Source organism: Lathyrus oleraceus, chromosome 3 (genome assembly GCF_024323335.1).
Source record: "Lathyrus oleraceus cultivar Zhongwan6 chromosome 3, CAAS_Psat_ZW6_1.0, whole genome shotgun sequence".
Lineage (NCBI taxonomy): Eukaryota > Viridiplantae > Streptophyta > Magnoliopsida > Fabales > Fabaceae > Lathyrus > Lathyrus oleraceus.
The window spans coordinates 125,246,300-125,390,478 of record NC_066581.1 but is presented as its reverse complement, the minus strand read 5'-3'; positions in this window follow the sequence as shown (position 1 = coordinate 125,390,478).

The window sequence follows — 144,179 nt, the reverse complement described above, 5'->3', positions numbered from 1 at the left end:
GCAAACAAGAATATCAAGAAGATTGTGCAGAAGATGGTCGTGACGTACAAGGATTGGCATGAGATGTTGCCTTTCGCTTTGCATGGGTACCGTACTTCAGTACGTACTTCGACCGGGGAAACCCCTTACTCCCTTGTGTATGGTATGGAAGCAGTCCTACCAGTTGAAGTGGAGATTCCTTCTCTCAGAGTTTTGCTGGATGTCAAGCTTGACGAAGCGGAGTGGATTCGAACAAGGTTTAATGAGTTGAGCCTTATTGAGGAGAGGCGTTTAGCAGCTGTGTGCCATGGGCAGTTGTATCAGAGAAGGATTAAGAAAGCCTTTGATCAGAAAGTGCATCCTCGAAGCTATTAGACTGGTGATTTAGTTTTGAAGAGGATCCTTCCTCCCGGTACAGATAACAGGGGCAAATGGACTCCGAATTATGAAGGTCCATATGTTGTTAAAAAGGTTTTCTCTGGTGGAGCCTTGATGCTGACAACTATGGATGGTGAAGATTTTCCGTCCCCTGTTAACTCAGATGTAGTCAAAAAATACTTCGCATAAATTGACCCGCTGGACGAAAAGAATAAAAGAGTCCAGGCAAAAAAGGGCATCCCGGCGAACCAAGAAAAAAGAGAAAAAGGTTCGGGCAAAAGTTAGGGATAAAGAATGAAAAGAATATGTACACCCGGTAAGTCGAAAACCCGTAAGGGCGGCTTAGGCAAAAATGGGTATCCCGGTGGATTGAAAACCTGAAAAGGCGATCCAGGCAAAAGAGGGATTAAAGCGAAGGCTACAGTCTGAGTTATCTGTACTTCATCGTGTTTCATCGTCTACCATCTCGAAGGATGTGATCGGTCCAATCATTCTTCTCAGAAAGCAAGGAATTTGGGAGGAAATTGATGATCTGTGAGTCATAACAGAATTGGGAAATAGTGGATGCCGTGTTCACATTGCCAATAGGATAGTTTATTTCCTTTTGTGCGCAATTACCTCTTCCTAGGAATTGCTTCCTGATGTATTTGCCTGTTCAGGCCCATTTTCAATCAATAAAAGTCGTTATTCAGATAAATTGCTCTCTTGTTTTTTATTTTTACTGTTTTGTTTGCAAAAAACGTCCGAATTTTTGATAAACATTGCATATAAAAAACATGAAGGCTAGACAATAACGTGCAGAAAGATAAAACATTTGAAAATCACTTTGAATGTTGAGTACACTTGAGTGTTTCTTGTCCATGCAATCCCCTGGGCCATGTGTGTCTTGCTGTTTTGCAGGTTATTACCTTTGATCCCTGGCTGAAGCAGATAAGCCACGGTTTGTTCAGTGATGTTTCAACACTATCCAGTAGTGTGAGAGGTTGGGTTGTCTGAAGCAAGTTCAGGACTTGTCTCCTCAGCATATTCAAGATCAGGGATTCCCCAGCAGGGTTGAGGATGTTTCCCAGCAGGCTTGAAAGTGGCTATTTCCCCAAGCAAGTCTGAAAACTATTAGAACTGTTCCTCCCCGGCAGAAGCGTCTGTGGGTAGTGTGTCCCTCAGCAGCAGGTTCAAAGGCTACCCTATCCCCAGCTAGTTTGAAGACTGTTAGTCCCCACTAAGTCTGAAGGTTGTCATATCCCCAGCGGAGGTGTCTGTGGGTATTTTGTTCCTCAGCAGTCAGGTCTAAAGTACTGTAACCCCCAGCAGGGTCGAGTTTGCAGTTTCCCCAGCAGGGTTATGATTGTTTTCCCCAATGATTTTGAAGTGGGTAGTCTCCCCGGCAGAAGTTTGCGTTGATGGTTTTCCCCAGCGAAGTCCCCAAGTGGATCATGGTCGGTGAAAATTATCCCCGATAAAGTTTATCCTGCTCATGGGTTGGCAGTTATCCCCAGTAGAGGTGAGCATTGGTTGTTTCTCCTAGCGGATTCCCCAAGTGGATTGGATTCAGTGAAGGTTGTCCTCGGTGGGATTTGTCCTTTCTCCAGCAGCAACGATATTCCCCAGCACGTTTGAGAGGTTGGTGTGTTCCCTAGCCAGAGTAATCCCCAGTTGACTCGGTTTCTCTGCCGTCCCCAGAGTGTCAGATCAGCAAAGCACCCCCAGCAGTGCGTCTCCCCACAGAGTAGGAGGATCAAGTCAGAATTGTGTGCTCAGCGGAGCGACCCATTCTCCCCAGCAGGAGTTTTCATCATTTTGCATCTTGCATATAGTAATCATTGCATCCTCAAATCGCGTAGCATTTCCATTCAATAAGGAGCATTATGCCATGAAAAACTCAAACATATGCATACATGTGTTAAACCAGCTTGGATCACATCCCCAGCAGAGGCGGATCATATTTCAACATCCGTATGGCACATTTGCTACAGTTGCTCCTGACAGCATTCAGAGTTTGATAATCCCCAGAGAGGTTTATTTCCTCACCTGTCCGTCGAAGGAAAGTTTGATTCTCCCCAGCGAGGTCCCCGGCAAGTGTTTGGCCTTGCCTTGACATATGAAGATGTCATCCTTGTGACATCGGTAAATGTATGGTCGTCCTTTTTTTGATATCGGTAAACATCATCTTTCGATGTCGGTAAACATCGAGTTCTTTCCCAGTCATTGATAAATGTCTGGTCGTGATTCTTCTTTTCCCAGTCATCGGTAAATGTCTGGTCGTCCTTTTTTTGATGTCGGTAAACATCATCTTTCGATGTCGGTAAACATCGAGTTCTTTCCCAGTCATCGGTAAATGTCTGGTTGTGATTCTTCTTTTCCCAGTCATCGGTAAATGTCTGGTCGTCCTTTTTTTGATGTCGGTAAACATCATCTTTCGATGTCGGTAAACATCGAGTTCTTTCCTAGTCATCGGTAAATGTCTGGTCGTGATTCTTCTTTTCCCAGTCATCGATAAATGTCTGGTCGTGATTCTTCTTTTCCCAGTCATCGGTAAATGTCTGGTTGTGATTCTTCTTTTCCCAGTCATCGGTAAATGTCTGGTCGTCCTTTTTTGATGTCGGTATACATCATCTTTCGATGTCGGTAAACATCAAGTTCTTTCCCAGTCATCGGTAAATGTCTGGTTGTGATTCTTCTTTTCCCAGTCATCGGTAAATGTCTGGTCGTGATTCTTCATTTCCCAGTCATCAGTAAATGTCTGGTCGTCCTTTTTTGATGTCGGTAAACATCATCTTTCGATGTCGGTGAACATCGAGTTCTTTCCCAGTCATCGGTAAATGTCTGGTCGTGTATTCTTCCTTTGATAAAAATCAAAATTCCCCAGTAGAGTCGTCGGTAAACGTCTTATCTGGTTCCAGTTGTAAATATCCTTTTCCTCCCCAGTTGGGGCTGCCATCGGTAAATGGCCCCGCTTTCCTTGGTATCAGTGTATATCAAGTCGACTACTCCAAGCCGCCATCGGTAAATGGCCTCGCTGACGCTGATATAGGTAAATATCAAGTTTCCAGTAAAGCCGCCATCGGTAAATGGCCTCGCTTTCCTGAGTTTTTATTGTGCAGCCGCCATCGGTAAATGGCCTCACATTTCTTTGATTCATCCCCCGCAGAGTGCAAATTTCTACGGTTCTTTGGTATTCAATCCTTGTTTACCTTGAAGGTCTGACAGTCGTTGCTCTCATCCGTTCAGGGTTCCCAGTGGATTGAATAGGGGCAGCTGTAGAACCTCAAATTTGCACCCCCCATTTGTACATTCATTTCATTTTTAGGTCATTGACATTACACTAACATCACCTTAACATCACATTCACATGGCACATTGCATTGTATTCAGTCAACTGTAACTAGCATCAAGAGGATTCATCTGTGCAAGAAACCAAGCATTTCCATGAGATGAAGGCCCTATGGTTGTTCTAGAGAGTTTGTGTGAATCAAGGATCATTTTGAAGCAACTTGACCAAAGGCTAGAGGCTCAAAAGTCATCAGTACATGTCCAAGTCATTTGAGGCCCATATAAGTCAACTGAAAGTCAACTGAGGGCTAGGAGGTGGAGAAATGGTTTGAGACACTTCATTCATGTCCCAAAGAGGTTCATTCATCATGACAAGTGTCTACATTGAAGATTCTGAAGCCAGATCAAAAGTTTCCAAAAATGGAAAGTGACCTGTAATTTCAAGTTTCCAAAAATGGCAAGTTTTTGGACTAACTTCAACGCAACTTTCCAACATCAAAGAAGCTTCAAATGAACTTTTGTCCAACATGAAAGTTGAAGATCTTTCTCTCCCATTTCCAAAAAGTCCAAGATCATGAGCATCTGATGAATGGTTGAGGAGATATGATCAAATCATGGAAAAGTGTGCTTGAAACTTCAAATGGCCATATCTTTTGAACCAAAACTCCAAATTTGGTGCCTCTTTTTCTAGAATGCTTCTCATGTCATGAAGTTTCCAAATCAATCATCACATTGCATAAAATGTTATCACATGATCATTTGCATATCCATGCCCATTTTGGAGGGAAATTGCAAAATTTAAAAATGGTGCATTACATGAACTTTTTACCATTGCCAATGTGTTTTGAAAATGATTTTAAGTGCATTTGAGCTGGTAATGGTACTGTTCACGTGTGCATGCTTCACACACCCTCCAATTTGTCATTTTTTGCCATGCACCTTATCTTGATTAATTTCAACTAAAACATGGTTAATTTGGATTAAGAGTGGATTAGTGAAGCATATATATTCATAATCACAACAGAATTGAAGAGGATTCTGGATCTAGATCTCACAATTTCCTCTCCCTCCAAATTTTTCTCATAATCAAAATTCAAATTTCTTCAATATAGCAACTGTTTTTATTGAAGATTCATGATCAGTGAGTTGGATAGAGTGTGAATCCAGTGTTTGTTTGAAGAATTCGAGCATAATCAAGCCTAATTCAAGCAAGAACTCAAGAATGGAAATGGACTGTTAAGCTAGATCTACACGGTTTCAAGCTTCAATTCCTTCACCAAGCATCATCACAAGTATTCTGGAGATGATTTGGATCATTTGGAGCTTTGAATCGTGCGAATCCAGAACCTGCTCTTCAAGAGGTAGGTTTTTCGACCTTCATAATTCTCAAATCCATGTACATATTTGTGTAGATCTTTTAACCCTGAGAACTCTGAGCTAAATTTCATGAAAAATGATGCACTATAGCATGAGATATGTGTGATTCAAGTTTGATGCATCAATTTTATTTTCATCGATTCTCTTTGATCTTGTGGAATTATGCTTAGATATGAGTTGATCTGTAATCACCATGGAAAGATCTTTGAAATGATGTAAGAGTTTTGAAGTTCTGGAAAAATTTTGTGTGAGCATGTACTGTTCATCTTCATCTTCGTGAGGAAGATGAAGATCTTCATCTTAGCGTCCGTCTTGTGACGGTTTAGCGTCCATTCTAGGTTCGCTAGGGTTTTTGCCCAAAACGGCAGCGTTTCATGCTTGGCGCGTGCATTTTGAATTCGTACCGAGTTCGAGTCCCAGCGTGCTTCAATATTTTCAAATTCATTCATATTTTATGATTTCCCTCCATATTTCACATACATGTCCATTTTTATTTCACATTTTTTAGCCAACTTCCAAAAATCATATCTAATTGAAAAATGACTCAAATAATTCCAAATTTTTTGTAGAATGATCCTTGTGATGTTTAGTTTTTTTGGTGTGATCTCCTGATTTTTACCATGCCTGGATTTTGAATTGTGTTAGAAGATGTGCACATATGTGCTTTTGTGACCTTGCCTTACTCTTTCTATTGTGAAATGCTTGATATTGATCCAAATGCATTGAAATTTTGCATGATTGTTCCTAACATGTTAATGGATGTTTGAGGTTTGGTTTGGTATTTTTCTCATTTGCCATTTCTGTTTTAGACACATGTTTGTATGGTGTGACAATTTGTGTCACACATTTGGTTGTTCAACTTGTGCAATTTAATTTCCATATCAAATGATCTTTGTTGGTTCTGATTTTTTGTATGATGATCATGTTGGATGTGTTGAATGCTCATGAATTTTTCCAGAATTATTTGAATCATTTCTGTTTTGATTTGGAACTTTCATTCTCAATGTCCATTTGTGAGCTTTGAAATTGTCTTTGAATTCCCTTGCCTATTACATGAACTTGCTTGATGATTTTGTTTTGGTCCTTTTTAGGACTTGTTCTTACTTGATTAAATATGATTCATGTTGAATATCAAGTTCTGTTTTGGCTTTTTGATCCACTTTTGACCCTAGGCTTTGACCTAGTGGTTTGGACTTACCTTTTGAGTTGTACATTTCAGGTGCAAGCCATAAGTCTTGATGATTGATGTTAGTCTCATAAATTGAGATGCAAAGTAATATGTTACACTAACATTTGCTGTTTTGTAGGATCTTTGAATGATGAGATTGAGTTGCTTGCCTCTTAGGCCTTGTCTGTTTGTTGTTGACTGTTGTCTGTTTGTCTGAACACTGTACTGATTTGTTTGGTTGTTTACACAGGTACTTTAGTAGCTTTAACTCATTGCTTGAGTTGCTTAGCTTTGCTTGTGGTTGACATACCACCTAGGTAATGACCTCTGACTTCATGTAGTCTGGAAGACCTGTCATGTTATTTTGGCAGGCACCTGTCTGAAGCCCTCCTTAAGAGGCAATGTTTGTGGTTGTTTACTTTTGTGCCTTGTACATTCAAAGACCTCCTAAGTGAAGAGGCATTGGCAGATAGAAGGGATGTGCAATCCATCCCCGGCTATTCAGTTGTGTCATTTATCCTGCTCACACCATGTGTTGATGCACTTTGAATAAGAACCCAAGATCTTGTTGTGTCAGTCATGTGGAGTAGAGTTCCTGATTTTGGACTCCCACACTTTCAAAGTAATATTTTGAGCAGTTCCTTTAGCAACCTTTCTTCTATCCTTTAGCAACCTTTCTTCACTTAGGAGGCCTTTGAATGTACAAGGCACAAAAGTAAACAACCACAAACATTGCCTCTTAAGGAGGGCTTCAGACAGGTGCCTGCCAAAATAACATGACAGGTCTTCCAGACTACATGAAGTCAGAGGTCATTACCTAGGTGGTATGTCAACCACAAGCAAAGCTAAGCAACTCAAGCAATAAGTTAAAGCTAGTAAAGTACCTGTGTAAACAACCAAACAAATCAGTACAGTGTTCAGACAAACAGACAACAGTCAACAACAAACAGACAAGGCCTAAGAGGCAAGCAACTCAATCTCATCATTCAAAGATCCTACAAAACAGCAAATGTTAGTGTAACATATTACTTTGCATCTCAATTTATGAGACTAACATCAATCATCAAGACTTATGGCTTGCACCTGAAATGTACAACTCAAAAGGTAAGTCCAAACCACTAGGTCAAAGCCTAGGGTCAAAAGTGGATCAAAAAGCCAAAACAGAACTTGATATTCAACATGAATCATATTTAATCAAGTAAGAACAAGTCCTAAAAAGGACCAAAGCAAAATCATCAAGCAAGTCCATGTAATAAGCAAGAGAAATCAAAGACAATTTCAAAGCATTCAAATGGACATTGAGAATGAAAATTCCAAATCAAAACAGAAATGATTCAAATAATTATGGAAAAATTCATGAGCATTCAACACATCCAATACGATCATCATACAAAAAATCAGAATCAGCAGAGGTCATTTGATATGGAAATAGAATTGCACAAGTTGATCATCCAATTGTGTGACACAAATTGTCACACCATGCAAACACATGCATAAAACAGAAATGGTAAATGAGAAAAATGCACAATCAAGCCTCAAACATCCATCAATATGTCAAGAATCATCATGCAAAATTTCATGGCCATTGGATTAAAATCAAGCATTTCATGATAAGATGAATGGAGCAAGGTCACAAATGTACACATGTTCGCATATTCTAACTAAAATCAAAATCCAGCCATGCACAACTTCAGAAATTATCATCATCAAATAGAGAACATCTCAATGAACAAGTAGCAAAAAACCAGGCATTTTTTGGAGCATTTTTCAATTTGTTATGGATTTTTAAACTTGGATGAAAATTTTGAAATCAAAATGAAGCATATATGGAAATTATGGAGGGAAAGGCATAAATGGATGTGAAATTTGAAAAACTGCTTGCGCCAGGACTCGAACCATGTCCATTTTCAAATGAAGCGTGCGCCAAAGAAAATAATATCAAAAACGTCGCCGCATGGAATCGAAGCGAGGAAAACGGATCAAACGCATTCTGGCGTCTGTTCTTCATCAAGAACCCTAGCACCATGCAGATTGAAACCAGGCGGACGCAAGGTGGACGCAAAGCCGTCGCTACATCGTCTTCCTCACGAAGACGATGATGAACAGTAGCAACACACAAAAAAAAATTCTAGAATCATGAAATGAATGCATCAATCGAATCCTTATGCAACGCAGGTTACAAATCAAGCATTAATTCACGTTAATTCATCACCAATCCTGCAAATCGAAGCAAAAAAGTTTAGCATTCAAAACTTCAAGCAAGCATATCTCACTCAATAATGCACCAAATCATGCAAAATTCATATCAGATTGCTCAGCGTTCAATGTTCTACAAGATTATGCATACAAAACAGAGAATTAAAAGGATCGAAAATGTGACCTCTTGAAGAACAGTTCTTGAAAACGCATGATCCAAGGCCTTGGAATGATCCAAATCAGCTCCAGAATACTTGTAATGATGTTTGATGAAGAATTTGAAGCTTGGAAACATGTAGATCTAGCTCAACAATCAACTTCCATTAACATGTTCTTGAACTTCAACTGCACAATTATGCTCGAATTCTTCAAACAAAGACTGGATTCACACTCAATCCAACTCACTGATCATGAATCTTCAATAAAAACCAGTTGCTATGTTGAAGAAATTTGAATTTTGATTATGAGAAAATTTTGGAGGGAGAGAGAATTTTGAGATCTAGATCTTGAATTATCTTCAATTCTGTTATGGTTATGAATATATATGAAGTCTTAATCACATACTAATCAAAATTAGGCATGGTTTAGTTGTGATTAATCAAGATAAGGTGTTATGACCAAAATTTGCAAATTGGAGGTGCATGGCTAATGCATGCATGAACAGTGCCATATGGGAATTCAATTTCACTCAAAATCTTCCCATGCACATGTTGGCAATGGCATTTGGTCCATACGATGCACCAATTTCAAATTGGCCATTTTCCCTCCAAAATTGACTTGAAAATGCATATGATCATATGATGGAAATTCATGTAATGTGATGGATGTTTTGAAAAGTTCATGTCATGACAAGCAATTTAGAAAAAGAGGCACCAAATTTGAAGTTATGAATCAAAAGTTATGGCCATTTGAAGTTCCATGTACACTTGGCAATGATTGGACCATATCTCCTCAACCATTCATCAGATGCTCATGATCTTGGACTTTTTGGAAATGGGAGAGAGATATCTTCAACTTTCATGTTGGACAAAAATTCATTTGAAGCTTCTTTGATGTTGGAAAGTTGAGTTGAAGTTGGACAAAACTTTCCATTTTTGGAAAGTTGAAATTATAGGTCACTTTCCATTTTGGGAAACATTTGACTTGACCTCAAATTCTTCAACCTTGATCTTTGAAATGATGAATAAGCATGATTTGGACATGAATGGGATGAAAAAACTCAATTCCCACACTCAAAACCCACAATTGACTTTTCAGTTGACTGCATTGGCCCTTAGATGACCTGAAAATGTTCTGATGAATTTGGGGCCTCAACCACTTGGGAATTGGTTCCAAAATGAACCTATAGCTCATATAAGCTCCATATGATGATCACATGATCCATATCTCAAGAAAATACCATCTTCTCTTTGTACCATGAATTCTCCTGATGCCTTGACTTGTTGACTGCTTAAGCTGCAAGTAACAAAGGTTAATGACATATTTTTGTACATTTTGGTTAGTGATTGAAAGAAAAGCAATTATATACAAATGCAAGCAATGCTTGGTGATCAAAAACCACTCTCAAAGGGATCCCACCCACAAGGAAGGAAGCAAGATGTCTAATGATCCTTGAGGCAATGCAATGTTATGATATGATGCCATGAAGGATCTTAGGGACAAAATTGGGGTCTTACAGATGCCCCTATTTAAGGTCATTCTAGCCGGAGAAGTGAAGGTTAAAATCTTCATCTCGACGCGGTAGAATGGGCTTAAATAACAGTAATGAGACAAATTTTGGTCCCTAAGAGACCTCGTGATGCAAATGTATGAATGCAAAAGAAACAAACTCTGTGGTGAGTACGGGTCCACAAAGAAGGAAAGACGATCCATCGGAGTAATACACTCACCAGGAGCAGAGACTCTAACAGGATTCTCATGGGGATAAGAAAAGAAAAATGCGTGAGCAGGACACGACTCTGAATTAGGGAAAAAACTGACACTGCGTGAGCAGGACACGACTCGACCGGAGACTTTACTGGGGAGGAAAGGACTCGAACTGGGCAAAAGAGATTTCCAAAGGGAACGAATCCAATGGAAAGACTCAAACTGACTCAAAGATGCGTGTATTTGGGAAAACGCCAATACAGCACAACTATCCACAAAGGATACTTCGGATAAAAATCCGGACTCAGGCTGGGGAAAAGATTCACACAGAACCTCCCTGCCAGGGAAACATGCATATATTGGGGAGTTATGCCAATACAGCAAAAGGGTAAATCACAACAGAAACTCCGCTGGGAAATGTCTAACAAAGACTCTCCAGAGGAAAACAACAGGGGTGAGGTGTTACCGGTTACTGGGTAACAAACTCAAAGAGGCATGTGATCTAAACACCGGTTACTGGGTGCAAGAACAACAAGCTCAGGAAGAATGAATATCTAAGACCGGTATAAGGGTGAGAGATATCAATCAACCAAAACATCTGAGGAAGACCTGAAAAAGGTACATCAACTCAGGAAAATCTGACTCCGTAGGGGACCAAGGTCATAATAGGGAGCAGAAAGGAAGGAACACCAGGGATACCGGTTACTGGGTATATAATAGGTGACCAACCGAAACGTGAATTGGTTTTTACTGCCAAAACACTCATCATCCGAAAGGAGGGCTTGAAAAAGCAAATCGACTTACAAGATGGACATTCGACTCCGCAACGGGAAAATGAATCTTACTCAAATGGGGAAGGACAAAAGGCTTCAACCAAAGAGCGCATGAGATATATTATCCATTACCGTTAGAACGTGGATAGTATACTCGCATGAGATATATTATCTATTACCGTCAGAACGTAGATAATATACTCGCATGGAAGGAACACCAGGGATACCGGTTACTGGGTATATAATAGGTGACCGACCGAAACGTGAATTGATTTTTACTGCCAAGACACTCATCATCCTGAAGAGAGCAAAACACAAATTTATTAAAGGATGGATATTCGATTCTACAAAGAATACGAATCTTACTCAACTGGGGAAAATCAACAAAGGACTCCAACCAAAGAGCGCATGAGATATACTATTCATTACCGTCAGAACGTGAATAATATACTCGAAAAGGAAGAGACACCAGAGATACCGGTTACTGGGTATATAACAGGTGACCTACCGAAAAGAGAAACAATCGTTACCAACAACAACAGGGTAGACGAAAGATAACTCGCTGAGGATAAATTGCAAGCATACGGCAATTATCCAAGAGACATATCACCGGTTACTGGGAGATACGCTCAAAAAGGGAGAAAATGAATATTCGATTCCACAAAGGAAACACGAATCATACTCAACTGGGGAAACACAACTGGCTTCGACTGAAGAGTGCATGAGATATATTATCCATTACCGTCAGAACTTGGATAATATACTCGCATGGAAGATTATCCACAACCGGTTACTGGGTTAATAAAGGATAAATCATCCAAAAAGAAAGGCATCGGGATACCAAAACTAGGTATATAAAGATGACCAATCAAAAGGAGCAACAAACATTACCAACAAAAGGGTAAATGAAAGATGACTCACCAGGGATGCATTGATAAAAATCAATGATCCGGGGAACATATCACTGGCATACGGTGAAAGGACCCGCTGAGGATAAAATTGCTAGCATACGGCAATTATCCACAAGGACTTGCTGGGAATACGATTGCTTACTCAGAGCAATTACCCAGAAAAAGAGAGGGAATATCAACATCGAATACTGGATGAGGATAACCAACAAGAGGGGATTATATCTACCGAATACTGGGTAGAAAACCACGGATGAGTAACCGTCATCGGTTAGGATGGACAACAAGGTTAACTCTGCAAAGGGGAGAACAAAGGATTTTACAACTACCGAATACTGGGTAGAAGACCAAAGACTCTGGCTGAGGAAACAAGAGGTTTACCACTACCGACTACTGGGTAGAAAACCAAAAACTCAGTTGAGGATAAAATTGCTAGCATACGGCAATTATCCACAAGAAAGCACAGACTCCGATAGGGAGACAAAAACAACATGGGATTTACGACTACCGAATACTGGGTAGAAAACCACAAAATCCGCCATCAACCAGAATGAACCACAAGGTTACCTCTGCTAGGGGAATAGAGATAGGACTTACAACTACCGGCTACTGGGTAGAGGGCCAAAAGGTTAGGACTTACAACTACCAGTTACTGGGTAGAGGCCAAAAAGATAGGACTGATAACTACCGGTTACTGGGTAGAAGGCCCTAAGACTCCGCTGGGGATAAGATGAACTATTGCCGGTTACTGGGCAATTTATTCATTTATTCCACAGGGAATCACAAGAGACAGTTGAAAAAAGGCCAATTCAGGATCAAACCAAAAAGGCAAACTGAATCAAGACTCGTCCTAATGAGGAAAGAACTCAAAAGGGAAAACCCATCCCAATATATGTGTTGGGAGGAAACGGAAACAACAATCATCCACGAGGATATATCTCAGTGGGGAAATGCAGAAGGAATGACAGACACTTTCTGCTTATGGGCTGACTCTATATTGAGAGATTAAACACCCGACATCTGCTTGGGAAGATCTACTGGAGAGATCTATATCACCAATTGGCAGGAGATAACAAACAAAAGATATATGGCAAAAAAAATGCAACATGAATATCTGAATGTTGAAAGTATGCATGAATATGCGTGATTTATGTTTGATGAATGCTGACAAAACAGACATTTCTAACACAAACAGGTCCAGGAACCAAACGCCCGGTACTACACCACAGGAGAGAAAGTTAGAAACTCTAATGGAGAGTATCTAATCTGCGGAAGATATGAGATATCACAGGAATCACACAAAATCTATGAATGATGGATCATCAGTCTTAGCTGGGAAACAGAAGTTCACAGCAGGCAGAAACTGCCACGAAAGCAACTCTGTTGGGGAAGTGGAGAAATCACGAGATTTCTGTAGGGGGATCATCAGTCTCAACTGAGAAACGGAGTTTACTGCATAAGCAGAAACTGCTGAAGAGAACAGAACACACAAATAGAATCTGGCCGCACAAGCAACTCTACCGGTGATGCTGTCAGCAACTCCATTGGGGATGAACCCATTGAGGGAGGATAGATCACACAAGTAGATTCTGCACACAAGCCACTCTATTGGGGATCAAAAGCATCAGGAAATCACCAAATCTCTACAGGGGAAGAAAACCATCACAGATACAATCCACCACCACAAATCTACTGGGATTTATCTGAGGCAGAGAAGGAGAACTGGGGATCAACCACCAAAAACTAAACCTTCCAAAAGGAACCACAACTGCTGAGGAGGAAAGAATCACTGCTCTGCTGAAGGGAGAGGAGGTGAAAAACCTCAACAAACACCCTGATGGGGAGAGATAGCATAGATGAAGTACATCATACCAACACTCCGCTGGCGACTTCACTGAGGAAAATGACGAAGTACCAGGATGTCAACCCACCAACTACAGAATCTTCCAAAAGGAAAGCACCCATGTTGGGGAGAGAATATTGCTGGAGAGGACAATGAAGTCTTCAACAAACATTCTGAGTGAGGAGGAGTCATCATAAAGGCTCTGTCCCACAAAATCTGTTCAGGAGAAAATCCCAACAAACACCCTGCTCAGGGAACAAAATCTCAACAAAAGCTCTGCTCGGGGAGAAACCCCAACAACAATCTGGAGAAAGAGGATACATCCATGCCAGGAATATGAACAAATGTCTTACCCTGTTGGAAATCATGCCACCCTTGGGAGAGCACTGAGAAATTCTTAAGTATCCTTTTATCATTGTGAATGTTCACTTTGTTTAAAAACAAATTTTGAAAAATTTGTTTGTTTAAAACAATGACATTTTATCAATTAAAACATCCAAAACATTTGTTGAATTGAAACAAATCAATAGTGCAAATAATTGGATAAAAGTTCAAATTTATTTGATGGAATGGTAGCCTGCAAATGGCAAGACTCCATAGATCTGTACAAATTTGAAATCGGTGATATATATTGGAAGAGGGCTACATTGAACATAATGACCATTTCTCTACGAATTTGAATCCGATGTATTTGAAGCTTCAGTTGACGATGACTGAGCGAGAATCTCTGACGAAAAGACGGTTGCGGAACAGAAAGTCTTGTCAGGATGCAGTTACTTGCCAAATCCCTAATTTTTGCCTAGATTGCCCCAGAGTGAGGTACTCAATCTAGCGGGATGCAAATATATTCTTTTCAAGTCTCTAACTTTTGCCTGGATCGCCCTTTCGGGTTATCCACCGAGACGCTCATTTTTTCCTAAGCCGCCCTTTCGGGTTTTCAACTTAGCGAGCTATTCTGTTTTTCTTTTTTTTTTAGGCAAAGTATTTCTTGACTGCATCTGAATTCACAGGACGAGTGAAATCCTCCCCATCCATTGTTGTAAGCATCAAAGCACCGCCTGAAAAGGCTCTCTTAACAACATATGGACATTCATAGTTTGGAGTCCACTTGCCCCTGGAATCGGGCGCGAAAGACAAGACTTTCTTGAGCACGAGGTCACCTTCTCGGAACACACGAGGCTTGACCTTCTTATCGAATGCTTTCTTCATTCTCTGCTGATATAACTGACCATGGCACATGGCAGTCAATCGCTTCTCTTCAATCAAATTTAGTTGGTCATAACGACTCTGAATCCATTTAGCATCAGTCAACTTGGCTTCCATCAAGACTCTCATTGATGGGATCTCCACCTCTACTGGGAGAACAGCCTCCATGCCGTAAACAAGAGAAAAAGGGGTTGCCCCTGTTGAAGTGCGGACAGATGTACGATATCCATGCAAAGCAAACAGCAGCATCTCATGCCAATCTTTGTATGTAACTGTCATCTTCTGGATAATCTTCTTGATATTCTTATTAGCAGCTTCAACAACCCCATTCATCTTGGGTCTGTAAGGAGAGGAATTATGGTGTGCAATCTTGAACTCAGCGCGCAACTCTTCCATCATCTTGTTGTTCAAGTTAGATCCATTATCAGTAATGATCTTATCAGGCACACCATAACGGCATATCAGCTGATTCTTGATAAACTTCACGACCACCTGCCTGGTCACATTAGCATACGACACCGCTTCAACCCATTTGGTGAAGTAATCAATTGCTACGAGAATAAACCTGTGTCCATTGGACGCTTTCGGTTCAATCATGCCGATCATATCGATTCCCCACATAGAGAAAGGCCATGGTGATGAAATCACATTCAGAAGTGTCGGAGGAATATGAATCTTATCCGCGTAAATCTGACACTTGTGGCATTTCTTCACATATTTGCAGTAGTCAGACTCCATTGTCAGCCAATAGTAGCCTGCTCTCAGCATCTTTCTAGCCATGGCATGTCCATTGGAATGAGTACCAAATGAACCCTCATGGACCTCCGTCATCAACAGGTCTGCTTCGTGTCTATCCACGCATCTGAGCAACACCATGTCAAAATTCCTCTTATACAGCACTTCACCACTGAGGTAGAAACTTCCTGACAACCTTCTCAGAGTTTTCCTATCTTTCACAGATGCCCCAGGCGGGTAGACCTGGTTCTGGAGGAAATTCTTGATATCAAAATACCAAGGCTTGTCATCATTCACTTCTTCAACTGCAAATACGTGAGTTGGTCTATCCAAGCGCCTCACGGTGATATTGGGAACTTCATTCCAATACTTGACTATAATCATTGAAGCAAGCGTAGCCAGAGCATCTGCCATCCGATTATCCTCTCGAGGAATATGATGAAAATCAACTTCTGTAAAGAATGTTGAAATCCTCCTCGCATAATCTCTGTACGGAATGAGACTAGGTTGATTCGTCTCCCATTCACCCTTGATTTGATTGACAACCAGGGCCGAATCATCATACACATCAAGATGTTTGATCCTCAGATCAATGCACTCTTCTAATCCCATAATACAGGCTTCGTACTCAGCCATATTATTCGTGCATTTGAAAGTTAGCCTTGCTGTAAGCGGAATATGTGTGCCCTGAGGAGTAATGATTACTGCCCCAATACCATTTCCGTACTGATTTACAGCGCCATCAAACACCATCGTCCATCTGGAACCAGGTTCCGAACCTTCATCAAGTGTAGGCTCATCACAATCTTTCATTTTCAAATACAGAATCTCCTCGTCTGGGAAGTCGTACTGAACAGACTGATGATCTTCAATCGGCTGATGTGCTAAATGGTCAGCCAAGATACTACCTTTGATAGCTTTCTGAGCTCGATACTCGATATCATACTCAGATAACAACATCTGCCAACGGGCAATCCTCCCGGTTAAAGCAGGCTTCTCGAAGATATACTTGATTGGATCCATTCTGGATATCAACCAAGTTGTATGATTTATCATGTACTGGCGTAAACGCTTAGCAGCCCAAGCTAAAGCACAGCACGTCTTCTCAAGCATAGAGTATCGAGACTCACAATCAGTGAACTTCTTACTCAGGTAGTAGATAGCAGATTCTTTCTTCCCTGATTCGTCTTGCTGACCGAGTACACAACCCATCGAGTCTTCAAGAACAGTCAGATACATGATCAGAGGTCTTCCTTCCACAGGCGGAGACAAGATCGGAGGTTCAGACAGATATTCTTTGATACTGTCGAAAGCTTTCTGGCAATCCTCGGTACAATCATGAGATTGATCTTTCCGGAGGAGCTTGAATATCGGCGCACATGTGGCAGTCATGTGGGATATTGTAGCGGTGTATTCGTCACTTTATGATTTATTGATTAAACCAAAAGCAAAGCATACAAAGAATCGAGTCGCCACCGCACTTTTATTTATCCTAAGGAATGGCTAAAAAGCGAACAAAAGCCTAAGAAGTTTTACACATAGAAAACTAATGAAAAGATCAGAGAATCTGGGTAAGGGGTAAATTACGCAATGGGAAGGTGTTAGGCACCCAAAACGTCCTAGGTACTCCTAGGGAGCCCTTTTCACACTTGTTGTATAAAAAGTTTATTTGTTTATGACATATTGTGCAAACAATGATGGAAGGGATGAGAAAAGCATATACAATTTTTATTATTTTTGTGTTTGAACGGATGAACCCGTTGCCTACGTACCATCCATGAAAGGTAAGGATCAAAACGCCGTAGTTCGGCTAAAAGATTTCCAAAATATGAGTGGATTCATTTTAAACAAAAGCCCTAAGGTCTTACGTTATCCACGGGAGAAAACTCAACCTTATACAAACAACAAGTCCACCACGTGAGAAAAGCATCAACTTGCTAGTGAGGGGTTAACCCTATAATAAGCAAGGAAGACTTACAATTCAATCACTAAGGACAAAAGGTGAGATTAACATCAACCACTAAGATAAATCAAACCTATGGCTAATGTATGAAAACTTAACAAGAATGGACAAAGCCACAAAACAATTGAATGAGTGAAGTTAATTGATTATGAGTATTCACAAAAGGATGGTCAAAGTATGATTAAGATTCAATTCAGAAAGAAATATTGTCAAAAATGAAGTTTGAAAAATCAAAGACTTAAGGTCCAGGTTTCTAATTTGAAAAGAGGTGAAAATGTTTGCACAATATATCAAAGTTTTTGAAAGTCAACAAGTGAAAAGGATGTTTAAAGGAATAAAAGATGGATGGGTGAAGGAGTGTAAAACTTCTTAGATGTTCACCTCTTGAAATCATATGGAAGATGATTCAAGTGATTCCTTAGGAATAGGCAAATGAGCAATAACAAACAAGCAAAACAAAACAAAGTGATATCGGATGCCAATCAATGGTCTTATACCAATTTCACAAACAAAGGTGGATACCGGATACCAATCAATGGATTTACACCAATCTCCTAAAACAAACATGGATATCAGATGCCAATAAATGGTCTTATACTAATCTCCTGAAACAAAACAAAACAAGGATACCAGATGCCAATATATGGACTTATACTAGTCTCCCAAAGCAAAACAAAACATGGATATCAGATGCCAATCTATCTGGACTTATTCCAATCCCCAAGGAATGATCACAGGAATATAAATGCCAACAACATGGTCTTACAATTGAATCCTCACATACAAAAGCAAACAAAAGCAATAAGCAAAAGGAAACAAGTTACCAATAAATGGTCTTACACTCGACTCCTAGGAAATAGGATGCCAACAAATGGTCTTAGTCCCAATCTCCTCCCAAATCATAGGAACACAATGGCCAATAAATGGACTTACAATTGATCCCTCAATGGACAAACAAAGATGTCACAAAGATATGAGCAATGATTATGCAATAATGAGCAATAAATGATGATAAATGCACAAAGGCAAACATAAGCAAACATGTACAGATGAATCAAGCAATCAATCAAGCAAAGTCAATTAGCACACACTATATACAAGCAATTTGGCTCAAGCAAGGTTAGACTTTAAAGTCAACTGGAATGGGGTAAGTTGTGCTCTTAACCTTAACATTGAGAGTTAAGGTGAAGCAGATGAAATGGAGATGAGGGGTGTGCCTCATAGCTCTTATCTCTGGTCAGAGAGAGCATTGAATGATAGAAGGTGTGGGAGTTCAGAAAGTTGGAACTCTCTCCACAAGAGAATGACTCTATAGATCTTGGGTTAAGATCCACAATGCATCAACATGTAATGTGAGCAAAGGGATGACACACAGAATAGTAGGAGATGGACTACACATCTCTTTTATCTACCAATTGCCTCATATGAGGACTTTTCCTGCTTGGCACAAAAAGTAAACAATCACAAGCATTGCCTCTTAAGGAGGACTTCAGACAGGTGCCTGGCCACATAACAAGCCAGGTCTTCCAGACTACATGAAGAAGAGATGTTATACCTAATTGGTTAAGCAACCAAGCAAAAGCAAGTTCAAAATGAACTTAAGCAACTAATGTACCTGAAAACAATCCAACTCAATCAGTACTCAATCCAAAAAAAGTCAAACAGATAATCCAAAAGTCAACAAACAATATACAATCAAACAAGCAATGCCCCAATGTGCAAGGCACAAGCTCAACTCAAATGAGCTAAAAGCATCCTTCAAAATAAGTCAAAGTTAGTCCATAACAATCAAACAAACCAACTCAAGCCATGTGAATTAATTTCCTTAAAGCCATATGCTTTTTAACCTGAAAACAAACTCAAACATGTGAAGCAAACCACTAGGACAAGGCCTAGGGTCAAAGAAGGAGAAATAATCCAAAACAGAACATGAAAATTGACAAGAATCAAGATCAACCAATTAAGAACACAATCCAAAAGGTCTCATGTCAATATCATCAACCAATTTCATTTCATAAAGCAATCATGTCAAGGTATGCAATTTGGAAGCTCATTGAAGCAACAGAATGAACTAAGGCATATTAATTCCAAAATGGCTCAATAAATCTCAAGAAAAATCAAGGCTAAACAGCACACATCAAAGGATCATCATCCCAAAAATCAATGCATTTGGACAAGTATAAGCAAGTCAATTAAATTCATCAAGTCAAGGTATTCATAAACAAGCTCAAAGGAGGCACAAAATGATGCATCAACTTAAGGCAATCCTAAAACAGAGATGACAAGTGATAAATGATTCAAACCAAAGCCAAGACACACTTCAACATGTCAAGAATCAATGTACAAAATTTCAAGCTCATATGATAAGGCATGAGAATTTCACAAATCATGAAAGTTCAACACTCATCAAAAGTCCAAACATGACTAAACAGCAAAGAAAATCTCAAACAAATTGGAAATGGATCCAAAAATTCCACAAAAACTCATGATCAAACCTAACATCCAGAAGAAGCATCATGCAAAAATTCAGATCATTTGGCATTTATTTGGCAAGGTAAATAAAATCATCAAGTTGGACAAGAAATGGTGTGACACACATTGTCACACCTCCATTAATCACATCATAACTCAACATTCAGAAATGAGAAAAATGCAAACTATATACCAAAATGACCATTAGGATGTCTAATTTAAGCATGTCAATTTTCAAGAGCATTGGATCAACCATCATCATTTCACAAAGAAAATAGCAAGCAAGATGCAAGGTATGACATGCAAACATAAACCCTAGGCCAAAAACATTTTCAACCGTGCACAAATTCTGTAGAAATATCCATAAAATAGAAGACATCATGAAGATCATTGTGCAAAAAATCTCATATGATTTGGATCAATATTTTTTGAGTTATGGATTTTTGGAATGAAGAGGAAAGTTAAAAAAGGCATGATGAAGTAGCATGAACATGGATGAATCATATGAAATAAAATGCATAAGGCTTAATTGGAAATGATGGAGCGGGGAATCGAAGCTAGGCCACATTTGAAACTGGATGGCGCGCCAAGTTAAAACGCCGCATTTCATTTAATTGAAACGCTGGCCAATCAGAAGCCAACAATTGGACCAGTACATGAGCACAAACACGAAATCGCATGCAAACAAGGCTTATGAAGATCAAACAAGTTCTGGAAAATGAAAACCTAGACATTCATCACATATTCATCGTGTTCTTCATCATCAAGATCCAATGTGCACAGAAATTCATCAAACATATATCAATGGATTTGTCATTCAACATACATCATCAATCCAGCATTTATTTCATCTAATTCTAACTATATCAAACAAATCGAGCACAACAAGTTTCATCAACCAAACTTCAATTCAACATAACTATTTCAATACTGCATGGTTTTCAAAGATCTAAGGCTCAGCATAACCTATGTTCAAAGATCTACGAGATGCATCTAACAATTTCAAGAATCATGAGCATCGAAAACTGACCTCAATGAAGATGCAGAAGTTGATTTGTGCAATTCTGGTCCTGGAAATGTAAAACAGATGTTCTACCAAGCTTGAATGAATGAATGGATGCAAGAGAACAGCTCAACAATGCTCGATATCTCTTGAAACTTCAACTGCCATGGTTATGCACAAGCTCCAACAGTCCACGATTCTTCAAGAATTCTGCAGGATCTAGCTTCAATAATCTTCAACAATGCTTGTAGATGATGAACAAACCAAGAACAAAGCAAAAGATATCAAGAATTCAATGAAAAAAGTTGAGAGAATTTTGAGATGAAATTTTCAGATCTGGATTTGTGAAGTTGTTGTTAGCATTTTCTGTTATGATTATGCTTAAATATCATCTGCTAATGAAGTTGGTTAATCATGTTTAGCCACAATGCAAGTGATTAGTGAAATTAGCATGTTGATGCAAAATGGAAAAACCACCCTTATGCAATGCAAGGCAATGAACAGTGCACGAATTTCACTTGTAGCAAGCTTAAAAAACTGTTTGGAGGCAAAGGCAATTGGTTGGAATTGAAAATAATGCATTTTTTTCAAATTGATACTTTCCCTCCAAAATTCAAATTAAATTCAAGTGAAAAATGCAATATTTTTGTGATGAGAATTGATAAAATGTGATGCATGATTATGATAGAGCATATCAAGATGGAAATGTCACAAAAAGAACCATTCCAATTGGCCTTTTGGTTCAAAAGTTATGCAAGCTTGAAGTTCAAAATCCATTGACAAAGATTGATCCATAACTTTTCAACCACAAATGAGAAATTCATGTTCTTGGACTTTTTGGAAAGGTGAGAGCAAGATCTTCAACTTTCATGTTGGACAAAATTTCATTTGAAGCCTTTTTTGTCATGTAATCTTGAGGAGAAGACCTTTCCATTTTTGGCAACTTTGAATTACAGGTCACTTACTATTTTTGGCAACTTTTCATCTGACCTCAAATTCTTCATTGTTGATGTTTGAAATGTCATATGAGACTTGTGTGGACATGAATGAGGTCTCTCTAACCATCTCCCACTTTCCAATCCATGATTGAATGCACAGTTGACTTGTGTTGACTTTTCTAGGGTTTCACTTGACCTAGCTATGCTCAGATGAAATCTAAGCTTCTACCACTTGAGATCTTGATTCAAAATGATACCATAGCTCATATGAACTCTTGTGAATGATCAATGGTGCCCAAATTCTTCAGAATGGCCACCATCTATTGCTCAATGAATGCCTTTGACTGGTTTGACCTAGTATAGCTTCATCTGCAAGTAACAAGGTTAGATGACAATATTTTTGTACTTTTGGTTAGTAAACAAATGAAAAGCAATGATATACATATGCAAAACATGCTTGGTGATCAAGAACCACTCTCAAAAGATAACCCACCCACATGGGAGAAGGCAAAGTGCACAATGATCCTTGAGGCAATGATATGATATGATATGATGCCATGAGGGATCTTAGGGACAAAATTGGGGTCTTACAGATGCCCCTATTTAAGGTCATTCTAGCCGGAGAATTGAAGTTTAGAAATCTTCATCTCGACGCGGTAGAATGGGCTTAAATAACAGTAATGAGACAAATTTTGGTCCCTAAGAGACCTCACGATGCAAATGTATGCATGTAAAAGACACAAACTCTGTGGGGGATATGGTTTACACAGAAGAAAGGACGATCCATCGGAGTAATACACTCACCAGGAACAGAGACTCTAACAGGACTCTTATGGGGACTCTTATTGAGGGATAAAAAGAAAAAGAAGGCGTGAGCAGGACACGACTCTGAATTAAGGGAAAGACAAAACTGACACAGCGTGAACAAAACACAACTGGACTGGAGACCTCACTGGGAAGTGAAGGACTCAAACTGGGGAAAAGAATAATTCCAAAGGAAGACACATCCATTGGAAAGACTCAAGCTGACTCAAACTATCCACAACGGATACTTCAGATGAAAATCCGGACTCGGACCAAGGAAAAGATTCACAAAGAATCTCCTTGCCGGGAAAAATTGCATATATTGGGGAAAACGCCAATACATCAAAGGGCAAAAATCACAACAAGAATCCACTGGGGAAGTGTCTAACAAAGAGACTCTCCTGGGGAAAAGCAACAAGATGAGGTGTTACCGGTATAAGGGTAACAAACTCAGGAAGAATGAATATCTAAGACCGGTATAAGGGTGAGAGATATCAATCAACCAACATCTGAGAAAGACCTGAAAAAGGTACATCAACTCAGGAAAATCTGACTCCACAGGGGACCAAGGTCATAATAGGGAGCAGAAAGGAAGGAACACCAGGGATACCGAAGTATATAATAGGTGACCGACCGAAACGTGAATTGGTTTTTAATGCCAAAACACTCATCATCCGAAAGGAGGGCTTGAAAAAGCAAATCGACTTACAGGATGAACATTCGAATCCACAACGGGAAAACGAATCTTACTCAATTGGGGACACAAACCCAAAGAGTGCATGAGATATAATATCCATTACCGTCAGAACGTGGATAGGATACTCGCATGAGATATATTATCTATTACCGTCAGAACGTAGATAATACACTCGCATGGTAAGAAACACCAGGGATACCAAGGTATATAATAGGTGACGTACCGAAAACGTGGATTGGTTTTTACTGCCAAAACACTCATCATCCAAAACACAAAATGGTTAAAGGATGGATATTCGATTCTACAAAGAATACGAATCTTACTCTACTGGGGAAAATCAACAAAGGACTCTAACCAAAGAGTGAAAGAGATATATTATTCATTACCGTCAGAACGTGAATAATATACTCGAAAAGGAAGAGACACCAGAGATACCGGTTAGGGCATATAATAGGTGGTCAACCAAAAAGAGAGGCAATCGATACCAAGCATACGGGTAAACGAAAGACAACTCAGAGGGGATAAATTGCAAGCATCCGGCAATTATCCGAAAACAAAGAAATATTCGATTCCACAAAGGAAATAGCGAATCTTACTCGACTAGGGAAACACAAAAGGCTTCAATTGAAGAGTGCATGAGATATATTATCCATTACCGTCAGAACGTGGATAACATACTCGCATGGAAGATTATCCACAACCGGTTACTGGGTTAACAAAGGATAAATCGACCGAAAAGAAAGGCATCGGGATACCAAAGCTAGGTATATAAAGATGACCAATCAAAGGGAGCAACAATCATTACCAAGCAAACGGGTATATGAAAGAAGACTCGCTGGGGATACATTGATACAAAATCAACGATCCGGGCACTTACTGGCGACTTCAAAGGGAACAACATTGCAAGCATACGGCAATGATCCAGAAGACTGCTGGGGATACAATTGCTAGCAACCGGCAATTGTACACAAGCAAGGGAGGAATATCAACATCGAATATCGAATGAAGATAACCACAAAGAGTAACCACCATCGGTTAGGATGAACAACAAGGTTAACTCTGCAAAGGGGAGAAATTAGGGTTTACAACTACCGAATACGGGGTAGAATACCAAACTCTGGCTGGGATAGGGTTGCTAGCGAACAGCAATTATTCACCTGTACCACGAGGCACAAACTTCGCTGGGGAGAAAAAACACAACATCATAAAAATCCGTCATCAACCAGAACGAACCACGAAGGTTACCTCTGTTAGGGGAAAAAGAGATAGGACTTACAACTACCGAATACGGAGTAGTAGCCAACAACTCTGATGAGGATAAAAGGATTAGGGTTTACATCCACCGAATACTGGGTAGAAAACCAACCAACTCCGCGTGGGGAATGAAAGAAATCACGAATCCGCACGGGAACAAAATAGGGTTTATAACAAACCACTATCTCTTGCCGAGGAATAAAAGGTATACAACCACAAATTCCGCCAGGCAGGCAAGAACATAGGACTTACAACTACCGGTATAAGGGTAGAGGCCCAAAAAGATTCCGCTGGGGATAAATGAATTAATGCCGGTTACTGGGAAATTCACTCATTTATTCCACAGGGAAGCACGAGAAACAGTTGACAAATAGCCAATTCAGGATCAAACTGAAAAGATAGACTGAATCAAAACTCGTCCTATGAGGATATAACTCAATAGGAAGATCCATCCCAATACATATGTTGGGAGGAAACGGAAGAAACCGTCATCCACGAGGATAATCTCAGTGGGGAACTGCAGAAGGAACGACAGACACTTTCTGCTTATGGGGCTGACTCTATATGGAGAGATTTAAACACCCGACATCTGCTTGGGAAGATCTATTGGAGAGATCTAATGAAACCCATAGCAGGGAACAACAAACAAAAGATATATGGCAAAAAAATGCAACATGAATATCTGAATGTTTATGAATATGCCTGAATATGCGTAATTTATGTTTGATGAATGCTGACAAAACAGACATATCTAACACAAACATGGTACCGGAATCAAACGCCCGGTACTATACTTCCAGGGGAAAAACCAACTGGAAAGCCAATCTGCTGGAGATCCACATGCTGAAAAGCAAAGATCTGCGGGAAGGCAAAAGATCAGAGATATCAAGGAAATCACAAAATCTCTGAGTAATGGATCAACAACAACCCAACTAGAGAACAGAAAGTCACAACAGGCACAAACAGCCACAAAGACAAATCTGTTGGGGAAATGGAGAAATCCCAAGATATCTGCAGGGGAACAAGAGTGCACTGCACAAGCAAGAACTGCTACGAAAGCAACTCCAAACAATTCCACTGGGGAACAACCCTCTAAGGGAGAACAAATCATCCATGTAGAATACACTGCACCAGCAACTCTACTTGGGAAAACACAAGTAACCACTCCATTGGGGATACCTGCCAAATCTCAGGATGATAGACCACCAACCGACCCTACTGGGAAAACAGAGATTTCAACAAGCAGAAACTGCCACAAAAGCAACTCTGTAGAGAATACCAGCCCTGGCGGAGACTCTGAGGGAAACATCACAGATGCAATCCTGGCTCTGTTGGGGATACCAACTCTATTGGGAATTTTGCACAAATACAATCCACCAAACCACAAATCTACTGGCGGCTCCACTGGAGAAATCTAATGAAGAATACACTGGGGGATACGGAAGAGAGCTGGGATCAACCACTAAATGCTGACTCTTCTTGAGGAGAATACCCACAACTGCTGAGGAGGAACATAATCACTGCTCTGCTGAAGGCTAAGCGCTTTGATGGGGAGCTAGCAACAACTCCGCTGGAGACAAAGCTGAGGAAAGTGGTAAAGTACCGGGATATCAATCCACCAACCACTGAATCTTCAAAAAGAAAGCAACCATGCTGAGGAGAGAAACAACAACTCCACTAGCGACTGTGCTGAAAAAAAAAATAGCAACAACCCTGCTGGCGATTGCACTGGGGAGAATGATGGGGTACCTGAATGTCAACCCACCAACTACCGAGTCTTCCAAAAAGAAAGCAACCATGCTAGGGAGAGGCTACTGCTGGAGAAGAAAATGAAGTCTTCCACAACAACCCTGCTAGGGGAACAGCCTACAACAACAACCCTGCTTGGGGAACAACCCCAGCAATAAAGCAGGATAAAGAGGATACAACCATGCCAGGAATATGAACAAATGTCTTACCTGTTGGAAATCATGCCACCCTTGGGAGAGCACTGAGAAATTCTTGAGTATCCTTTCATCATTGTGAACGTTCACTTTGTTTAAAACAACAAATTTTGAAAAATTTGTTTGTTTAAAACAATGACATTTTATCAATTAAAACATGCAAAACATTTGTTGAATTGAAACAAATAAGAGTGCAAATAATTGGATAAAAAGCTCAAATTTATTTGAAGGAATGGTAGCCTGCAAATGGCAAGACTCCATAGATCTGTACAAATTTGAAATCAGTGATATATATTAGAAGAGGGCTACATTGAACATAATGATCCTTTCTCTACCAATTTGAATCTCGATGTATTCGAAGCTTCAGTTGACGACGAATCGAGAATCTCTGACGAAAAGACGGCTGCGGAACAGAAAGTCTTGTCAGGATGCAGTTACTTGCCAAATCCCTAATTTTTGCCTAGATTGCCCCAGGGTGAGGTACTCAATCTAGCGGGATGCAAATATTCTCTTTTTTTTCAAGTCTCTAACTTTTGCCTGGATCACCCTTTCGGGTTCTCCACCGAGACGCTCATTTTTGCCTAAGCCGCCCCTTCGGGTTTTCAACTTAGCGAGCTATTCTGTTTTTCATTTGCATATAATTTTTTTTAGGCAAAGTATTTCTTGACTGCATCTGAATTCACAGGACGAGTGAAATCCTCCCCATCCATTGTTGTAAGCATCAAAGCTCCGCCTGAAAAGGCTCTATTAACAACATATGGACCCTCGTAGTTGGGAGTCCACTTGCCCCTGGAATCGGGCGCGAAAGACAAGACTTTCTTGAGCACGAGGTCACCTTCTCGGAACACACGAGGCTTGACCTTCTTATCGAATGCTTTCTTCATTCTCTGCTGATATAACTGACCATGACACATGGCAGTCAATCGCTTCTCTTCAATTAAATTCAGTTGGTCATAACGACTCTGAATCCATTCAGCATCAGTCAACTTGGCTTCCATCAAGACTCTCATTGATGGGATCTCCACCTCTACTGGGAGAACAGCCTCCATGCCGTAAACAAGAGAGAAAGGGGTTGCCCCTGTTGAAGTGCGGACAGATGTACGATAACCATGCAAAGCAAATGGCAGCATCTCATGCCAATCTTTGTACGTAACTGTCATCTTCTGGATAATCTTCTTGATATTCTTGTTAGCAGCTTCAACAACCCCATTCATCTTGGGTCTGTAGGGAGAGGAATTATGGTGTGCAATCTTGAACTCAGCGCACAACTCATCCATCATCTTATTATTCAGATTAGATCCATTATCAGTAATGATCTTATCTGGCACACCATAACGGCAAATCAGCTGGTTCTTGATAAACTTCACAACCACCTGTCTGGTCACATTCGCGTACGACGCGGCTTCAACCCATTTGGTGAAGTAGTCAATTGCTACGAGAATAAACCTGTGTCCATTGGACGCTTTCGGCTCAATCATGTCGATCATGTCAATTCCCCACATAGAGAAAGGCCATGGTGACGAAATCACATTCAGAAGTGTTGGTGGAATATGAATCTTATCCGCATAAATCTGACACTTGTGGCATTTCTTCACATATTTGCAGCAGTCAGACTCCATTGTCAGCCAATAGTAGCCTGCTCTCACTATCTTTCTAGCCATGGCATGTCCATTGGAGTGAGTACCAAATGAACCCTCATGGACCTCAGTCATTAACAGGTTTGCTTCGTGTCTATCCACGCATCTGAGCAAAACCATGTCAAAATTTCTCTTGTATAGCACTTCACCACTGATGTAGAAACTGCCTGACAACCTTCTCAAAGTTTTCCTATCTTTTACAGATGCCCCAGGCGGGTAGACCTGGTTCTGGAGGAAATTCTTGATATCAAAATACCAAGGCTTGTCATCATTGACTTCTTCAACTCCAAACACGTGAGCTGGTCTATCCAAGCGCATCACGGCAATGTTGGGAACTTCATTCCAATACTTGACCACAATCATGGAAGCAAGCGTAGCAAGAGCATCTGCCATCCGATTATCCTCTCGAGGAATATGATGAAAGTCAACTTCTGTAAAGAACGTTGAAATCCTTCTCACGTAATCTCTGTACGGAATGAGACCTGGCTGATTCGTCTCCCACTCACCCTTGATCTGATTAACAACCAGGGCCGAATCACCATACACATCAAGATGCTTGATTCTCAGATCAATGCATTCTTCCAATCCCATAATACAGGCCTCATACTCAGCCATATTATTCGTGCATTTGAAAGTTAGCCTTGCTGTAAGCGGAATATGTGTGCCATGAGGAGTAATGATTACTGCCCCAATACCATTTCCGTACTGATTTACAGCGCCATCAAACACCATCGTCCATCTGGAACTAGGTTACGGACCTTCATCAAGTGTAGGCTCATCACAATCTTTCATTTTCAAATACAGAATCTCCTCATCTGGGAAGTCGTACTGAACAGACTGATGATCTTCAATCGGCTGATGTGCCAAATGGTCAGCCAAGATACTACCTTTGATAGCTTTCTGAGCTCGATACACAATATCATACTCAGACAACAACATCTGCCAATGGGCAATCCTCCCGGTTAAAGCAGGCTTCTCGAAAATATACTTAATTGGATCCATTCTGGATATCAACCAAGTTGTGTGATTTATCATGTACTGGCGCAAACGCTTAGCAGCCCAAGCCAAAGCACAACACGTCTTCTCAAGCATAGAGTACCGAGACTCACAATCAGTAAACTTCTTACTGAGGTAGTAGATAGCAGATTCTTTCTTCCCTGATTCATCTTGTTGACCGAGTACACAACCCATCGAGTCTTCAAGAACAGTCAAATACATAATCAGAGGTCTTCCTTCTACAGGGGGAGACAAGATCGGAGGTTCAGACAGATATTCTTTGATACTGTCGAAAGCTTTCTGGCAATCCTCGGTCCAATCATGAGACTGATCTTTCCGAAGGAGCTTGAATATCGGCGCACATGTGGCAGTCATGTGGGATATAAATCTGGAAATATAATTCAAGCGGCCAAGAAAACCTCGGACTTGCTTCTAAGTTTTGGGTGCAGGCATCTCTTGTATTGCTTTGACCTTTGCAGGATCAACTTCAATACCTCTCTCGCTGGCAACAAAACCCAACAACTTGCCGGAACGGACTCCAAATGTACATTTTTTCGGATTCAGGCGAAGTCTGAACTTCCTCAGACGCTGAAAAAGCTTCAACAAATGCTCAACATGTTCAACTTCCATTCGGGACTTAGCAATCATATCATCAACGTAGACCTCTATCTCCTTGTGCATCATATCATGAAACAAGGTAGTCATGGCTCGTTGATGCGTGGCTCCGGCGTTCTTCAAACCGAAGGGCATCACTCGATAACAGAATGTTCCCCAAGGTGTGATGAATGTTGTCTTCTCCATATCCTCGGGTGCCATCTTGATTTGATTATAACCGGAAAATCCGTCCATAAAGGAAAAGACTTTGAATTTAGTTGTATTATCTACAAACATATCAATGTGTGGTAGAGGAAAATCATCTTTAGGACTAGCCTTGTTCAAATCTCTGTAATCAACACACATACGGACTTTTCCGTCCTTCTTAGGAACAGGCACAATATTGGCCACCCATTGAGGATATGTAGAAGTCACCAGAAACCCCGCATCAATTTGCTTCTGAACTTCCTCTTTGATCTTCACCGCCATATCTGGATGAGTTCTTCTGAGCTTCTGCTTCACAGGCACGCACTCAGGCTTCAAAGGCAGGAAATGTTGCACAATATCTGTATCTAGACCCGGCATGTCTTCATATGACCAAGCAAAGATATCTGAATATTCTCGTAGCAAACTGATCAACCCCTTCTTGACAGACTCTTCAAGAAGTGCCCCAATCTTCACCATACGAACACAATCTTCAGACCCCAAGTTGACTGTTTCCAGATCTTCAAGGTGCGGCTGAATGATCTTCTTCTCGTGCTCAAGGAGACGGGTAATCTCATCAGGAATCCCTTCAACATCATCTTCCTCTGCCTCGAATACAGGGGATTCAAAATTGGGAGATGGCGTTGGATCATTATGTTCAATGGGTTTTAGAATCAACCTGCATAATGATTTTGGGTTAATGAAATAACTTTAGAATTTAAACAAACAAATCATTATGCAGATGAAAAAAGATTGCTTTTATTCTTGTTTTTATGGGTTTTTTTGTGATCACTGATTTCATGCAAAAGCAAAAAGTGAAAACAAATGGAAAGACAAATGTTTAACAATGCATTAATTGAATGAAAATATCATTGTATAAATGCTGCCAACAATGTCATCACTTCTCCTTTTGGCATGGGAGAAGGGTTTTGAACAAAGTGAACCATTACTCTGATCTATGAATGACCGTAGGAACATCTACAGCGACCCAATTGTGGCAGACACCACCAGGTATGATGAAATTGCTCAGATCCTCTGCATCCTCTTCCAAGATAGCAGCAGCTTCCTCAGCTTGATCGGCGTGGATGAAACCTCCACTCTTGAACAAACCTTGCTCGTTGAATGCCCAAGAAGAATAGCCAATGCCAGCCCAGGACTTGTTGTCTTCAAGCTCAATCATCTTCCCCAAACCAGCAATTGCACCACATTCAATGGCCAGTTTCGCATCACGGTAGGAAGCAAATGAAGGAGACTTCTTCTCAATTGGCTCAGCAATAGATAAAGCTTGGAACGGCGTTCCAACTTCATCCTCAGCATCAATATAGGAGAAAGAAGACAAGTGGCTAACCAGGAGAGCCTTTTCTCCCCCTACCACAACCAGTTTCTTGTTCTTCACGAATTTTAGCTTCTGGTGTAGGGTGGATGTCACGGCGCCAGCCTCGTGAATCCATGGTCTACCAAGGAGACAGCTATAAGATGGGTGGATATCCATAACCTGGAAGGTAACCTGGAAATCACTTGGTCCAATCTTGATTGGGAGATCAACTTCCCCAATCACAGTCTTACGCGACCCATCAAAAGCTTTCACAACAACACCACTCTGCCTCATAGGAGGACCTTGATATGACAATCGAGAGAGTGTGGTCTTTGGCAATACATTAAGAGATGACCCAGTGTCCACCAGTACGTTGGACATGGCATCAGACTTGCAATTCATGGAAATATGTAAAGCCATGTTGTGGTCTCTTCCCTCCTCAGGGAGATCAGCGTCACAGAAACTCAAAGTGTTGCAAGCAGTAATGTTTGCAACTATACTGTCAAACTGTTCAATCGTGACATCATGATCGACATAAGCCAGATCCAATACTTTCTGCAGAGCCTCCCTATGGGGTTCTGAATTCAGCAGCAAAGATAACACGGAGATTTTGGATGGCGTTTGTAGAAGCTGGTCTACAACGTTGTACTCACTCTTTTTGATGAGCCTCAGCATCTCATCGCATTCTTCATTCACAGTGCCACTCGGGCCAACAGAAGAAGCAGGAGTCTTTTGTACAGAGGAGGGTTTGGCAACAGCAAGTGCCGGATTCTGAACATTAACAGCCGTCCCAACCGGACGCTCAGCAGTATCAGAAGCAACAGCTCTAGCCTGAGGCTTAGGAGCAGAAAATACACGACCACTACGGGTCAAACCGCTCACATCAGCAATATTGGTGACAGAAGTGGAAGGCAACGACACTTCTTTCCCATCTTCCACAGCAACGGGATTATACCTGAAAGGAATAGCCTTATCCGAAGAGTAAGGCACAGGGCCAGCAGGCTTGATTATTATAGAAGGAGAGACCTTCGACTTGCTGCCATCATAATGAATGACAACAGGCTCGGGCAATTTAAACACAGGAGAGATAACATTCACTTCTGGTTCATCTTCATCAACATTACGGTTCTGAAGAATCTCTATAGTACCTTCATCCAACAGCTCTTGAAGCTCTCTTCGCACTTGGCGGCAACCTAGACGGTTAACAGAACAGATGCGGCATCTGTCATGGTCATGCTCCATATGACTGTACTGACACAGCAAACGATGCAACTCGACCAATGACTGTCGAATATGACTCACATATTTGACTTTATATTTGCCAGGGCACCCCTGGACCATATTGACTGACCTCCCATGCTCGGGCAATGGGTTCTTGGTAACATTCGGGCCTGAGTCCTCAAAGCTCAGAATACCACACCGCATAAGGTCTTGCACCTTGGTCTTCAACGGAAAGCAATTCTCAATGTTGTGTCCCAGAGCACCGGAATGATACACACAATGTTGATCTGGCTTATACCACCACTGCGGATTCACAGGCACAGCTGGAGGATCCCTGGGAGTAACCAGCTTCCTTTCCAACAAGGAAGGATATAGTTCAGCATATGACATAGGAATGGGATCGAAGCTGATCTTCTTCCTATCATAATTCAGATTAGCTTGGTTACTAGTACTGCCACGAGGTTGGTAAGCCTGTTGCTGTGGACGATGCTGCTGTTGATACTGAGGTTGTTGCTGATGCTGATGCTGATTGGGCTGCTGATACTGAGCACTAGCTCTGAAAACAGGTTCTATATGAGCCACCTGGTGCTGATTGCTGTTACGACGTACAGGCTTCCTCTGAACAGAGGGTCTTCTTGGCTTAGCATGGGACTGCACAACATGTGCCTCCCCATCTTTCTTCTTAAACGCCCCATACCGTTTAGAAGAGCTCTCATCTTTACTTAGACGTCCTTCACGGACACCTTCCTCCAGACGCATTCCCATGTTCACCATCTCGGTGAAATCAGAGGGAGCGCTCACAACCATCCGCTCATAATAGAATGAGCTAAGAGTCTTCAAAAAGATCTTAGTCATTTCTTTCTCTTCTAGCGGAGGAGTAATCTGAGCTGCCAGCTCTCGCCACCTCTGGGCGTACTCCTTAAATGTCTCTTTATCCTTCTGGGACATGGCCCTGAGTTGATCACAGTCAAGCGCCATATCAACATTGTACTTGTACTGCTTGACGAAGGCTTCGCCAAGATCATTGAAGGATCGAATGTTTGCACTATCAAGGCTCATATACCAACATAGAGCCGCACCAGACAAACTATCCTGGAAATAATGGATCAGAAGCTGATCATTATCTGTTTGCGTAGACATTTTCCTGGCATACATGACCAGGTGAGCAAGAGGGCAGGTGTTCCCTTTATACTTTTCAAAGTCAGGCACTTTGAATTTGATCGGAATCTTAACACCGGGAACAAGGCAAAGTTCAGCAGCAGACTTGCCAAAAAGATCTTTCCCTCGGAGGGTCTTCAATTCCTTTCGCAGCTCAAGGAATTGGTCGTTCATAGTTTCCATCTTCTCATTGACATCTGGGCCCTCAGACGGCTCAGAATGATAGATGGTGTCGTCTACCCTAGGAATGGTATGCACGACAGGAGGAGCAGCAGCAAGGACCGGGCTAGATGCCGGCATAGAAGCAAAGGTTGGAGCAGGAATATCTGGCATGAAACCCGAAGGCATACCCCACGGAAACCCGGCTGGCATGGCTGGCATGAAGTGAGCACTAGCAGCTGGCACAGTCGAAGCAACGACTTCAGATATAACTGTCCTCTGGGGAGGAGTTGCAGGAGGTGGAGAAGGTTGATGCTGAGCAGCGAGGAGTTGTTCCATCAAAGCGCCAAGTCTAGCGACCTCTTCTTTCAATTCACGGTTCTCTTGTTCCAACTGATCCATTACTCTGGCAGAATTGGCTCTTGTATAGTACCGGTGAGTCAGCTTGTCTTCAAAATAAATGAAGATCACAGAGTTAGGCCACAGACAAGAAGACCAAGAACGACACCTGCTTATGCAAAATGATGCATGCAATGCTTGTGCATATGCTTTATTTTATTTTCAAGGAACCTTTTAGGGCTCTATTTGCAAATTTTTGAATATTTAAAGCATTTAATAGCATATGGAAAATATCTCATCAAATATATTTATTTGAACAAATAAGTACAGCATTTTTGATTATTAGAAGGGAAAAGGAAAATAGACATCCTATGGATCCCTAGAAACTCGGGATGCTGGAAGACGAGAAACACAAAGCTTCTTGATCTCTCTCTCATAAGCTGCTTCCATATCCGCTTTTTCCTTTGCAAGTCGATCATACTTCCTCTTCCAAAACTTGGAAGATTGAGGAAGCAGAGAAGTCCAAGTATCATTTGGATCATCTATCACCTGATGCTCGAGAAACTCGATCAGAGCGTCCTTCTCCTTCAGCTGATGAAGCAACTCTTCTCTTTCACGGATCCAGGCGCGTGAAAGGTCTTCTTCTCTCAACTCCTCTACGCCTTGGTCAGGGAGGGTTGAAGGCCCAACCACAACCAACGGTGTAGGTCTCGGATAGTCGTAGGGCATCAGATACTCAGAAGCTCTCTGTCTGACCCAAGAAGTATATGGCTCCAAAGCAACGCAGTTCTTCGGACCCAACTCAATCCTACCCTTCTTCTGAATCTTGCGCCAAGCGCGGACAAATCTGGCTTTCAGGCCTTGGGGATCTTTACCCTCCTGAAAGAACACACCTTCTAACAGAATGTTATGAGGTTTATCCTTTAGGGGGAACCCAAGCTGACGACGTGCAAGAATAGGGTTGTAGCTGATCCCACCACATGTACCAAGAAGAGGCACATTAGGGAATTCACCACAATAATCAATAATCTGCACAGTATCATACACGTGATCATACCAAGAGATATCATCATTAGTGAGAGACATAAGTCTCTGAGACCACCGTAGACATCCCTTGTTCTCCTTGAAAGCAAGCGTCTGCGGCAAGTGAGAAATAAACCACTTATACAGCAGAGGCAGACAGCACACAATAACTCCTCCACCCTTCGCATTCCTCAGATGCAAAGAGAAATAGGCATCACCCAAAAGAGTCGGAACGGGATTAAGAACTGAAAAGATCCTAATGGCGTTCACATCCACAAATTTGTCGATGTTGGGGAACAATACCAAACCATAGATGAGCAGCACAAATAAAGCCTCAAAGGCATCCTCACTCCTGGCCTTCCCATAAACGGTAGCTTGAGCGATGAGGAACTCGGAAGGAAGACCCTGAATTCCACCTTTGGTAGTCAGATTAGCTTTAATTAATGCTTCATCTATGTGCAACAAGTCTGCGATCTCTCGAGAAGTCGGAATACTCTCTAAGCCACTGAACGGCACTTGATCCAGAATTGGGATCCCAATAAGATGAGCATACTCCTCAAGCGTAGGCAACAGCTGGAAATCCGGGAAGGAGAAGCAATGATACAGAGGATCATAAAACTGAGCCAGAGTACTCATCAAACCCTCATCAACCTGAGTAGTCAACAGAGGCAGAAGCTTCCCATACCGAGCTTTGAAACCCAAGGGATCTAATACATAGGATGTCAGATTCCTTAACTCTTTCACATCGGGCTGTCTAAAGCTGTACTTCTTGGTATACCTTTTTGGTCTTTCCATGTCTGAAAATTTTGCAAATAAACCCTTTAAGTTCCTTGAAAATTTTCTGATTTTTCTGATGACATGAATGCAGATGAATGCATGAATGCATGAATGCAACAATCACACTCAAGGATCAAGCAAATCACACCAGACAAAGGTCATGGGAAAGCTCATTGTATCCTTAATATCAATCATCCATTTTGGTGGATTTAGGTTTTCACCTTATCAACACCCAAGTTCCATTGATATTAATGGTACATGAACCGGCTCAATCATCCTTAATATCAATCATCCGTTTTGGCGGATTATGGTTTACACCTTATCAACGCCCAAGTTCCATTGATATTAAGGTTGTGTGAACGACTCAACCATGAATCACGGGTTTGCTGAGAGTCACGAGCATGGAGTCTCGGTTAAGAACCACCCAAAGGGAGTGTACTAGGGTTTAAACCTGCCAGACATGTTCTACCAGAGGTTCCCATAATCATCGTCCCATCTCTCGGATATTATCGGTGGAACGAATACTCGTATTCCAAAAATATTCTCAAGAGAGACTCTTATGAGTGTAGTATCGCGTAACAATCGCATCAGATCTGACATCTGAACGACCTCCGCACTACGTCCTAAAAATAGGCCAAGATGGGCTTGGTAAACTAAGGTCCTTGGCTTCTAAGGCACATGATTGAAAGAATAATGCCTAACCACAAATAACTTGTGTGACATTATTAATCCAGCATGACCTCCACCAAGTGAATGGACTCGCAAGTCAACTGGCTAAGGAATACTCCACACCAGTCAACAAGACTATGCCATTCTCCTATCCTAGAGTGCACTCGAGTTCAGGTATAGAACTCATCTCACAGAGATCACCAAAGCAAACAGCAAGTGTATATCAAGCAATTCAAACATTACAATCAATACAGTTATCCCAAATTGTACAAAAATATGTCAAATAACAAATAACAATATATCACACAACAAGGGTGAAAAGTAGGCAATACCACCAAGGATAGTATCCCCAACAGAGTCGCCACTTTTTTGTAGCAGTGTATTCGTCACTTTATGATTTATTGATTAAACCAAAAGCAAAGCATACAAAGAATCGAGTCGCCACCGCACTTTTATTTATCCTAAGGAATGGCTAAAAAGCGAACAAAAGCCTAAGAAGTTTTACACATAGAAAACTAATGAAAAGATCAGAGAATCTGGGTAAGGGGTAAATTACGCAATGGGAAGGTGTTAGGCACCCAAAACGTCCTAGGTACTCCTAGGGAGCCCTTTTCACACTTGTTGTATAAAAAGTTTATTTGTTTATGACATATTGTGCAAACAATGATGGAAGGGATGAGAAAAGCATATACAATTTTTATTATTTTTGTGTTTGAACGGATGAACCCGTTGCCTACGTACCATCCATGAAAGGTAAGGATCAAAACGCCGTAGTTCGGCTAAAAGATTTCCAAAATATGAGTGGATTCATTTTAAACAAAAGCCCTAAGGTCTTACGTTATCCACGGGAGAAAACTCAACCTTATACAAACAACAAGTCCACCACGTGAGAAAAGCATCAACTTGCTAGTGAGGGGTTAACCCTATAATAAGCAAGGAAGACTTACAATTCAATCACTAAGGACAAAAGGTGAGATTAACATCAACCACTAAGATAAATCAAACCTATGGCTAATGTATGAAAACTTAACAAGAATGGACAAAGCCACAAAACAATTGAATGAGTGAAGTTAATTGATTATGAGTATTCACAAAAGGATGGTCAAAGTATGATTAAGATTCAATTCAGAAAGAAATATTGTCAAAAATGAAGTTTGAAAAATCAAAGACTTAAGGTCCAGGTTTCTAATTTGAAAAGAGGTGAAAATGTTTGCACAATATATCAAAGTTTTTGAAAGTCAACAAGTGAAAAGGATGTTTAAAGGAATAAAAGATGGATGGGTGAAGGAGTGTAAAACTTCTTAGATGTTCACCTCTTGAAATCATATGGAAGATGATTCAAGTGATTCCTTAGGAATAGGCAAATGAGCAATAACAAACAAGCAAAACAAAACAAAGTGATATCGGATGCCAATCAATGGTCTTATACCAATTTCACAAACAAAGGTGGATACCGGATACCAATCAATGGATTTACACCAATCTCCTAAAACAAACATGGATATCAGATGCCAATAAATGGTCTTATACTAATCTCCTGAAACAAAACAAAACAAGGATACCAGATGCCAATATATGGACTTATACTAGTCTCCCAAAGCAAAACAAAACATGGATATCAGATGCCAATCTATCTGGACTTATTCCAATCCCCAAGGAATGATCACAGGAATATAAATGCCAACAACATGGTCTTACAATTGAATCCTCACATACAAAAGCAAACAAAAGCAATAAGCAAAAGGAAACAAGTTACCAATAAATGGTCTTACACTCGACTCCTAGGAAATAGGATGCCAACAAATGGTCTTAGTCCCAATCTCCTCCCAAATCATAGGAACACAATGGCCAATAAATGGACTTACAATTGATCCCTCAATGGACAAACAAAGATGTCACAAAGATATGAGCAATGATTATGCAATAATGAGCAATAAATGATGATAAATGCACAAAGGCAAACATAAGCAAACATGTACAGATGAATCAAGCAATCAATCAAGCAAAGTCAATTAGCACACACTATATACAAGCAATTTGGCTCAAGCAAGGTTAGACTTTAAAGTCAACTGGAATGGGGTAAGTTGTGCTCTTAACCTTAACATTGAGAGTTAAGGTGAAGCAGATGAAATGGAGATGAGGGGTGTGCCTCATAGCTCTTATCTCTGGTCAGAGAGAGCATTGAATGATAGAAGGTGTGGGAGTTCAGAAAGTTGGAACTCTCTCCACAAGAGAATGACTCTATAGATCTTGGGTTAAGATCCACAATGCATCAACATGTAATGTGAGCAAAGGGATGACACACAGAATAGTAGGAGATGGACTACACATCTCTTTTATCTACCAATTGCCTCATATGAGGACTTTTCCTGCTTGGCACAAAAAGTAAACAATCACAAGCATTGCCTCTTAAGGAGGACTTCAGACAGGTGCCTGGCCACATAACAAGCCAGGTCTTCCAGACTACATGAAGAAGAGATGTTATACCCAATTGGTTAAGCAACCAAGCAAAAGCAAGTTCAAAATGAACTTAAGCAACTAATGTACCTGAAAACAATCCAACTCAATCAGTACTCAATCCAAAAAAAGTCAAACAGATAATCCAAAAGTCAACAAACAATATACAATCAAACAAGCAATGCCCCAATGTGCAAGGCACAAGCTCAACTCAAATGAGCTAAAAGCATCCTTCAAAATAAGTCAAAGTTAGTCCATAACAATCAAACAAACCAACTCAAGCCATGTGAATTAATTTCCTTAAAGCCATATGCTTCTTAACCTGAAAACAAACTCAAACATGAGAAGCAAACCACTAGGACAAGGCCTAGGGTCAAAGAAGGAGAAATAATCCAAAACAGAACATGAAAATTGACAAGAATCAAGATCAACCAATTAAGAACACAATCCAAAAGGTCTCATGTCAATATCATCAACCAATTTCATTTCATAAAGCAATCATGTCAAGGTATGCAATTTGGAAGCTCATTGAAGCAACAGAATGAACCAAGGCATATTAATTCCAAAATGGCTCAATAAATCTCAAGAAAAATCAAGGCTAAACAGCACACATCAAAGGATCATCATCCCAAAAATCAATTCATTTGGACAAGTATAAGCAAGTCAATTAAATTCATCAAGTCAAGGTATTCATAAACAAGCTCAAAGGAGGCACAAAATGATGCATCAACTTAAGGCAATCCTAAAACAGAGATGACAAGTGATAAATGATTCAAACCAAAGCCAAGACACACTTCAACATGTCGAGAATCAATGTACAAAATTTCAAGCTCATATGATAAGGCATGAGAATTTCACAAATCATGAAAGTTCAACACTCATCAAAAGTCCAAACATGACTAAACAGCAAAGAAAATCTCAAACAAATTGGAAATGGATCCAAAAATTCCACAAAAATTCATGATCAAACCTAACATCCATAAGAAGCATCATGCAGAAATTCAGATCATTTGGCATTTATTTGGCAAGGTAAATAAAATCAGCAAGTTGGACAAGAAATGGTGTGACACACATTGTCACACCTCCATTAATCACATCATAACTCAACATTCAGAAATGAGAAAAATTCAAACTATATACCAAAACGACCATTAGGATGTCTAATTTAAGCATGACAATTTTCAAGAGCATTGGATCAACCATCATCATTTCACAAAGAAAATAGCAAGCAAGGTGCAAGGTATGACATGCAAACATAAACCCTAGGCCAAAAACATTTTCAACCGTGCACAAATTCTGTAGAAATATCCATAAAATAGAAGACATCATGAAGATCATTGTGCAAAAAATCTCATATGATTTGGATCAATATTTTTTGAGTTATGGATTTTTGGAATGAAGAGGAAAGTTAAAAAAGGCATGATGAAGTAGCATGAACATGGATGAATCATATGAAATAAAATGCATAAGGCTTAATTGGAAATGATGGAGCGGGGAATCGAAGCTAGGCCACATTTGAAACTGGATGGCGCGCCAAGTTAAAACGCCGCGTTTCATTTAATTGAAACGCTGGCCAATCAGAAGCCAACAATTGGACCAGTACATGAGCACAAACACGAAATCGCATGCAAACAAGGCTTATGAAGATCAAACAAGTTCTGGAAAATGAAAACCTAGACATTCATCACATATTCATCGTGTTCTTCATCATCAAGATCCAATGTGCACAGAAATTCATCAAACATATATCAATGGATTTGTCATTCAACATACATCATCAATCCAGCATTTATTTCATCTAATTCTAACTATATCAAACAAATCGAGCACAACAAGTTTCATCAACCAAACTTCAATTCAACATAACTATTTCAATACTGCATGGTTTTCAAAGATCTAAGGCTCAGCATAACCTATGTTCAAAGATCTACGAGATGCATCTAACAATTTCAAGAATCATGAGCATCGAAAACTGACCTCAATGAAGATGCAGAAGTTGATTTGTGCAATTCTGGTCCTGGAAATGTAAAACAGATGTTCTACCAAGCTTGAATGAATGAATGGATGCAAGAGAACAGCTCAACAATGCTCGATATCTCTTGAAACTTCAACTGCCATGGTTATGCACAAGCTCCAACAGTCCACGATTCTTCAAGAATTCTGCAGGATCTAGCTTCAATAATCTTCAACAATGCTTGTAGATGATGAACAAACCAAGAACAAAGCAAAAGATATCAAGAATTCAATGAAAAAAGTTGAGAGAATTTTGAGATGAAATTTTCAGATCTGGATTTGTGAAGTTGTTGTTAGCATTTTCTGTTATGATTATGCTTAAATATCATCTACTAATGAAGTTGGTTAATCATGTTTAGCCACAATGCAAATGATTAGTGAAATTAGCATGTTGATGCAAAATGGAAAAACCACCCTTATGCAATGCAAGGCAATGAACAGTGCACGAATTTCACTTGGAGCAAGCTTAAAAAACTGTTTGGAGGCAAAGGCAATTGGTTGGAATTGAAAATAATGCATTTTTTTCAAATTGATACTTTCCCTCCAAAATTCAAATTAAATTCAAGTGAAAAATGCAATATTTTTGTGATGAGAATTGATAAAATGTGATGCATGATTATGATAGAGCATATCAAGATGGAAATGTCACAAAAAGAACCATTCCAATTGGCCTTTTGGTTCAAAAGTTATGCAAGCTTGAAGTTCAAAATCCATTGACAAAGATTGATCCATAACTTTTCAACCACAAATGAGAAATTCATGTTCTTGGACTTTTTGGAAAGGTGAGAGCAAGATCTTCAACTTTCATGTTGGACAAAATTTCATTTGAAGCCTTTTTGGTCATGTAATCTTGAGGAGAAGACCTTTCCATTTTTGGCAACTTTGAATTACAGGTCACTTACTATTTTTGGCAACTTTTCATCTGACCTCAAATTCTTCATTGTTGATGTTTGAAATGTCATATGAGACTTGTGTGGACATGAATGAGGTCTCTCTAACCATCTCCCACTTTCCAATCCATGATTGAATGCACAGTTGACTTGTGTTGACTTTTCCAGGGTTTCACTTGACCTAGCTATGCTCAGATGAAATCTAAGCTTCTACCACTTGAGATCTTGATTCAAAATGATACCATAGCTCATATGAACTCTTGTGAATGATCAATGGTGCCCAAATTCTTCAGAATGGCCACCATCTATTGCTCAATGAATGCCTTTGACTGGTTTGACCTAGTATAGCTTCATCTGCAAGTAACAAGGTTAGATGACAATATTTTTGTACTTTTGGTTAGTAAACAAATGAAAAGCAATGATATACATATGCAAAACATGCTTGGTGATCAAGAACCACTCTCAAAAGATAACCCACCCACAAGGGAGAAGGCAAAGTGCACAATGATCCTTGAGGCAATGATATGATATGATATGATGCCATGAGGGATCTTAGGGACAAAATTGGGGTCTTACAGATATAAATCTAGAAATATAGTTCAAGCGGCCAAGAAAACCTCGGACTTGCTTTTCAGTTTTGGGCGCAGGCATCTCTTGTATTGCTTTGACCTTTGCAGGATCAACCTCAATACCTCTCTCACTGACAACAAAACCCAATAACTTGCCAGAACGGACTCCAAATGTACATTTGTTCGGATTCAGACGAAGCCTGAACTTCCTCAGACGCTGAAAAAGCTTCAACAAATGCTCAATATGTTCAACTTCCGTTCGGGACTTAGCAATCATATCATCAACATAGACCTCGATCTCCTTGTGCATCATATCATGAAACAAGGTAGTCATAGCTCGTTGATACGTGGCTCCGGCGTTCTTCAAACCGAAGGGCATCACTCGATAACAGAATTTTCCCCAAGGTGTGATGAATGTTGTCTTCTCCATATCCTCGGGTGCCATCTTGATTTGATTATATCCGGAAAATCCGTCCATAAAGGAAAAGACTTTGAATTTAGCTGTATTATCTACCAACATGTCAATGTGTGGTAGAGGGAAATCATCTTTCGGACTAGCTTTATTCAAATCTCTGTAATCAACACACATACGGACTTTTCCGTCTTTCTTAGGCACAAGCACAATATTGGCCACCCATTGAGGATATGTGGAAGTCACCAGAAACCCCGCATCAATTTGCTTCTGAACCTCCTCTTTGATCTTTACTGCCATATCTGGATGAGTTCTTCTGAGCTTCTGCTTCACTGGCACGCACTCAGGCTTCAGCGGCAGGAAATGTTGCACAATATCTGTATCTAGACCTGGCATGTCTTCATACGACCAAGCAAAGATATCGGAATATTCTCGTAGCAAACTGATCAACCCCTTCTTGACAGACTCTTCAAGGAGTGCCCCAATCTTCACCAATCGAACACAATCTTCAGACCCCAAGTTGACTGTTTCCAGATTCTCAAGGTGCGGCTGAATGATCTTCTCTTCGTGCTCAAGAAGACAGATAATCTCATCAGGAATCCTTTCAACATCATCTTCCTCTGCTTGAAATACAGGGAATTCAAAATTGGGAGATGGCGTTGGATCATTATGTTCAATGGGTTTTAGAATCAACCTGCATAATGATTTTGGTTAATGAAAAAACTTTAGAATTTAAACAAGCAAATCATTATGCAGATGAAAAGATTGCTTTTATTCTTGTTTTTAGGGTTTTTTGTGATCACCGAGTTCATGCAAAAAGCAAAAAGTGAAAACAAAGGGAAAAACAAATGTTTAACATGAATTCATTGAATGAAATATCATTGTATATATGACGCCAACAATGTCATCACTTCTCCTTTTGGCACGGGAGAAGGGTTTTTAAACAAAGTGAACATATTACGCTGACTTATGAATGACTGTAGGAACATCTACAACGACCTAATTGTGGCAGATCCCGCCAGGGATGACAAAGTTGTCAGTATCCTCTGCATCCTCTTCCAAGATAGCAGTAGCTTCGTCAGCTTGATCAGCGTGGATGAAACCTCCACTCTTGAACAGACCTTTGTTATTGAAGACTCTAGAAGAATAGCCAATGCCAGCCCGGGATTTGTTGTCTTCAAGCTCAATCATCTTCCCTAAACCAGTAACGGCACCACATTCAATGGCCAGTTTCGCATCACGATAGGAAGCAAATGAAGGAGACTTCTTCTCAATTGGCTCAGCAATAGACAAGGCTTGGAAAGGAGTTCCAACTTCATCCTCAGCATCAATATATGAGAAAGAAGACAAGTGGCTAACCAGGAGAGCCTTTGATAATCCATCAATCTTGCAGAATTAGCTCTGGTGTAGTACCGGTGAGTCAACGTGTCTTCAAAATAAATGAAGATCACAGAATCATACCACAGGACAGGAGCTGAACAAAACCCGCTTATGCACATGATGCATGTAATGCTTGTGCAAATGCTTTTGTTTTATTTCAGAGGAACTCTTAGGGTTCTATTTGCAAATTTTGAAATATTTAGCATTTTATAGCATATGGAAATATCTCATCAATTTTTTTTTGCAAATTTTGCCTTTCCATGTATGAAAATTTTTGCAAAGAAACCCCTTAAGTTCCTTGAAAAAAAAATTCTCATTTTTTTATGATATGGATGCAGATGAATGCATGAATGCATGAATGCAACAATCACACTCAAGGATCAAGCAAAGCACACCAGACAAAGGTCATGGGATGGTTCATATTATCCTTAATATCAATCATCCATTTTGGTGGATTCTGGTTTTCACCTTATCGACACCCAAGTTCCATTGATATTAACGATATATGAACAGTTCAACCATCCTTAATATCAATCATCCATTTTGGTGGATTATGGTTTTCACCTTATCGACACCCAAGTTCCATTGATATTAACGATGGGTGAACGGATCAACCATGAATCATGGGTTTGTTGTGAGTCACGAGCATGGAGTCTCGGTTAAGAACCACCCAAAGAGAGTGTACTATGGTTTAAACCTGCCGAACATGTTCTACCAGAGGTTCCCATAGTCATCATCCCATCTTTCGAATATTATCGGAGGAACGAATACTCGTATTCCAAAAATATTCTCAAGAGAGACTCTTATGAGTGTAGTATCGCGTAATAATCGCATCAGATCTTACATCTGAACGACCTCCGCACTACATCCTAAAAATAGGCCAAGATGGGCTTGGTAAACTAAGGTCCTTGGCTTCTAAGGCACATATCGGAAGAATAATGCCTAACCACAAATAACTTGTGTGACATCATTAATCCAACATGACCTCCACCGAGTGAATGGACTCGCAAGTCAACTTGCTAAGGAATAACTCCACACAAGTCGACAAGACTATGCCATTCTCCTATCATAGGGTACACTCGAGTTCGGGTATAGAACTCATCTCACAGAGATCACCAAACAAGCATGCAATTGATATATCAAGCAAATCAATCATTACAAGCAATACAGTAATCCCAAATTGTACAAAAATATGTCATAAACAATATATCACAACAATTGTGAAAAGTTGGCAAACCCACTAGGAAACCAGATATCCCCAGCAGAGTCGCCACTTTTCTGTAGCGGTGTATTCATCACTTTATGATTTATTGACTAAATCAAAAGCAAAGCATACAAAGATAGAGTCGCCACCGCACTTCTATTTATCCAAAGGAATGGCTAGAAAGCGAACAAAACCCTAAGAAGTTTTACAAAGAAAACTAATAAAAAAGGTACAGAGATCTGGGTAAGGGGGTAATTATGCAAAGGGAAGGTGTTAGGCACCCAATGCATCCTAGGTACTCCTAGGGAACCCTTTTCACAACTTGTTGCAAAAAGATATTGTTTATGAAAATATTTATTGTGCAAACATTGATTGGGAGGATGAGAAAAGAATATACAATTTTTATTATTTTTGTGTTTGGATGGAAAGATCCATTGCCTACGTACCTTTACAGGATCAAAACCTCGTAGTTCGGCTAAAAGATTTCCAAAATATGAGTGGATTGATTTTAAACAAAAGCCCTAAGGTCTTTCACTATCCACGGGAGAAAACTCAACCTATACAACCACAAGTCCACCATGTGAGAAAAGCTTCAACTTGCTAGTGAGGGACCATGCCCTATAATAAGCAAGGAAGTCTTACAATTCAATCACTAAGGACAAAAGGTGAGATTCACATCAACCACTAACATAATTGAGATCTATGGCTAATGTATGAAAACTTGATTAAAGAATGGACAAAGCCACAAAACAATTGAATGAGTGGAATTAATCAATTAGAATTATTCGCAAAAAGAAGTCAAAGTATGATTAGAATTCAATTCAAAAAGAAGTATTATGAAAATGAAGTTTGAAAAATCAAAGGCTTAAGGCCTAGGTTTCTAGTTTGAAAAGAAATGAAAATGTTTGCACAATATTCTTCTGGTTTGAGTTAACATGCAAATGGAGGTTTAAAGAACAAAAAGGGTGGGAGGTTAAGGGATGCAAAACTTCTTAGATGTTCACCTCTTGAGATCATATGTAGATGATCCAAGTGATTCCTTTGGAATAGGCAACAAGCACAAAGCAAGTAAGCAGGTTCAAAAAGAAAACAAAACTGGAAATGGAATGCCAATAAATGGTCTTACATCCAACTCCACAACAAGAAACAACATAGGAAACAAGTTGCCAATCAATGGTCTTATACCTGACTCCATAACAAGAAACAACATAGGAAACAAGTTGCCAATCAATGGTCTTATACCTGACTCCACAACAAGAAACAACATAGGAAACAAGTTGCCAATCAATGGTCTTATACCTGACTCCACAAAAAGAAACAAAATAGGAAACAAGTTGCCAATCAATGGTCTTATACCTGACTCCACAAAATGATCACAGGAAACAGATAGCCAATCAATGGTCTTACACCTGACTCCTCACAAGACAAAAATAGGAAATGGAGTGCCAATCAATGGTCTTATGTCCACCTCCACAAAACAAAGATGGAAACCAGAAGCCAATCAATGGACTTACACTAGCCTCACAAAGCAAAGAAAACAAATGCAATAAGCAAGAGGACACAAGTTGCCAATAAATGGTCTTACACTCGACTCCTAGGAAATGGAATGCCAATCAATGGTCTTAGTTCCAACTCCTACCAGATCATAGGAAACAAATGCCAATTAATGGACTTACAATTTACTCCTCAATGGACAACCAACATGTCACAAAGTATGAACAATGATCATGAAATGATATACAATTAATGCTCAAAGATGAGAACAATGCACAAAGGCACACACAAACAATTATGCACAGATGGACAAATAAGCAAACAAGTGGTTAATTATCACACACTATACACAACCAAGGGGCTCAAGCAAGGTTGGGCTTTAGTCAAGGGGTTATATCAACCTTGACAAACAAGCCAAATACTGGAATGGGTAGTCAGGCTCTTAACCTCTAATATTGAGAGTTAGGGTGAGCAGATGAAATGGAGATGAGGGTTATGCCTCATAGCTCTTATCCCTGGCCTGGGAGAGCTTGAATCAAAGAATGTGTGGGAGTCCAGAATGAGGGACTCTATTCCACAATGACTGACTCTATATACAATGATCTTGGGTTAGATTCAAAAGCATCAACACGTAGTGTGAGCATAATGAAAGACACAACTGAATAGCAGGGGATGGATTGCACATCCCTTCTATCTGCCAATTGCCTCTTAAGAGGACTTAACCTGCTTGGCACAAAATATAAACAAACAAAGACATGGCCTCTTAAGGAGGGCTTCAGACAGGTGCCTGCCAATAACAGCAGGTCTTCCAGACTACATGAAGAATAGGGATTATACCTAAGTGGTATTCCAACCACAAGCAAAGCAAAGCAAATTTCAAATGAACTTAAAGCAACTTAGGTACCTGTGTAAACAACTAAACAAATCAGTACAGTATTCAGACAAATAGACAACAGTCAACAACAAACAGACAATCCCAATATACAACATATAAGCCATAAGGCAAACTCAAGTGAGTTATCATCAAAGCCTACAAAACAAACAAATGTTAGCAATCAATAGCAAATATCAACATTCAAATGATGAAGCAACATCAACCATGGAGATTAGATGCTTGGTCCTGAAATTCAAAGCTCACATGTAAGTACAAACCACTAGGTCAAAGCCTAGGGTCAAAGGTGAAGAAAAAATCCAAAACAGGAGCTAATATTCAACACAATGCAACTTCAAACACATATTAACATGTCCTAAAAAGGACCAAAGCAAAATCATCAAGCAAGTCCATGTAATAAGCAAGAGAAATCAAAGACAATTTCAAAGCATTCAAATGGACATTGAGAATGAAAATTCCAAATCAAAACAGAAATAATTCAAATAATTCTGGAAAAATTCATGAGCATTCAACAAATCCAATACAATCATCATACAAAAAATCAGAATCAACGGAGTTCATTTGATATGGAAATAAAATTGCACAAGTTGATCATCCAATTGTGTGACACAAATTGTCACACCATGCAAACACATGCATAAAATAGAAATGGTAAATGAGAAAAATGCACAATCAAGCCTCAAACATCCATCAATATGTCAAGAATCATCATGCAAAATTTCATGGCCATTGGATTAAAATGAAGCATTTCATGATAAGATGAATGGAGCAAGGTCACAAATGTACACATGTTCGCATATTCTAACACAAATCAAAATCCAGCCATGCACAACTTCAGAAATTATCATCATCAAATAGAGGACATCTCAATGAACAAGTAGCAAAAAACCAGGCATTTTTTGGAGCATTTTTCAATTTGTTATGGATTTTTAAAGTTGGATGAAAAATTTGAAATCAAAATGAAGCATATATGGAAATTGTGGAGGGAAAGGCATAAATGGATGTGAAATTTGAAAAACTGCTTGCGCCAGGACTCGAACCATGTCCATTTTCAAATGAAGCGCGCGCCAAAGAAAATAATATCAAAAATGTCGCCGCATGGAATCGAAGCGAGGAAAACGGATCAAACGCATTCTGGCGCCTGTTCTTCATCAAGAACCCTAGCGCCATGCAGATTGAAACCAGGCGGACGCAAGGTGGACGCAAAGCCGTCGCTACATCGTCTTCCTCACGAAGACGATGATGAACAGTAGCAACACACAATTTTTTTTTCCAGAATCATGAAATGAATGCATCAATCGAATCCTTATGCAACGCAGGTTACAAATCAAGCATTAATTCACGTTAATTCATCACCAATCGTGCAAATCGAAGCAAAAAAGTTTAGCATTCAAAACTTCAAGCAAGCATATCTCACTCAATAATGCACCAAATCATGCAAAATTCATATCAGAGTGCTCATCGTTCAATGTTCTACAAGATTATGCATACAAAACAGAGAATTAAAAGGATCGAAAATGTGACCTCTTGAAGAACAGTTCTTGAAAACGCACGATCCAAGGCCTTGCAATGATCCAAATCAGCTCCAAAATACTTGTAATGATGTTTGATGAAGAATTTGAAGCTTGGAAACGTGTAGATCTAGCTCAACAATCAACTTCCATTAACATGTTCTTGAACTTCAACTGCACAATTATGCTCGAATTCTTCAAACAAAGACTGGATTCACACTCAATCCAACTCACTGATCATGAATCTTCAATAAAAACCAGTTGCTATGTTGAAGAAATTTAAATTTTGATTATGAGAAAATTTTGGAGGGAGAGAGAAATTTGAGATCTAGATCTTGAATTATCTTCAATTCTGTTATGGTTATGAATATATATGAAGTCTTAATCACATACTAATCAAAATTAGGCATGGTTTAGTTGTGATTAATCAAGATAAGGTGTTATGACCAAAATTTGCAAATTGGAGGTGCATGGCTAATGCATGCGTGAACAGTGCCATATGGGAGTTCAATTTCACTCAAAATCTTCCCATGCACATGTTGGCAATGGCATTTGGTCCATACGATGCACCAATTTCAAATTGGCCATTTTCCCTCCAAAATTGACTTGAAAATTCATATGATCATATGATGGAAATTCATGTAATGTGATGGATGTTTTGAAAAGTTCATGTCATGACAAGCAATTTAGAAAAAGAGGCACCAAATTTGGAGTTATGAATCAAAAGTTATGGCCATTTGAAGTTCCATGTACACTTGGCAATGATTGGACCATATCTCCTCAACCATTCATCATATGCTCATCATCTTGGACTTTTTGGAAATGGGAGAGAGATATCTTCAACTTTCATGTTGGACAAAAATTCATTTGAAGCTTCTTTGATGTTGGAAAGTTGAGTTGAAGTTGGACCAAAAACTTTCCATTTTTGAAAAGTTGAAATTATAGGTCACTTTCCATTTTGGGAAACTTTTAACTTGACCTCAAATTCTTCAACCTTGATCTTTGAAATGATGAATAAGCATGATTTGGACATGAATGGGATGAAAAAACTCAATTCCCACACTCAAAACCCACAGTTGACTTTTCAGTTGACTGCATTGGCCCTTAGATGACCTGAAAATGTTCTGATGAATTTGGGGCCTCAACCACTTGGGAATTGGTTCCAAAATGAACCTATAGCTCATATAAGCTCCATATGATGATCACATGATCCATATCTCAAGAAAATACCATCTGTTCTTTGTACCATGAATTCTCCTGATGCCTTGACTTGTTGACTGCTTAAGCTGCAAGTAACAAAGGTTAATGACATATTTTTGTACATTTTGGTTAGTGATTGAAAGAAAAGTAATGATATACAAATGCAAGCAATGCTTGGTGATCAAAAACCACTCTCAAAGGGATCCCACCCACAGGGAAGGAAGCAAGATGTCTAATGATCCTTGAGGCAATGCAATGTTATGATATGATGCCATGAGGGATCTTAGGGACAAAATTGGGGTCTTACACGGAGAAGTGAAGGTTAAAATCTTCGTCTCGACGAGGTAGAATGGGCTTAAATAATAACAAAGAGACAAATTTTGGTCCCTAAGAGACCTCATGATGCAGATGTATGTATGCAAATAGTATGAACTCTGTGGGGATATGTGTCCACAAAGAAGAAAAGACATCCGGAGAAACTGACAATCCATATGAGAAATACACTCAATGGGACAGAGACTCTGGGGACTCTTATGGGGATAGGAGAGGGAATAAAATGCGTGAGCAGGTCACGACTCAACGCTTGGGGAATAGAATTCCAAAGGGAAAATATCCAATGGAAAGACCCGAGCTGACTCAAAGGTGCATGTATTGGGGAATATGCCAATACAGCAAAAACTATCCACAACGGATACTTCGGATAAAAATCCGGATGAAAACAATCCACTAAGGGACTTCGCTGGGGATGCCTAAAAGGACACTCCTGGGGAAGCAGCGGGACGAGGTATTACCGGTTACTGGGTAATAAGCTCAAGGAGACATGTGATTTGATCGCCAGTATGAGGGTGAGATACAACATGCTCGGGAAGAATGAATATCTAAGACCGGTATAAGGGTGAGAGATATCAATCAACCAAATCATCTGAGGAAGACCTAAAAAGGTATATCTCAACTCAGGAAAACCTGACTCCACAGAGGACAAAAAGTCATAATAGGGAGCAGAGAGGAGGGAACACCAGGGATACCGGTTACTGGGCATATAATAGGTGACCAACCAAGGCGTGAATTGGGGAATATTCCCAAAACACTCATCATCCAAAAGAGGGCTAAAAGCAAACTCGACGATAGGATGGATATTCGACTCCGTAGAGGGGGTACGAATCTTACTCGACTGGGGAAGAACAAAAGCTTCGACCAAAGAGTGCATGAGATATACTATCTATTACCGTCAGAACGTAGATAATATACTCGCATGGACGATTATCCACAACCAGTTATTGGGTTAATAAAGGATAAATCGACCGAAAAGAAAAGGCATCGGGATACCGAAACTAGGTATATAATGATGACCAATCAAGGCGTGAATTGGGGAATATTCCCAAAACACTCATCATCCAAAAAGAGGGCAAAAAGCAAACTCGATTATGGGATGGACATTCGACTCCGAAAAGGGGGTACGAATCTGTAGCACCTCAAATTTGCACCTCCCATTTTGTATATACATTTTCATGTTTAGGTCATTAACATTGCATTGTTCATTGCATAGTGCATCAAGTCATCAGTCAAGACTGGTTAGGAGATTCAGTTGTGCAAGCAAGCAAGGGATTTTTCTAGGAATCAAAGCCCTAGGGTTGGTTCAAAGAGTTCATATGATTCAAGGATCATTTTGAAGTGGTTTGGCCAAGAATTGGATGCTCAGAGCTCATCAGTCAAGGTGCAATTCATCTGAAACCCTAGAAAGTCAATAGAAGTCAACTGTCAATTCAACCATGGATTTGAAGGTGGGAGATGGTTAGAGATACCTCATTCATGTCCAAACAAGTCTCATTTGACATTTCAAACATCAACAATGAAGGATTTGAGGTCAGATCAAAACTTTCCAAAAATAGTAAGTGACCTGTAATTTGAATTTGCCAAAAATGGAAAGGTTTTCAACTCAAGATTACATCATCAAGAAAGCTTCAAATGAAATTTTGTCCAACATGAAAGTTGAATATCTTTCTCTCCCCTTTCCAAAAAGTCCAAGATCATGAATTTCTCATGTATGGTTGAAGAGATATGGATCAATCATGGCCAAGTGAACTTTGAACTTCAAACATGCATAACTTTCAAACCATAAGTCCAAATGAGATGGATCTTTTTGCAACATTCTTCTTGTGACCTCTACTTTCCAAAACATACATCACATGCCATGCATTCTCATCACATAATCATTTGGTTTTTCATTTGAATTTTGGAGGGAAAACTTCAAGTTTAAAAATGATGCATCATTTGATCATTCTAACACTTCCATTGGCTTTAAAATGTCATTTTGAGTGAAATCCACATGCCACTCGTGTACTGTTCATCACAAATTCCATGCATAAGGTGAATTATCAAATTTGGCATGTGCACCTTATTTCCCTAATTCCAATTACCAAAGGCTTAAACATGATTAGCAGCATGATTAGGAGGGAGTATAAAGCACAAAGCATAACTGTTTCTACATAATCACAATCAGAATTTTCAGATCTAGAAAAAATCACAAAGTTTTCTCTCACTTTTTTCTCTCGATTTCTTCACATGCATTGCACTTTTCTTGATCAATTCTTCACTTGGAAGCATACTTGAGCAAGATTGAAGCTAGAACCAAAGGAATTCGTGCAGTTGGAAGCATCCTAAAGCTTGAAGTTCATCCATGGCAGTTGCAAATTCTGGAAGAATCGTGTACATCTAAGCCTCAAGTCTTCATCCATTCATCCATACAAGTGATTTGGAGGATCTGTTTAAGCATTACAAGGCCTGGATCTGCTGAATTCCAAAGCTGCTTCTCCAAGAGGTTAGAAATCGACTGTCTCAATTCTTGAAATGATTAGGATGTTGTTATAGATCTTTGAACGCTGGTGAAACTGAGCTTCGAATCACAAAATTCCATGTAGAATTGAATTAGTTATAGTGATTTAAAGTTTGATGTGTGATTCTTCATTTGCTCGATTCTATGAATATGTGATGAATTAGCTTTAGCCATGCATGGATTCGTGTTGTATGTTGGAAGATGAACATGTTGATATACTTGTTTTTAAAATCTGAGAAAAATGTTCTTGATGATGCACTGTGCATGATGAACTTGATGAAGGTGATGAAATATTGTCCAGAAACGTGTTTGATCCGTTAGAACTCTTTTGCCCGCGCCTGCATGTGTTTATGGAACGCTGGCTTCTAATTGGTTGCATGGAGCGCGCATGCAAGCGCCTGATTGGCCAGCCTTGCCACGTCATAAATGAAACGGCTGCGTTTCATGCAGCCAGACGCGCTCATTTTGAATCTTGCTGCAGTTCGAATCCGGCTTGTGATATATTTGCAAATTCCATTCACATTATTCCTTTTCCTTCCATTCATGTTTATATGCCTTGCTTCATGTTTTTTTTTTTTTATTTCACTTCCAAAATTCATAAATGATTAAATAATGATCCAAAAAATATAAGGATTTTTGCATTGTGTCACATTTTCTCTCTAGTATTTTTTGATTATTTTTTCATAAATTGTGCCTGGCTGGAAAATTATTTTGCCTAGGGTTTGTGAACATGTGTGCATCTTGTACCTTGCCTTGCTTCTCCATTTGTGAAATGCTCAATTTTAATCCAATGCTCATGAAATTTGACATGTTGAAACTAGACATCTTGCTTGAAATTATGATGTTGAGTTTGTATTTTTATCATGTGCCATTGCTGGTTTATGAGCATGTTAAGGTAGGTGTGACAATTTGTGTCACACCTTGTGATGTCCAACTTGATTAATTGATTTTCCATGCCAAATGAATTCCAATTGATGTGATTTTTTGTATGATGCTTCTTGTGGATGTTGTGAATGCTCATGATTTTTTGTGGAATTTTAGGATTTATTTCTGATTTGATTGATATTTTTCTTTCTGGTTGGTCATGTGTGATCTTTTGAATAGTCTTGATTTTCATTTGTTTGTGAAATGCTTGGGCTTTATCCTATGAATGTGAAATTTTGTACACTCTTTCTAGACATGTTAAAGGTTGTTTTGGCTTTGGTTTGAGGTTTTTATCCATTACCATTTCTGTTTTAGGCTTGTGCTAAGTTGGTGTGCCATTTGGTGTCACATATATGCTTGTTTGTGCTTACCTTGCCTTATGCAATTTGATTATCATGCTTAATCTTGCCCAATTGCCCTAATTTTTTGTGTGTTGATCATGTTGTATATTCTGTTCATCCATGAATTTTGTTGATATTAATTGAATCATTTTTGAATTAATGTGCATTTGTTCATTCTGTTGTCACAATGTGCTTTCAATTTGCATACCTTGCCATGTTTGGTTCATGAAATGAATGTGGTGAATGCTATTGACATGAGTCCTTTTGGATTGTGTTCTTAATTGGTTGAGGTTGATTCATGTTGAATTTCATGTTCTGTTTTGAATTATTTCTCCATCTTTGACCCTAGGCCTTGACCTAGTGGTTTGTGACTCACAGTTGAGCTTTGATTTCAGGTTAAGAAGTACATTGCCATGATGGGATTGATTCACTCTCTTGAGTTGACTAATTGGTTGATGTTGACTAACCTTGAATTGTTTTGTAGGTTGATGCCAAGTTGTTTGGGTTGTGCTTATTGGCTTGTGCCTTGCACATTGTTGCATTGCATGCTTATCTGTTTGACTGTTGTGTGATTGTCTGTTTGATTGTTTGGCTTGTATACTGATTGAGTTAGATTTTTTCAGGTACATAAGTTGCTTAAGTTCTTTTGAACTTGCTTTTGCTTTTGCTTGGTTGCTTAACCATTTGAGGTATAACTCTCTGACTTCATGTAGTCTGGAAGACCTGTCCTGTTACTTGGGCAGGCACCTGTCTGAAGCCCTCCTTAAGAGGCAATGCTTGTGTTTGTTTACTTTTGTGCCAAGCAGGAAAAGACCTCTATGAGGCAATTGGCATATAAAAGAGATGTGCAATCCATCTCCTGCTATTCAGTGTGTCATCCACTTTGCTCACACCATGTGTTGATGCATTGTGGATATTAACCCAAGATCTTTGTTGAGTCAGTCATATGTGGAGAAGAGTTCCAACTTTCTGAACTCCCACACTTTCATTTGTCTGAAGCTCTCCCAGTCCAGGGATAAGAGCTGTGGAGTCTTACCCTCACTTCCCATTTCATCTACTTCACCCTAACTCTCAATGTTAGGGTTAAGAGCTAACTACACCCGATTCCGGTTGGCTTGTGGTTCACAGCCTAACCTTGTGTGAGCCCACTTTGTTTGTATATAGTGTGTGCTAATTGTGTGTATGTTTTCTTTGCCTGTGCTGTTTAGGATAGCTTGCTCCCTGTGCAAGTTAGATAGCAACCTTAACATAGGGATCGTATGCATGACAACTTCTAGGCTCGAGTCGTAGTCTCCCTAGTAGTTTGTGTCTCCCTTTGTATCTGGTTAGGCTAGTCCTTTTTCCTTGCGTAGGGGAACTACGTCGCCCTGATCCTCATACCAGATGAGGTACGTAGGCAGGAGATGAGCAAATCTCTCCGGGCGCCCTTTTTCTTTTTCAACCCTTTGTGTTGTGTTGGAGTCTGACATAAGTCCAACGATTGGCAGTTGGTTTCCTGTGTCTTGTTTGCTTGTTGGAGTCTGACATAAGTCCAGCGATTGGCAGTTGGTTTCCTGTGTCTTGTTTGCTTGTTGGAGTCTGACGTAAGCCCAGCGATTGGCAGTTGGTTTCCTGTGTGTGTTTGTTGGTTCGGTGTCTGATGTAAGTCCAGCGATTGGCATTCGGTTTCCATGTTTGCCTGTTTGTGTGGAGTCTGACGTAAGTCCAGCGATTGGCAGTCGGTTTCCTGTGTGGTTTTGTTTGGCGTGCGTTAGCCGAGCTACGAGTGCTCTGATTCTTTCTCTGGTTAGAGAAGATACGTATGCATAGGATGCGACATCCTAGCGAGCACGTTTCCCCCTGTCCCGAACTACGTCGACTCTGATGTTTGTGCCTGATAGACTACGTAGGCCCAGGATGCGATATCCTGCCGAGTTAGTTTCTCTTGTCTTTCTGTGTTTCCTTCCAGCCTTGTGTGATGTCTGAGCAGTTTTTACCAACCTTATCCTTTCTTTCTGTGCGTGGATTCCGTCGAGTACGACGAATGCGTAGGGGTGCTAATACCTTCCCTTCGCATAACCGACTCCCGATCCCATCTTTCTCTGGTCGCGAGACCATGTCTTTTCCAGGTTTACTTCGAGCGTTTCCTTTCCCTCTTTTGGGATAAATAATGCACGGTGGCGGCTCTGTTGTTTCGTTTTCCCACCGGTTTTTCGCGTAATGCGACAGCTGGCGACTCTGCTGGGGATAAAGAGAAGTTGACCTCTTACTGGTCCATCTTCCCTAAGCGAGTCTCTCCTAGCGCTCTCTAGGTTAGGGTTTGGTTGCTTTTGCTGTTTTGTTTATTGCATTCACTTATTTATTGTTTGCATTTATTGTTTGCATTTATGTTTGCATTCATTCATATTCATCTGTTCATCTGGCTGTGCTGTATTGTCTCTCTATTGGGGTGGGAGTTATTAGAGGTAAAAGGCCCAATACCCAGGCTATGAGTGAGATCTAGGACACCTAGGAATAGAGTGATTCATGGGAAGCGGGTGGTATTGTGCCACTTAGCGGAAGATTGATATCACGAGCAGTTCAGACTCTGATGGGGTATCGTCGTTACATACTTCGGGTGTGTATACGATGATATTCTATGAAAGGGTTATTTATGTTGCGTTTCTCTCGACCTTACCCTGGCCTAGATGACACCCGTGAGTGGGGAGGGAATGATCATTATTACAGGTACAGTTGGTGACTTGTCGGTGACTTGTTGGTGACTTGTGATCCTGTTGGTGACTTGGTTCTTCAGATTGGGTTGTCTCAGATGACTTTGGGTTTCAGATGAATTGTGGTTCCAAGTTTAAGCCGAAGCTTTGATCCTGTGTTCCGAGATGCACAGTCGGCCAGTCTTGTCTGCATCATTTGCATCATAGCATGCTTATTTTCAAAAAAAAAATACGCAATAAAAAAGAATTGAAAAAAAGAAAAGAAAAAGAAAAAGCTAATCTCTGCATGCATATCATTTCTCAGGTTCATTCCAGAGTCTATTCATTGATAGGGATGGAATCCGTTCCAGAGTTGAAGCGGAAGACTTGTTCCTACAGCTTTCACCATGAGCCTTTGACATCGCTGATAGAGCTGAGCAACCTTGTGATCAGTGGTAATCAGAGGGGGTTTGTGGATCAGTATGGGGACTTGTTGACACTGTTGAAGATGGTAGTAGACCCAGTGCCTTTGCAGACTCTTCTACAGTTCTACGACCCAGAGCTTCGTTGCTTCACCTTTCAGGATTATCAGTTGGCGCCTACTCTTGAGGAGTATTCCATCTTGCTGAGTGTTCCTATCCGGTATCAGGTTCCTTTCTTGGACGTGCCTAAGGAGGTTGATTTCAGAGTTGTTGCCAGAGCTCTCCATTTGGGTATCAAAGAAGTCAGTGATAATTGGAAGTCCAGTGGGGATGTTGTGGGTCTGCCTTTGAAGTTTCTGTTGAGGATTGCTAGAGAGGAAGCAGAGAAGGGAAATTGGGAAGCTTTTCAGGCTCAGTTAGCTATCATGATCTATGGGATTGTTTTGTTCCCGAGTATGCCCAACTTTGTGGACTATGCTACAGTCACTATCTTTCTTGGAGGAAACCAGGTTCCTACTTTGTTAGCTGACACTTACTATGCTATTCACAGTAGGCATGGTAAGGGTGGAGCTATCAGATGTTGTCTCCCACTTTTGCTCAGGTGGTTCTTGTCTCTCCTGCCAGTCAGTGGACCTTTTGTGGATGCTCAGAGCACTCATAAGTGGACTCAGAGGGTTATGTCTCTTACATCATATGATATCAGATGGCAATCTTACCGGATGGATGTGCGTAATGTCATCATGAGTTGTGGAGAGTTCCGTAATGTTCCACTTGTAGGGACTAAGGGTTGCATCAATTACAATCCGGTTCTTTCTCTTCGCCAGTTGGGGTTGGTGATGAATGGAAGACCACTTGATGCTGAGATAGCTGAGAGTGTGTATTTTGAGAAGGGAAGTGACCCTGTTAGATTGGAGCAGATAGGAAGAGCTTGGAAGTCCATTGGTGTTAAGGATGGAGCTGTCCTAGGGAAGAAGTTTGCCATTGCTATGCCTGACTACACTGAGTGGGTCAGGAAGAGAGTGGAAACTTTGTTATTGCCCTATGATAGGATGAAGCCTTTGCAAGTGCAACCACCCTTGATCCTTGCTGAGAGTGTACCTGCTGAGCAGTACAAACAAGCTTTGATGGAGAATCGCCGGTTGAAGGAGAAAGAGCAAGATGCCCAGATGGAGTTGTACAAAGCCAAAGCTGATAAGTTGAACCTGACTCATCAACTCAGAGACATCCAAAGTGTAGATACTGGTGGAGTGAAGAGCAAGAAGAGATCTTATGAAGAGATGGAGAACTTGCTGAATGCAGAGCACCGGGAATGCTTGAGATTGCAGAGAGTTGAAGCCAGTTATCAGAAGAAGATAAGAGACTTGGAGAAGCAACTCAGAGATAAAGATATCCAGTTGAAGAAGGAAGTTGACTTGAGACGTGCATCAGAGAACCAACTTGGAGGAGAAGTTGTAGAGCTCAGAAGACAGTTAAAGGAGAAGCTCACTCATTTGCCAGAATGTTCAGAGTGCGACCTGTTGATAGACCAGTGTCAGTACTTGAAGACGCTCATTCCTGGAAGCCATTTGTCTTAGCTTGTATTCCTGATGTTTATGTTGAGAATCACCTCCAGGCTTGTTGGATGGGATTTATTGTTATACTTTGACCATTTGGATCTTTGTTGACTTTGTTGTATGATCCTGTTGCTCTTATCTATAGATGAGTTGGTTGTTGGTTTCGCCTTGTACTCATTGCTCTTGTGATCATTATCCTGTGCTTCTGTGCTGTTCTTGTTGCAGGTTGCCATCTTTTGAAGATGAGTTAGGCTCTTTGAATGCCTGAGAAATGAGCATATCATGTGCATCATATGCATTAGCATCATACACATATCATTTTGCATAACAGGTGTTCTTGTTCGTGACTTCTCACTCTGATTCCTGTGTCAGGCAGGATAGCTGATCAACGACCGCATCGCTACTCAACCAGACTCAATCATCAGAGAAACATGGACCAAGTTCAAGCAGAATTGGCTGAGATGAGGGCAAACATGGCCCAGTTTATGACGATGATGCAAGGTGTTGTTCAAGGGCAGGAGGAGCTGCGTGCCTTAGCCCAGAGACAGGAAACCGTGATTCCGCAGTCCAACCGAGCTTCACCAGTGGGTGTACCTGTTCATGAGAATGTTGCTGCTGCTCCCGCCAATGACTACGTTGTGGGTGATGAGTTAAGGGGGATCAGAATCAACGGACAGCCTCTTGCTGCAGAGACTGTTAATGCTAGAGCTACCCGGGCTCCTGTTCGTCATCCTGCTCCGATTGTTGACAGACAAGAGGACGTGTTTACTCTACTTAGTGAAGATGATGAGGTTGTTGGGCGAGTCGAAGAGAGGGACCGTAAAGTTGATGCCCTTGTTGAGAAAATAAGAGCTATGGAATGTCAGAACTCCCTGGGTTTTGATGTGACCAACATGGGTTTGGTGGAAGGGTTGAGAATTCCCTACAAATTCAAAGCACCCTCATTTGATAAATTCAACGGTACTTCTTGCCCTCGCACCCACGTGCAGGCCTATTATCGGAAAATCTCTGCGTATACAGATGACGAAAAGATGTGGATGTATTTCTTCCAAGATAGCTTGTCTGGGGCTTCCTTGGATTGGTACATGGAGTTAAAGAGAGAATCTATCCGAAGCTGGAGGGATCTGGGTGAAGCCTTCTTGAGGCAGTATAAACATAATATGGACATGGCGCCGAGCCGGACTCAGTTGCAGAGTCTATGTTAGAAATCCGGGGAGAGTTTCAAGGAGTACGCCCAGAGGTGGCGTGAGTTGGCTGCAAGAGTACAACCCCCTATGCTGGAGAGGGAACTTACTGATATGTTCATCGGCACTTTACAAGGTGTTTTCATGGACCGGATGGGAAGCTGCCCATTCGGTAGTTTTTCAGATGTAGGGATCTGTGGAGAGAGGACAGAAAGTTTGATCAAAGCTGGTAAAATCCAAGATGTTGGGTCCTCGTCTTCAAAGAAACCGTTTGCTGGGGCACCTCGCCGGAGAGAGGGTGAAACCAGTGCTGTGCAACATGGTAGAAGAAATGTAAACAGAAGTCAGTATCGCCAGGTTGCTGCTGTGACCATTCCAGCACCTCAACCTCGTCAACAACAGCAACAACAGAGAGTTCAACAACAACCGCCATAACAACAACAACAACAACGTCCGTATCAGCCTAGACAGAGGATGCCTGATCGACGTTTTGATCCTCTACCGATGACCTATGCTGAGTTGCTACCTGAGTTGCTCAAACTAGGGTTCGTGGAGTTGAGGACCATGGCACTGTTGACAAAGATACCACCTGGGTATGATGCCAACGTGCGTTGTGACTTCCACTCTGGTGCACCGGGGCACCACATTGAGAGCTGCAGGGCTTTTCATCATAAGGTCCAGGACCTAATTGACGCTAAAACTATCAATTTTGCTCCTGTGCCGAATGTTGTAAACAACCCTATGCCTCCGCATGGTGCGCACAGGGTGAACAATGTTGAAGGGGGAGAAGTTGAAGATTTGGTGGTCAGTATTGAGGATGTGCAGACCTCTTTGTTTGTTGTGAAAGACCGTTTGTTGAAGGGAGGTATATACCCGGGCTGTTATGAGGACTGTGTTGATTGTGCTGAATCTGAGAACGGTTGTAATCAGTTGAGGGCTGGTATTCAGAGTTTGATTGACGAGGGTTGTGTACAGTTTGTCCGGGCTGATAGAGATCGTGGGATGGTGTCAACCGTCACTATCTACTTCAAGCCGTCTGAGGGACGTGGCCAGAGGGTTGGTAGTGCATCTACAGCTAGTGGTACTCCTGTTACCATTTCCGCTCCTGTAACTGTCAGTGCTTCGGGTAGAAGGGCTGTTGATAGTAGGGTTGTGCCATGGAAATATGACAATGCTTATCGCAGCAACAGAAGGGCTGAGGGTCAAGTCAGGCCAGTGAATCAAGCGCCTGTGACTATTGGTGTGCCGGTAAGAACTCCTGTGGTTGTTAGTCCAGTTGTGGACAATGTTGGTGGACCAGGAGGTTTTACCCGAAGTGGACGTCTGTTTGCTCCGCAACCTTTAAGAGACAACAATGCCGAGGCACTTGCCAAGGCTAAAGGCAAACAGGTTGTGGTTGATGAAGAATCTGCTCAAAAGGAGGTGCCTGAGGGTTCATTCGAGAAGGACGTGGAGGAGTTCATGAAGATAATAAAGAAGAGTGACTACAAGATTGTAGATCGGCTGAATCAGACTCCGTCCAAGATTTCTATACTCTCATTGCTTCTGTGCTCTGAGGCACACCGTAATGCCCTGTTGAAGATGCTGAATCTGGCTTACGTGCCTCAAGAGATATCTGTCAACCAACTGGAGGGAGTGATTGCCAACGTGAGTACCAGGCACGGTTTGGGGTTCACCGATTTGGACTTAACGCCTGAGGGTCGTAATCATAACAAGGCCTTGCATATCACTATGGAGTGCAAGGGTGCGGTGTTGTCTCACGTGCTGGTAGACACTGGCTCGTCGTTGAATGTGCTGCCTAAGAAGACTTTGGGCAAGATTGATGTTGAAGGGGTTATCCTCACTCCGAGTGACCTGATTGTGCGCGCATTTGACGGATCCAAACGGTCTGTTTTTGGTGAAGTCACCTTGCCAGTAAAGATAGGTCCGGAGGTTTTCGACATTTTCTTCTATGTGATGGACATCCAGCCCGCATATAGTTGTCTATTGGGGCGTCCTTGGATTCACGCAGCTGGGGCAGTTTCGTCGACTCTCCACCAGAAGTTGAAGTATGTCTTGAACGGTCAGATTGTGACCGTGTGCGGTGAAGAAGATATTCTGGTGAGTCACCTATCCTCTTTCAAGTATGTAGAGGTGGATGGCGAGATCCATGAAACCTTATGCCAGGCATTCGAGACTGTTGCTCTTGAGAGGGTGGCTTTTGCTGAGCAGAAGAAGCCAGGTGCCTCGATGGCATCGTATAAGCAGGCAGTGGAAGTTGTCAACTCTGGTAAAGCTGAAGGCTGGGGCAAAATGGTGGATTTTCCTATCAAGGAAGATAAGTTCGGAATTGGTTATCAACCTCTGCAGGCGGAGCAAGGTGTGCAGACAGGTCCGAGTACCTTTACCAGCGCTGGGCTGATGAATCACGGCGACGTCTTTGCGGCCAGTAGTGAAGATGGTGATAGTGATTGTGATCTGGACAACTGGGTTCGCCTGTGTGCACCAGGGGAGTCGGTCAACAACTGGACGGCAGAAGATGTGGTCCAAGTTACTTTTCAAACAGAGTAATTTTCTTTTGTTTTTCATTTTGCACAAAACCCTACGTTCTGCCCAAGGCGTAGTGGTTCATTGTAGGGCCTCATCATGTTTTTTCAATGATATCATTCATAAAGGACGTTTTGCAAACAATTTTGTGATCCCTGTCTTTCTATTTTTGTTTTCATTTTTCAAACAATAAAAATGGCAATGTTTTTGTTTTTGTGACTTTCTTGAATTCTTTTTTCTAAAACAAAGCATTAAACATGCAGAAGTGATCTCACGAAATCCACTATGAACAGTTCTGTTATGGCTCAGTATGATTTCATTAATCCCATCTACCAAGATGAAGAGGAGAGTGAGGAAGACTGCGAACTCCCTAAAGAATTGGTCAGATTGTTGAAGCAAGAGGAAAGGGTCATCCAACCTCATCAGGAGGAGTTGGAGATTGTTAATCTTGGTACTGAGGACGTCAGAAGAGATATCAAGATCGGGGCTGCTTTGAAAGAAGATGTCAAGAGCAGGTTGATTGAGATACTGAGAGAGTATGTGGAGATATTCGCCTGGTCTTATCAAGATATGCCTGGGTTGGATACCGATATTGTGGTGCATAGACTACCTCTCAGAGAAGATTGTCCTTCGGTCAAGTAGAAGCTTCGGAGAACGAGTCCTGATATGGCTGTTAAGATCAAGGAAGAGGTTCAGAAGCAGTTCGATGTGGGTTTCTTGTCAGTGATGACTTATCCCCCTTGGGTGGCCAACATCGTTCCCGTGCCGAAGAAGGATGGCAAAGTCAGAATGTGTGTCGATTACCAGGATCTGAATAGAGCGAGTCCGAAAGATGATTTCCCATTACCTCACATTGATGTATTGGTGGATAATACGGCTCAATCCTCGGTTTTCTCTTTCATGGACAGTTTTTCTGGTTATAATCAGATTAAGATGGCGCCAGAGGACATGGAAAAGACGACATTCATTACACCTTGGGGCACGTTCTGCTATAAAGTGATGCCATTTGGGCTGAAGAATGCCGGTGCTACCTATCAGAGGGCTATGACGACTCTCTTTCATGACATGATGCACAAAGAGATAGAAGTGTACGTGGATGATATGATTGCGAAGTCGCAGACAGAAGAGGAGCACCTGGTTAATTTGCATAAGTTGTTTGACAGACTGAGAAAGTTCAAACTGAGGCTGAATCCAAACAAGTGTACGTTTGGGGTGAGATCCGGGAAGCTGTTAGGCTTCATTGTCAGTGAGAAAGGGATTGAGGTTGATCCAGCAAAAGTCAAAGCTATTCAAGAAATGCCTGAACCAAAAACAGAAAAGCAGGTTCGTGGGTTTTTGGGGAGATTGAACTACATTGCAAGGTTTGTGTCTCACCTAACTGCTACGTGTGAACCAATATTCAAATTGCTATGAAAGAATCAAGCAATCAGGTGGAATGATGACTGTCAGAAAGCTTTTGACAAGATAAAAGAGTATTTACAGAAACCTCCAATCCTTATACCTCCAGTTCCTGGGAGACCGCTGATAATGTACCTGTCAGTGACTGAGAACTCGATGGGGTGTGTATTGGGACAGCATGACGAGTCTGGTCGAAAAGAGCATGCCATATACTACCTTAGCAAAAAGTTTACCGACTGTGAAATCAAATATTCACAGCTTGAGAAAACTTGTTGTGCTTTGGCCTGGGCTGCTCGCCGACTGAGGCAGTATATATTGAACCATACTACCTTGTTGATTTCTAAGATGGATCCAGTGAAATACATCTTTGAGAAGCCGGCTCTCACCGGACGTGTTGCCCGTTGGCAGATGATTTTGACAGAATATGATATCCAGTACACGTCACAAAAGGCCATCAAAGGTAGCGTTCTGTCAGACTACCTTGCCGAGCAACCGATCGAGGATTATCAGCCGATGATGTTTGAATTCCCTGATGAAGACATCATGTATCTTAAGATGAAAGATTGTGAAGAGCCTCTTGTCGAGGAAGGACCGGATCCTGATGACAAGTGGACACTGATGTTTGATGGGGCTGTGAATGTGAATGGCAACGGTGTTGGGGCAGTGCTTATCAATCCTAAAGGTGCTCATATACCTTTTTCTGCCAGATTGACTTTCGACGTCACCAACAATGAGGCTGAGTATGAGGCTTGTATCATGGGGATAGAAGAAGCCATTGATCTGAGGATCAAAACGCTTGACATTTATGGAGATTCCGCTCTAGTGATCAACCAGGTCAATGGAGGTTGGAATACGATTCAGCCGCATTTGATTCCTTACAGAGATTACACCAGAAGAATACTGACGTTCTTCAAGAAGGTGAAACTGTATCATGTCCCCCAGGATGAGAATCAGATGGCTGATGCCTTGGCTACTTTGTCTTCTATGATCAAAGTTCATTGGTGGAATCATGTGCCACATGTTGCGGTGAATCGACTCGAGAGGCCTGCGTATGTGTTTGCAGCCGAGTCTGTTGTTGATGAGAAGCCGTGGTATTATGACATCAAGAACTTCCTCAAGAGCCAGGAATATCCTGAAGGCGCGTCGAAGAATGACAAGAAAACCCTGAGAAGGCTAGCTGGAAGCTTTTATTTGAATCAGGATGATGTGTTGTACAAGAGGAACTTTGACATGGTTCTGCTCAGATGCGTGGATAGACACGAAGCAGACATGTTGATGCAGGAAGTGCATGAAGGATCGTTTGGTACCCATGCTGGTGGTCATGCAATGTCTAAGAAATTGTTGAGAGCCGGTTACTACTGGATGACTATGGAATCCGATTGTTTCAAGTACGCTCGGAAGTGCCATAAATGTCAAATCTATGCTGATAAGGTGCATGTACCACCAAGCCCTTTGAATGTCATGAATTCGCCTTGGCCGTTCGCCATGTGGGGGATTGATATGATTGGGAAGATTGAGCCTACTGCTTCGAATGGACATCGCTTCATCCTGGTTGCGATTGATTACTTCACCAAGTGGGTGGAAGCAGCTTCCTATGCTAATGTTACCAAACAAGTGGTTGCCCGGTTCATCAAGAAAGAAATCATCTGTCGTTATGGGGTTCCTGAGAGAATCATTACTGATAATGGTTCGAATCTCAATAACAAGATGATGAAAGAACTTTGTAAAGATTTCAAGATTGAACATCACAATTCTTCTCCTTACAGACCAAAAATGAATGGTGCTGTAGAGGCGGCAAACAAGAATATTAAGAAGATTGTGCAGAAGATGGTCGTGACGTACAAGGATTGGCATGAGATGCTGCCTTTCGCTTTGCATGGGTACCGTACCTCCGTACGTACGTCGACCGGGGCAACCCCTTACTCCCTTGTGTATGGTATGGAAGTTGTCCTGCCTGTTGAAGTGGAGATCCCTTCTCTGAGAGTCTTGCTAGATGTCAAGCTTGACGAAGCCGAGTGGATTCGAACAAGGTTTAATGAGTTGAGCCTTATTGAAGAGAGACGGTTAGCAGCTGTGTGCCATGGGCAGTTGTATCAGAGAAGGATGAAGAGAGCCTTTGATCAGAAAGTGCATCCTCGAAGCTATCAAACTGGTGAGCTAGTTTTGAAGAGGATCCTTCCTCCCGGTACAGATAACAGGGGCAAGTGGACTCCTAATTACGAAGGTCCATATGTTGTTAAAAAGGTTTTCTCGGGTGGAGCCTTGATGCTTACAACTATGGATGGTGAAGATTTTCCGTCCCCTGTTAACTCAGATGTAGTCAAAAAATACTTCGCGTAAATTGACCCGCTGGACAAAATAAATAAAGGAGTCCAGGCAAAAAAGGGCATCCCGGCGAACCAAAAAACAGAAAGAAAAGGTTCGGGCAAAAGTTAGGGATAAAGAATGGAAAAGATTGTACACCTGGTAAGTCGAAAACCCGAAAGGGCGATCCAGGCAAAAGAGGGATTAGAGCGAAGACTACAGTCTGAGTTATCTGTACTTCATCGCGCTTCATCGTCTATCATCTCGAAAGATGTGATCGGTCCAGTCATTCTTCTCAGAAAGCAAGGAAGTTGGGAGGAAAGCTGATGATCTGTGAGTTATAACAAAATTGGGAAATAGTGGATGTCGTGTTCACATTGCCATTAGGATAGATTTTTTCCTTTTGTGCGCAATTACCTCTTTCTAGGAATTACTTCCCGATGTATTCGCCTTTTCAGGCCCATTTTCAATCAATAAAAGTCGTTATTCAGATAAATAGCTCTCTTGTTTTTATTTTACTGTTTTGTTTGCAAAAACGTCCGAATTTTTGATAAACATTGCATATAAAAACATGAAGGCTAGACAATAACGTGCAGAAAGATAAAACATCTGAAAATCATTTTGAATGTTGAGGATACTTGAGCATATCTTGTCCATGCAACCCCTGGGGCATGTATTGTCGTGCTGTTTTGCAGGTTGTTATCTTTTGATTTCCTGGCCGAAGCAGATAAGCCACGGTTGATTCCTCGGCAGTGTGAGAGAATGGGGATGTTCCCCAGCAGATAAGGCAAGTTTGAGACTTGTCTCTCCAGCATTTGCCGAGATCATGATCAGAATTTCCCCAGTTGAGTTCCCAGCTGAGTTTGCAGATGGATTATCCCCACTAAGTTGGAAGGGTGTTGTATCCCCAGCGGAGGTGTCGGTGGAGTGCTTTTCCTCATCAGTCTGGTTTGAAGTAATGCTATCCCCAGCGTGGTCGTGAGCGCTTATCCCCAGCAGTTTATCCCCAATGCGGTTTGGTATATTGCTTTCCCCACCAGAGTTTTGTTTTTCCTCATCAAAGTGGTGAATGCCTGTCCCCGTCAGGGTTGTGAAGTTTTTCCCTAGCAGATCTCTTGAGCAGAGGTTTGTGTTGATGGTTTTCCCCAGCAGGTTCCCCGAGTGGATCGGGTTCGGTGAAAATTATCTCCGGCAGAGTTTATCCTACCTGTGGATTGGATGGGCTCTCCCCAGTGAAGTCGCCTTGTTTGTTCCCCAAGCGGAGTCCCCTAGTGGATTGGGATCCTTTCCCCAGTAGCAGTGTTATTCTCCAGCATGAGTGAGAAGTCGGTGTTGTTCCCCGCAGAGTATTTCTTAGACAGAGTCTCCCCACAGAGTTGGAGTGTCTAAAAGTTGGCTCCCCAGCAGGAGTTCATCATTATGCATTTTGCATATCGTAATCATTGCATCCTCAAAACGCGTAGCATTTCCATTTAATATGGAGCATTGCGCCATAGAAAAATTCAAACATATGCATTCATGTGTTGAAACCCAATTGGACCATATCCCCGGCAGAGGCGGATCGTTGTTCAACATCTGTGCGGCACGCTTGCTACAGTTGCTCCTGACGGCATTCAGGATGGATAGTTCCCAGAGAGGTTTATTTCCTCATCCGTCGGTGAAAGGAAAGCTCGATTCTCCCTAGTGAGATCCCCAGCAAGTGTTTAGCCTTGCCCTGACATATGTAGATGTCATCCTTGTGATACCGGTAAGTGTCATGTCAGCACCCGCGTGTGTTCTTTCTTTGGTGTCGGTAAACACCATTCTTTCGGTGTCGGTAAACATCGAGTCCTGCCCCAGTCATCGGTAAATGTCTGGTCTTCTTTTGATGTCGGTAAATATCATCTTTCGATGTTCGTAATACCCTTATCCCTCCCCAGTGAAGTGGTCACCTCTCCGTTGGTGTCGATAAACGTTGAGTTTTTTCCTATTCGTCCATTGACGTATAGTGATATTCTTTCCCCTCAGAGTCACCTCTCCGTTGGTGTCGATAAACGTTGAGTTTTTCCTATGCGTCCGTTGACGTATAGTTGTTCTCTAGTCAGAGTCACCTCTCCGTTGGTGTCGATAAACGATGAGTTTTTCCCGATCGTCCGTTGACGTTTGGTTAACCTTTCCCCAGATTCACCTCTCCGTTGGTGTCGATAAACGTTGAGTTTTTTCCTGGTCGTCCGTTGACGTCTGGTTGTATATCCTATTCCCCAGTCATTCGTAAATGTCTGGTCGTCTTTGTTTGGTTTCGGTAAACATCATCTTTCGATGTCGGTAAACGTCGAGTCTCATCCCAGTCATCGGTCAATGTCTGGTAATTCCCCAGCCAGAGATTCCCAGTAGAGTCGTCAGTAAACGTCCTATTAGGTTTCCGGGTGCAGATTGTCTTCCTTCCCTAGTGAAGTGTTCACCTCTCCGTTGGTGTCGATAAACGTCGAGCTTCTCCCTTTCGTCCGATGACGTCTGGTCGAGTCTTTCCCATTCATCCGTTAATGTCTGGTCACCTCTCCGTTTGTGTCGATAAACGTCGAGCTTCTCCCTTTCGTCCGATGACGTCTGGTCGAGTCTTTCCCAGTCATTCGTTAATGTCTGGTCACCTCTCCGTTGGTGTCGATAAACGTCGAGCTTCTCCCGTTCGTCCGTTGACGTCTGGTCGAGTCTTCCCAGTCATTCGTTGATGTCTGGTCACCTCTCCGTTGATGTCGATAAACGTTGAGTTTTTCCCTTTCATCCGTTGACGTTTGGTTGTGCCTTTCTTTGATAAAAAAAATCAAAATCCCCAGGAGTCGTCGGTAAACGTCTTGTCTGGTTGCTTGGCTTTCCTTTAAGTCATCCCCCGCAGTGTGCAAATTTCTATGGTTCTTTGGTATTCAATCCCTGTTTACCCTGAAGGTCTGACAGTCGTTGCTCTCATCCGGGCGGGTTCCCAGTTGATTGAATAGTGGCAGCTGTAGCACCTCAAAGTTGCACCTCCCATTTTGTATATGCATTTTCATGTTTAGGTCATTAACATTGCATTGTTCATTGCATAGTGCATCAAGTCATCAGTCAAGACTGGTTAGGAGATTCAGTTGTGCAAGCAAGCAAGGGCATTTTCTATGGAATCAAAGCCCTAGGGTTGGTTCAAAGAGTTCATATGATTCAAGGATCATTTTGAAGTGGTTTGGCCAAGAATTGGATGCTCAGAGCTCATCAGTCAAGGTGCAATTCATCTGAAACCCTAGAAAGTCAATAGAAGTCAACTGTCAATTCAACCATGGATTTGAAGGTGGGAGATGGTTAGAGATACCTCATTCATGTCCAAACAAGTCTCATTTGACATTTCAAACATCAACAATGAAGGATTTGAGGTCAGATCAAAACTTTCCAAAAATAGTAAGTGACCTGTAATTTGAATTTGCCAAAAATGGAAAGGTTTTCAACTCAAGATTACATCATCAAGAAAGCTTCAAATGAAATTTTGTCCAACATGAAAGTTGAATATCTTTCTCTCCCCTTCCCAAAAAGTCCAAGATCATGAATTTCTCATGTATGGTTGAAGAGATATGGATCAATCATGGCCAAGTGAACTTTGAACTTCAAACATGCATAACTTTCAAACCATAAGTCCAAATGAGATGGCTCTTTTTGCAACATTCTTCTTGTGACCTCTACTTTCCAAAACATACATCAGATGCCATGCATTCTCATCACATAATCATTTGGTTTTTCATTTGAATTTTGGAGGGAAAACTTCAAGTTTAAAAATGATGCATCATTTGATCATTCTAACACTTCCATTGGCTTTAAAATGTCATTTTGAGTGAAATCCACATGCCACTCGTGTACTGTTCATCACAAATTCCATGCATAAGGTGAATTATCAAATTTGGCATGTGCACCTTATTTCCCTAATTCCAATTACCAAAGGCTTAAACATGATTAGCAGCATGATTAGGAGGGAGTATAAAGCACAAAGCATAACTGTTTCTGCATAATCACAATCAGAATTTTCAGATCTAGAAAAAATCACAAAGTTTTCTCTCACTTTTTTCTCTCGATTTCTTCACATACATTGCACTTTTCTTGATCAATTCTTCACTTGGAAGCATACTTGAGCAAGATTGAAGCTAGAACCAAAGGAATTCGTGCAGTTGGAAGCATCTTAAAGCTTGAAGTTCATCCATGGCAGTTGCAAATTCTGGAAGAATCGTGTACATTTAAGCCTCAAGTCTTCATCCATTCATCCATACAAGTGATTTGGAGGATCTGTTTAAGCATTACAAGGCCTGGATCTGCTGAATTCCAAAGTTGCTTCTCCAAGAGGTTAGAAATCGACTGTCTCAATTCTTGAAATGATTAGGATGTTGTTATAGATCTTTGAACGCTGGTGAAACTGAGCTTCGAATCACAAAATTCCATGTAGAATTGAATTAGTTATAGTGATTTAAAGTTTGATGTGTGATTCTTCATTTGCTCGATTCTATGAATATGTGATGAATTAGCTTTAGCCATGCATGGATTCGTGTTGTATGTTGGAAGATGAACATGTTGATATGCTTGTTTTTAAAATCTGAGAAAAATGTTCTTGATGATGCACTGTGCATGATGAACTTGATGAAGGTGATGAAATATTGTCCAGAAACATGTTTGATCCGTTAGAACTCTTTTGCCCGCGCCTGCATGTGTTTATGGAACGCTGGCTTCTAATTGGTTGCATGGAGCGCGCATGCAAGCGCCTGATTGGCCAGCCTTGCCACGTCATAAATGAAACGGCTGCGTTTCATGCAGCCAGACGCGCTCATTTTGAATCTTGCTGCAGTTCGAATCCGGCTTGTGACATATTTGCAAATGCCATTCACATTATTCCTTTTCCTTCCATTCATGTTTATATGCCTTGCTTCATGTTTTTTTATTTTTTATTTCACTTCCAAAATTCATAAATGATTAAATAATGATCCAAAAAATATGAGGATTTTTGCATTGTGTCACATTTTCTCTCTAGTATTTTTTGATTATTTTTTCATAAATTGTGCCTGGCTGGAAAATTATTTTGCCTAGGGTTTCTGAACATGTGTGCATCTTGTACCTTGCCTTGCTTCTCCATTTGTGAAATGCTCAATTTTAATCCAATGCTCATGAAATTTGACATGTTGAAACTAGACATCTTGCTTGAAATTATGATGTTGAGTTTGTATTTTTATCATGTGCCATTGCTGTTTTATGAGCATGTTAAGGTAGGTGTGACAATTTGTGTCACACCTTGTGATGTCCAAATTGATTAATTGATTTTCCATGCCAAATGAATTCCAATTGATGTGATTTTTTGTATGATGCTTCTTATGGATGTTGTGAATACGCATGATTTTTTGTGGAATTTTTGGATTGATTTCGGATTTGATTGAGATTTTTCTTTCTGGTTGGTCATGTGTGATCTTTTGAATAGTCTTGATTTTAATTTGTTTGTGAAATGCTTGGGCTTTATCCTATGAATGTGAAATTTTGCACACTATTTCTAGACATGTTTAAGGTTGTTTTGGCTTTGGTTTGAGGTTTTTATCCATTACCATTTCTGTTTTAGGCTTGTGCTAAGTTGGTGTGCCATTTGGTGTCACATATATGCTTGTTTGTGCTTACCTTGCCTTATGCAATTTGATTATCATGCTTAATATTGCCCAATTGCCCTAATTTTTGTGTGTGGATCATGTTGTATATTCTGTTCATCCATGAATTTTGTTGATATTAATTGAATCATTTTTGAATTAATGTGCATTTGTTCATTCTGTTGTCACAATGTGCTTTCAATTTGCATACCTTGCCATGTTTGGTTCATGAAATGAATGTGGTGAATGCTATTGACATGAGACCTTTTGGATTGTGTTCTTAATTGGTTGAGGTTGATTCATGTTGAATTTCATGTTCTGTTTTGAATTATTTCTCCATCTTTGACCCTAGGCCTTGACCTAGTGGTTTGTGACTCACAGTTGAGCTTTGATTTCAGGTTAAGAAGTACATTGCCATGATGGGATTGATTCACTCTCTTGAGTTGACTAATTGGTTGATGTTGACTAACCTTGAATTGTTTTGTAGGTTGATGCCAAGTTGTTTGGGTTGTGCTTATTGGCTTGTGCCTTGCACATTGTTGCATTGCATGCTTATCTGTTTGACTGTTGTGTGATTGTCTGTTTGATTGTTTGGCTTGTATACTGATTGAGTTAGATTTTTTCAGGTACATAAGTTGCTTAAGTTCTTTTGAACTTGCTTTTGCTTTTGCTTGGTTGCTTAACCATTTGAGGTATAACTCTCTGACTTCATGTAGTCTGGAAGACCTGTCCTGTTACTTGGGCAGGCACCTGTCTGAAGCCCTCCTTAAGAGGCAATGCTTGTGTTTGTTTACTTTTGTGCCAAGCAGGAAAAGACCTCTATGAGGCAATTGGCAGATAAAAGAGATGTGCAATCCATCTCCTGCTATTCAGTGTGTCATCCACTTTGCTCACACCATGTGTTGATGCATTGTGGATATTAACCCAAGATCTTTGTTGAGTCAGTCATATGTGGAGAAGAGTTCCAACTTTCTGAACTCCCACACTTTCATTTGTCTGAAGCTCTCCCAGGCCAGGGATAAGAGCTGTGGGGTCTTACCCTCACTTCCCATTTCATCTGCTTCACCCTAACTCTCAATGTTAGGGTTAAGAGCTAACTACACCTGATTCCAGTTGGCTTGTGGTTCACAGCCTAACCTTGTGTGAGCCCACTTTGTTTGTATATAGTGTGTGCTAATTGTGTGTATGTTTGCTTTGCCTGTGCTGTTTAGGATAGCTTGCTCCCTGTGCAAGTTAGATAGCAACCTTAACATAGGGATCGTATGCATGACAACTTCTAGGCTCGAGTCGTAGTCTCCCTAGTAGTTTGTGTCTCCCTTTGTATCTAGTTAGGCTAGTCCTTTTTCCCTGCGTAGGGGAACTACGTCGCCCTGATCCTCATACCAGATGAGGTACGTAGGCATGAGATGAGCAGATCTCTCCGGGCGCCCTTTTTCTTTTTCAACCCTTTGTGTTGTGTTGGAGTCTGACATAAGTCCAGCGATTGGCAGTTGGTTTCCTGTGTCTTGTTTGCTTGTTGGAGTCTGACATAAGTCCAGCGATTGGCAGTTGGTTTCCTGTGTCTTGTTTGCTTGTTGGAGTCTGACGTAAGCCCAGCGATTGGCAGTTGGTTTCCTGTGTGTGTTTGTTGGTTCGGAGTCTGATGTAAGTCCAGCGATTGGCATTCGGTTTCCATGTTTGCCTGTTTGTGTGGAGTCTGACGTAAGTCCAGCGATTGGCAGTCGGTTTCCTGTGTGGTTTTGTTTGGCGTGCGTTAGCCGAGCTACGAGTGCTCTGATTCTTTCTCTGGTTAGAGAAGATACATATGCATAGGATGCGACATCCTAGCGAGCACGTTTCCCCCTGTCCCAAACTACGTCGACTCTGATGTCTGTGCCTGATAGACTACGTAGGCCCAGGATGCGATATCCTGCCGAGTTACTTTCTCTTGTCTTTCTATGTTTCCTTCCAGCCTTGTGTGATGTCTGAGCAGTTTTTAGCAACCTTATCCTTTCTTTCTGTGCGTGGATCCCGTCGAGTACGACGGATGCGTAAGGGTGCTAATACCTTCCCTTCGCATAACCGACTCCCGATCCCATCTTTCTCTGGTCGCGAGACCATGTCTTTTCCAGGTTTACTTCGAGCGTTTCCTTTCCCTCTTTTGGGATAAATAACGCACGGTGGCGGCTCTGTTGTTTCGTTTTCCCGCCGGTTTTTCGCGTAATGCGACAGAATCTTACTCAATTGGGGAAGAACAAAAGGCTTCGACCAAAGAGTGCATGAGATATACTATCTATTACCGTCAGAACGTAGAAAATATACTCGCATGGACGATTATCCACAACCGGTTACTGGGTTAATAAAGGATAAATCGACCGAAAAGAAAAGGCATCGGGATACCGTAACTAGGTATATAATGATGACCAATTCAGGGGAGGAACAATCGTTACAAACAACAACAAGATAGACGTGAGATGACCCGCTGGGGATAAATTGCGTAATTAGAGCAATTATCCAAGAGATATATCACCGGTTACTGGGTGGTATACTAAAAAATTAAGGAATGCCAATATCGAATTTTGTATAAAGATAACCAACAAGGAGGGAATTACATCTACCGGTATGAGGGTAGAGAACCACAAAAGAGAGTACCCGTCATCGGTTAGGATGAACAACAATCAAGGTTTAACTCTGCACGGGGACAAAATGGGGTTTACAACTACCGGTTACTGGGTAGTAGACCACAGAAATATGACTTACAACTACCGGTATGAGGGTAGAGAACCACAGACTCCGCCGGGATAATAATTACTAATTATTGGGCGATTATTCATTTACCACGGGGAAACAGGAAAAGAGTCTCAAGAGACCGATCTAGGATCAAACTAGATAGGCACACCAAATCAAGACTTGTCCCGGCGAGGATATAACTCAATGGGGAAAACCATCCCAGTATATGTGTTGGGAAGGAACAAAAACAATCAACATCCACAAGGATATAACCCGGTGGGGAATATGGAAGAAAGGATAGACGCTTTCTGCTTATGGAGCTGACTCTATATGGAGAGATCAGACACACACGTTGTCTTGGGGAAGTATATCACCAAATAGCAGGAGACAACAGACAATGATATATGGCAAAGAATGCAACATGAATACCTGAATGTTATAATTATGCATGAATATGCGTGGTTTATGTATGATGTATGCTGACAGACAGACATATCTAACACAACCAGGTCCAGGAATTAACCACCCGGTACTACATCTCAAGAGAGAAAGCCAAGTTCATCGGAGAGTATCCAATCTGCTGGGGATCAGAGATACCAGGAAGCAAAGAACTCTGCAAGGGATGAATCATCAATCATTCCAGCTGGGGACGAGAGTTATCACAGACAAGGTCCACCACACCAACAACTCTACTGGGGAATCTATCCGAGGAGATAAAGGGTTTATCGGGATCAACCACCAAATACCGCTCTTGCCCAAAGAGATCCAAGCTGTTGAGGAAGAAAGATTGTTACTCTGCTGAAGGGAAGAGAGGTGACTCTCAACAAGCAATCCACTTGGTAGGATAAACCACAAGAGGTTCAGGAGGGAGGAGACACAGTCATGCTAGGAATATGGACAAAAATCTTACCCTGTTGGGGATCGTACCACCCTTGGGAAAGCACTGAGGATCTCCTAAGTATCCTTTCGTCATTGTGAATGTTCACTTTATTTAAAAACAAATTATAAAAAAATTTGATCGTTTAAAACAATGATATTTTCTTTATCAAAACATGCAAAACATTTGTTGAATAGAAACAGATAAGAGTGCCAATAATTGGATAAAAGGCTCAAATTTATTTGATAGAATGGTAGTTTGCGAATGGCAAGACTCCATAGATCTTTACAAATTTGAAATTGGTGATATATATTGGAAAAGGGCTACATTGAACATAATGACCATTTCTCCACCAATTCTGAATCCGATGTATTTGAAGCTTTGGCTGATATTGAGCAAGGATCTCTGACGAATGACAGTTGTAGAACAAGGTCTTGTCAGGATGCAGTTACTTGCCAAATCCCTAATTTTTGCCTAGATTGCCCCAAGATGAGGTACTCAATCTAGCGGGATACATATATTCATTTTTCATGTCTCTAACTTTTGCCTGGACCGCCCTTTCGGGTTTTCAATCCACCGAGACGCTCATTTTTGCCTAAGCCGCCCTTTCGGGTTTTCAACTTAGCGAGCTATTCAGTTTTTTATTTTTTATTTTAGGCGAAGTATTTCTTGACTGCATCTGAATTCACAGGACGAGTGAAGTCCTCCCTGTAGTGGTGTATTCGTCACTTTATGATTTATTGACTAAACCAAAAGCAAAGCATACAAAGATAGAGTCGCCACCGCACTTTTATTTATCCAAAGGAATGGCTAAAAAGCGAACAAAAGCCTAAGAAGTTTTACAAAGAAAACTAATAAAAAAGGTACAGAGATCTGGGTAAGGGGGTAATTATGCAAAGGGAAGGTGTTAGGCACCCAATGCATCCTAGGTACTCCTAGGGAACCCTTTTCACAAATTGTTGCGAAAGATATTGTTTATGAAATATTTATTGTGCAAACATTGATTGGGAGGATGAGAAAAGAATATACAATTTTTATTATTTTTGTGTTTGGATGGAAAGATCCATTGCCTACGTACCTTTACAGGATCAAAACCTCGTAGTTCGGCTAAAAGATTTCCAAAATATAAGTGGATTGATTTTAAACAAAAGCCCTAAGGTCTTTCATTATCCACGGGAGAAAACTCAACCTATACAACCACAAGTCCACCATGTGAGAAAAAGCTTGTACTTGCTAGTGAGGGACCATGCCCTATAATAAGCAAGGAAGTCTTACAATTCAATCACTAAGGACAAAAGGTGAGATTTACATCAACCACTAAGATAATTGAGATCTATGGCTAATGTATGAAAACTTATCAAGAAGTGGACTTGAGCCACAAAACAATTGAATGAGTGGAATTAACCAATTAGAATTATTCACAAAAGATGGTCAAAGTATGATTAGAATTCAATTCAAAAGAAGTATTATGAAAATGAAGTTTGAAAAATCAAAGGCTTAAGGCCTAGGTTTCTAGTTTGAAAATAGATGAAAATGTTTGCACAAAGCTTTCTGGTTTTGGTTTAACATGCAAATGGAGGTTTAGAAACAAAAAGGGGAAGGTTAAGGGATGCAAAACTTCTTAGGTGTTCACCTCTTGAGATCATATGTAGATGATCCAAGTGATTCCTTTGGAAAAGGCAACAAGCAAGTAACAGATGAACAAAGGTACAGAAAAAGCCAACATAAATGGATACCAGATGTCAATCAATGGACTTACACCAATCTCACAAAGCAAAGATGGATACCAGATGCCAATCAATGGACTTACACCAATCTCACAAAGCAAAGATGGATACCAGATGCCAATCAATGGACTTACACCAATCTCACAAAGCAAAGATGGATACCAGATGCCAATCAATGGACTTACACTAGTCTCACAAAGCAAATAAAACAAATGCAATAAGCAAGAGGAAACAAGTTTCCAATACATGGTCTTACACTAGACTCCTAGGAAATGGAATGCCAATCAATGGTCTTAGTCCAAACTCCTACCAGATCATAGGAAACAACTGCCAATAAATGGACTTACAATTGACTCCTCAATGGACAAAACAAACAAGGAAACAGGTAACCAATCTATGGACTTTCACCTGACTCCACAACAAATGATCACAAGAAACAGATAACCAATCAATGGCCTTACATCTGACTCCTCACATAAACAAACATGCTATGAAAAGCAAAAAGCAAGCACATGGAATGATGCAAGTAGATATGCAAAAGCAAACATGAAAGATGCACAGTTAAGCAATCAAGCAATCAGTTAGCACACACTATTCACAATCAAGAGGCTCAATCAAGGTTGGGCTTTAAACAAGAAAATACTGTATGGGTGTTTTGAGCTCTTAACCCTAACATTGAGAGTTAAGGTGAAGCAGATGAAATGGAGATGAGGGTTATGCCTCATAGCTCTTATCCCTGGCCTGGGAGAGCTTTCAACAAAAGAAAGTGTGGGAGTTCAGAATGAAGGAACTCTTCTCCACAAATGATGGACTCTATAAGATCTTGGGTTCTTATTCACAATGCATCAACACATGGTGTGAGTAAAGTGAATGACACAACTGAATAGCAGGGGATGGATTACACATCCCTTTTATCTGCCAATTGCCTCTTAAGAGGACTTTACCTGCTTGGCACAAAATTAAACAAACAAAAACATGGCCTCTTAAGGAGGGCTTCAGACAGGTGCCTGCCAAAGTAACATGACAGGTCTTCCAGACTACATGAAGATTAGGGATTATACCTAAGTGGTATGCCAACCACAAGCAAAGCAAAGCAAAGTTCAAATGAACTTAAAGCAACTTAGGTACCTGTGTAAACCACTAAACAAATCAGTACAATACTCAGACAAACAGACAATAGTCAATAACAAACAGACAATCCCAATGTACAACACATAAGCCAAAAGGCAAACTCAAGTGACTTATCATCAACCTACAAAACAGAAAATGTTAGCAATCAAAAGCAAATATCAACATTCAAATGGTGAAGCAACATCAACCATGGAAATTGAGTGCTTGGACCTGAAATTCAAAGCTCAAATGTAAGTCCAAACCACTAGGTCAAAGCCTAGGGTCAAAGGTGAAGAAAAAATTCAAAACAGGAGCTGAAATTCAACACAATGCAACTTCAAACACATATTTACATGTCCTAAAAAGGACCAAAGCAAAATCATCAAGCAAGGCCATGTAATGTGCAAAGGAAGTCAAAGACAATTTCAAAGCTCACAAATGATCATCATGAATGAAAATTCCAAATCAAAACAGAAATGATTCAAATAATTCTGGAAAATTCATGAGCATTCAATACATCCAACATGATCATCATACAAAAAATCAGAAGCATCAAAGATCATTTGGCATGGAAATTAAATTGCACAAGTTGATCATGCAAATGTGTGACACAAATTGTCACACCAATGCAAACATGTGCATAAAACAGAAACGGTAAATGAGAAAAATACCAAACCAAACCTAAAACATCCATCAATGTGTCTAGAATCATCATGTAAAATTTCATGTCCATTGGATTAAAATCAAGCATTTCACAATAAGATGAATGGAGCAAGGTCACAAATGTACACATGATCACAAAGTCTAGCACAATCCAAAATCCAGTAATGCACAACTTCAAAATTTAACATCATTAAATTCTAGACATCCTAAGGATCAAGTAGCAAAAAACCAGGCATTTTTTGGAGCATTTTTCAATTTGTTATGGATTTTTGAAGTTGACATAAAAAATGAAAATCAAAATGAATCATGGCATGGCAAATAAGGAGGGAAAGCATAAATGATGAACATATTTGAATAATTGTCTCAAGCCAGAATCGAACCATGGGCCAATTTGAATGAAGCGCGCGCTAGAGATGAAACACAGTCGTTTCATTAATGCGCTGGTTGTACAGTCAGCGGTCAAACGCGTTATGTGGCACGGTCAGAGGGATTAGGACCAATCAAAGCGCTATGTAAGCGCGCACATGGATATGGATAAGACAAAACCCTAGGCCACGCATGCAATAACCAGACCGACGCTAGAATGGAAGCTGTGGACGCTAACATGAAGATCTTCATCTTCTTCACGAAGAAGAAGATGAATAGTAACTACTTTCCAGAAAATTTTTCCAGAAATCCAGAACAAGTACATCATTATGAAGGTCTTTCCATGGTGATTACAGATCAACAAACAACTAAGCTTAATTCATCATAACAAGAGAGAATCGAGCAAAAACAAATTGGAGCACAAAACTTTATTCACACATAACTCAGTCAATAATGCATCAATTCACACGATTTTTCCACCAGATTCATCATGAACACAAGATCTACAAGAATATGGCAATGAATTTGAGAATTAAGAGATTCGAAACATGACCTCTTGAAGAGAAGATCCTTGAATTCGCACGATCTGAAGCTTTGAATGATCCAAATCTACTCTATGATGCTTGTGATGATGTTTGATGAATAAAAGGAAGCTTGACAAGTGCTGGATCTAGCTCAAAACAGAATTTCCATCTTCACCTTCATGAGCTTGCTATGCACAATTCTTGCTCGAATTCAACAATCTAACACTTGATCTGCACTCAATTCATACCAGAGAACAAGAATATGACATAAAATTGCAATGTTATTTGAAGAAAATTTGAATTATGAATGAGAGAAAATTTTGGAGGGAGAGAGAATTTGGATCTTGAAATGGTGAAAAATGATTAACCTCTCTCAAATTCTGTTAGATTTAGGTATTTATATGAAGTTCTAATCACCTTGCTAATCCATAATTAATTTAGTTAATTAAAATAAGGTGTTTTGCAAAATTTCAAAAATGCATGGTGCATGGACTAATCCCACGTGAACAGTGCCATTTCCTTGATCAATTACACTTAAAATCCTTTTTTAGACCCAATGGCAATGGTGGAAAGTTCTCATGATGCACCATTTTTGAATTTTGCAATTTCCCTCCAAAAAAGGCATGGATTAACAAGTTATCATGTGATAACAATTCATGAAATGTGATGAATGTTTTGAAAAGCTCATGTCATGAGAAGAAAAATGCAAAAAGAACCACCAAATTTGGAGTTATGGATCAAAAGATATGGCCATTTGAAGTTCCATGCACACTTGGCAATGATTGGATCATATCTCCTCAACCATTCATCAGATGCTCATGATCTTGGACTTTTTGGAAATGGGAGAGAGAAATCTTCAACTTTCATGTTGGACAAAAATTCATTTGAAGCTTCTTTGATGTTGGAAAGTTGAGTTGAACTTGAACCAAAAACTTTCCATTTTTGGAAACTTGAAATTATAGGTCACTTTCCATTTTTGGAAACTTTTGACTTGACCTCAAATTCTTCAACCTTGATCTTTGGAATGATGAATAAGCATGATTTGGACATGAATGGGATGAAGAAACTCAATTTCTCAATTCAAAACCCACAGTTGACTTTTCAGTTGACTACATTGGTCCTTAGATGACCTGAAAATGTCCTGATGAATTTGGGGCCTCAACCACTTGGGAATTTGCTCCACAATGAATCTATCACTCATATAAGCTCAATGAAATGATCACATGATCCATATCTCAATGGAAACTTCATCTCTTGCACACAAGATTCACTTGAATTGCCTTGACTGTTGACTGCTTAAGCTGCAAGTAACAAAGGTTAATGACATATTTTTGTACATTTTTTGGTTAGTGATTAAAAGAAAAGCAATGATATACAAATGCAAGCAATGCTTGGTGATCAAGAACCACTCTCAAAGGGGTCCTACCCACAGGGAAGGAAGCAAGGTGTCCAATGATCCTTGAGGTAATGCAATGAAATGATATGATGTCATGAGGGATCTTAGGGACAAAATTGGGGTCTTACAGATGCCCCTATTTAAGGTCATTCTAGCCGGAGAAGTGAAGGTTAAAATCTTCATCTCGACGCGGTAGAATGGGCTTAAATAACAGTAATGAGACAAATTTTGGTCCCTAAGAGACCTCATGATGCAAATGTATGAATGCAAAAGAAACAACTCTGTGGGGAATACGGGTCCACAAAGAAAGAAAGACGATCCATCAGAGTAATACACTCACCAGGAACAGAGACTCAAACAGGACTCTCACGGGGATAAGAAAAAGAATGCGTGAGCAGGACACGACTCTGAATTAGGGGAAAACTGACATTGCATGAGCAGGACACGACTGGAGACCTCACTAGGGAGTAAAGGACTCAAACTGGGGAAAAAGATTCACACAGAACCTCCCTGCCGGGGAAAATTGCATATATTGGGGAAAACGCTAATACAGCACAAGGGTAAATCACGACAGAAACTCCACTGGGGAAAAGTCTAACAAAGGAGACTCTCTTGGGGAAAACCTGCAAGATGAGGTGTTACCGGCTACTGGGTAACAAGCTCAAAGAGACATGTGATCTAAACACCGGTTACTGGGTGAAAGAACAACAAGCTCAGGAAGAAAGAATATCTAAGACCGGTATAAGGGTGAGAGATATCAATCAACCAAACATCTGAGAAAGACCTGAAAAAGGTATATCAACTCAGGAAAATCTGACTCCACAGGGGACCAAGGTCATAATAGGGAGCAGAAAGGAAGGAACACCAGGGATACCGGTTACTGGGTATATAATAGGTGACCAACCAAAGCGTGAATTGGTTTTTGCCAAAACACTCATCATCCGAAAGGAGGGCTTAAAAAAGCAAATCGACTCATAGGATGGACATTCGACTCCGCAACGGGAAAACGAATCTTACTCAAATGGAGAAGGACAAAAGCTTCAACCAAAGAGTGCATGAGATATATTATCCATTACCGTCAGAACGTGGATAACATACTCGCCTGAGATACATTATCTATTACCGTCAGAACGTAGATAATATACTCGCATGGAAGGAACACCAGGGATACCGGTTACTGGGTATATAATAGGCGACCAACCGAAGACGTGAATTGGTTTTTACTGCCAAGACACTCATCATCCTGAAGAGAGCAAAACGCAAACTTATCAAAGGATGGATATTCGATTCTACAAAGAATACGAATCTTACTCCATTGGGGGGAAAATCAACAAAGGACTCCAACCAAAGAGCGCATGAGATATATTATTCATTACCGTCAGAACGTGAATAATATACTCGAAAAGGAAGAGACACCAGAGATACCGATTACTGGGTATATAATAGGTGACCTACCGAAAAGAGAAACAGTCGTTACCAACAACAACAGGGTAGACGAAAGATAACTCACTGGGGATAAATTGCAAGCATACGGCAATTATCCAGGAGAAATATCACCGGTTACTGGGAGATACGCTCAACAAAGGGGTAGAAAGGAATATTCGATTCCGCAAAAGGAATACGAATCTTACTCAACTGGGGAAACACAATAGGCTTCGACTGAAGAGTGCATGAGATATATTATCCATTACCGTCAGAACGTGGATAGTATACTCGCATGGAAGATTATGCACAACCGGTTACTGGGTTAATAAAGGATAAATCATCCGGAAAGAAAGGCATCGGGATACCGAAACTAGGTATATAAAGATGACCGATCAAAGGGAGCAACAAACATTACCAACAAAAGGGTAGATGAAAGATGACTCACTGGGGATGCATTGATAAACATCAATGACCCGGGGAACATATCACTGGCAAACGGTGAAAGGACCCGCTGAGGATAAAATTGCTAGCATACGGCAATTATCCACAAAAACATGCTGGGGATACAATTGCTTACTCAGAGCAATTACCCAGACAAGGGAATATCAACATCGAATACTAGACGAAGATAACCACAAAGAGGGGATTACATCTACCGAATACTGGGTAGAAAACCACGGACGAGTAACCGTCATCGGTTAGGATGAACAACAAGGTTAACTCTGCAAAAGAGGAGAACAAAGGATTTACAACTACCGAATACTGGGTAGAAGACCAAAGACTCTGGCTGAGGAAACAAGAGGTTTATCACTACCGACTACCGGGTAGAAAACCAAGGACTCAGCTGAGGATAAAATTGCTAGCATACGGCAATTATCCACAAGAAAGCACAAACTCCGCTAGGGAGACAACAACAACATATGATTTACAACTACCGACTACTGGGTAGAAAACCACAAAATCCACCATCAACCAGAATGAACCACAAAGGTTACCTCTGCTAGGGGAATAGAGATAGGACTTATAACTACCGGATACTGGGTAGAGGGCCATAACTCTGATGAGGATAAAAAGTAGGGTTTACAACTACCGAATACGGGGTAGAAAACCAAAACCTCTGCTTGGGGAGTGAAAGGATCACAACTCCGCACGGGGAAAACAAAATAGGGTTTATAACTACCGAATACTGGGTAGAAAACCAAAACTCTGCTAGAGAGCAAGAAAATAGGATTTACAACTACCGAATACTGGGTAGAAAACCACCGACTCTTGCTGAGGAACAAAAAGTTCACAAATACCAATCTCTGGGTAAACAACCACAGAGTCCGCAAAGAGGGAAAAAGGTATACAGGATTTACAACTACCGGCTATTGGGTAGAAAACCAAAAAGATAGGACTTACAACTACCGGTTACTGGGTAGAAGCCAAAAAAGATTCCGCTGGGGATAAGATGAACTATTGCTGGTTACTGGGCAATTTATTCATTTATTCCACAGGGAAGCACGAGAGACAGTTGGAAAAAAGGCCAATTCAGGATCAATCCAAAAAGGCAATCTGAATCAAGACTCGTCCTAATGAGGAAAGAACTCAATAGGGAAAACCCATCCCAATATATATGTTGGGAGGGAAACGGAAACAACCGTCATCCACGAGGATATATCTCAGTGGGGAACTGCAAAAGGAATGACAGACACTTTCTGCTTAAGGGGCTGACTCTAAATTGAGAGATTAAACACCCGACATCTGCTTGGGAAGATCTACTGGGGATCTATATCACCAATTAGCAGGAGACAACAAACAAAAGATATATGGAAAAAATGCAACATGAATATCTAAATGTTGAAAGTATGCATGAATATGCGTGATTTATGTTTGATGAATGCTGACAAAATAGACATATCTAACACAAACAGGTCCAGGAACCAAACGCCCGGTACTACACCACAGGAGAGAAAGTCAGAAACTCTGATGGAGAGTATCTAATCTTCGGAAGATATGAGATATCACAAGAATCACACAAAATCTCTGAGTGATGGATCAACAATCAACCCAACTGGGGACCAGAAGTTCACAACAGGTAGAAACTGCCACGAAAGCAACTCTGTTGGGGAAGTGGAGAAATCACGAGATTTCTGCAGAGGGATCATCAGTCAACCCAAATGGGAAACAAGAGCTTACTGCACAGGCAAGAACTTCTACGAAAACAATACTCACAAGTAGAATCTGGCCGTACAAGCTACTCTATCGGGGATATTGTCAGCAACTCCATTGGGGATAAACCCACTGAGGGAGAATAGATCACACAAGTAGATTCTGCCATACAAGCCACTCTACTGGGGATCAAAAGCATCAGGAAATCAACCAAATCTCTGCAGGGGAGAAAACCAATCACAGATACAAACCACCACCACAAATCTACTGGGGTTTATCTGAGGCAGAGAAGGAGAACTGGGGATCAACCACCAAAAACCGAACTTTCCAAAAGGAACCACAACTGCTGAGGAGGAAAGAATCACTGCTCTGCTGAAGGGAAGAGAGGTGAAAACCTCAACAAACACCCTGAGGGGGAGAGTTAGCATAGATGAAGTACATCATACCAACAACTCCGCTGACGACTTCACTGAGGAGTGAGACGAAGTACCGGGATGTCAACCCACCAACTACCCAATCTTCCAAAAGGAAAGTACCCATGTTGGGGAGAAAATCTCAACAGAAGCTCTGCTTGGGAGAAACCCCAACAACAATCCGGAGAAAGAGGATACAGCCAAAGCCAGGAATATGAACAAATGTCTTACCCTGTTGGAAATCATGCCACCCTTGGGAGAGCACCGAGAAATTCTTAAGTATCCTTTTATCATTGTGAATGTTCACTTTGTTTAAAACAAATTTTGAAAAATTTGTTTGTTTAAAACAATGACATTTTATCAATTAAAACATGCAAAACATTTATTGAATTGAAACAAATAAGAGTGCAAATAATTGGATAAAGACTCAAATTTATTTGATGGAATGGTAGCCTGCAAATGGCAAGACTCCATAGATCTGTACAAATTTGAAATCAGTGATATATATTGGAAGAGGGCTACACTGAACATAATGACCATTTCTCTACCAATTTGAATCCGATGTATTTGAAGCCTCAGTTGACGACGAATCAAGAATCTCTGACGAAAAGACGGCTGCGGAACAGAAAGTCTTGTCAGGATGCAGTTACTTGCCAAATCCCTAATTTTTGCCTAGATTGCCCCAGGGTGAGGTACTCAATCTAGCGGGATGCAAATTCATTTTTTTCAAGTCACTAACTTTTGCCTGGATCGCCCTTTCGGGTTATCCACTGAGACACTCATTTTTGCCTAAGCCGCCCTTTCGGGTTTTCAACTTAGCGAGCTATTCTGTTTTTCTTTACTTTTCTTTTTTTTTTAGGCGAAGTATTTCTTGACTGCATCTGAATTCACAGGACGAGTGAAATCCTCCCCATCCATTGTTGTAAGCATCAAAGCACCGCCTGAAAAGGCTCTCTTAACAACATATGGACCTTCATAGTTTGGAGTCCACTTGCCCCTGGAATCGGGCACGAAAGACAAGACTTTCTTGAGCACAAGGTCACCTTCTCGGAACACACGAGGCTTGACCTTCTTATCGAATGCCTTCTTCATTCTCTGCTGATATAACTGACCATGGCACATGGCAGTTAATCGCTTCTCTTCAATCAAATTCAGTTGGTCATAACGACTCTGAATCCATTCAGCATCAGTCGACTTGGCTTCCATCAAGACTCTCATTGATGGGATCTCCACCTCTACTGGGAGCACAGCCTCCATGCCGTAAACAAGAGAAAAAAGGGTTGCCCCTGTTGAAGTGCGGACAGATGTACGATATCCATGCAAAGCAAATGGCAGCATCTCATGCCAATCTTTGTACTTAACTGTCATCTTCTGGATAATCTTCTTGATATTCTTATTAGCAGCTTCAACAACCCCATTCATCTTGGGTCTGTAAGGAGAGGAATTATGGTGTGCAATCTTGAACTCAGCGTACAACTCTTCCATCATCTTGTTATTCAAGTTAGATCCATTATCAGTAATGATCTTACCAGGCACACCATAACGGCAAATCAGCTGATTCTTGATAAACTTCACGACCACCTGCCTGGTCACATTAGCATACGACGCCGCTTCAACCCATTTGGTGAAGTAGTCAATTGCTACGAGAATAAACCTGTGTCCATTGGACGCTTTCGGTTCAATCATGCCAATCATGTCAATTCCCCACATAGAGAAAGGCCATGGTGATGAAATCACATTCAGAAGTGTCGGAGGAATATGAATCTTATCCGCGTAAATCTGACACTTGTGGCATTTCTTCACATATTTGCAGCAGTCGGACTCCATTGTCAGCCAATAGTAGCCTGCTCTCAGCATCTTTCTAGCCATGGCATGTCCATTGGAATGAGTACCAAATGAACCCTCAATGGACCTCAGTCATCAACAGGTTTGCTTCGTGTCTATCCACGCATCTGAGCAAAACCATGTCAAAATTTCTCTTGTACAGCACTTCACCACTGAGGTAGAAACTGCCTGACAACCTTCTCAAAGTTTCCCTATCTTTCACAAATGTCCCAGGCGGGTAGACCTGGTTCTGGAGGAAATTCTTGATATCAAAATACCAAGGCTTGTCATCATTCACTTCTTCAACTGCAAACACGTGAGTTGGTCTATCCAAGCGCATCACGGTGATATTGGGAACTTCATTCCAATACTTCACCATAATCATTGAAGCAAGCGTAGCAAGAGCATCTGCCATCCGATTATCCTCTCGAGGAATATGATGAAAGTCAACTTCTGTAAAGAACGTTGAAATCCTCCTCGCATAATCTCTGTACGGAATGAGACCGGGCTGATTCGTCTCCCATTCACCCTTGATCTGATTGACAACGAGGGCCGAATCACCATACACATCAAGATGCTTGATCCTCAGATCAATGCACTCTTCTAATCCCATAATGCAGGCTTCGTACTCAACCATATTATTCGTGCATTTGAAAGTTAGCCTTGCTGTAAACGGAATATGTGTGCCCTGAGGAGTAATGATTACCGCCCCAATACCATTTTTGTACTGATTTACAGCGCCATCAAACACCATCGTCCATCTGGAACCAGGTTCTGGACCTTCATCAAGTGTAGGCTCATCACAGTCTTTCATTTTCAAATACAGAATCTCCTCGTCTGGGAAGTCGTACTGAACAGACTGATGATCTTCAATCGGCTGATGGGCCAAGTGGTCAGCCAAGATACTACCTTTGATAGCTTTCTGAGCTCGATACTCGATATCATACTCAGATAACAACATCGAGACTCACAATCAGTGAACTTCTTACTCAGGTAGTAGATAGCAGATTCTTTCTTCCCTGATTCATCTTGCTGACCGAGGACACAACCCATCGAGTCTTCAAGAATAGTCAAATACATGATCAGAGGTCTTCCTTCTACAAGCGGAGACAAGATCGGAGGTTCAGACAGATACTCCTTGATATTGTCGAAAGCTTTCTGGCAATCCTCGGTCCAATCATGAGATTGATCTTTCCGGAGGAGCTTGAATATCGGCGCACATGTGGCAGTCATGTGGGATATAAATCTGGGAATATAGTTCAAGCGGCCAAGAAAACCTCGGACTTGCTTTTCAGTTTTGGGTGCAGGCATCTCTTGTATTGCTTTGACCTTTGCAGGATCAACCTCAATACCTCTCTTGCTGACAACGAAACCCAATAACTTGCCAGAATGGACTCCAAATGTACATTTGTTCGGATTCAGACGAAGCTTGAACTTCCTCAAACGCTGAAAAAGCTTTAACAAATGCTCAACATGTTCCACTTCCGTTCTCGACTTAGCAATCATATCATCGACATAGACCTCTATCTCCTTGTGCATCATATCATGAAACAAGGTAGTCATAGCTCGTTGATACGTGGCTCCGGCGTTCTTCAAACCGAAGGGCATCACTCGATAACAGAATGTTCCCCAAGGTATGATGAATGTTGTCTTCTCCATATCCTTGGGTGCCATCTTGATTTGATTATATCCGGAAAATCCGTCCATAAAGGAAAAGACTTTGAACTTGGTTGTATTATCTACCAACAAATCAATGTGTGGTAGAGGAAAATCATCTTTCGGACTAGCTTTATTCAAATCTCTATAATCAACACACATACGGACTTTTCCGTCTTTCTTAGGCACAGGCACAATATTGGCCACCCATTGAGGATATGTGGAAGTCACCAGAAACCCCGCATCAATTTGCTTCTGAACTTCCTCTTTGATCTTCACTGCCATATCTGGATGAGTTCTTCTGAGCTTCTGCTTCACAGGCACGCACTCAGGCTTCAAAGGCAGGAAATGTTGCACAATATCTGTATCTAGACCCGGCATATCTTCATATGACCAAGCGAAGATATCGGAATATTCTCGTAGCAAACTGATCAACCCCTTCTTGACAGACTCTTCAAGGAGTGCCCTGATCTTCACCAATCGAACACAGTCTTCAGACCCCAAGTTGACTGTTTCCAGATTCTCATGGTGCGGCTGAATAATCTTCTCTTCGTGCTCAAGAAGACGGGTAATCTCATCAGGAATCCCTTCAACATCATCTTCCTCTGCTTCGAATACAGGGAATTCAAAATTGGGAGATGGCGTTGGATCATTATGTTCAATGGGTTTTAGAATCAACCTGCATAATGATTTTGGTTAACAAAAAACTTTAGAATTTAAACAAGCAAATCATTATGCAGATGAAAAGATTGCTTTTATTCTTGTTTTTAGGGTTTTTTGTGATCACCGATTTCATGCAAAAAGCAAAAAGTGAAAACAAAGGAAAAACAAATGTTTAACATGAATTTATTGAATGAAATATCATTGTATATATGATGCCAACAATGTCATCACTTCTCCTTTTGGCATGGGAGAAGGGTTTTAAAACAAAGTGAACATATTACTCTGATCTATGAATGACTATAGGAACATCTACAATGACCCAATTGTGGCAGATCCCGCCAGGGATGACAAAATTGCCAATATCCTCTGCATCCTCTTCCAGAATAGCAGCAGCTTCTTCAGCTCGATCGGCGTGGATGAAACCTCCACTCTTGAACAGCCCTTTGTCGTTGAAGACTCCAGAAGAGTAGCCAATGCCAGCCCGGGATTTATTGTCTTCAAGCTCAATCATCTTCCCTAAAGCAGCAACTGCACCACATTCAATGGCCAGTTTTGCATCACGATAGGAAGCAAATGAAGGAGACTTCTTCTCAATCGGCTCAGCAATAGACAAAGCTTGGAAAGGCGTTCCAACTTCATCCTCAGCATCAATATATGAGAAAGAAGACAGGTGGCTAACCAGGAGAGCCTTTTCTCCCCCTACCACGACCAGTTTCTTATTCTTGACGAATTTCAACTTCTGGTGTAGGGTGGATGTTACGGCGCCAGCGTCGTGAATCCATGGTCTACCAAGGAGACAGCTATAAGATGGGTGGATATCCATAACCTGAAAGGTAACTTGGAAATCACTTGGTCCAATCTTGATTGGGAGATCAACTTCCCCAATCACGGTCTTACGCGACCCATCGAAAGCTTTCACAACAACACCACTCTGCCTCATAGGAGGCCCTTGATATGACAATCTCGAAAGAGTGGATTTCGGCAATACATTCAAAGATGATCCAGTGTCCACCAACACATTGGACATGGCGTCATTTTTGCAATTCATGGATATATGTAAAGCCATGTTGTGGTCTCTTCCCTCCTCAGGGAGATCAGCGTCACAGAAACTCAAAGTGTTGCAAGCAGTAATGTTTGCAACAATACTGTCAAACTGTTCAATTGTGACATCATGATCAACATAAGCCAGGTCCAATACTTTCTGCAGAGCCTCCCTATGGGGTTCTGAATTCAGAAGCAAAGATAGCACGGATATCTTGGATGGCGTTTGTAGAAGCTGGTCTACAACATTGTACTCACTCTTCTTGATGAGCTTCAACATCTCATCACAATCTTCATTCATAGTGCCACTAGGGCCAACAGAAGAAGTAGGAGTCTTTTGTACAGAGGAGGGTTTGGCAACAGCAAGTGCCGGGTTCGGAGGATTAACAGCATTCCCTACCGGACGCACAACAGAATCAGCCTTAGCCTGAGGCTTCGGCGCTGAAAATATACGACCACTACGGGTCAACCCACTGACATCAGCTATATTCACAACAGAGGATGAAGGCAAAGGCACTTCTTTCCCATCTTCAACAACAACTGGATTATAGCGGAACGATACTGCTTTGTCTGAAGAATAAGGCACAGGGCCTGCAGGCTTGATCACCAAAGAAGGAAAGACCTTCTGCTTGCTACCATCATATCGGATGACAACAGGCTCAGGAATCTTGAACACAGGAGAAATCACATTCACCTCTGGTTCATCTTCATCAACATTTCTATTCTGAAGAATCTCAATAGTCCCATCATCCAGCAACTCTTGCAGCTCTCTGCGCACTTGGCGACAACCCAGACGATTGACAGAGAAGATACGACATTTGTCATGGTCGTGCTCCATATGACTGTAATCACACAGCAGACGATGCAACTCAACCAATGACTGTCGAATATGGCTTACATATTTGACTTTATATTTGACAGGGCAACCCTAGACCATGTTAACCGACTTCCCATGCTCGGGCAATGGGTTCTTCGTAACATTGGGGCCTGAGTCCTCAAAACTCAGAATGCCGCATCTCATAAGGTCTTGAAGCTTAGTCTTCAACGGATAGCAGTTTTCCATATTATGACCCGGAGCACCCGAGTGATAAACACAATGTTGGTCAGGCTTGTACCACCACTGTGGGTTAGCAGGTACAGCCGGAGGCTCTCTTGGAGTACTCAATTTCCGCTCTATTAAAGAGGGGTATAGCTCAGCGTATGATACAGGAATCGGATCGAAAGTGATCTTCTTCCTCTCATAACTCGAATTAGCTTGATTACTGTTGCGAGGCTGGTAGGCCTGCTGCTGAGGGCGATGTTGTTGCTGATGATACTGTTGAGATTGTTGCTGATTATTGTGTTGCTGATGCTGATATTGCTGATTGTCACGGAAGACAGGTGCTATGTGAGCCACCTGATGCTGGTTGTTGGCATGACGCACAGGCTTCCTCTTGGCAGAGGGTCTTCTGGGTTTAGCATGGGATTGCACGGCATGTGCCTCCCCATCTTTCTTCTTTGCAAACGCCCCATACCGCTTGCTTGAAGAGCCTCCATCTTTGGATAACCGTCCTTCACGGACTCTTTCCTCCAATCGCATCCCCATGTTCACCATTTCGGTGAAATCAGAGGGAGCACTAGCGATCATCCGCTCATAATAAAATGAACTAAGAGTCTTCAGAAAGATCTTAGTCATTTCCTTCTCTTCCAGCGGAGGAGTAATCTGAGCTGCCAGCTCTCGCCACCTATGGGCGTACTCCTTAAATGTCTCTTTGTCCTTCTGGGACATGGCTCTGAGCTGATCACGGTCGGGAGCCATATCCATATTGTACTTGTATTGCTTGACGAAGGCTTCGCCAAGATCGTTGAAGGATCCGATGTTTGCACTATCTAGGCTCATATACCATCGAAGAGCTACACCGGACAAACTATTCTGGAAATAATGAATCAGCAGTTGATCATTATCCGTTTGAGTAGACATTTTCCTGGCATACATAACCAGGTGACTGAGCGGGCAGGTGTTCCCCTTGTACTTCTCAAAGTCAGGGACTTTGAATTTGGCGGGTATCTTCACACCGGGAACCAAACATAATTCAACAGCAGACTTGCCGAACAAATCCTTTCCTCGAAGGGTCTTCAATTCCTTGCGGAGTTCAAGGAATTGGTCATTCATAGCATCCATCTTTTCATTAACATCTGGGCCCTCAGACGGCTCAGAATGATAGATGGTGTCGTCTACCCTGGGAATGGTATGCACGACAGGAGGAGGCATCGCAAGGACCGGGCTAGATGTCGGCATAGAAGCAAATGTCGGAGCTGGAATATCAGGCATATAACCAGGAGGCATCCCCCATGGAAACCCGGGCGGCATGGCTGTTGGCACAAAATGGGCACTGGCAGCTGGCACTGTCGACGACATAACCTCAGATATAACAGTCCTCTGGGGAGGAGATGCAGGTGGTGGAGACGATTGGTTCTGAGCAGCTAGAAATTGCTCCATCAGAGCACTCAGTCTGCCGACCTCTTCCTTCAGCTCACGATTCTCTTGTTCGAGTTGATCCATCACTCTTACAGAGTTGGCTCTGGTGTAGTACCGATGAGTCAGCTTGTCTTCAAAATAAATGAAGAGCACAGAGTTAGGCCATAGACAAGAAGACCGGAACAAACCTGCTTATGCAAAATGATGCGTGCAATGCTCGTGCACATGATTTATTTTTATTTTCGAAGGAACTTTAGGGTATTATTTGCAATTTTGAATATTAATCATTTTAATCACATATGGAAAATATCTCATCAAATATATTTGAACAAAGAAGTACAACATTGTCAATTACATTACAAGAGAGAAGGAAAATAAACATCCTATGGATCCCTAGAAGCTCGGGATGCCGGAAGATAAGCTGCACGAAGCCTCTTGATCTCTCTCTCATATGCTGCTTCCATGTCTGCCTTATCTTTGGCGAGTCTGTCATACCTCCTTTTCCAGAACTTGGAAGACTGAGGAAGTAGAGAAGTCCAGGTATCATCAGGATCATCAATCACCTGATGCTCGATAAACTCGATCATGGCATCTTTCTCCTTCAGCTGTTGAAGCAACTCTTCTCTTTCACGGATCTAGGCACGTGAAAGGTCTTCGTCTCTCAACTCCTCTACGCCTTGGTTAGGGAGGGTTGAAGGCCCAACCATAACCAAAGGTGTAGGTCTTGGATAATCATAAGGCATGAGATACTCAGATGCTCTCTTCCTCACCCAAGTAGTGTATGGCTCCAAAGCAATGCAATTCTTCGGACCCAACTCACTTCTACCCTTCTTGTGAATCTTGCGCCAAGCGCGGACCATCCTTGCTTTCAGGCCTTGGGGATCTTTACCCTCCTGAAAGAACACACCTTCTAACAGAATGTTATTAGGTTTATCCTTTAGGGGGAACCCAAGCTGATGACGTGCTAACACAGGGTTGTAGCTAATCCCACCACATGTACCAAGAAGAGGCACATTGGAGAATTCACCACAAGAATCAATGATCTGGACACCATCATATGCACGATCATACCAAGAGATATCATCATTAGTGAGAGACATGAGTCTCGTGGACCACCGTAGACATCCCTTGTTCTCCTTGAAAGCGACCGTCTGAGGTAAGTGAGAAATAAACCACTTATACAACAGAGGCAAACAGCACACAATAGCGCCACCACCCTTTGCATTCCTCAAGTGCAAAGAGACATAGGCATCACCCAACAGAGTCGGAACGGGATTAAGAACAGTAAAGATCCTAATAACATTCACATCCACAAATTTGTCGATGTTGGGGAACAATACCAGTCCATAGATGAGAAGCACGAATATGGCTTCAAGGGCATCCTCACTCATGGCCTTCCCATAAATAGTAGCTTGAGCAATGAGGAACTCAGAAGGGAGACCTTGAATTCCACCTTTGGAAGTCATATGAGCTTTAACCAAAGATTCATCTATGTGCAACAAGTCAGCTATCTCTTGAGAAGTAGGAATACTCTCCAAGCCACTGAACGGCACCTGATCCAGAATCGGAATACCCACAAGATGAGCATACTCCTCAAGGGTAGGCAATAGCTGAAAGTCTGGAAAAGAGAAGCAGTGATACAGAGGATCATAGAACTGCGCCAAAGTATTCATCAACCCTTCATCGACTTGAGTAGTCAGCAGAGGCAGAAGCTTCCCATAACGAGCTTTGAAACCCAAGGGATCTAATACATAAGATGTCAGATTCCTTAACTCTTTCATATCGGGTTGTCGAAAGTTGTACTTCTTTGTATGCCTTTTTGGTCTTTCCATATCTGAAAATTTTGCAAATAACCCTTTAACTTCCTTGAAAATTTTCTTTTTATCTGATGATATGGATGCAGATGAATGCATGAATGCATGAATGCAACAATCACACTCAAGGATCAAGCAAAGCACACCAGACAAAGGTCATGGGATGGTTCATATTATCCTTAATATCAATCATCCATTTTGGTGGATTATGGTTTTCACCTTATCGACACCCAAGTTCCATTGATATTAACGATATACGAACGATTCAGACCTCCTTAATATCAATCATCCGTTTTGGTGGATTATGGTTTACACCTTATCAACACCCAGGTTCCATTGATATTAAGGTTGCCTGAACGGATCAACCATGAATCACGGGTTTGTTGTGAGTCACGAGCATGGAGTCTCGGTTAAGAACCACCCAAAGGGAGTGTACTATGGTTTAAACCTGCTGAACATGTTCTACCAGAGGTTCCCATAGTCATCATCCCATCTTTCGAATATTATCGGAGGAACGAATACTCGTATTCCAAAAATATTCTCAAGAGAGACTCTTATGAGTGTAGTATCGCGTAACAATCGCATCAGATCTTACATCTGAACGACCTCCGCACTACATCCTAAAAATAGGCCAAGATGGGCTTGGTAAACTAAGGTCCTTGGCTTCTACGGCACATATCGGAAGAATAATGCCTAACCACAAATAACTTGTGCGACATCATTAATCCAACATGACCTCCACCAAGTGAATGGACTCGCAAGTCAACTTGCTAAGGAATAACTCCACACAAGTCGACAAGACTATGCCATTCTCCTATCATAAAGGTGCACTCGAGTTCGGGTATAGAACTCATCTCACAAAGATCACCAAGCAAGCAAGCAATTGATATATCAAGCAAATCAATCATTACAAGCAATACAGTAATCCCAAATTGTACAAAAATATGTCATAAACAATATATCACAATAATTGTGAAAAGTTGGCAAACCCACTAGGAATAGATTTTTTCCCCAGCAGAGTTGCCACTTTTCTGTAGCGGTGTATTCGTCACTTTATGATTTATTGACTAAACCAAAAGCAAAGCATACAAAGATAGAGTCGCCACCGCACTTTTATTTATCCAAAGGAATGGCTAAAAAGCGGACAAAAGCCTAAGTTTTACAAAGAAAACTAATAAAAAAGGTACAGAGATCTGGGTAAGGGGGTAATTATGCAAAGGGAAGGTGTTAGGCACCCAATGCATCCTAGGTACTCCTAGGGAACCCTTTTCACAAATTGTTGCGAAAGATATTGTTTATGAAATATTTATTGTGCAAACATTGATTGGGAGGATGAGAAAAGAATATACAATTTTTATTATTTTTGTGTTTGGTTGGAAAGATCCATTGCCTACGTACCTTTACAGGATCAAAACCTCGTAGTTCGGCTAAAAGATTTCCAAAATATAAGTGGATTGATTTTAAACAAAAGCCCTAAGGTCTTTCATTATCCACGGGAGAAAACTCAACCTATACAACCACAAGTCCACCATGTGAGAAAAAGCTTCAACTTGCTAGTGAGGGACCATGCCCTATAATAAGCAAGGAAGTCTTACAATTCAATCACTAAGGACAAAAGGTGAGATTTACATCAACCACTAAGATAATTGAGATATATGGCTAATGTATGAAAACTTATCAAGAAGTGGACTTGAGCCACAAAACAATTGAATGAGTGGAATTAACCAATTAGAATTATTCACAAAAGATGGTCAAAGTATGATTAGAATTCAATTCAAAAGAAGTATTATGAAAATGAAGTTTGAAAAATCAAAGGCTTAAGGCCTAGGTTTCTAGTTTGAAAACAGATGAAAATGTTTGCACAAAGCTTTCTGGTTTTGGTTTAACATGCAAATGGAGGTTTAGAAACAAAAAGGGGAAGGTTAAGGGATGCAAAACTTCTTAGGTGTTCACCTCTTTAGATCATATGTAGATGATCCAAGTGATTCCTTTGGAAAAGGCAACAAGCAAGTAACAGATGAACAAAGGTACAGAAAAAGCCAACATAAATGGATACCAGATGCCAATCAATGGACTTACACCAATCTCACAAAGCAAAGATGGATACCAGATGCCAATCAATGTACTTACACCAATCTCACAAAGCAAAGATGGATACCAGATGCCAATCAATGGACTTACACCAATCTCACAAAGCAAAGATGGATACCAGATGCCAATCAATGGACTTACACTAGTCTCACAAAGCAAATAAAACAAATGCAATAAGCAAGAGGAAACAAGTTGCCAATACATGGTCTTACACTAGACTCCTAGGAAATGGAATGCCAATCAATGGTCTTAGTCCCAACTCCTACCAGATCATAGGAAACAACTGCCAATAAATGGACTTACAATTGACTCCTCAATGGACAAAACAAACAAGGAAACAGGTAACCAATCTATGGACTTACACCTAACTCCACAACAAATGATCACAGGAAACAGATAACCAATCAATGGCCTTACATCTGACTCCTCACATAAACAAACATGCTATGAAAAGCAAAAAGCAAGCACATGGAATGATGCAAGTAGATATGCAAAAGCAAACATGAAAGATGCACAGTTAAGCAATCAAGCAATCAGTTAGCACACACTATACACAATCAAGAGGCTCAATCAAGGTTGGGCTTTAAACAAGCCAATACTGTATGGGTGTTTTGAGCTCTTAACCCTAACATTGAGAGTTAGGGTGAAGCAAATGAAATGGAGATGAGGGTTATGCCTCATAGCTCTTATCCCTGGCCTGGGAGAGCTTTCAACAAAAGAAAGTGTGGGAGTTCAGAATGAAGGAACTCTTCTCCACAAATGATGGACTCTATAAGATCTTGGGTTCTTATTCACAATGCATCAACACATGGTGTGAGCAAAGTGAATGACACAACTGAATAGCAGGGGATGGATTACACATCCCTTTTATCTGCCAATTGCCTCTTAAGAGGACTTTACCTGCTTGGCACAAAATTAAACAAACAAAAACATGGCCTCTTAAGGAGGGCTTCAGACAGGTGCCTGCCAAAGTAACATGACAGGTCTTCCAGACTACATGAAGATTAGGGATTATACCTAAGTGGTATGCCAACCACAAGCAAAGCAAAGCAAAGTTCAAATGAACTTAAAGCAACTTAGGTACCTGTGTAAACCACTAAACAAATCAGTACAATACTCAGACAAACAGACAATAGTCAATAACAAACAGACAATCCCAATGTACAACACATAAGCCAAAAGGCAAACTCAAGTGACTTATCATCAACCTACAAAACAGAAAATGTTAGCAATCAAAAGCAAATATCAACATTCAAATGGTGAAGCAACATCAACCATGGAAATTGAGTGCTTGGACCTGAAATTCAAAGCTCAAATGTAAGTCCAAACCACTAGGTCAAAGCCTAGGGTCAAAGGTGAAGAAAAATTCAAAACAGGAGCTGAAATTCAACACAATGCAACTTCAAACACATATTTACATGTCCTAAAAAGGACCAAAGCAAAATCATCAAGCAAGGCCATGTAATGTGCAAGGGAAGTCAAAGACAATTTCAAAGCTCACAAATGATCATCATGAATTAAAATTCCAAATCAAAATAGAAATGATTCAAATAATTCTGGAAAAATTCATGAGCATTCAATACATCCAACATGATCATCATACATAAAATCAGAAGCATCAAAGATCATTTGGCATGGAAATTAAATTGCACAAGTTGATCATGCAAATGTGTGACACAAATTGTCACACCAATGCAAACATGTGCATAAAACAGAAACGGTAAATGAGAAAAATACCAAACCAAACCTAAAACATCCATCAATTTGTCTAGAATCATCATGTAAAATTTCATGTCCATTGGATTAAAATCAAGCATTTCACAATAAGATGAATGGAGCAAGGTCACAAATGTACACATGATCACAAAGTCTAGCACAATCCAAAATCCAGTCATGCACAACTTCAAAATTTAACATCATTAAATTCTAGACATCCTAAGGATCAAGTAGCAAAAAACCAGGCATTTTTTGGAGCATTTTTCAATTTGTTATGGATTTTTGAAGTTGACATAAAAAATGAAAATCAAAATGAATCATGGCATGGCAAATAAGGAGGGAAAGCATAAATGATGAACATATTTGAATAATTGTCTCAAGCCAGAATCGAACCATGGGCAAATTTGAATGAAGCGCGCGCTAGAGATGAAATACAGTCGTTTCATTAATGCGCTGGCTGTACAGTCAGCGGTCAAACGCGTTATGTGGCACGGTCAGAGGGATTAGGACTAATCAAAGCGCTATGTAAGCGCGCACGTGGATATGGATAAGACAAAACCCTAGGCCACGCATGCAATAACCAGACGGACGCTAGAATGGAAGCTGTGGACGCTAACATGAAGATCTTCATCTTCTTCACGAAGAAGAAGATGAACAGTAACTACTTTCCAAAAAAAATTTCCAGAAATCCAGAACAAGTACATCATTATGAAGGTCTTTCCATGGTGATTACAGATCAACAAACAACTAAGCTTAATTCATCATAACAAGAGAGAATCGAGCAAAAACAAATTGGAGCACAAAACTTTATTCACACATAACTCAGTCAATAATGCATCAATTCACACGATTTATCCACCAGAATCATCATGAACACAAGATCTACAAGAATATGGCAATGAATTTGAGAATTAAGAGATTCGAAACTTGACCTCTTGAAGAGCAGATCCTTGAATTCGCACGATCTGAAGCTTTGAATGATACAAATCTACTCTATGATGCTTGTGATGATGTTTGATGAAGAAAAGGAAGCTTGACAAGTGCTGGATCTAGCTCAAAACAGAATTTCCATCTTCACCTTCATGAGCTTGCTATGCACAATTCTTGCTCGAATTCAACAATCTAACACTTGATCTGCACTCAATTCATACCAGAGAACAAGAATATGACATAAAATTGCAATGTTATTTGAAGAAAATTTGAATTATGGATGAGAGAAAATTTTGGAGGGAGAGAGAATTTGGATCTTGAAATGGTGAAAAATGATTAACCTCTCTCAAATTCTGTTAGATTTAGGTATTTATATGAAGTTCTAATCACCTTGCTAATCCATAATTAATTTAGTTAATTAAAATAAGGTGTTTTGCAAAATTTCAAAAATGCATGGTGCATGGACTAATCCCACGTGAACAGTGCCATTTCCTTGATCAATTACACTTAAAATCCTTTTTTAAACCCAATGGCAATGGTGGAAAGTTCTCATGATGCACCATTTTTTAATTTTGCAATTTCCCTCCAAAAAAGGCATGGATTAACAAGTGATCATGTGATAACAATTCATGAAATGTGATGAATGTTTTGAAAAGCTCATGTCATGAGAAGCAAAATGCAAAAAGAACCACCAAATTTGGAGTTATGGATCAAAAGATATGGCCATTTGAAGTTCCATGCACACTTGGCAATGATTGGATCATATCTCCTCAACCATTTATCAGATGCTCATGATCTTGGACTTTTTGGAAATGGGAGAGAGAAATCTTCAACTTTCATGTTGGACAAAAATTCATTTGAAGCTTCTTTGATGTTGGAAAGTTGAGTTGAACTTGAACCAAAAACTTTCCATTTTTGGAAACTTGAAATTATAGGTCACTTTCCATTTTTGGAAACTTTTGACTTGACCTCAAATTCTTCAACCTTGATCTTTGGAATGATGAATAAGCATGATTTGGACATGAATGGGATGAAGAAACTCAATTTCTCAATTCAAAACCCACAATTGACTTTTCAGTTAACTGCATTGGTCCTTAGATGACCTGAAAATGTCCTGATGAATTTGGGGCCTCAACCACTTGGGAATTTGCTCCACAATGAATCTATAACTCATATAAGCTCAATGAAATGATCACATGATCCATATCTCAATGGAAACTTCATCTCTTCCACACAAGATTCACTTGAATTGCCTTGACTGTTGACTGCTTAAGCTGCAAGTAACAAAGGTTAATGACATATTTTTGTACATTTTTTGGTTAGTGATTAAAAGAAAAGCAATGATATACAAATGCAAGCAATGCTTGGTGATCAAGAACCACTCTCAAAGGGGTCCCACCCACAGGGAAGGAAGCAAGGTGCCCAATGATCCTTGAGGCAATGCAATGAAATGATATGATGTCATGAGGGATCTTAGGGACAAAATTGGGGTCTTACACTCCCCATCCATAGTTGTAAGTATCAAAGCACCGCCTGAAAAGGCTCTCTTAACAACATATGGACCTTCATAGTTTGGAGTCCACTTGCCCCTGGAATCGGGTGCGAAAGACAAGACTTTCTTGAGCACAAGGTCACCTTCTCGGAACACACGAGGCTTGACCTTCTTATCAAAAGCTTTCTTCATCCTCTGCTGATATAACTGACCATGGCACATGGCAGTCAATCTCTTCTCTTCAATCAAGTTCAGCTGGTCATAACGACTCTGAACCCATTCAGCATCAATCAACTTGGCCTCCATCAAGACTCTCATTGATGGGATCTCCACCTCTACAGGGAATACAGCCTCCAATCTTGACTTAGCGATCATATCGTCAACGTACACCTCAATCTCCTTATGCATCATGTCATGGAACAAGGTAGTCATAGCTCGTTGATACGTGGCTCCGGTGTTCTTCAAACCGAAGGGCATCACTCGATAACAGAATGTTCCCCAAGGTGTGATGAATGTTGTCTTCTCCATATCCTCGGGTGCCATCTTAATCTGATTATATCCGGAAAATCCATCCATAAATGAGAAGACTTTGAATTTAGCTGTATTATCTACCAACATATCAATATGTGGTAAGGGAAATCATCTTTCGGACTAGCTTTATTCAAGTCTCTATAGTCCACACACATCCGGACTTTTCCATCTTTCTTGGGCACGGGCACAATATTGGCCACCCATTGAGGATATATAGAAGTCACCAGAAACCCCGCATCAATCTGCTTCTGAACTTCCTCTTTGATCTTCACTGCCATATCAGGATGAGTTCTTCTGAGCTTCTGTTTCACAGGCATGCACTCAGGCTTCAAAGGTAGGAAATGTTGCACAATATCAGTATCTAGACCTGGCATGTCTTCATACGACCAAGCAAAGACGTCGACATATTCTCATAGCAACTTAATCAACCCTTTCTTAACAAATTCTTCCAGAAGTGCCCCAATCTTTACCTCTCGCACACAATCTTCAGACCCCAAGTTGACTATTTCCAGATTCTCAAGATGCGACTGAATGATCTTCTCTTCATGCTCAAGTAGACGGGTGATCTCATCAGGAATCTCTTCAACATTATCTTCTTCTGCCTCAAATACAGGGAATTCAAAATTGGGAGATGGTGTTGGGTCATGTTCAATGGGTTTAGAAATCAACCTACATAATGATTTTGGATATAAAAGAGATTTTAGAATTCAAACAAAGAAAATCATTATGCAGATGAAAAGATTGATTTTATTTTATTTTTTAGGGTTTTATGTGATCACCAATTTCATGCAAAAGCGAAAAGGGAAAATAAATGGAAAAACAAACATTTAACATGAATTTATTGAATGAAAATATCATTGTGTTTATGCGCCAACAATGTCATCACTCCTCCTTTTTGCATGGGAGAAGGGTTTTTAAACAAAGTGATCATTATGTTGACTTATGGACGACTGTTGGAATATCCACAGCGACCCAATTGTTGCAGACCCCTCCAGGGATGATGAAATTGCCAGAATCCTCTGTATCTTCTTCTAAAACGGCAGCAGCCTCCTCATCTAGACCAGTGTGGATGAAACCTCCACTCTTGAATAACCCTTGCTTGTTGAAAGTACCAGAAGAAAATCCTATGCCAGCCCGGGACTCGTTGTCTTCTAACTCAATCATTTTTCCTAAACCAGTGGTTGCACCATGCTCAATGGCCAACTTTGCATCTTTGTAGGAAGCAAATGAAGGAGTTCTCTTCTCAATAGGCTCAGCTATAGGTAAAGCTTGGAAAGGAGTTCCAATTTCAACCTCAACATCTATATAAGAGAAGGAAGACAAATGGCTAACCAGGAGAGCCCTTTCTCCCCCTACCACCACCAGCTTCTTGTTCTTCACAAATTTCAATTTCTGGTGTAGGGTGGACGTCACGGCGCCTGCCTCGTGAATCCATGGTCTTGAAATATTGGCTCTAGTGTAGTACCGGTGAGTCAGCTTTGCTTCAAAATAAATGAAGGACACAGAGTTAGACCACAGGGCAAGGGACCGAAAACAAAACTTGTTTATGCGTATGATGCATGCAATGCTTGTGCATAAGATTTGTTTTTTTTTCAAAGGAACTTTAGAGTTTTATTTGCAAATTCTGGAAATATTAAGCATTTTATCACATATGGAAATATCTCATCAAATAATATCAGGGAAAAGAGGTGTAGCATCGTCAATCATATACAAGAGAAAAGGAAAATAATCATCTTATGGATCCCTAGAAACAATCATCTAAAGCTCGGGACACAGGAAGATAAGATGCGTGAAGCCTCTTCACCTCCCTCTCGTAGGCTGCCTCCATATCGGCCTTCTCTTTGGCGAGTCGATCATACTTCCTCTTCCAGAACTTAGAAGACTGAGGAAGTAGAGAAGTCCATACATCATCAGGGTCATCAATAACCTGATGCTCAAGAAACTCAATCAACGCATTCTTCTCCTTAATCTGCTGAAGCAACTCTTCACGTTCACGGATCCAGGCACGTGAACGGTCTTCGTCTCTCAACTCCTCTACTCCTTGATTAGGGAGGGTTGAAGGCCCAGCCATAATCATAGGTGTAGGTCTCGGATACTCGTAAGGCATGAGATACTCAGACGCCCTCTTCCTAACCCAAACAGTGTAAGGCTCCAAAGCGATGCAATTCTTAGGACCCAACTCTTTCCTTCCTTTCCTATGAATCTTGCGCCAAGCGCGGACCATCCTAGCTTTCAAGCCTTGGGGATCTTTACCCTTCTGAAAGAATACACCCTCTAACAGAATGTTATTGGGTTTATCCTTTAGGGGGAACCCAAGCTGCCGACGTGCCAAAACAGGATTGTAGTTAATCCAACCACATGTACCAAGAAGAGGTACATTGGAGAATTCGCCACAAGAGTCAATAATCTGCACACCATCATACACACGGTTATACCAAGAGATATCATCATTAGTGAGAGACATGAGTCTCGTGGACCACCGTAGATATCCCTTATTCTCCTTGAAGGCGACCGTCTGCGGTAAGTGAGAAATAAACCACTTATACAACATAGGAAAACAACAGACAATGGCGCCACCACCCTTTGCATTCCTCATATGCAAAGAGAAATAGGTATCGCCCAACAGAGTCGGAACGGGATTAAGAGTAGAGAAAATCCTAATAGCGTTCACATCCACAACCTTGTCGATGTTGGGGAATAATACTAGTCCATAGATGAGAAGTACAAATATGGCTTCAAAGGCATCCTCACTCATGGCCTTCCCATATATAGTAGCTTAAGCAATGAGGAACTCAGAAGAAAGACCTTGAATTCCCCATTTGGTAGTCATATGAGCACCAACCAGAGATTCATCTATGTGTAACATGTCAGCTATCTCTTGAGAAGTAGGAACCCTTTCCACGCCACTGAACGGTAACTGATCCAGAACAGGTATACCCACAAGATAAGCATACTCCTCAAGTGTAGGCAAAAGCTGAAAATCTGGAAACGTGAAGCAACGGTACAAGGGATCATAAAACTGCCCTAATACACTCATCAATCCTTCATCCACCTGAGTAGTCAGAAGAGGAAGAAGCTTCCCGAAACGAGCCTTGAAACCTAAAGGATCTAATACATAGGATGTCAGATTCCTTAACTCTTTCAGATCTGGTTGTCTGAAACTGTACTTCTTTGTATTCCTTCTTTGTTTTTCCATGTCTGAAAATTTTGCAAATAAACCCCTTAAGTTCCTTGAAAATTTTCTTATTTATTTTGATGATATGAATGCAAATGGGTGCATGAATGCAACAATCACACTCAAGGATCAAGCAAAGCACACCAAACAAAGGTCATGGGATGGATCATGTTATCCTTAATATCAACCATCCATTTTGGTGGATTATGGTTTACACCTTATCAACACCCAAGTTCCATTGATATTAAGGATACCTGAACGGATCAACCATGAATCAAGGGTTTGTTGTAAGTCACGAGCATGGAGTTAGGTTAAGAACCACCCAAAGGGAGTGTACTAAGGTTTAAACCTGCCAAACATGTTCTACAAGGTTCCCATAGTCATCATCCCATCTTTTGGATATTATCGGAGAAACAACTACTCGTATTCCAAAAATATTCTCAAGAGAGACTCTTATGAGTGTAGTATCACGTAACAACCGTATCAAATCTTACACTTGAACAACTTTTGCACTACATCCTAAAGATAGGCCAAGATGGGTTTGGTAAACTAAGGTCCTTGGCTTCTAAGGTATATATTGGAAAGAGTAATGTCTAACCACAACTTACTTGTGTGACATTATTGATCCCAACATAATCTCCACCAAGTGAATGGACTTGCAAGTCAACTTGCTAAGGAATAACTCCACACAAGTCGACAAGACTATGCCATTCTCCTATCCTAAGTGCACTCGAGTCCGGGTATAGAACTTATCTCACAAAGATCACCAAGCATACAAGGAATTAATATTCAAACAATTCAATCATTACATACAATACAGTAATCCCAAATTGCACAAAAATATGTCACACAAAAAAATATACAATACAATACAACAAATATGAAAAGTAGGCAAAACCCATTAGGATGTTTCGATCCCCAACAGAGTCGCCACTTTTCTGTAGCGGGGTATTCGTTACCATTAGAGATATTGACTAAATCCAAGGTAAATCATACAAGTCGAGTCGCCACCGCACTTCTATTTATCCAAAGGAATGGTTAGAAAGCGAACAAAAACCTAAAAGTTTTATCGAATCAAAAACTAGTAAAAATGTCAGAGATCTGGGTAAGGGGGTTGGTTATGCAATGGGAAGGTGTTAGGCACCCAAAGCATCCTAGGTACTCCTAGGGAGCCCTTTTCACATTTGTTGTAAGGTTGTTGTTTTTTTTTTGTGAAAATTTATTTGTGCAAACATGATTGAAGGGATGAGAAAAGAATATACAAATTTATTTACATTTTGTGTTTGAATGGATGAACCCATTGCCTACGTACCATCTTAAAAAAATATTAGGATCAAAACCTCGTAGTTCGGGGTAAAAAATTCAAAAAAAAAGTTGGTGAATTGATTGGTCCAAAAACCTTAAGGTCTTTTGTTATCAAAGGGAGAAAACTCAACCTAAAACCACAAATCCACCATGTGAGGATAGCTTCAACATGCTAGTGAGGGGTTAACCCTATAATAACCATGGAAGACTCATTGTCCATCACTAAGGATAAAGGTGAGTATTATATCTACCTCAAGGATAACTCAAACCTAATAGCTAATGGTTATAAAAAAAAGGTTTGATTAAGAAGGTGGCCATTGAAACCACAAAAAGTATTTGAATGGGTTATATTTACCAATTAAAAGTATTTACAAAAATATGGTTAAAGTGGATTAAAAGGTTAAATTCAAAATAAGTGTTATGAAAAATAAGTTTTGAAAATCAAAAGCACAAGGCTTAGGTTTCTAATGTTGAAAACAAAAGTTATTGTTTGCACAAAAAGTTTTGGCTTGGGTTAGAATGGGGAAAAAGAAAAAAAAAGGGTTAAATTCCTAAACATACAAGAGATAAGGGAAAAGAAAATAAAACCACATTGGGAGTTCCCCTCTTGAGATCATATTGATGATCCAAGTAGCTCCCATCCTTTGGAATAAGCAGTCACAAACAAATATCTCAAGCCATTAAGCACAGGTAATCGGAATAAACCTCCAGGGGGTATCCCACAAATAAAGTGGAACACCAGGCCATCTCTGCAAGAGTCATGTGAGCCCTCACAAAAAAACTCAACAAACAGGTTAGAGAAACAAGATAGGGTAATCAAGAGTTGCCCCCAAATCAAAATGTAACCACATGAATCATGCCATTAAAATTCACAAAAAAGCTCACAAAAAGCAACCAAGGGCAGGAGGCCTAAACCTCTTGTCAAACACATACATTAAAAGGGTATCAAAAAATTTCAGGTTGAAAGTATAAAGTAGTGGAAATAGGGCATACCTGATTGGGGAGGATCGATTGAAATTGAGTTGCACCCGTGAGGTTTGCAGAGCAATCTGAGGGTTTATATGAGAGGGAATTGGTTCTTTGCCGATGAGTTCCCTTCAGCCTCTGGAGGTTGCTCTAAACTGTGTTAGCTCTTCTCTCACTTTCTTTTTCCTGCCCGGGTAATAGGAATGGCCTGTCTTTGTTTCACTGAAACTCTGAATTTATAACCTGGTTTTTGTGGACCTGTGGGCTCAAATGAGAGGGGCCCAAGTCCAAAAATTTTTTTTGTTATATTTATTTATTTATTATTATTTTATTAATTTATTTATTTTTCTTTTTTTTTATTATTTTTTTTATTATTATTATTTTTTATTATTATTATTTTTTTTCGTTTTTTATTTTTTTCGTTTTTTCGTTTTTTTTTTATTTTTTTTATTTTTTTTTAATTTTTTTTAGTAAACAAAAGTAAGAGAAACAATGATGTATAATTCAAGCATGCTTAGTGATCTCAAACCAATCACAAGGAGTCCCACCCAAAGGCAAAGGGAACCAAGATGCTCATGATCCTTGAGGCTATGCAAATGCAATGTTATGATGCCATGAGGGATCTTAAGGTCAAAATTGGGGTCTTACACTACCTCTTCATTTTGGACCCTTACTTTCATCAAACCGTCGTCAACGTCAATCATCATGCGTGCGGTTTTCATGAATGGTCGGCCAAGAATAAGCGGAGCATCGTTGTCCTCTTCCATATCAATCACAATGAAATCAACCGGGAAGAAGAATTTGTCCACTTTCACTAACATGTCTTGAGCAACTCCATATGGTGAAGTGGTAGACTTATCAGCTAGTTGTAAAGTCATCCTTGTAGATTTGATCTCAATATTTCCCAATCTTTTAACAATGGATAGGGGAATTAAATTGATGCTAGATCCTAAGTCAATCAAGCCATTACCCATGTAGGTGTCTCCAATGGTTACCGGTAAAACGACTCGGCCCGGATCGGATTCCTTCCTTGGGAGAGTTTTTTGAATGATGGCACTACATCGTGCATCAAGCAAGATTGTCTCGGGTTCCGTGTACCTCCACTTTTTAGTAAGTATGTCTTTCATGAATTTCGCATACTTAGGCATTTGCTCCAATGCTTCGGCAAACAGAATGTTCACTTGAAGTTGTTTGAATATATCCATGAACCGGGCGTAATGCCGTTCATTCTCCCTCTTAGATGGAGCATGTGGATACGGAAGGTTTTGGATTGGAGTAGCGCCCACTACCTCCTTTCCTTTAGAAACTCTAGAATTCCTCTCTCTTTTCTTTTTTACTCCCTCCACCTTCACTTCATCACTCTTATTTTTTTCAACTTCCACACTTTCTTTGTTTTCTACTTCACCATTCTTTTCATTCTTTTCAACTTCTTCCTCACTCCACTCCCCAACTTCACCATCAATACTATCCTCTATTTTTTTCTCCTCATCTTTTTCCTCATCCTCTCTTTTTTCACTCTCATCTCTTTTTTTACTCTCACTAATCAACTCCCTTCCACTTCTCGTCGTTATCGCTTTACAATGCTCTTTAGGATTCGTTTGCATGTTCGCCGAAAAAGATGGTCCGGGTTGTTGTTCCGCTAGTTGTTTAGCAAGTTTTCCGACTTGAGTTTCGAGATTTTTGATTGCCGCATCGTTGCTCTTTTGATTAGCCATTGACAATTGCATAAATTGTGTCAATGTCTCTTCTAACTTTGAAGTCACGACCGGCGGTTGTTGAGGTTAGTAAGGATTTTGACGGCTAGAAGTACCACCCCCATAACCTTGATTATGGTGATAGTTAGCCCTTGGTTGGAACCCTTGATTCCCTTGAAAGTGTTGTTGTTGATTTTGAGGATGTTGTTGATACGGTGGTTGTTGTTGTTGCCTCGGTTGGTAGTCTCGTTGGTTCGCCATGTAATTCACCTCTTTGAACCCGGGAGGTGGACAAAACCCGGTGTCATGATCACCCTTGCAAAGCTCACAACAAGCTATTTGTTTATCTTTTGAAGGCTCTCTCAACTCTTTTATTTGTTGAGTTAAGAGTTCAACTTGTTGTAAAATGAGTTTATTTTGGGCAAGAATAGCATCATTTGTTCCAAGTTCAAGCACTCCCGGTTTCTTCAAAGTGTTTCCTCTACTTTGACTTTGGAGGTCATTTAGAGCCATTCGGTTAATGATATCAGTAGCTTCGTCGGTGCTTTTAGACAACAAAGAACCACCCGAAGTAGCATCCAACAAAGTCTTGCAATTAGGTTGAAGGTCATTCTTGAAAATGTGGATTTGTGTCAATTCGTCAAAACCATGCCCTTTGCACTTTCGAAGCATGGATTTAAATCTCTCACATGCCTCATTCAATGATTCGTTGGCTCCTTGCGAAAACACGGAGATAGCCGTTTTGGATTCCATGAACCGGTTGTGGGAGAAAAATCTTTCAATGAACTTCTCTTCCAACACGTTTCAATCCGTCATGACTGCAGGTGTTTGATCCAAGTACCAATCTTTGGCTTTGCCGAGCAAAGCATGAGGAAATAGTCTTTTGAACAACGGTAGCTCTTGAGCTTGATCAACTCCGGCCGCCAACGCTATCTCGTAAAATTTGGTGAGAAAAGCAAAGGGGTCTTCATGGTCCATTCCGGTGAATGAACTTCCATATAGCAAGTTAAGAGTTCCCGTCTTCATCTCGGCTTGCCTTCCCTGGTGGTTGGCAAACTGAGCGGTATTCCTCGGACTGTTGACACATGGTGTGGAAGCGGGCGGTGGTGGTGGTGGATCCATGATAGGTGTGAAAGGTGGTGGGTGTGTTGTAGAAGAACCTTCTCCTTGTTCTTGTCGATGTCTAGCTTGTTGCCTCCTTCGTCTCGTTCTGCTATTCAGTCTCCTTACGGTTCTTTCGATCTCAGGATCAAAAAGAAGTTGGTCCTCAGGAACCTGCCCTCGCATAAAACGAAAGCTGCACACTAAACCAAACAAATTAACAAGCACAAATCAAAAATTCGAGAGTTAAAAAAAATTAAGCAACTATTGCGATGCTCGCAATATCAATTCACAATCCCCGGCAACGGCGCCATTTTGTTGGTTAGTGGTTAGAGTATCGGGGTTTGTTATCGTCTCCACAGGGATTATGTGATATTGCCGCCGTTCGACAGTTGTTAAGTTCTTAACTTATCGTAACAAGGGGGTGTTAGTTTTAGGTCACGGTAGCTTGCATAAAAAGTAAGAAATTGCGGTAAAAGTTTTGGTTTTACGATTTGAGAAAGATTGTCAAAGTTAGGGTTCGACGATCACTTTGCATGCATATGTTCGATCAAACAAAACTCATAAACTCCATTAGATGATAAACTATTTCACAAAGTCCTCCCAATGTGTTTATCTCTAACACACATTGTGGGTTTTCCCATTTTGATCCATTGTTGATCTCTCACACAATCTATCAAAATGACAACTTTTAGGTTCAACTTTTTAGTAAACAAACTCATTCAATACTATCTCTAGCTAAAGAACAAGGATGGATGAAAACCTAGGTCAAGAGTTGGAAAACATCTCTCGATCATAAACCAACACAAAGAGTTATCAATAAAACAAGGTTTTCACCATATATTCATCATCAAAGAGTTCACAAATGAAGATCATCCCATATACATACAAAGCTTATGATCATCTACATCTAACCTTGACAAAATGAAGAACTTAGCTACTCATTTTCATGGTAGCTTGGTCAACAAGTTTCAGTTGAAGGTTGATCAACATCCGAGTCGAAGAATCGAGATTGGATGGGAATCCACCTTCTTTTTGTAGAATATTGTTAAGAGAAGAAGCAAAATGAGAAAATGGGTTTCTAGGTACAAAAATATGATCCCAAGAAAATGCTGAAAAATATCTAAGTGTAAAAGTTGTGTCCTTTCCAAAAAGTAGCTCCTGCTACTTATAGTACTGGTTACTGAGCTGTCATGCTCGCTGGGCGAGCAGAATGGTTAGCCTAGCGAGCCCCAAAATAAGCCACCAGAGGCACCTGCGCCCAGAAGAAACATCCCAGAAACGTTGCATATGTTCGCTAGGCGAACAATCCTTCGCTAGGCGAAGCCCTCGCTTCTCTCCTTCGCTCCAGCGATGCTTGATGAATTTGCTACTAGAATTGCTCGCTACCTGCTCGTTGGACGCTCGCCTAGCGAGTACTTGGCTACTTCCCTCGCCACAGCGAGTTCTGAAGGTTTTGCTACTGGAATTGCTCGCTGCTTCCTCGCTGGATACTCGCCTAGCGAGTAACTGCTAGCTTTGGTTTTGTCCAAGTCTGGGAGTGTTCGCTGGAATCTCGCTGAGTGCTCGCCTAGCGAGCACTTCGCTACCTCACTCGCCTAGCGAGCTTGCTGATGTTTGCATTCTTTCTTGGTTCCTTTGCCATCTTTCTTGTGCCTTAGTTTTCTACTCTTTCATGCCTAATTCCTGCACAATAACACACAAATTAAAGGTACCAAGATCATTTCACATTGTATTGCAAATCATCAAAAGCAAGGGCGGTTTCGAACACTTTTTCTACAAAAAGGAGTGAAAGATGCCCACATTTGATAGCTCATATAAACACACTTTGGCATCTAACATTGATTCAGCAGCTTAGAGAGAAGGATGCTTTGATAGAGTTCCTTGAGCACCAGGTTATTGATGATCCTGATGATGTGTTGACTTCTCTCCTTCCCCAGTCTTCCAAGTTTTGGAAGAGGAAGTACGATCGACTCGCCAAAGAGAAGGCAGATATGGAGGCAGCCTATGAGAGAGAAGTGAAGAGGCTTCGTGCGGCTTATCTTCCAGTCTCCCGAGCTTTAGACGATTGTTTCTAGGGTTCCATAGGATGTTCATTTTCCTTCTCTCTTGTATTGTATTTGGTTACCAATATTGTACTTCTTTGGTGTAAAAAATTTTCCAAATATTATTGATGTGATATTTCCATATATGTCTAAATGATTAATATTTTCAAATATTTGCAAATAGGACTCTAAAGTTCCTCTGATTAAAAAATAAATCATATGCACAAGAATTGCATGCATCATATCCATAAGCAGGTTTTGCTCCAGGCTTCTTGTTCAATGGTCTAACTCCGTGTTCTTCATTTATTTTGAAGACAAGCTGACTCACCGGTACTACACTCGAGCCAACGCTTCAAGACTGATGGATCATCTAGAGCAAGAGAACCATGAACTCAAGGAGGAAGTGGCCAGATTGACTGCCCTAATGGAGTCTTTCATGGCCACCTAGAGCCATTCGTCTTCGACACCTTCAACTCCTCCCCAAAGGACAGTCAACTCCGAGATTGCCTCTTCAACAGTGCCTGCGGCCAGCGCTCACTTTGCACCAACTGCCATGCCAACCGGGTTTCCCTGGGGGATGCCTGCCAATTTTGTTCCTGAGGGTCTTGCCCCCACATTTGCTTCTCTGCCGGCATCTAGCCCGGTCCTTGCCGTTCCACCTCCTGTCGTGCATAATATGCCCAGAGTAGACGACACCACCTACCACTTTGAGCCGTCTGAGGGCCCAGATGTCTATGAAAAGATGGATGCGATGAACGATCAGTTTCTTGAGCTCTGCAAGGAACTCAAAACTCTAAGAGGAAAGGATCTCTTCGCCAAGTCTGCTGCTGAACTCTGCTTAGTTCCGAACGTCGAAATCCCTGTGAAATTCAAAGTTCCTGACTTTGAAAAGTACAAGGGAAATACTTGCCCTCTCAGCCACCTGGTTATGTACACAAGGAAGATGTCGACTCAGACCGACAAAGATCAACTTCTCATTCACTACTTCCAGGACAATTTGTCTGGTGCTGCCTTGAGATGGTATATGGGCTTGGACAGCGCGAACATCCGATCCTTCAATGATCTTGGCGAAGCTTTCGTCAAGCAGTACAAGTATAATGTAGATATGGCTCCCGATAGGGATCAATTGAGAGCCATGTCCCAGAAGGTCAAGGAAACTTTCAAAGAGTACGCCCAGAGGTGGCGAGAGCTAGTAGCACAGATTGTGCCTCCGCTGGAGGAGAAAGAAATGACCAAGATCTTCCTGAAGACCTTGAGCTCATTTTACTATGAGCAGATGATTGCCAGCGCTCCTTCTGATTTCACCGAGATGGTGAACATGGGGATGCATTTGGAGGAAGGAGTCAAGGAAGGGCGCCTGACCAGAGAAGAAGGCTCAACTGCCAAACGATATGGGGCGTTTGGAAAGAAGAAAGATGGTGAGGCACATGATGTGACCTCCCATATTAAACCCAGAAGACCCTCAGTAAGGAGGAAGATCGTGCGTCCTTCCGGTAATCAGCATCATGTGGCTCACATAGCACCTGTTTTCAGAGAAAATCAGCACTATCAGCACAATAATAACCAGCAACAGCAACATCAGCAATATCAACAACAACAACACCGTCCTCAACAGCAGGCCTACTAGCCTCGAAACAATAATCAGACTAGTACAAGCTATGAGAGGAAGAGGGTCACCTTTGATCCTATTCCTATGACCTATGCAGAGCTCTATCCCTCTTTGATAGAGAGGAAACTGATTACTCCACGCGATCCACCGGCTATACCTACCAACCCTCAATGGTGGTATAAGCCCAAGCTACATTGTGTTTATCATTCCGGTGCCCCCGAACATGACGTGGAAAATTGTTACCCGCTGAAGACCAAGGTTCAAGACCTTGTGAGATGTGGTATCTTGTGTTTCAAGGACGTAGGTCCCAATGTAAAGAAGAACCCATTGCCCGAGCATGGGAAATCCTCTGTCAACATGGTCCAGGGTTGCCCTGGTAAATATAAAGTCAAATATGTCAGCCATATTCGACAATCGTTGGTCCAGATGGACAGACTGTTGTGTGAATACAGTCACTATGAGCATGACCATGACAGATGCCGAGTTTGCACTGTCAATCAGAGGGGATGTCGCCAAGTCCGCAAAGACATCCAAGAAATGCTGGATGAAGGTGTAATTGAAATACTTCAAAATCGCGATGTTAATGATGAAGTCAATGTGATATCTCCAGTATTTCAGATCCCAGAGCCTGTTGTCATCAGGTATGATGGCAGCAAGCAGAAGGCTTCTCCCTCTTTAATAATTAAACCAGCTGGCCTTGTGCCATACTCTTATGATAAAGCTGTCCCCTATCGCTACAATGCTGTGGAATTGGAGGATGGGAAGGATGTGCCCCTTCCCTCTACTTATGTGGTTAATATTGCCGATGTCAGCGGCCTGACCCGTAGTGGTCGTGTTTTTTCGACTCCACCAAAGCCCCAGACTGACACCAGGAGGGCTGATGTTGCTGATTATGCTGAACGCCCGGTTGGGAATGTTGTTATTGCTCCAAATCCGGCACTTGTCGCCAATAAACCTGCCGCCGTTGTGAGAACTCCTGTCTCTGCTGGCCAGAGTGGCGCAATGAAAGAGGACTGTGATGAGATGCTGAGGCTCATCAAAAGGAGTGAATACAATGTTGTAGATCAGCTTCTACAGACACCGTCAAAGATCTCAGTGCTATATTTGCTTATGAATTCAGAACCACACCGTAAAGCTCTGCAGAAGGTGTTGGATGTGGCGTATGTAGATCATGACGTCACAATAGAACAATTTAATAGTATTGTTGCAAACATCACCGCTTGTAACAATCTGAGTTTTTGTGATGCTGATCTCCCTGAGGAGGGAAGAGACCACAATTTGGCACTTCACATATCTATGAGCTGCAAGGATGATGCCATGTCTAATGTGCTGGTAGACACTGGATCATCACTGAATGTGTTGCCAAAATCCACTCTGGCCAGATTGTCATACCAGGGGCCTCCCATGAGGCAGAGTGATTTGATGAATCCCACAAAACTATGATTGGAGAGGTTGAACTCCCAGTCAAGATTGGACCTAGTGATTTCCAGATCACTTTTCAGGTCATGGATATCCACCCATCATATAGCTGTCTGTTGGGCAGACCATGGATTCACGAGGCAGGCGCCGTGACATCCTGTCGCATCACGCGAAAAACCGGCGGGAAAACAAGAACAACAGAGCCGCCACCGTGCGTTATTTATCCCAAAAGAGGGAAAGGAAACGCTCAGAGTAAACCTGGAAAGAACATGGTCTCGCGACCAAAGAGAATGGGTTCGGGAGTCGGTTATGCGAAGGGAAGGTATTAGCACCCCTACGCATCCGTCGTACTCGACGGGATCCACGCACAAAAGGAAGGATAATTGGTTGCTAAAACACTGCTCAAACACACACACACTGGCTGAAAGAGATACAAGAAACTGACTGAAACTGACTCGGCAGGATGTCGCATCCTGGGCCTACTTAGTCTATCAGGCATAGACATCAGAGTCGAAGTAGTTCGGACTGGGGAGACGACACATGCTCGCTAGGATATCGCATCCTATGCATACGTATCTTCTCGGACGAGAGAAGAATCAGAGCATTCGTAGCTCGGCTGACACGCACACAAACAAACACAAACACAGGCAAACGTGGAGCCTGAATGCCAATCACTGGACTTACATCAGCATCCGAACCAAAACGCACTCAAGAAGGCAAACATGGAGCCTGAATGCCAATCATTGGACTTACATCAGCATCCGAAACAAACACACGCACACTGGAACCTAACTGCCACTCGATGGGCTTACATCAGCTTCCAACAACACAACAAGTTAATAGGGAGTTGGGGACTCGAGCCTATAACTGTCAAACAACACACACAAAAAAGAAAAAGGGCGCCCGGAGAGATCAGCTCAATCTCCTGCCTACATACTTCATCTGGTATGAAGATCAGGGCGATGTAGTTCCCCTACAGAGGGAAAAAGACTAGCCTAACCAGATAACAGAGGGAGACACAACTAGGGAGACTACGACTCGAGCCTAGATGTTATCATGCAAAATCATCCCTAAGTTAAGGTTTCTAGCTAACTTGCACAGGAAGCAAGCCTATCCTAATCATGACTTGCACAGGAAGCAAGCCACACACACACTTAACTTGCACAGGAAGCAAGCCAAGCAAAACCTAACTTGCACAGGAAGCAAGTCTAAACTAACCCTAACTTGCACAGGAAGCAAGTCAAACAAACACACAAGCACAAGTAGCACACACTATATGCAAGCAAGGGGCTCAAACAAGGGTTAGGTTTTAGTCGAGGGGTCATATCAACCTCAACAAACAAACCTCTGGAACTGGGTGAATGTGCTCTTAACCTTGCCATTGAGAGACTAAGGTGAAGCAGATGAAAGGTGAGTGAAGGTAAGACTTTACAGCTCTTATCCCTGGCCTGGGAGAGCTTAAGACAAGAATGTGTGGGTTCAGAAAGTGGGAACCCTTTTACACATTTGATACTGACTCAACTGTACAATTGTACAAGATCTTGGGTTTGTATCTGCAATGCATCACCACAGTGGTGTGAGCAAAGCAGATGACATACAGAATAGCAGGGGATAGATTGCATATCCCTTGGGTTCTGCCAATTGCCTCTTCACTTAGGAGGTCTTTGACTCTATGCAAGGACAAAAGTAAACAGTCACAAACATTGCCTCTTAAGGAGGACTTCAGACAGTTGCCTGGCCAAGTAACAGGCCAGGTCTTCCAGACTACATGAAGATTAGAAATATACCTCAATGCAAATTGCTTATACAAGCAAAGCAAAGCAAAAGTTCACAAGGAACTGAGCAACTAAAAGCACCTGAAATAGTCAAGCAGACATTAGTATACAACCTCAAACAAAGCAAAAGGAAACAGAAGTCAACAGTCAGTCAGAAGCAAAGGAATGTGCAAGGCACAAGGCTTAAGGCATGTGAGCCAAGCCACCTACAAAACAAACAAGTTAGTCAATGATAATCAAGCAAGCTCAATCAAAAAGAATTGGTCTCATTGGTCATTTGTTGGTCAACCTGAAAACATGAGCTCAAAGGTGAGTAACAGGACCACTAGGGCAAGCCTAGGGTCAAAAATGAATGAGAAAGCCAAAACAGCAAGCAATGTCCAATCAAAATCAAATTCAAACATTTAAGAAGCAAGCCTAATTGGTTTCATGTTCATATCATGCATCATCATCATTTCATAAGCAAAAGAAGTCAAAGCATGGCAAGTGAGAGCACATAGAAGTCAACAGAAAGACTTGCATCAAAAGTCAACTCAAACATTTCCAAAAATTACCAAATAAATCATTATCAGTCCTAACACATAGCATGGTAAGCATGTCAAATTTCATCACATTTGGACAAGTGGAAGGCAGTCAATGAAAATCAGAAAGTCAAAGCAATTTTGAACATGCTCAATGAAGTCAACCAAACATGCATCAACTTAGAAAAATCATAAATCAGAGATGGTGTATGATAAATGAATGGGACTAAAACCATGGCAAAGATGAGGATGTCTAGTTATCTCATGTAAAATTTCATGTCCATCTAATAAAGTATGAGAATTTCACAAATGGAATGGCAAGATGTGTCACACAAAGTCAACATTTGACTAGACAGGGGAGAAAAATCTCAAACAATTAGGAAAAAGGCACAAACAATTCCACAAAAAATCACATACAAACTAGACACATAATAGGAGGTTCATGCAAAAATTGAGGTCAATTGGAGGTCAAGAAGCATGGATACAAAAATCAGGAAGTTTCACATCCATGGTGTGACACAAGTTGTCACACCCTACTTCAAAAATTCATAACTCAACAACCAGATAAGATAAATTCACAAACTCTACACCAAAATCACCATGAATGTGTCTAGTTTAAGCACAAAAAATTTGGGAGCCATTGGATAAAGTGTCACCATTTCACAAATGTTTTGGCAAAGTGTACAAAATATGAGCACATGTCACAAACCCTAATACCAATTAAAATCCACTCATCAAAAAAATCTGGAAAAAATATGATAAACAACTAGAGATTGTGATGAACATGATGCAAAAAATCCCACTAAATTTGGATTTGAGATGGATAAGTTATGATTTTTTCAAATAAGCCATGCCAAATGAAACAAAAATTGAAATTAAATGAATTAAAATGGATTAATTAAAGACCGAATGGCATTCTTGTAATTTTGGACTTCACTTAATCAAACGATGTCGTTTAGGCGCGGCCAGGGAAATGTTTTGATTGGCTCATGGGCCAACAGCAACCATGCAGCACGTGAGAAAAAGGAAAATCTGGAAAAGTTCAAGAACAGCTAGGGTTTATGCATACAGTGCTATCATTCATCCCTTCCAAATTCGACTCAACCAATTTTTTCCAGAAAATGCAATTGCATATACAAAAATGATCAGCAAACAACAAGCAACATGAATCCATCATTGGTTTTCACTAAAACATCACAAAACTCAAGAATCGAGCACAAACAAGTTTCATCACCAAACTTCAAAACAACATAACTTCAGAAATAACCAACCATTTTCAAAAACAAAACCATCATGAAGCTCAGCATGGAGAGACCTTTCTAAAGCATGTAATAGTTTTAAGAATAGTGAAAATCGAAAAACTCACCAAGGTTGAAGTACAGTTGTGATTTAGAGGTTCTTTGATGGTTTTGACTCGAAACAGATGAAGCTCCAAGTTTGCAATGATGAATGATGAAGATGGTTTGGCTTAAAACAGCTTGGAATGGATGCAAACAACTTCTGCCATTAAAGGAGCTTGAAGAAAACAGTCGAGCAAATGGCTTTCCAGTTGGTGCTTTAGGCTTGAAATCAAATTCAAATGATATGTATGTGATGATACCAACAAGAAGTGTGCAAACTCTTTTGTAATTTTTTGAAGAATTTTGAAAGATGAAGAAAAATGGTTTTTGAGAGCAATGAGTTTTCTGTTTAGACCAAGTGGCTGCTAGGGTTTCCAAGTGACAGAAAATGATGAATATATCTGCTGTTTAAGGGTACAAATCAAAGTTCATGAAAAGGTGGGATGGAGTTGGTGAAAAGTGTACTTTTGTCCAATTTTCAAGCAAGTTAGTGATGGGTGTGTGTACTGCACGAAAATGGGCTTCCAACAAGTCACAAATAACATTTCAGAACATGTTTGGATGGTAGAAATGGTTGGGAATGATTATTTGGAAAGTTCAATTTTTCACCTCACTTGAAAATAATCCATGTAGGTTCAAAAGTGCCATTTTGATCCATAAAGTTTTGGTACATGAAAATTGCATTTTTGGAAAGAGGAGGTCAAATGTGACTTGTTGGAAAAAACCTCACCAAATTTGGCCAAATGGTTTGAGAGATATGGCCTTTTAAAGTTCAAGAATTTTTGAAAATGAATTGATCATAACTTGCCAACCATACATGGGAATTGAGTGTTCTTGGACTTTTTGGAAATGGGAGAACAAGATCTTCAACTTTTATGTTGGGCAAAAATTCATTTGAAGCTTGTATCATGATGTAAGTTTGAGGATCAAGACTTTCCATTTTTGGTAAGTTTCAATTACAGGTCCAGTTTCCATTTTTGGAAATTTCTGATCTGGCTTCAAAATCTTCCATGATGGTGTTTGACATGATATATGAAGACTATATGGACATGAATGAGACCTCTCAAACCAATTTCCATCGTCAAAACCATAAAATCAGACACAGTTGACCAAGTTTGACTTTTTAGGGTTTCTGACTGACTGTGCACTGACTGATGACATTCTGAACATCCAATCTTTGACCTAAACACTTCAAATGGATCCCCAAGTCATGTGAACATGTTGGACCAACCCTAGGGCCTTGGCTTCTTGAGAAATGCACTTGCTTGCTTGACTGACTGATCTCTTGACCAGTTTGACCTAATTTCTTGATTGGCTTGCACTTGAGGCAAATGGGACAATGCAATGCTATGCAGTGGACCATGTTATGCTATGACCTAATATGAGAATGTATGTACAATGATAGGTGCAAATTTGAGGTGTTACAGCTGCCCCTATTCAATCAGCTGGGAACCCGAACGGATGATAGCAACGGCTGTCAGACTTCAAGGTACACAGGGATTGAATACCAAAGAACCGTAGAAATTTGCACTCTGCCGGATATGATACAAGAAGAACCACGTCATTTACCGATGACGCCTGCAATTGACAACTTCAGAAAGGCGAAACCATTTACCGATGGTTAGAAGCTGGAAACTTGATATTTACCGATATCAACTTCAGCAGTACCATTTACCGATGGCTGCTGGGAGACAGATTCTGATGTAAAAGGAAGCAAAACCATTTACCGATGGTGGCTTCAAAGAAACTTGATATTTACCGATATCAACTTCAACTTGACCATTTACCGATGGCTACTGCAACTGGGGATCTGATATTTACCGATATCGAAGAAAACGGGGCCATTTACCGATGGCGTCTCCACTTGAGGAGGAACAAAATCTTTGTGGTGTAATCAGACAAGACGTTTACCGACGACTTCTGGGGATCTTGATTTTATCAACAAGGAAACAAAGCATGACCAGACATTTACCGATGACTGGGATGAGACTCGATGTTTACCGACATCGAAAGATGATGTTTACCGACATCCAAAAACGACCAGACATTTACCGATGACCGGGGAACACTTCACTAAGGGAAAAAACAAATATTTGCAACTGGAAACCAGTTAGGACGTTTACCGATGATTCTACTGGGGATCTCTAGCTGGGGATTATCAGACATTTACCGATGACTGCAGAAAAGACTCGATGTTTACAGACACCGAAACAATGGTGTTTACCGACACCAACAATGATGACCAGACATTTACTGATGACTGGGGAGAATACCCGATGTTTACAGACACCGAAACAATGGTGTTTACCGACACCAACAATGATGACCAGACATTTACTGATGACTGGGGAGAATACCCGATGTTTACAGACACCGAAACAATGGTGTTTACCGACACCAAACAAAGAAACACACGCGGGTGCTGGCATGACGCTTACCGGTATCACAAGAACGACTTTTTAGATATGTCAAGGTAAGGTTGACCACTTGCTGGGGGTCTCACTGGGGAGAAACAAACTTTCTGTCACCAACGGGTGAGGTAATAAACCTTTGTGGGGATATCAATCCTGAATGCTGTCAAGAGCAACTGTAGCAGACTTGCTGTGCTGATGTTGCATGAAATGATCCGCCTCTGCCGGGGATACGGTCTGGTGAGGTTAACACATGAATGCATATGTTTGAATTTTTCTATGGCGTAATGTTCCATATTGAATGGGAATGCTACGCAGTTTGAGGATGCAATGATTACTACATGCAAAATGCAAAAATGATGAAAAACTCCGGCTGGGGAGCCAGAACTGATTGGGTACTCCAACTCTGTGGGGAGACTCTGCAGGGAGAGCAACGACTTCTCACTCATGTTGGAGAATAGCACTGCTGCTGGGGAAAGGTAAACTCCATTGGGGATATCCTTCAGTCCACAGATAGGATAAATGTTGGAGATAAATTCAATGAACCTGCCTCACTCGGGGAGGAAATCGGCAAATACAGGCCTGCTGGGGAATAGAAGACACTATCCACAGACGTCTCTGCATGGGAACATAGCTCTGATAGCTTCCAAACTTGCTTGGGAAAAATATCTGCTGAGGAAACGTCCTCACAGATGCCAATCCTGAAAAATAGCACAACAAAATGCCCCCAGGGGATACATGGACAAGATACGCTCAAGTGTCCTCAACATTCAAAATGATTTTCAAATGTTTTGTCATCCTGCAAGCCATTGTTTAGCCTTCATGTTTTTATATGCAGTGCTTATCAAAAATTCGGACATTTTTGCAAACAAAACAGTAGAAATAAAAACCAAAGAGCTATTTATCTGAATAACGACTTTTATTGATTGAAAATGTGCCTGAAGAGGCAAATACATTGGGGAGCAATTCCTAGGAAGAGGTAATTGCACACAAAAGGAAAAATCTATCATAATGGCAATGTGAACACGGTATCCACTATTTCCCAATTCTGTTATAACTCACAGATCATCAGTTTTCCTCCCAACTCCTTGCTTTCTGAGAAGAATGACTGGACGGATCACATCTTTCGAGATGGCAGACGACAAAGCTTGATGAAGTACAGACAACTCAGACTGTAGTCTTCGCTTTAATCCCTCTTTTGGCTGGATCGCCCTTTCGGGTTTTCAATCCACCGGGATACCCATTTTTGCCTAAGCCGCCCTTGCGGGTTTTCGACTTACCGGGTGTATAAATTCTTTTCATTTTATCCCTAATTTTTGCCCGAACCTTTTCTTTCTGTTTTTTGGTTCGCCGGGATGCCCTTTTTTTTGCCTGGACTCTTTTTCTTTTTGTCCAGCGGGTCAATTTATGCGAAGTATTTTTTGACTACATCTGAGTTAACAGGAGACGGAAAATCTTCACCATCCATAGTTGTAAGCATCAAGGCTCCACCGGAGAATACCTTTTTCACAACATAGGGACCTTCATAATTAGGAGTCCACTTGCCCCTGTTATCTGCACCGGGAGGGAGGATCCTCTTCAAAACTAGATCACCGATCTGATAGCTTCGAGGACGCACTTTCTGATCAAAGGCTCGCTTCATCCTTCTCTGATACAACTGTCCATGACATACAGCTGCTAGCCGTCTCTCCTCGATAAGGCTCAACTCGTTAAACCTTGTTCGAATCCACTCGGCTTCGTCCAGCTTAACATCCAATAAAACTCTCAGAGAAGGAATCTCCACTTCAACAGGTAGGACAGCTTCCATACCATACACAAGGGAGTAAGGGGTTGCCCCGGTCGACGTACGTACTGAGGTACGGTACCCATGCAAAGCGAAAGGCAGCATCTCATGCCAATCCTTGTACGTAACGACCATCTTCTGCACAATCTTCTTGATATTCTTGTTCGCCGCTTCTACAGCACCATTCATCTTCGGTCTGTAAGGGGAAGAATTGTGATGTTCAATCTTGAAATCTTTACAAAGCTCTTTCATCATCTTGTTATTGAGATTCGAACCATTGTCAGTGATGATTCTCTCAGGAACTCCATAACGACAGATGATTTCTTTCTTGATGAACCGGGTAACCACTTGTTTGGTAACGTTAGCATAGGAAGCTGCTTCCACCCATTTGGTGAAATAGTCAATCGCAACCAAGATGAAGCGATGTCCATTCGAAGCAGTAGGCTCAATCTTCCCAATCATATCAATGCCCCACATGGCAAACGGCCAAGGCGAATTCATGACATTCAGAGGGTTTGGTGGTACATGCACCTTATCAGCATAAATTTGACACTTATGGCACTTCCGAGCATACTTGAAACAATCGGATTCCATAGTCATCCAGTAATAACCCGCTCTCAACAACTTCTTAGCCATTGCATGTCCGCCGGCATGAGTACCGAAGGAACCTTCATGAACTTCCTGCATTAACATGTCTGCCTCGGGTCTGTCCACGCATCTGAGCAAGACCATGTCAAAGTTTCTTTTATACAGCACATCATCCTGATTCAAATAGAAGCTTCCAGCTAGCCTCCTCAGGGTTTTCTTGTCATTCTTCGACGCACCTTCAGGATACTCCTGAGTCTTGAGGAAGTTCTTGATGTCATAATACCACGGCTTCTCATCAATCACAACAGACTCGGCTACAAACACATACGCAGGCCTCTCAAGTCGATTCACCGCAACATGTGGCACATGATTCCACCAATGAACTTTGATCATAGATGACAAGGTCGCCAAAGCATCAGCCATTTGATTCTCATCCCGGGGGACATGATACAACTTCACCTTCTCGAAGAACGTCAGTATTCTTCTGGTGTAATCTCTATACGGAATCAAATGCGGCTGGTTCGTATTCCAATCTCCGTTGACTTGATTGACCACTAGAGCTGAATCTCCATAAATGTCAAGAGTTTTGATCCTCAGATCAATGGCTTCTTCTATCCCCATGATACAAGCCTCATACTCAGCCTCGTTGTTGGTGACGTCAAACGTCAATCTGGCAGAAAAAGGTATATGAGCACCTTTAGGATTGATCAATACTGCCCCAACACCGTTACCGTTCATATTCACAGCCCCATCAAACATCAGCGTCCATTTGTCATCCGGATCCGGTCCTTCCTCGACAAGAGGCTCTTCACAATCTTTCATCTTCAGATACATGATGTCTTCATCAGGGAATTCAAACATCATAGGCTGATAATCTTCAATCGGTTGCTCGGCGAGGTAGTCTGACAGAATACTACCTTTGATGGCCTTTTGCGACGTGTACTGAATATCATATTCTGTTAAGATCATCTGCCAACGGGCAACACGTCCGGTGAGAGCCGGTTTCTCAAAGATGTACTTCACTGGATCCATCTTAGAAATCAATAAGGTAGTATGGTTCAACATATACTGCCTTAGTCGGCGAGCAGCCCAGGCCAAAGCACAGCAAGTTTTCTCGAGCAGTGAATATCTTGTTTCACAGTCGGTAAACTTTTTGCTAAGGTAGTATATGGCATGCTCTTTTCGACCAGACTCGTCATGCTGTCCCAATACACACCCCATCGAGTTCTCAGTCACTGACAGGTACATTATCAGAGGTCTCCCTGGAACTGGAGGTATAAGGATTGGAGGTTTCTGTAGATACTCCTTTATCTTGTCAAAAGCTTTCTGACAATCATCATTCCACTTGATCGCCTGATTCTTTCTAAGCAGTTTGAAAATTGGTTCGCACGTGGCTGTTAGATGAGATATGAACCTTGCAATGTAGTTCAATCTCCCTAAAAACCCACGGACTTGCTTCTCCGTTTTTGGTTCAGGCATCTCTTGAATAGCTTTGACTTTCGCTGGATCAACCTCAATCCCTTTCTCACTGACAATGAAGCCTAACAGCTTCCCTGATCTCACCCCAAACGTACACTTGTTCGGATTCAACCTCAGCTTGAACTTTCTCAACCGGTCAAACAGCTTCTGCAAATTAACCAGGTGCTCCTCTTCTGTCTGCGACTTCGCAATCATATCATCTACGTATACTTCAATTTCTTTGTGCATCATGTCATGAAAGAGAGTCGTCATTGCCCTCTGATAGGTAGCACCAGCATTTTTTAGCCCAAATGGCATCACTTTGTAGCAGAACGTGCCCCAAGGTGTAATGAATGTCGTCTTTTCCATGTCCTCTGGCGCCATCTTGATCTGGTTATAGCCCGAGAAACCGTCCATGAAAGAAAATACCGAGGATTGAGCCGTATTATCCACCAATACATCGATGTGAGGTAATGGGAAATCATCTTTCGGACTCGCTCTGTTCAAATCTCGGTAATCGACACACATCCTGACTTTACCATCCTTCTTCGGCACAGGAACGATGTTGGCCACCCATGGGGGATAACTTGTAACAGCCAAAAAACCCGCATCCCACTGCTTCTGAACCTCTTCCTTGATCTTAGTTGCCATGTCAGGACTCGTTCTACGAAGCTTCTGCTTGACCGAAGGACATCCTTCTCTAAGAGGTAATCGATGCACCACAATGTCTGTATCTAACCCAGGCATATCTTGATATGACCAGGCGAATATCTCCACATATTCTCTCAGCATCTTAATCAGCCTCCTCTTGACAGAGTCCTCTAAAGCAGCCCCAATCTTGATTTCTCTTTTGGCGTCCTCAGTACCCAAATTAACAACCTCCAACTCCTCCTGATGAGGTTGGATGACCCTTTCCTCCTGCTTCAGCAATCTGACCAATTCTGCAGGAAGTTCACAGTCTTCCTCACTCTCCTCTTCAGCTTGGTAGATGGGTTTGTCGAAATCATACTGAGCCATAACAGAACTGTTCATAGTGAATGCCATAAGATCGCTTCTGCATGTTTAATGCTTTGTTTTAGAAAAAGAGTTCAATAAAGTCACAAAAAAACAAAAACATTGCCATTTTTATTGTTTTTTTTTAAAAAGGATGAAAACAAAAAAAATAGAAAGACAGGGATCACAAAGTTTGATTTCAAAAAATGTCCTTCATTAATGATAATCATTAAAACATGATGAGGCCCTACAATGAATCACTACGCCTTGGGCAGATCGTAGGATTTTCATGCAAAATGACAAAACAACAGAAAATTACTCTGTCAGAAGAGTAACTTGAACCACTTCTTCAGCCGTCCAGTTGTTGATAGACCCCCCTGGTGCACACGGGCGAACCCAGTTGTCCAAATCACAATCACTGTCACAGTCTTCACTACCGGTTGCAGAGACGTCGCCATGATTCATCAGCCCAGCGCTGGTAAAGGTACTCGGACCCGCTTGACCATTCTGCTCTGCTTGGAGAGGCTCGTAACCAACGCCAAATTTGTCTTCTTTAACCGGCAAGTCCACCATCTTGCCCCAGCCTTCAGTTTTGCCAGAATCAACAACCTCCTTAACCTGCTTGTAAGAAGTAATTGAAGCACCTGGCTTCCTCTGCTCAGCGTACGCCACTTTCTCAAGAGCCACAGTCTCAAACGCCTGGCATAAGGTTTCGTGGATCTCGCCATCCACCTCAACATATTTGAACGAGGATAGATGACTCACCAAAATCTCTTCTTCACCGCACACAGTCACAATCTGACCGTTCCAGACATACTTGAGTTTTTGATGGAGAGTTGACGAGACTGCCCCTGCTGCATGAATCCATGGACGCCCCAATAAACAACTATAGGCGGGCTGGATGTCCATAACATAGAAGATGATATCGAATACCTCAGGACCTATCTTCACAGGCAAGGTAACTTCCCCACACACAGAACGTTTGGAGCCGTCGAAAGCACGAACGATCAGGTCACTGGGAGTAAGCACAAACCCTTCCACATCAATCTTCTTCAGAATCTGCTTAGGCAACACATTCAGCGACGACCCGGTGTCTACCAATACGTGAGACAACACTGCTCCCTTGCACTCCATGGTGATGTGCAAGGCTTTGTTATGGTTCCGCCCTTCAGGCGGTAAGTCCAGGTTGGTGAATCCTACACCATGTCTGGTGCTCACATTGGCCATCACACCCTCCAGTTGATTGACAGAAATCTCATGAGGCACGTAAGCCAGATTCAACATCTTCAGCAAGGCATTACGGTGTGCCTCAGAGCACAACAACAGTGAAAGTATAGAAATCTTGGACGGAGTTTGATTCAACTGATCTACAATCTTGTAGTCACTCTTCTTGATTATCTTCATAAACTCCTCCACGTCCTTTTCAAATGACCCCTCGGGCGCTTCCTTCTGGACAGGCTCTTCCTCAACCACAGCTTGCTTACCCTTTGCTCTGGCGAGAGCCTCAGCATTATTGTCCCTCAAAGGCTGCGGTGCGAACAGACGACCGCTTCTGGTAAAACCTCCTGGACCCCCTACATTATCCACAGCCGGACCAACAGTTGCAGGAACTCTATTCGGTAAACCAATTGTCACTGGAGCTTGATTCACTGGTCTCGTCTGACTTTCAGCCCTTCTGTAACTGCGGTGAGCATTATCATACTTCCACGGCACGGCTCTACTATTCTCAACAGCCCTTCTTCCAGACGCAACGATGGTAGTTGGAGCACTGATGGTTACAGGCACGGAAATGGTAACCGGGGTACCATTTGCTGCAGGTGCACTAACGACCCTTTGTCCACGTCCTTCAGACGGTTTAAAGTAAATGGTGATAGTTGATACTGTCCCACGATCTTTTACAGCCCTACTGAATTGCAAACAACCCTCATCCATCATACCCTGGATACCGGCCCTTAACTGGTCGCAACCATTCTCAGATTCTGCACAGCCCAAGCAATCCTCATCACAGCCCGAGTAGACACCCTCATTCAGCAGACGGCCCTTCACAACTAGCAGAGAAGTCTGAACATCATCAACATTAACAACCAGATCTTCAGCTTCTTTCCCCTCAATATTGTTCACTCTATGCCCACCATGCTGAGGCATAGGGTTGTTTACGACGTTAGGCACTGGAGCGAAGTTGATTGCCTTGGCATCGATCAAATCTTGGACCTTGTGCTGGAGAGCCCGACACTTCTCAGTATGATGCCCTGGTGCCCCAGAGTGAAAGTCACAACGGACGTTGGCGTCGTACCCAGGAGGCAATACTGTAGGCGGAGCCATTGTACGCAACTCAACCATCCCCAACCTGAGTAGTTCGGGCAGCAGTTCGGCGTACGACATGGGTAGCGAATCAAAACGTCGATCAGGCATCCTTTGTCTGGGCTGATACGGACGTTGCTGTTGTTGTTGTTGCGGTTGTTGAACTCTTTGTTGTTGTTGTTGACGAGGTTGAGGTGCCGGAATGGTTACTGCAGCAGCTTGACGGTATTCAATTCTATTCTGATCTCTGCGGTGTTGAACAGCATTAGTTTCACCCTCTCTTCGACGAGGTGCCCCAGCAAACGGCTTCTTAGAAGAAGAGGAACCAGCATCTTGGATCTTCCCAGTTTTAATCAAGCTCTCAGTCCTCTCTCCACAAATGACAACATCAGAAAAACTACCGAATGGGCAGCTCCCCATCCGGTCCATAAACACACCTTGAAGAGTGCCGATAAACATATCTGTCAACTCCCTCTCCAGCATAGGGGGTTGAACTCTAGCAGCCAGTTCACGCCACCTCTAGGCGTACTCCTTGAAGCTCTCGTTGGATTTCTGACAAAGACTCTGCAGCTGAGTCCGGCTAGGCGCCATGTCCATGTTGTGTTTGTATTGCCTCAAAAAGGCCTCACCCAGATCCCTCCAACAGCGGATAGAATCTCTCTTCAATTCCATGTACCAGTCCAAAGAAGCCCCAGATAGACTATCTTGGAAAAAATACATCCACATCTTTTCATCATCGGTATACGCAAAGATTTTTCGATAATAAGCCTGCACATGGGTGCGAGGGCAAGAAGTACCGTTGTATTTATCGAAGGACGGTGCTTTGAACTTGTGAGGGATTCTCAAACCTTCAACCAATCCCATATTAGTAACATCAAAACCGAGGGAGTTTTGACATTCCATAGCACGGATCTTCTCAGTAAGAGCCTCAACTTTGCGGTCTCTCTCATCAACCCTTCCCAGAACGTCTTCGTCTTCACTGAGCAGAGAGAACATATCCTCTTGTCTGTCAACAATCGGAGCAGGATTACGGGCCGGGGCACGGACTGCTCTAGCATTAGCGGTATCTGGAACAATAGGTTGGCCGTTGATTCGAATACCCCCCAACTCATCACCTACAGCATAGTTGTTGATGGGTACAGCAGCAGCAACATTGTTATCATTGACCGGGCCTCCCTCTGGCGGAGCATGGTTGACCGGTGGATTTGCAGCCTCTTGTCTCTGAACCAGGGCTCGGAGTTCCTCTTGACCTTGTGCAACCCCTTGCATCATATTCATAAACTGGGCCATGTTAGCCTTCATCTCAGCCAACTCAGCTTGAACTTGATCCATACCTCTCTGTTGATTCAGTCTTGTTGAGTAGCGGTGCGGACGTTGATCAGCTATCCTGCCTAAAACAGGAACCAGAGTGAAAAGTCACGACCAAGAACACCTGTTATGCAAAATGATATGAGTATGGTGCTAATGATGCGTATGATGCACATGATATGTTCATTCCTCAGGCATTCAAAGAGCCTGAGTCATCCTTAAAAGATGGCAACCTGCAGCAAGAACAACATAGAAGCACAGAAACAACATACACAAGAGTGATGAGTACAAGGTGAAACCAACAACCTCATCAGGATCATACAACAAAGTCGAAAAAGAAAATCCAAACAATCGGAGCACAACAATGAATCCCATCCAACAAGCCTGGAGGTGATTCTCAACATACATATCAAAGATACAAGCTAAGACAAACGGCCTCCCGGAATGAGAGTCTTCAAGTACTGACACTGGTCTATCAACAGGTCACATTCTGAACATTCTGGCAAAAGAGTGATCTTCTCCTTCAGTTGTCGTCTAAGCTCTACCACTTCTCCTCCAAGGTGGTTCTCTGATGCCTGTCTCAAGTCTACTTCCTTCTTCAACTGGATGTCTTTATCTCTGAGTTGCTTCTCCAAGTCTCTGATCTTCTTCTGATAGCTGGCCTCAACCCTCTGCAGCCTCAAGCACTCCCGGTGTTCTGCATCTAACATGCTCTCCACCTCCTCGTAGGATCTCTTCTTGCTTCTCAGTCTGCTAGCATCTTCTTCTCGCGCTCCTCTGAGTTGATGAGCCAAGTTCAAACTATCAGCTTTGGCTTTGTATAGCTCCATCTGGGTATCTTGCTCCTTCTCTCTCAAACGGCGATTCTCCATCAAGGCTTGCTTGTAGTGCTCCGCAGGCACACTCTCAGCAAGGATCAAAGGTGGTTGCTCCTGCAACGGCTCCATCCTATCGTAGGGTAACAACAAAGTTTCTACTCTCTCCTTGACCCAATCAGTGTAATCGGGCATAGCAACGGCAAACTTCTTCCCTAAGACAGATCCATCCTTCACACCAATAGACTTCCAAGCTCTCCCTATCTGCTCCAATCTGGCCGGGTCACTCTGCTTCTCAAAATACACACTTTCAGCTACCTCAGCCTCAAGTGGTCTTCCCTTCATCACAAACCCCAACTGGCGAAGAGAAAGAACCGGGTTGTAATTGATGCAACCCCTAGTCCCTACGAGTGGCACATTACAGAATCCTCCACAGCTCATAATGACGTTACGCACATCCATCCGGTAAGATTGCCACCTGATATCATAGGAGGTAAGAGACATAACCCTCTGAGTCCACTTATGCGTGCTCTGAGCATCCACAAAAGGTCCACTGACTGGCAGGAGAGACAAGAACCATCTGAGCAAAAGCGGGAGACAACACCTGATAGCCCCACCCTTACCATGCCTACTGTGAATAGCATAGTAAGTGTCAGCTAATAGAGTAGGAACTGGATTTCCTCCAATGAAAATACTGACTGCAGCATAGTCAACAAAATTGGGCATACTCGGAAACAGGACGATCCCATAGATCATGACGGCCAACTGAGCATGAAAGGCTTCCCAACTTCCCTTCTCTGCTTCTTCTCCAGCTACCCTCAACAGAAACTTCAAAGGCAATCCTACAACATCCCCACTGGACTTCCAACTATCACTGACTTCCTTGATACCCAAATGGAGAGCTCTGGCAACAACTCTGAAATCAACCTCCTTGGGCACATCCAAGAAAGGAACCTGATACCGGACAGGGACACTCAGCAGAATGGAGTACTCCTCAAGAGTAGGTGCCAACTGATAATCTTGAAATGTGAAACATTGAAGCTCTGGGTCGTAGAACTGTAGAAGAGTCTGCAACGGCACCGGATCGACTACCATCTTCAACAGTGTCAGAATATCTCCATACTGGTCGACAAACCCCTTCTGGTTACCACTGGTCATAAGGTTGCTCAACTCAATCAGAGACGTCAAAGGTTCACGGTGAAAGCTGTAGGAACAAGTCTTCCGCTTCAACTCTGGGACTGTTGCCATCTCTATCAGTGAACAAGCTCTGGAATGTACCTGAGAAATGATATGCATGCAGGGATTTGTTTTTTTTTTCTTTTTTTCCCTTCTCTTTTTTTTTGTATCTTTTTTTTATTGCGTTTCTTTTGAAAAATAAATATGCTATGATGCAAATGATGCAGACACGACTGGTTGGCTGTGTCTCTCAGAACACGGGATCAAAACTTCGGCTTGAACTCGGAACCACAAATTCATCTGAAACCCAAAGTCATCTGAGACCCCAAAATTCTGAACCATAGTCACCAACAGGATCGCAAGTCACCAACTGTACCTGTAATAATGATCATTCCCTCCCCACTCACGGGTGTCATCTAGGCCAGGGTAAGGTCGAGAGAAACGCAGCATAAATAACCTTTCGCAGAACATCATCATATACACACCCGAAGTATGTAACGATAATATCCCACCAGGGTCTGAACTGCTCGTGATATCAATGTTCCGCTAAGTGGCGAAATACCACCCGCTTCCCATGAATCACTCTATTCCTAAGTATCCTAGATTTCACTCATGGCCTGGGTATTGGGCCTTTTACCTCATGTAACTCCCACCCCAACAGAGAGAAACAGACAACCAGCCAAGTGAACAGATGAATATGAATAAATGCAAACATTAATGCAAACAATAAATGCACATATATACAATGAATGCAATAAATAACAGCACAAAGCAACCAAAGCCCTATCCTAGAGAGCGCTAGGAGAGACTCGCTTAGGGAAGATGGACCAGCACAGGTCAACTTCTTTATGTCCCCAGCAGAGTCGCCAGCTGTCGCATCACGCGAAAAACCGGCGGGAAAACAAGAACAACAGAGCCGCCACCGTGCGTTATTTATCCCAAAAGAGGGAAAGGAAACGCTCAGAGTAAACCTGGAAAGAACATGGTCTCGCGACCAAAGAGAATGGGTTCGGGAGTCGATTATGCGAAGGGAAGGTATTAGCACCCCTACGCATCCGTCGTACTCGACGGGATCCACGCACAAAAGGAAGGATAATTGGTTGCTAAAACACTGCTCAAACACACACACACTGGCTGAAAGAGATACAAGAAACTGACTGAAACTGACTCGGCAGGATGTCGCATCCTGGGCCTACTTAGTCTATCAGGCATAGACATCAGAGTCGAAGTAGTTCGGACTGGGGAGACGACACATGCTCGCTAGGATATCGCATCCTATGCATACGTATCTTCTCGGACGAGAGAAGAATCAGAGCATTCGTAGCTCGGCTGACACGCACACAAACAAACACAAACACAGGCAAACGTGGAGCCTGAATGCCAATCACTGGACTTACATCAGCATCCGAACCAAAACGCACTCAAGAAGGCAAACATGGAGCCTGAATGCCAATCACTGGACTTACATCAGCATCCGAAACAAACACACGCACACTGGAACCTAACTGCCACTCGATGGGCTTACATCAGCTTCCAACAACACAACAAGTTAATAGGGAGTTGGGGACTCGAGCCTATAACTGTCAAACAACACACACAAAAAAGAAAAAGGGCGCCCGGAGAGATCAGCTCAATCTCCTGCCTACATACTTCATCTGGTATGAAGATCAGGGCGATGTAGTTCCCCTACAGAGGGAAAAAGGACTAGCCTAACCAGATAACAGAGGGAGACACAACTAGGGAGACTACGACTCGAGCCTAGATGTTATCATGCAAAATCATCCCTAAGTTAAGGTTTCTAGCTAACTTGCACAGGAAGCAAGCCTATCCTAATCATGACTTGCACAGGAAGCAAGCCACACACACACTTAACTTGCACAGGAAGCAAGCCAAGCAAAACCTAACTTGCACAGGAAGCAAGTCTAAACTAACCCTAACTTGCACAGGAAGCAAGTCAAACAAACACACAAGCACAAGTAGCACACACTATATGCAAGCAAGGGGCTCAAACAAGGGTTAGGTTTTAGTCGAGGGGTCATATCAACCTCAACAAACAAACCTCTGGAACTGGGTGAATGTGCTCTTAACCTTGCCATTGAGAGACTAAGGTGAAGCAGATGAAAGGTGAGTGAAGGTAAGACTTCACAGCTCTTATCCCTGGCCTGGGAGAGCTTAAGACAAGAATGTGTGGGTTCAGAAAGTGGGAACCCTTTTACACATTTGATACTGACTCAACTGTACAATTGTACAAGATCTTGGGTTTGTATCTGCAATGCATCACCACAGTGGTGTGAGCAAAGCAGATGACATACAGAATAGCAGGGGATAGATTGCATATCCCTTGGGTTCTGCCAATTGCCTCTTCACTTAGGAGGTCTTTGACTCTATGCAAGGACAAAAGTAAACAGTCACAAACATTGCCTCTTAAGGAGGACTTCAGACAGTTGCCTGGCCAAGTAACAGGCCAGGTCTTCCAGACTACATGAAGATTAGAAATATACCTCAATGCAAATTGCTTATACAAGCAAAGCAAAGCAAAAGTTCACAAGGAACTGAGCAACTAAAAGCACCTGAAATAGTCAAGCAGACATTAGTATACAACCTCAAACAAAGCAAAAGGAAACAGAAGTCAACAGTCAGTCAGAAGCAAAGGAATGTGCAAGGCACAAGGCTTAAGGCATGTGAGCCAAGCCACCTACAAAACAAACAAGTTAGTCAATGATAATCAAGCAAGCTCAATCAAAAAGAATTGGTCTCATTGGTCATTTGTTGGTCAACCTGAAAACATGAGCTCAAAGGTGAGTAACAGGACCACTAGGGCAAGCCTAGGGTCAAAATGAATGAGAAAGCCAAAACAGCAAGCAATGTCCAATCAAAATCAAATTCAAACATTTAAGAAGCAAGCCTAATTGGTTTCATGTTCATATCATGCATCATCATCATTTCATAAGCAAAAGAAGTCAAAGCATGGCAAGTGAGAGCACATAGAAGTCAACAGAAAGACTTGCATCAAAAGTCAACTCAAACATTTCCAAAAATTACCAAATAAATCATGATCAGTCCTAACACATAGCATGGTAAGCATGTCAAATTTCATCACATTTGGACAAGTGGAAGGCAGTCAATGAAAATCAGAAAGTCAAAGCAATTTTGAACATGCTCAATGAAGTCAACCTAACATGCATCAACTTAGAAAAATCATAAATCAGAGATGGTGTATGATAAATGAATGGGACTAAAACCATGGCAAAGATGAGGATGTCTAGTTATCTCATGTAAAATTTCATGTCCATCTAATAAAGTATGAGAATTTCACAAATGGAATGGCAAGATGTGTCACACAAAGTCAACATTTGACTAGACAGGGGAGAAAAATCTCAAACAATTAGGAAAAAGGCACAAACAATTCCACAAAAAATCACATACAAACTAGACACATAATAGGAGGTTCATGCAAAAATTGAGGTCAATTGGAGGTCAAGAAGCATGGATACAAAAATCAGGAAGTTTCACATCCATGGTGTGACACAAGTTGTCACACCCTACTTCAAAAATTCATAACTCAACAACCAGATAAGATAAATTCACAAACTCTACACCAAAATCACCATGAATGTGTCTAGTTTAAGCACAAAAAATTTGGGAGCCATTGGATAAAGTGTCACCATTTCACAAATGTTTTGGCAAAGTGTACAAAATATGAGCACATGTCACAAACCCTAATACCAATTAAAATCCACTCATCAAAAAAATCTGGAAAAAATATGATAAACAACTAGAGATTGTGATGAACATGATGCAAAAAATCCCACTAAATTTGGATTTGAGATGGATAAGTTATGATTTTTTCAAATAAGCCATGCCAAATGAAACAAAAATTGAAATTAAATGAATTAAAATGGATTAATTAAAGACCGGATGGCATTCTTGTAATTTTGGACTTCACTTAATCAAACGATGTCGTTTAGGCGCGGCCAGGGAAATGTTTTGATTGGCTCATGGGCCAACAGCAACCATGCAGCACGTGAGAAAAAGGAAAATCTGGAAAAGTTCAAGAACAGCTAGGGTTTATGCATACAGTGCTATCATTCATCCCTTCCAAATTCGACTCAACCAATTTTTTCCAGAAAATGCAATTGCATATACAAAAATGATCAGCAAACAACAAGCAACATGAATCCATCATTGGTTTTCACTAAAACATCACAAAACTCAAGAATCGAGCACAAACAAGTTTCATCACCAAACTTCAAAACAACATAACTTCAGAAATAACCAACCATTTTCAAAAACAAAACCATCATGAAGCTCAGCATGGAGAGACCTTTCTAAAGCATGTAATAGTTTTAAGAATAGTGAAAATCGAAAAACTCACCAAGGTTGAAGTACAGTTGTGATTTAGAGGTTCTTTGATGGTTTTGACTCGAAACAGATGAAGCTCCAAGTTTGCAATGATGAATGATGAAGATGGTTTGGCTTAAAACAGCTTGGAATGGATGCAAACAACTTCTGCCATTAAAGGAGCTTGAAGAAAACAGTCGAGCAAATGGCTTTCCAGTTGGTGCTTTAGGCTTGAAATCAAATTCAAATGATATGTATGTGATGATACCAACAAGAAGTGTGCAAGCTCTTTTGTAATTTTTTGAAGAATTTTGAAAGATGAAGAAAAATGGTTTTTGAGAGCAATGAGTTTTCTGTTTAGACCAAGTGGCTGCTAGGGTTTCCAAGTGACAGAAAATGATGAATATATCTGCTGTTTAAGGGTACAAATCAAAGTTCATGAAAAGGTGGGATGGAGTTGGTGAAAAGTGTACTTTTGTCCAATTTTCAAGCAAGTTAGTGATGGGTGTGTGTACTGCACGAAAATGGGCTTCCAACAAGTCACAAATAACATTTCAGAACATGTTTGGATGGTAGAAATGGTTGGGAATGATTATTTGGAAAGTTCAATTTTTCACCTCACTTGAAAATAATCCATGTAGGTTCAAAAGTGCCATTTTGATCCATAAAGTTTTGGTACATGAAAATTGCATTTTTGGAAAGAGGAGGTCAAATGTGACTTGTTGGAAAAAACCTCACCAAATTTGGCCAAATGGTTTGAGAGATATGGCCTTTTGAAGTTCAAGAATTTTTGAAAATGAATTGATCATAACTTGCCAACCATACATGGGAATTGAGTGTTCTTGGACTTTTTGGAAATGGGAGAACAAGATCTTCAACTTTTATGTTGGGCAAAAATTCATTTGAAGCTTGTATCATGATGTAAGTTTGAGGATCAAGACTTTCCATTTTTGGTAAGTTTCAATTACAGGTCCAGTTTCCATTTTTGGAAATTTCTGATCTGGCTTCAAAATCTTCCATGATGGTGTTTGACATGATATATGAAGACTATATGGACATGAATGAGACCTCTCAAACCAATTTCCATCGTCAAAACCATAAAATCAGACACAGTTGACCAAGTTTGACTTTTTAGGGTTTCTGACTGACTGTGCACTGACTGATGACATTCTGAACATCCAATCTTTGACCTAAACACTTCAAATGGATCCCCAAGTCATGTGAACATGTTGGACCAACCCTAGGGCCTTGGCTTCTTGAGAAATGCACTTGCTTGCTTGACTGACTGATCTCCTGACCAGTTTGACCTAATTTCTTGATTGGCTTGCACTTGAGGCAAATGGGACAATGCAATGCTATGCAGTGGACCATGTTATGCTATGACCTAATATGAGAATGTATGTACAATGATAGGTGCAAATTTGAGGTGTTACACATCCACCCTACACCAGAAATTGAAATTTGTCAAGAACAAGAAGCTGGTGGTGGTAGGGGGAGAGAAGGCTCTCCTGGTTAGCCATCTGTCTTCCTTTTCTTACATAGACGCTGAGGATGAAGTTGGGACGCAGTTCCAAGCTTTATCTATTGCTGAGCCTACTAATAAAGGAACTTCTTCATTTGCATCCTACAATGATGCTAAGTTGGCCATTGAGCATGGTACAACTACCGATTTATGACAAATGATCAAGATGGAAGACAACAAATCCCGGGCTGGCATATGGTATTCTTCTGGCACCTTCAACAAGCATGGGCTGTTTCAGAGTTGTGGGTTCATCCACGCCGTCTAAGACGAGGAATCTGCTGCTATTGTGGAAGAGGATGCAGAGGAAGATTCTGGCAACTTTGTCATCCCTGGAGGGGTCTGCAATAACTGGGTCGTTGTTGATGTTCCAACAGTTGTCCATAAGTCAACGTAATGTTCATTTTGTTTTGAAACCCTTCTACCATGCCAAAAGGATGAGTGATGACATTGTTGGCGCATAAATACAATGGTATTTTCATTCAATAAATTCATGTTAAATGTTTGTTTTTCCAATTATTTTCACTTTTTGCTTTTTGCATGAAATTGGTGATCTGCATAATGATTTGCCTTGTTTGAATTCTAAAATTTATTTTATATCCAAAATCATTATGCAGGTTGATCAAACCCATTGAACATAATGATCCAACGCCATCTCCCAACTTTGAGTTCCCTGTATTTGAGGCCGAAGAGGATGATGTTGAAGAGATTCCTGATGAGATTACCCGTCTACTTGAGCACGAAGAGAAGATCATTCAGCCGCATCTTGAGAATATGGAAATAGTCAATTTGGGGTCTGAGGATTGTGTTCGAGAAGTGAAGATTGGGGCACTCCTGGAAGAATCTGTTAAGAAGGGGTTGATTGAGTTGCTACGAGAATACGTCGACGTCTTTGCCTGGTCATATGAAGACATGCCTGGTCTGGACACTGATATCGTGCAACATTTCCTGCCTTTGAAGCCTGAGTGTGTGCCTATGAAGTAGAAGCTCAGAAGAATTTATCCTGATATGGCAGTGAAGATCAAAGAAGAAGTTCAGAAGCAAATTGATGTGGGGTTTCTGGTGACTTCTACATATCCTCAATGGGTGGCCAATATTGTGCATGTACCTAAGAAAGATGGAAAAGTCCAAATGTGTGTGGACTATAGAGACTTGAATAAAGCTAGTCTGAAAGATGATTTCCCTCTACCACATATTGATATGTTAGTAGATAATACAGCTAAATTCAATGTCTTCTCGTTTATGGACGGATTTTCCGGATATAATCAGATTAAGATGGCACCCGAGGATATGGAAAAGACAACATTCATCACACCTTGGGGAACATTTTGTTATCGAGTGATGCCCTTCGGTTTGAAGAACGCCGGAGCCACGTATCAACGAGCTATGACTACCTTGTTTCATGATATGATGCACAAGGAGATCGAGGTATATGTTGATGATATGATTGCAAAGTCAAGAATGGAAGTTGATCATGTAGAGCACTTGTTAAAGATGTTTCAGCGTTTGAGGAAGTATAAGTTTCGTCTGAATCCTAACAAGTGTACATTTGGAGTCCGTTCCGGCAACTTATTGGGCTTTATTGTCAGCGAGAGAGGTATTGAGGTTGATCTTGCCAAGGTCAAAGCAATACAACAGATGCCTGCGCCCAAAACTGAGAAGCAAGTCCGAGGTTTTCTTGGCCGCTTGAATTATATCTCCAGATTTATATCCCACATGACCGCCACATGTGCGCCGATATTCAAGCTCCTTCGGAAAGATCAGTATCACGATTGGACCGAGGATTGCCAAAAAGCCTTTGACAGTATTAAAGAGTATCTGTCCGAGCCTCCGATTCTGTCCCCGCCTATGGAAGGGAGACCGTTGATTATGTATCTGACAGTTCTTGAAGACTCAATGGGTTGTGTCCTTGGTCAGCAAGACGAATCAGGGAAGAAAGAATATTCCATCTACTATCTGAGTAAGAAGTTCACTGATTTTGAGTCTCGATACTCAATGCTTGAGAAGACATGTTGTGCTTTGGCTTGGGCTGCTAAGCGCTTGCGCCAGTATATGTTGAATCATACGACTTGGTTGATATCCAAAATGGATCCAATCAAATATATCTTTGAGAAGCCTGCTTTAACTGGGAGGATTGCCCATTGGCAGATGTTGTTATCTGAGTATGATATAGAGTATCGAGCTCAGGAAGCTATTAAAGGTAGTATCTTGGGTGACCACTTGGCACATCAACCAATTGAAGATTATCAGTCTGTGCAGTACGACTTCCCTGATGAGGAGATTCTGTATTTGAAGATGAAAGATTGCGATGAGCCTACGCTCGATGAAGGGCCAGAGTCTGGTTCCCGATGGGGTATGGTGTTCGATAGCGCTGTTAATCAATATGGAAACGGTATTGGGGCAATGATTATTACTCCACATGGCACACATTTTCCCTTTACAACAAGGCTAACTTTCAAATGCACGAATAATATGGCTGAGTATGAGGCCTGTATTATGGGATTGGAAGAATGTATTGATCTTAGGATCAAGCATCTTGATGTTTATGGTAATTCGGCCCTTGTTGTTAATCAGATTAAGGGTGAATGGGAGACGAATCAGCCTGGCCTCATCCCATATAGAGATTATGCGAGTAGGATTTAAACATTCTTTACTGAGGTTGACTTCCATCATATTCCTCGAGATGAGAATCGGATGGAAGATGCTCTTGCTACACTTGCTTAGATGATCGTGGTAAGACTCTGGAATGAAGTTCCCAATATCACTATAATGCGCTTGGGCAGACCAGCTCATGTATTTGCAGTGGAAGAAGTGAAAGATGATAAGCCATGGTATTATGATATCAAGTGTTTTCTGCAGTTTCAGATTTACCCGCCTGGGGCATCTGTGAAAGATAAAAAGACTTTGAGGAGATTATCTGGCAGTTTCTACCTCACTGGTGATGTGCTTTATAAGAGGAATTTTGACATGGTTCTGCTCAGATGCGTGGATAGACACGAAGAAGACCTGTTAATGACTGAGGTCCATGAGGGTTCATTTGGTACTCATTCCAATGGACATGCCATGGCTAGAAAGATGTTGAGAGCAGGCTACTATTGGCTGACAATGGAGTCTGACTGCTGCAAATATGTGAAGAAATGCCACAAGTGTCAGATCTATGCGGATAAGATTCATATTCCCCTGACACTTTTGAATGTGATTTCATCACCATGGCCTTTCTCTATGTGGGGAATTGACATGATTGGCATGATAGAGCCGAAAGCGTCCAACGGTCACAGGTTTATTCTCGTAGCAATTGATTACTTCACCGAGTGGGTTGAAGCGGCGTTGTATGCAAACGTGACCAGGCAGGTGGTTGTAAAGTTTATCAAGAAGCAACTCATATGCCGTTATGGTGTGCCAGACAAGATCATTACTGATAATGGATCTAACTTGAACAACAAGATGATGAAAGAGCTATGTAGCGAGTTCAAGATTGCACATTATAATTCTTCCCCTTATAGACCCAATATGAACGGGGCTGTTGAAGCTGCTAACAAGAATATCAAGAAGATTGTCCAGAAGATGGTTGTTACGTACAAAGACTGGCATGAGATGTTGTCATTTTCTTTGCATGGTTATCGTACATCCGTCCGCACTTCAACAGGGGCAACCTTTTTCTCTCTTGTTTATGGCATGGAGGCTGTGCTCCCAGTAGATGTGGAGATCCCATCAATGAGAGTCTTGATGAAAGCCAAGTTGACTGATGTTGAATGGGTTCAGAGTTGTTATGACCGACTGAATTTGATAGAAGAGAAGAGATTGACTACCATGTGCCATGGCCAGTTATATCAGCAAAGGATGAAGAAAGCCTTTGATAAGAAGGCCAAGCCTCGTGTGTTTCGAGAAGGTGACCTTGTGCTCAAGAAAGTTTTGTCTTTCGCGCCCGATTCCAGGGGCAAGTGGACTCCAAACTATGAAGGTCCATATGTTGTTAAGAGAGCCTTTTCAGGTGGTGCTTTGATACTTACAACTATGGATGGGGAGGATTTCACTCGTCCTGTGAATTCAGATGCAGTCAAGAAATACTTCGCCTAAAAATAAAAACAGAATAGTTCGCTAAGTTGAAAACCCGAAAGGGCGGCTTAGGCAAAAATGAGCATCTCGGTGGATTGAAAACCCAAAAGGGCGATCCAGGAAAAAGTTAGTATATATCCCTCTAGATTGAGTACCCCACCCTGGGGAAATCTAGGCAAAAATTAGGGATTTGGCAAGTAACTGCATCCTGACAAGACTTTGTTCTGCAACTGTCATCTGTCAAAGATTCTCGCTCAGTCATCGTCAACTGAAGCTTCAAATACATTGGATTCAGAGTTGGTGGAGAAGTGGTCATTATGTTCAATGTAGCCCTTTTCCAATATATATCACCAATTTCAAGTTTGTAAAGATCTATGGAGTCTTGCCATTTGCAGACTACCATTCCATCAAATAAATTTGAGCCTTTATCCAATTCTTTGCACTCTTATTTATTTCTATTCAACAAATATTTTGCATGTTTTAATTGATAAATATCATTATTTTAAATTTTCATAATTTGTTTTAAACAAAGTGAACATTCACAATGACAAAAAGGATACTTGGGACGTCTTCAGTGCTCTCCCAAGGATAGTATGATCTCCAAAAGAGTAAGACATTTGTTCATATTTCCAGCATACTTGTATCCTCATTTATCTTTTAGGTGGTCTCCTCTGCGAGCATAGAAGAAAGTTGGACATCCCACCAAATCCCCATGGAATTGAGAGTTTTGGGTGTGATCTCAATCTTCTAGATTCCCCAACGAGTCTGGATTTAGCATTTGTGTTATCAATTATATGATTGTCAACCCTTGTGTGGATTGACCTAAAATCCCTTATGTCGCAACCTGAAAAATACAGTGCGCGAAAAAACAACCGGCGAAAGAAAATGACAGAAGAGTCGCCACCGTGCGTTATTCATCCCAAAGGAGGGAAAGGAAACGCTCGAAGTAAACCTGAAAAAGGAAAGGACAAGACGGGGTCTCGCAACCAAATCTTGGGTTCGGGAGTCGGTTATGCGAAGGGAAGGTATTAGCACCCCTACGCATCCGTAGTACTCTACGGGATCCACTTTTGTAGTTTTCGTCTAAAGGGTGTGGGTTTATCTTGTGCTGTTTGCCAAAAAAAAAGGGTTAAATGAAAATGACTCGCGCGGATGTCGCATCCACTACATACGTATCTCATCTGAATATGAGAATCAGAGTCTTCGTAGCTCGGCTACCTATGGGTTGGGGGGATGTGTGCTCGCTAAGACATCGCGTCTTATGCCTACGTATCTCATCTGGCCTGAGAATCAGAGCAAAACGTAGTTCGGCTAACTATGGGGTTATGGATTGGGTTTTGGACGAACGACGTCACTATGCAATCTACCGGATGCTCGACCTTTGGAGACTTACTCGCCTGTAGTAGAAGGAGTTAACGTGTTGCTTTGGGTTTTAGGGTTTGGGATGCTCAAGGGCAAAAAGGCAGTCCTTGATGAAGGAACCGCGCTACCTGCAGGGATACGAACACATACAAAACAAACATGTATAAAGTAAATGTGCCAACAAGGGGCTCAGAAGTAAATAAACAAAAGAAAACAAATGCCTCCTATCGAGGTCTTCCAGCTAAGAAAGCGATAAAGTGCGGAAAAGAGGTAAAAGTACCACACGGATGAAGATCCGAAGTAACAGCAATTAAAGGAGTAAGAAACCCAAGGACCTCCCAAGCTAATGTCATCAAAGAAAAGTGAGTCAGTACAGGTAATCGGAATGAACCTCCAGGGGGTATCCCACAAATAAAGTGGGAAAACCACGCAAACCATCTCTGCAAGAGTCTGTGAGCCCTCACAAAAACTCAACAAAAGGGTTAGTGAAACACGATAAGCATTTTTTTCATGAATAACAGTATGGTTTCAGAAACCTCAAACCCTGTGGCATACATTTCAGAAATCATGTGATTAAACATTCAAGGCATAGGTTTCACCCATTCATGCATAATTAAACCCGTGGGCAAAAACATAATGAAATTCATCCATCATACCTCATACATTCAGATGATCCAAATTAAGAGCATAAAATCATGGGAATGAGGCAAACCTGATGGGAGAGACCGGTTGAAATCAAATGGCACGGCTGGGTTTGCAAGGCAATGAAAGTGTGTGATTCAGATTGAATTTTTCAGAGCTGCCTAGGGGTTACTCTGAGTTCTCTGTCAGGTTTCTCTCTAGGTTTTGTCAAGGGTTTTGTTTCAAGGAAACCTCAGAGTATTTTGC